Genomic DNA, 118,898 nt, shown 5'->3' with positions numbered 1-118,898 from the left:
ATTATATTATATATATATATTAAGCCTATATTATATTATTTTTTACTTGATGTTAAACCACTTCACATAAAATATATTTTGGAATATACCAACATGAAAATTAAATTAAATATACCATATTAAATATGCCAGCTTGATTAATAAAATTTTTGACCACTGTATTGTGTTTCAGGCACTTTGAAACAGAGAGGATATTCATTATTCCCCATAGATGCTAGTTTATGTTATCGCACTGGACTAAGCTGATCGTAGGCCTCACTGATCTGAGTTTATGCACCTCATTTTTTGAGAGCATATTGCCAAAATAATCCACTGATAATGAATTTTCACTCAAAAACTGAGGTGCATAAGATCAGGTTAATGAGGCCTACGACCAATCAGTTACACAGAATCAGAAATGCTAAAACTTTTCTTATTTTAAAATAAACAAGTTGACAAAAGTATTGAGTCATTTGGTGATAATAAATCACCTGTCTGTGATTTATAAGTGAACTCAAAGACATTGCTGAACTGGTTCAGCTGTGTTTGATACGAACTGGAACTAATGCTAGAAGATTATGAATTTCCAGCTTCCTTTTTGCAAAATTGCCATAAAGTCAATAGATTAAGATTATTATGGTTCCCTACTGGTTAGATATTGTAACTACATCAAGCACCTTCCATTCTGTTTTGGTCTGTTGCCAGGGTGTTGCTATGCATTTATTAGGATATTTTGGTTAGTTGCCAAGGTGTTGCTATGCAGTTGCTTAGGTGTTGTGGGTTGTTGTTAGCGTATTGCTATGTGATTGCTAGGATGTTGCTATGCAGTTACTAAGATGTTTTGGATGGTTGACAGGGTGTTGTGATATGTGTTTGCTAAGGTGTTTTGAGTTGTTGCCAGGGTGTTGCTATGCTGTTACTAGGATGTTTTTGGTTGGTTGCCAGGGGGTTGCATGCATTTCTGTGCTGTTGATAGTATGTTTTGGCTTGTTGTCAGGGTCTTGCTATGTGTTTGCTAGAGTGTCCTGTGTTGTTATGCTGTTACGAAGATGTTTTGGTTGGTTGCCAGGGTGATATGTTTGGTTGCTAGAGGGTTGCATGCATGTTGCATTTCTGTGCTGTTGCTAGGATGTTTTGGATGGTGCCCAGGGTGTTGCTATGTGTTTACTAGGGTGTCATGTGTGGTTGCTAGGGTGTTCCTATGCTGTTACTGGGATGTTTCGGGTGGTTGCCAGGGAGATATGTTTGGTTACTAGGGGGTTGCATACATTTTGCATTCCTGTGTTGTTGCTAGGATGTTTTGGATGGTTGCCAGGGTGTTGTTGTGTGGTTGCCCAAGTGTAAAATAAACAAGTTGACAAAAGTATTGAGTCATTTGGTGATAATATGGCATGATGACATACTGTATTTACAGCCTTTTTAAAAGGCTGGTTTTCAGCACAGCACAAGGGTTAAACTAGATTTGTAACTAAGGGGTTAGAAAAAGCTCTTCAGAACTTTCTACCATATAACAAATGGCTTCAGAATAATGTCGTTTTTCAGAAACAAGCAGCTGGTCACATCTGGAAACACCTTCCCATGATTCATCATTCGAGCCCCAGTGAATTCTCCGCAGTGCTCTTTAAAACACATTATTTGCACTAACAAGGGCCAAAATATCCCGCTGATTCTGCTAGTGTGGTACGACATCCATCACTTTCTAATGCTTCATTAGAGGCTGAGTGTTATTGGGACGTTGTCAAGCTAATTATAACCATTACCTCCAAAACACACTAGAGAAGTTAAAAGTTTCCATCAAATGTGTTTTAAGCGCGGTAACTGCTATGAAAAGAGCATTGTTTGTGCTTACAGCACAAATGCGAAGTGATTTTTTTATTGCGCAAATAAAAAAAGAAATACCCAGATGTTAACAGTTTGTATTTATGTGAACAGTTCTCACCATGCAAAACTTTGTCATACAGTGCAGAACCAAAAAAAAAGTCAGAAATTACATTACAGAAATTTGTTATACATCAGCTTCTTCTAGACAGTAATGACAGCAAATGGGGAATTTTGCTGACGTTTCCTGCTTCTCAGATGTTTTTCCTGAGGAAAATACTTCATTAAAGGTGCAGTATGTAATATTGACAGCTAGCTGTGGAAATTGGCCTACTGCAGTCCACATTCTGACTTGATGCTGACGCAGGTTGCCAGATTGAAGACAAGAAACGAGTGCAATGGAAGGCCTTACACAGTAATTTGATGAGTTAATTTATCCGTGTTTTAATATGGCTCTTGACATAGAGCTTTTTAGATGGATGCCAAGGTTTTTTAAGTCGGGTAGACCCAGTTTGTTTGCTGGCTTCCATGGCTGCATTACGCTGGGTTTTCCACCAACTGGCAACCCGTGGTGTCAAAATACTATTGGGTAAATGGTCAGTGGGCGGAGTCACACAGACCAAAACAAAAACAGACATTCCGACACAGTACACATTTCAAAGTAGAATAACTGGCTGTAGCATTGTTTTTTTTTTTTTTTGGAGAAACAAGTATGTGAACTTTATTTTTACTTATTATTATGATTTAGAACAGACAGAAAATTACATACAGCACCTTTAATATTTTTCTCATCCAATTATTTTGTTACTTTTAAGGGAACTTTATGAGAAAAATCTGAGACAAAGTTCAATATTTCAAACTGATAACTCAATTACGTCTTCAAAGCAAAAATAAATCCTTATGAAGTGCAGATTTTTTAGAAGTGCTGATCTGGATCATCGTTTGGGCAAAGCCATCTGAAGCTGATGGTGGGTGGGGATGAAGAAAGCTGTGAAGTCAAGGCTTTCAAAGGGTCTCCATGCTGAGAGTCACTCTGTCGGGAGGCTTTTGGATGAGAGGTTTCGATCCTGCTCCTGCAATCCGTCTTCCTGCAGAGTTTATCTCTAGGTCTGCTCCAAACACACCTGTCTGTGATTTATAAGTGAACTCAAAGACATTGCTGAACTGGTTCAGCTATGTTTGATACGAACTGGAACTAATGCTAGAAGATTATGAATTTTTAGATTATAGATTTATAGAGAATAGATTAAGATTATTATGGTTCCCTACTGGTTAGATATTGTAACTACATCATGCACCTTCCATTCTGTTTTGGTCTGTTGCCAGGGTGTTGCTATGTGGTTGACAGGGTGTTGCTATGCATTTATTAGGATATTTTGGTTAGTTGCCAAGGTGTTGCTACGCAGTTGCTTAGGTGTTGTGGGTTGTTGTTAGCATATTGCTATGTGATTGCTAGGATGTTGCTATGCATTTACTAAGATGTTTTGGATGGTTGACAGGGTGTTGTGATATGTGTTTGCTAAGGTGTTTTGAATTGTTCCCAGGGTGTTACTATGCTGTTACTAGGATGTTTTGGTTGGTTGCCAGGGGGTTGCATGCATTTTGCATTTCTGTGCTGTTGATAGTATGTTTTGGCTTGTTGTCAGGGTCTTGCTATGTGTTTGCTAGAGTGTCCTGTGTTGTTATGCTGTTACTAAGATGTTTTGGTTGGTTGCCAGGGTGCTATGTTTGGTTGCTAGAGAGTTGCATGCATGTTGTATTTCTGTGCTGTTGCCAGGATGTTTTGGTTGGTTGCCAGAGGGTTGCATACATTTTGCATTCCTGTGTTGTTGCTAGGATGTTTTGGTTTGTTGCCAGGGGGTTGCATGCATTTTGCATTCCTGTGCTGTTGCTAGGATGTTTTGGATGGTGCCCAGGGTGTTGCTATGTGTTTACTAGGGTGTCGTGTGTGGTTGCTAGGGTGTTCCTATGCTGTTACTGGGATGTTTTGGGTGGTTGCCAGGGAGATATGTTTGGTTACTAGGGGGTTGCATGCATGTTGTATTTCCATGCTTTTGCTAGGATGTTTTGGTTGGTTGCCAGGGGGTTGCATACATTTTGCATTCCTGTGTTGTTGCTAGGATGTTTTGGATGGTTGCCAGGGTGTTGTTGTGTGGTTGCCCAAGTGTTCTGAGTGGGTGTTAGCATGTTTCTATGTGGTAACTGGGGTGTTCAGCTTTGTTGCCAGGGTGTTGCTAAGTGTTGCCACTTTTTAGCTAAGGTAGTGCAATGTTCTTGGCATGTTAACACAGTTTATTAAGCCACATTACATACTTTTTATAGATTTGAGGTAATTCACATTATTACCACCCACATTTATATATCATCACCTATCAAGAATATTTAAACTGTGCCTGTAAGCAATGTTTGGTCAATCATAACAGGTTGTTTATTTCTTTTAAACAAACAGCCCATTTAAGGGAGTGGAAAATTGTCATAAAAAAACTATATTATGACAATTTGTGGTGCCAGAAACCTTGATTAACATTATAAGTGGGAAAATGAAGTGCCACTGCCACCCTCGGTGAACTCCACATCAGGCCTAGTGATGTTTACACACATTCTCCTCTGGATCTTCTGTTTTCCACACACACACTTTGATCTGTCACATCTAACAAGCATCCAGAGGCGTGTGCGCCATCTGGAGATACAATCTACATCAGATTTTGCAGAGCTTGTGTTTCCTCAAACCTCATACTTCTCATGCATATCAGACAGATGCGCTTGTGTTATTTCATAAAAGAGACACTAGCTTTAAATTATATATTTATTATTGCCTATATTTGGAATATAATATAGGCTGCTCATGCTACTTCTGCAGTACATCCATAGTATGGACATTTTTAGTATGCATAGAATGACCTTCTATATTTGCTGAAATGTGCAATGAAATGACTTAGTGTACTACACTATAGTATAATAGTCTAAAACCATCTGAAATTATCAGTATATGAGGGTAACAGTATATATGTAGCACACTTTAGATTTAGAGAACATGATTCAAATAAATATTTTTATTCTATCTGCTGCATACATCCATAAATACCTTCCCTCCTGTTAGTCCTGTTCTCCCAAACACACCCACGTACATTACACACACTTTACATAATACCCACGAGCCCCTCTGTTCTGGGCAGCTGTGGAGGACGAGGGCTGAAGACGTCTCTGAAGGACAAACGTACCATTAGACATCAGACCACAATGCAGATACCAAATCATGAACTAGACTTTGACATTTTTTTAAGAAAATGTCACTGGTGTTCATGCAAAACTTACTAGGGTGTTGCCGAATTATACTTTTCTGTATATTGCATTTCTATGCTGTTGCTAAGATGTTTTTCTGTGGTTGTTAGTATGCAGTTACTAGGATATTTTGGGCTGTCGCCAGGGTGTTGCTCTACAGTTATTAGGATGTTTTAGGTTGTCACCATGGTGTTGCTATACAGTTGATGTTTTAGATTGTCGCCAGGGTGTTGCTATGCAGTTACTAGGATGTTTTGGATTGTCGCCAGTGTGTTGCTATACAGTTGATGTTTTGGATTGTTGATCGGTTGTTGCTATACAGTTACTAGAATGTTTGGGTTGTCGCCAGGGTGTTGCTATACAGTTGATGTTTTGGATTGTTGATCGGTTGTTGCTATACAGTTACTAGAATGTTTGGGTTGTCGCCAGGGTGTTGCTATACAGTTGATGTTTTGGATTGTTGATCGGTTGTTGCTATACACTTACTAGAATGTTTGGGTTGTCACCAGGGTGTTGCTATACAGTTACTAGAATGTTTGGATTGTCGCCCGGTTGTTGCTATACAGTTGCTAGAGTGTTTGATTTGTCACCAGTGTGTCCCTATACAGTAGGATGTTTTGGGTTGTCATCAGGGTGCTTCTATACAGTTGCTAGAATGTTTTGGGTTATCACCAGGGTTTTGCTACACAGTTACAGTACTAGGATGTTTGAGTTGTCACCAAGGTGTTGCTATACAGTTACTAGGATGTTTTGGGTTGTCGCCAGGTTGTTGCTATACAGTTAATAGGATGTTTTGGGTTGTCGCAAGGTTGTTGCTATGCAGTTATTAGGATGTTTTGGATTGTTGCCAGTGTGTTGCCATACAGTTGATATTTTGGGTTGTCACCAGTATGTTGCTATACAGTTGATGTTTTAGATTGTCGCTAGGGTGTTGCTATGCAGTTGCTAGGATGTTTTGGGTTGTCGCCAGGGTGTTGCTACACAGTTACTAAGATGTTTTAGATGGTTACCAGAGTTTTGCTATACGGTTGCTTAGATGTTCTGAGCAATTGTTAGCATATTGTTGTGTGGTTGCTCTGGTGCTCTAGGTGGTTGCTAGGGTGTTGTTGTTTCTAAAGTACTCTGGTGGTTGCCAAGGTGTTGCTAAGATATTCTGAGTGTTTTGTATCACACTTATCATGTGGCTTGTGTATTCTGAGTAGTTGCTTGGCATTTTGTGAAGTTGCTAAGGTGTTGTGCATGTTCCCTAGCATTACTACATTTTTTGTGTAGTTTTTTTAACTCAACTGTACATACAGTGATTTTTCACTAACCTATATTCATCTGCAGAGGCTTGACGGGTAGTTTTACTCCACAGAACGCATGTCTCTTTCTTTTCCAGCTTCTATTTCCACTCTGCTTTGGTCGCTCTCCAAACTACCCCAGTGGGACTCGACTGCTGCCAAAATGCAGAGTGCTATTTCCACATCTCCATCCCACACAGCAAAGGGTCGTGGGAGACCCTGCTTTCCCCGGCTGTCAGTTGATGTGGCCTGTCTCAGAAACATTTCACTCACCATTACAGTTCCTGGCTCTAGATAGTGTGTCTATTTTCTATCAATCACACACAGATCTATAGCTAACGATCTGTGAATTTGATTCAAACTCTAGGTTGTTTAATGAGAATAAATATGGGATGCAATAGAGTGAAAACTCTTTTAACAAATCATGTTTTAAAATATAACCTAGATACCCTGACAACTGCATGGCAACGTCCTAGCAACCACTTGAAACACCCTAGCAACTCCCTTGCAACCATTTAGAACATGCATAGAAAATACTGGAAATGATGGGAACATGCAATGGTGAGTTTCGCATTGGCAAGCACCACTCATATTCTCTTCAGAAAATATAATCTTAGTTTGTTTTTCTAGTGTGTGCAATGGCTCAAAGTGACCGTTATGGAAGCATGCAGAGGCTGGACACTTTCCAGAAGTCAGCCCAATGCATCCCTTCACAGGCTGTGAGCCTGAAAATAAAAGCTGTTGACAAAATAATGAAGCCATAAAAATATGAATAAACAATAATAGAACATAAACATTTATGGTGTAGGACTAATTTACTTGTGCACAAGGGTAAACAGACATTGTGTCATGTCAACAATTTCTGTGTGAGCCAGGGTTGATTGATTATCCCTAAATATATTAAAAAATCAAATTGTGTAGAAAAGAAGTTTGAAATTCTAAAACAATAGATGCAGTGTTGACTATGAAGACAGACAGTATTATGCGACTTGTGTTTGATTGTGGTTTCTGACTTCAAAAGTCATGAAGAAAAGTGAAGTTGAAAAGAAAAGATCCTGGAGCATTTGAGAACAGATGAGACTTTGACATTTTGTTCTCTAGTGTAATGACATTCAGTGTGATTGAAGAGAACAAATAGTTTTTGAAGGCTCTGCATGTGTCTGGAGATTGTCAAAGGGATTCTCTCGCGCCCTCTTGTGGCCAATTAAAGGTAATTTTATTTATTTTAAAATTTGGCCTTTTTTAAAATTCCTTCAGCAGAGCAGAGTCATTCTCAGATTTCCAAAGTTCAAGATTTACATTTCTGTACAGCACTTGCATTGCAAAGGGATGGATAAGACATGATTATTTGTTAAAAGTATGTTAAAACATCACAGTCCAAAGCGTGGACACACACACACACACACACACACACACACAGGGAGAGAGAGAGAGTTTTCAACACACTTTATTCAATCATTACAAAGTCATTAAAACAACAAAACAAATTTTCCAAAAAAAAAAAAGATCAACATTTCTTCTACAGTTGTACAAATAGCTTCTTTAAAACACCATTTATACAAAAAACTTTCTATATCATTCATCATTTTATAGAACTTGAGATCAAGCATAACCCTTGATTTTACCATATTTTTTAAAAACTATTACCACATGTTGTCCTTCTCTACCTTCTATTTAGTTTTTCCTGCTTATATAAACAGCAAGTTTGGCTTGTCCAATTAAAAAAATCAACAATTGGCTTTTCATTCTTTGCACCACACTGTAGAGCCAAGAATAAAAATTCCAGAAGAAAAGACTCCCCAAACCTCATGAAAAGAGCATTAAGAAAACAAAACAAATCACACAACCTTGAGCATTGTCTCCCTCATACAAAAAGGACAATCACTTAATATATTGGGATTTATAACACTCACAAATGCATTTACAGCAACTGCGCCGTGTAAAACTCTCCACTGAATATCCTCTGTACGTTTTTTTCAATTGTTGGTTTATATAAAACCCTCCAAACAGGTTTAACTTGATCATCTAGTCCCAATTTCTCTCTCCATACTGTATCACTACGATCTGTTAAAGTTGCCTTGTTTAAAACTTTTACAATGCATTTATATACAACTTTACTTTGAACATCCTGCAAACTTAAACATTCTAGCTCCCTCAAGTCCAGAAAAGGTCCAGACAATCCTTTCAAATTGGGACAAAAAACAAAAAATACTTGGAAAGGGATCTGAATAGAAAGAGAGAGAGAGAGAGAGAGAGAGATGTTTACATTCTCTTAACATAAGAGATGCAATAAACATTTACATTTTTAGTACTGCCTTAATGGAGCTAATTGACGTATGAACATGTATTTTGCCTATTTAATTGTCCTTTCAAACAATGCAAAATAGGCTTCAAATTTAAACGTTATTCAAGACATAAAAAGAGAAGCTGAGGAGCAGCAGAGAAATACAAACAAATATATAAAATAATATAATGAATGTAATATAATATAATATATTAGAATGACAGGAAAACAAGACTCTTTGTGATTAATCACTTAAAAGAGACTATTAATTTTATGATAAATCACTTTTATTTATGATCAATTGAACTCTTAGTCTCACTATAATGAAAAAAACAAAAACAAATTGTAAACTTTAGCACAATTCAATGTTAAGAAATCAAGGCCGACCGAGATTATTTTTATTTTTATATTTATCATTTATTATATTATTTAACTACTGTACATTTGAATAATCACTGATAATTTCCTGTTTTTTTTTTAATTAAATAACTTGTGAACATTAACAACATTACAAAAACAAAGGCATGAAGTGTGAAGCTACAAAGATATAATATGGTGTGTGTGTGTGTGTGTGTGTGTGTGTGTATAATTGAAAAACACATTCACACGACGCCAAATACAGATTCATAATATTTTACAATAGACACGCCTTTAATATTTTTCACAAGATAATTTCCCGCGTTTACGGTCGCACTTATTTTGCAATGACGTCATTGCGTCCGTCTAGACTCCGCCTACTTCGACATTACCCGCGTTCCGCAGCCAACGGATGATCAGCAGCTGAATTATATCAAAGTCCCTTGTGCGTCTCGATGACTGACAGCCCAACGCTCCAACCACGCCAATCATTTAATCTCATTCACAAGCGTTAGCCAATCAGAGGCGCAGAGACGGCGCGTCGGGAGCCAATCACGTCCCTCCGTTCATGCCGTCCGGTGTCAGAGGTCGCTTCCCCTGCCGGCTTTCATTCGCTCGTCTCTCTTTCTGAATCCAGCAGCGATGGCGGAGCAGCAGCAGTTCTACCTCTTACTGAGTAACCTGATGAGCCCTGACAACACCGTCAGGAAGCAATCCGAGGTATGGAAGTCGGGTCAGGACCGCTTTTTGTGGGTCTGTGTGGGGAAATCTAACGTAATCTCGGTTCGCAGTTTTAGCGCGGGCCGCTCAGCCTCTCTCTGGCCCAGCACATGTGTGAAGCGCGCGCTGCTGCTATGCGGCTCCGAATCACTTCAGAGAGTCGATTCGTTTCAACGAACCAACTTCAAAAACAAATTCCTCTGTTCTTTTGAGTCATCGCACAGAATTGCTCGTCGTGTGGCTCTTTACTTTACTTTTGTGGCGTATGAAACGTTATTTTGTCGATTGACGTATGTTGTGATTATTTTTTTCTTATTTTGGGTTAAATTATTTGATTGCGATTGTTTGATTACACTTTTTAAAGATTAAACTTTAAGGATTAATTCGAGATTGCGACTAGGGAGTTAGAAATATCAACCATATTGTTATTGTTTTTCACTGTGCACACTATCGGATTTACAAAGACTGATTTAGGTTTAGCATACACAAATACTAATAAATTTCGAAATCAATCAAATCCTCAGTTCCACCGAATCATTTAAAGGAATCGACTCAAATGAGCGATTCGTTCGCGAATCGGACATCGCTGTCGTGCGCTGCGTATCAACGTGGCCTAACCAGCATTACAAACATGTGTAATACGTTTTTGTGTCCCGTCTCGGTTAAAACGATTATAAATCAGATGTTTTTATGATTTAATCTTTTAACGTCGTATTTCCCGTTTTTGTGGCGTTATTCGAGCAGCGGCTCCTGTGACGCTGCTAACCGGGCGCTGGTGTCGCTCAGATCGGCTTGAGCGGTTCAAACGGGTCGTTAAATCGGTATTTCAGCCATGTGAAGGTTTTGAACGAGTCACATTTGCGTCTTATTTTCCGAGAACTGTCAAAGTCACGAACGCTGACCACACAAACAAAACCGCAGTCTGTTTGTATTTGCATACGTTTACTTAATTTAATAAAATGATCTCCCCTCAACGAGCAACACAATAATCGAACAACATTTCTTAGAAGAATGATGAATATTTAAACTCGTTATCGTCGCTATTGTGGCGTGTCTTGTATTTCACTCATTAAACAGTAACTTTACACCCATCTTCACGCCATGAGATGAGCTGATCACAAAAGATGCCCATTCATACTGTCATGTCATGGAAACACTTTGGATTTGGATCAGGGATGTGCTTTCAATCGCATGAACCTTTTAAGTTTCTCGTTATATTAAAGAAGCGTTTATAACCCCACTTTTGCATGGAAGGTCGCCAGTGTCCCAGATTTCCCGGCAAATTCGAATTTTCCCCCCAAAACTAGGCTCCCCATTGGCACGTGTTCAGACTAGTCTTTTGTTAGGTGCTTCTTTATCTGTGGGGAGTTCAAACCTGAGCTCATGTGGATCAGGATGGGTCATTAGGTCTTATCGCTCATCTCTGCCATCGGTCAGCACTTTCCTTTAGCACAGACAATGCTCGCCAGCGGCACGCTAATGCTCAGCGGAAACTGAGTCAGACGCTCACAGCCTGACAAGGGCCAACTGGCCCCCAGAAATCAACTGTGATGTCACTCTTATGTCTGACAGTCCTATGAAATTATTGCTATTAAGTTTCCGAAAGCTTTGAGGTGTGCGACTTGTTTTTTTCTCCTTGTTTTGATTTCACATTCCCATTGCACCGTTCATTCCAGGCATTCTGCGCATAACCACGTCCATTTGTCACTTGTAAACTGACTCCAAGAATCTGTTTGACTCATGCAAAATGCACATCTTAAGAGGCTTAGTTGGTCTCTTTCCTCCTTCTGGATGAACAGAATGAACTTATTTTGCTTTTAAAGCTGGAATCTTTTCTGTGCAAAAATCATGTGCAGTTTAGGTGTCTTTCAGGGTTTTTGCAGGTCCTAATTCCACAAATAAGGCCTTAAAAAGTCTGAAATTAGAATAGGGTGTTAAATGATGGATGCATTGCAAAAAATCAATGCTTTTCTCAGTGTTTTTCCAATATGAATATCTTAAGTATCCTCAAATCAAGATGCATTCGCTTGATGCAAATATAATATGAATTCTTGGAAAAACTGAACAGTTAGGTTAGTTTATGCTCAAAACAAATATCTGACAATTGAGGAATGAAAATGTTTCCTTTTGAATTAAGTCAATTCTTGTTTTGTTGTTTTTCTGTGGAATTTATCTGGGTTTTTTTGTCACTACTTTTTTTATCTCAAGTAAATGTACGTGTTAAGTATCTTTAGAAATTTGCACTGGAAAACTAGATAGATAGATAGAGATATATATATATATATATATCTATCTAGATCTAGTCAAAATCGCAAATTAATCTTTAAAGTCTAACCAAACAAATGGGAATCCAATAAGAGTCACTGAATACAAATAAGACATTGTCAATCAAAAAAAAAAAAAACGCCACAAAAGTGCCACACCCTCAATTTTCTGTGATGCATGGTTTTGTAAGTGTTATTTCTACTGGTATTCAAGCCTTAAGTGTTTTTCTTGTATTTATTTTTGTGAAGTGAATCAAGAAGTAATGGAGTCTGGTTTGACACATTTCTAAACTTAAAATTTTGCTAATGCAAATTTTACAAATATAATACAACAACTTCCTCTTCCTCATGTTGTTCTGAACATGTATAAATTGTTTTCTTCTGATATTTTGAAGAATGTTGGTAATCAAAAAGTTGCTGGTAGCCATTGACTTCCAAAGTAGGTATATGTGTGTGTATATAATTATAGAAGTCGATGGCTACCGGCAACTATTTGGTTACCAGCGTTCTTCAATGTTATCGTTTGTCTTCAGTTGAGGAAAGAAACTCCTACATGTTTGGAACAACATGAGGGTGGGTAAATGATGATTTTCATTTTTGGGTGAAATATCCCTTTAAGAAAACACATTTACGTTTTGAGTTCCTTTCAGCTGATTCTTTTATATTCGGTCTTAAAAAGGTCTTTCAAACATCTATATGTATAAACTATGATGGTGCTCTAACTTTTTCATTTGTTCTTGTAGGAAACGTATGACACCATCCCCGGTCAGACGAAGATCACATTTTTACTGCAGGCTATCCGTGATGCGTCCGCTGCCGAGGAGGTATGTGAGAGTCTTTTTACGGTCATCACAGCTGTAGTATTTATTCCGTGCATCCATTTTAGACTCTATGCACTCTTTAAACCGCACAAATGGCAGAAAGTGCTTTGTTTACACCGTCCATTATGCCTCATACCTGTTCTCTCAGGGTCAGATGGTGTGCTGTTGTCTCGTGGTCGTTGAGATGCTGTTGGTAGTTAAGTAACGTGGCTGTGCTGACCGTGAGTGGGCGAGGTTAAATGGAGACACTGGTGTTCTTCAGACTGGACCTTGTTTACGCTTGTTGAATTCGATTCCTGGAAAAACTGATTGCTCAAGACGAGACCCACAACTTATTCAGACTAACCTGCGACAGTCCAAAGCTTGAGATATAGTTGAGGTTTTTACAAGTGCAGGCAGGCTTTCACAGCACACTTAACCCTCGGTAAACCTCTTTTAAAGGGGTCATATAATGCTACATGCACTTTTACAAGTTGTCTGAACTGAAATGTGTGTTGGCAGTGTGTACACAACCACCCTATAATGATAAAAATCCACCCAGTGTTTTTTTTTTTTTTAATCTACTAAAATCTTTACCCCTTTCTCAAATGAGCCGATCTCTGTGTGACATCACACTGATGAAGGCCACTCCCATGATAGTTTGATTGACAGCAGTATTTCAGCACAGACTGCACTGGTGTCTTACCTCAGACTGAGTGAGCTGTCATCAGTTTCACCGCCGGAGCAGATGTAGACAAGAATGACTCCTAAGCGATTGAGGTGTTTTGTTGTTAGATGTAATAATGAACATAGCAGTAGTCATTTACTCCCGTCATCTGAGCGGATGAAGAGGATTAGGTTTGTTCTGAAGGGAATGCGCCCTCCATCTACCTAAATGCGTCTATGTTCGTGCAAATCATTCGTGATCCAGCTTCACCTCCAGAAAAAGTGAGAAGGTTTTTTTAAATGAATCTTTGCAAATGGCCTTTCCTAATAATGTGCTAATTAGCAAGTTTCACGATGAATGCGACTAAAGTAAACAGTCCCTCAGAGAGCGGCTCGGAAGAGAGGGGAGGAGTCAGCAGAGCTCATTAACATTTAAAGGAGAATGACACAATACCGCTTGCTCTTACAAGAGCTGTTTTTGACAGGGTGAAAAAGGTGTTTTTTACACTACCAATGAGATTTTAGCCAAACTATATTACAGACTTTTCATTAAGACCCTAAAGAATATCAACTTGTGGAAAATAGGCGTTATATGACCCCTTTAAACCCAGTGTGGTAACTATTGTTTCACAATTTGTAGTTGAGTTTTGGTAGTGTTGCATGTTTAAATCAATTAAAGGCTGAGATTTAATTAAATATGCACTGTTGTAGAGGGAAGCGTGTCAAATAGGGCAGCCTTAAATATTACTGTACATGATCAAAGTTGTTAAACTTTTAGTAGCAATCACAAACAAAACAATATAATTGATGTATAATTTTTTTAATTATTATTCATTTAATTGCCAGTGTTATTTTAGTGTTTATGGTTTTATTTTGAATTGATTTTTTTGTTTAAAATAAATTTAGTTTATTTATTAAATTCTTTAAGTCATTTGTTTTTTTGAATTTGAAGTTTTGTTTTTAATTCAGCTTTGTCAGTACTTTTTAAACCGCAATAACTGTTATTCACAAATTGCAATTAGATTTTTTCATGCATTTTGTCAGACAAAACATTACATTTGTGAATGTTTACTAACCAAGAAAGTCCAAACATTTAGTAGAAGCAATGTTCAGTTAAAAATTATATCTTTACCCATTTTAACCACCCAAATGCCAAGATGACACTGCCGCCCCATTGTCTAGTTGTCCTCTCAATGCATTTTAAGCCTTTGCTTCACCTATTGTCTCATTTCAGTCTCCTGACCTCAGATATTTATAGATGTGTGAAACTAGAGTGCGACAGTCAACCTATAAAAGTCCTCATGCATTCCTCTGTTTTCTTGGTGTTTTAATGTGACGATTGCTAGTTCACTTAGAAAAACAGTTCTTATCCTAGTTAAGTGTTCTCATAATGCTAATACTTTGTAGCACAGCATAATGCATCACTTTTGTGTGAAATTATCTGCCGAGATGCTCTCTAGAGAGTTATTTTAGACCGTGTCTCCACCTGGACGGGAAGCTGCAGTCATTAGTCAACCCTTATGTTGTAAACTTCCTTTTAATGCTTCATTTGTTTGTTTTTCTCAAACTTTAAGTCCCACATTTGAACTTGTTGCTTTATCTGCAAAGCACGTCCCTACAGTTGTGTAAAGCTCTCAAATGCGTCTCCACAGGTTAAGCAGATGGCTGCCGTGCTATTGCGGCGCCTGCTGTCCTCGTCTTTCGAGGAGGTCTATCCCAGCCTGGCCATTGACGTGCAGACGGCCATCAAGACAGAGCTGCTCGCTGGAATCCAGTCCGAATGCTCCTCCAACATCCGCAAGAAGGTCTGCGACATCGCCGCAGAGCTTTCTCGCAATCTCATTGGTGAGTTGACTTTTGTAATTCGGTTTAGGCAAACCAAATGGCGTCGACGTGAACTAATGCCTTGTGTTTTTATCCCAAGATGATGACGGCAACAATCAGTGGCCAGAGATCCTCAAGTTCCTGTTCGATTCGGTGAATTCTCAAGACGTCAGCCTCCGGGAAGCAGCGCTGCACATTTTCTGGTGCGTAAAGTTTAAGCTGCTACAGTTTTGGTTACTTGCACAAAACCCATTCAGAATTAGTTTATTCTGTGCAATTCTCTTTCTGAACTGTTTCCTCCTCATACAGGAACTTCCCAGGTATCTTTGGCAATCAGCAGCAGCATTACCTGGAAGTGATCAAGCGCATGTTAGTTCAGTGTATGCAGGATCAGGAAAACCCACAGGTCAGTGTCTCATGCTCGAAACTTCAGTCACATCTGATAAGCAGAAGTAATTTGAAAAATGAAGATTTTACGGAGTATAATTTGATGTATGTTTACAAATATGCATGCTTTTAAGAATTTAAATGCATAAGTATATTAAATCTCTCTTCTTAAATTAATTTGTTTTTCAGTTCAAAATATTAGTTAGTTTCACCACTTTAATGGAGTATATTGGCCTGATTTATAGTGCTTTTTTCTGATGTGTCTTGTGTTTGGATATCATAATTTTTTTTTTTTTTATATATATATATGAATGGTACTTAATTTAAAATGCAGATGTTTTTATATTCAAGCTTGGTAAAATCATTAAAAAGATCAAGAATCACTATGAATCATATTGTGAGGAGCCTAAATCCAACCTTTACAAATCATCTGACACATTTGATTTCCTCACTAGTTGGTTGCAAGTTTGAACTTGCTCTTTGTTTGTACTTTAGTTTTTTGTCCCTGCTATATGTAGTCTTTTAATCTTGATGAAAGCCTTTATGAAACGTGGTGCACAAAGAACTGGTTTTCTAAAGCTCCTTTTTCATTCTTTGATTCCTCAAGTCGTGCTGGTTTTATATTTAAGTGCTTTTTCTTTTCTGTGCACCTTGTTGGTTTTGTGACATTGCACCAGAATAAACCTCCCAGAGTGACTAATTTTAAACTACTTTCATTTGCAGATTCGAACCCTGGCTGCGCGTGCGGCTGCCTCCTTCGTCCTGTCCAATGAGGGCAACACAGCCTTGCTGAAACACTTCTCAGACCTTCTTCCCGGCATCCTACAGGTGAAGAGCTGCTCACCACACCTTTACTCAGTAACTTGCATGTCAGCTTTTTTTTTTTTTTTTGGGCTTTCGGTAACTTTTGGTGACTCAAAGTACTCGCTAGTTCCCACTTTGTGATTTTGAATATACCCTTTGCCAAGTTCACACTGGAGAACTGAATGGTCCGAGGACAGCATGCATATTGACACTTGTATAGGTACCATTGCACACTTTGAGCTTAATGAGTTAAATGCACCCTTGTGTTCATTTTCATTAGTGTCTGCATTCATGCTTTGAGGCAAACTGGAGCATAAAATTAAAGATATTAGTCAAATACATGAAAATATGCTGAAGGAAATTGTTGATCCAAAATTTTATAATTTTCATGCGTTTTGAAGTCTTGCCAGTTTAAATATTCAAGCAATTTTAAACCATTCAAGTGCAAGACGTGAAAGAGCTCAACACATCCAGATTGAGTCCTGTTTCGCATCTTGCGCAAATACAATCAAAATTGTCAGAGTGCCATCTTGGCGTGTATCCTCAAACAGCTGGGGGGGAAAATCAGATACAATTCAATATTGAATCTGTGCATTAGGTCTTAAAGTGACAGTAAGAATCTGAACAATTGTAGAAAAAGTACTTGGTGTTGAGCCCTGCAAAAAAAAAAAAAGTGTGCTACAAGATTTTTCTTTCTCCAATCAGGCGGTGAATGAATCCTGTTACCGTGGTGACGACTCTGTGCTGAAGTCATTGGTGGAGATTGCAGACACGGCCCCCAAATACCTAAGACCAAACCTGGAAGCCACTCTCCAACTGAGCCTGAAGGTGAGCCAACATGCAATCTGGTTCTATTTTATATTGATTAGTTGGGGAATTTTATTTAAAAAAAAAAAAAAAAAAGTTTGTGCCATTCTAAAGTTTGGGATCAGTAAGATTTTTAATTTTAGTCTCAAAAGTTATGCTCAAAGGCTGCATTTATCTTAGGAAGGTTTTTAAATTGTAATAGTTTCATATGTGAGTTGTAATTTATTCCTGTGATCAAAGCTGTATTTTCAGCATCATTACTCCAGTCTTCAGTGTCACATGATCCTTCAGAAATCATTCTAATATGCTGATTTATTTATTGTAACTATGTACTACTGTTCAAATGTTTGGGGACGTTTTTTTTTTTTTTTAAATTCAGCAAGGATGCTAAATTAGTGTGAAAATGAAGATTTATGATTTCTCTTTACTTTTACATTTTAATAAATTTTGAATAAGCATGGTTCTTAAATTTAATTCATCAAAGAATCCTGAAGGTATCACAGTTTCCAAAAAAATATTGGGCAGCACAATTGTTTTCAACATTGATAATCAGAAATGTTTCTTGAGCAGCAAATCAGCATATTAGAATGATTTCTGAAGGATCATGTGACACTGAAGACTAGATTAATGATGCTGAAAATACAGCTTTGATCACAGAAATCAATTCGCATAGAAAATGTATATATTAAATTGCAATTCACAATTTTACTGTACTTTCGATAAATAAAAAGTCTCTTTTGCTCAAGGCTGCATAATTTAATTTGTTTAAAAGTCTATATAAACCTCTTCGGTTGTGCCTGGTGGTTCCTTGAGGCAGCTCGTCTGTGCTGATCCATGAGGTTTTATTTAACAGGCACATATCGAGCTCTGCGATTTAATGCTTGGAAGTTGCCATTCCCATGCAGCTTCCACAGCCCGGTTGCAGAAACATGTTATCGTGGGCGTGTAAGCATGTTGAGCCTCAGACTAAAACCCTGTCCTGCTTTCAAAGTGAGAATGATGCACAAAGACTCACTTTAAACCATGCGACCTTTTAATAGATCAAGACAAATGCAGAATAACAATCATTAGGATCTGATTAAAACGTGTTTATCCTTGTTTGACTCCAGTTGTGCGCGGACACCAACCTTACAAACATGCAGCGGCAGCTGGCGCTGGAAGTCATTGTCACATTGTCTGAAACCGCTGCTGCAATGCTGAGAAAACACACCAACATCGTTGCTCAGAGCGGTAAGAGACATTTAACGCTTGGTATGTTACCAGAGGCAAAGCCAATGAAAGTGAAACTTTCAAGTGCACCGTACCATGCAACTTGACGTGCATTTTGTCACTTTAGATTAGTGTTTTGTCAAGTGAAAATGATTGCAGTTCAGAAGCAATTGGGGTGTTGTCACATTTCAGAAAAATGAAGCTGATAGCAATGCTAATTAGCTACTCTCCCAACACTGTTAATTACTTGCTAAATAGTAGGTTTTCTGCTGTGAACTTTAATAATTTTTGCTCTTAAATGTGTGTTCAGTACCTCAGATGTTGAGTATGATGGTGGATCTGGAGGAGGATGAGGAGTGGGCCATGGCTGATGAACTAGAAGATGATGATTTTGACAGGTGAGATTCATATTTGCATCAAAAAGTACAGTACTGTTTTGGGGGGCAGCAGACAATTGTTTGCTAATGCAAAATATTTAACCAGAGTTTAGCTGCAATTGACCATTCGAAGTATTCATGGTCACCGGGTAATTGGTATACTAGTAATTTTCCACTTACTAAAAAAAGGACTCGCTAGGATTTGATTTGTGGTTTTTAAGACCTGTGTACAAATTGATGCTTTGAAAAGGAGCTGAAGGTCCTAAAGTCATGGCAATAAATTTAGCATGCACTGCAAAAAAGGTGGTGGTGTTTCCCCCCCCCAATTCAAATATGTAAACTTCGTTTTAAATCAAGGTACATTTCAGGGTGGCCGCGGGGCCTTAAAAAGTCTTAATGTCTTAAATTCAGATTCAGTGGGTCTTAAATATCTTCGGTCTCGTTACCGCAAAAGTTTCACCAGTCTGACGGACCCGGTGACTGTTTACAATCATTGCACAGACGGAAGATTCCCCGCCTGCTGTAGTTACTGCGTCATCAGAGAGAGATGCGGTAGCAGAATGCAGGTTGAATACCACCAGCTCGCTGACAAGCCTCCTAGCTGCTTTAAATGGGTTAAGGCAAGTTTACTGAAAAATTGCTCGAGGATTTTACTTGCCCGACAGAATAGCCTGATTAAAACTTAAGTGACATTTTATTACATTCAGCGTAAACAGCGATCGATAATGGATAGTGTATTTCTGGTATCAATGTTGTGCTGTTGAGGCTCATGCTGCCTGTCTCTGTGAGAGACTTATATGGAGAAATCAAATGAGCATAACGGCAAACATAAAGAAACTCACAGAACGAAAATGGTTCCAAACAAAGATCAGAAGTATTGCACATTCTCCAAGCAGCACTCGCATTTTTGTTCCTGAATGATTCAGTGCTTTGAATGAATCGGTTGAATGAATAAGTGACTTACCGCCACCTACTGGTGGTTTAGTTGGTTTAAAAGTATGCATTTTTCCACCATTTCTTATTTGTATATTCAATTTTTTTTATTTAAAACATTAATCTCATAACATTATTGCGGTTGTAAATTTTGTAGTGCAAATTATTTAATTTGATTGCTAACAGCCCTATTGTGTGTATTAAATTTCTTCATCATTTAATAAGGTTAAAAAATATTGGACTTTATGGAGGTAAATAACAACCTGGGGTAAATATTAAAAACATGCAGATTTAAATATGTAAAAGCTGAATTGAAAACTGATGAAAATATTGCTTCATTTACACCACCAGAAATATTGCTGATGCGGAGCTTTTGAGGGGATATTTTGTATGGGATATTGTCTGCAGATATGAAAAGTTCTCTATATATCATAATAATAAATAGCACTTTTGACAGCGACATTGTTTTCTTTTTAAATTTTAAAAACACATTAAATATTACATTTACATATGTAATACCTGTATTTCCTTCACAGGTTTGGTCTTAAATTTTACATAAGGTGGTATTAAAAAGGTCTTAAAGTCTTAAATTTAACTTGTTCATATCTGTAGACACCCTGACATTTACTTTGCAAAATGAAGATATTAAGTCTTGTTTAAAAAAAAAAAAACAAAAAAAAAAAACACAAGCTATACTGAAATCATAAAAATATTACTTTAAATAAACTTTTATATTTAAAAAATAGAAAGACTTGTGTATATAAAGGCCAAAAATTCTAATTTAGCTTAACTTGTAGTGAAATAAGCTGGAAGATATTAATAAAAACCTATAGACATTAAATGACCCAAAACTGCCAAAAACACAACAATATTATTAAAATTAACTTATTAAAATGAAAAGAGGATATTAAAATACAAGCTAATTCAAAATGTTAACTATAACAGTATCTTAAAATAACAGTTGGAAATTTGACGTTCAAACCTTGGAAGTGTTGCTAATTCAACTCTGTAGATATTTACATTTAAAGAACATTTACTCATTAAATTTTCTATAATTGGTCTTAAAGTCTGAAATGTACCTTCATAAACCCTGCTGTAATTGCAGGCGTTATTGCTTTGAAATGCCTGTCAATAGAGCATCATTGTTCCTGATTATAGAGGTTTATAAGTGTAATTTGACTCTGGTCTCTGCTGGTGTTCAGTAATGCTGTTGCGGGTGAAAGCGCTCTGGACAGGATTGCATGTGGCCTCGGAGGAAAGATAGTCCTTCCCATGATCAAACAGCACATCATGCAGATGTTGCAGAACCGTGAGTAGATGAGTCAGGATCTATTATTGGGATTGCATTTATTGAAATGAGATTTTGTTCCTAATGTTTTATTTCCCCTCAGCCGATTGGAAGTACAGGCACGCCGGTCTGATGGCGCTCTCTGCTATCGGCGAGGGCTGTCACCAGCAGATGGAGGCCATTCTGAGCGAGATCGTCAGCTTCGTTTTGCTCTTCTGTCAGGATCCTGTAAGAAAAATCACAGCACTTCATTTCTGATGTTTTAACAAGTGCAGACGCTAAACCGAGCCTCATTCCAAACCCCTGCAGCACCCCAGGGTTCGTTACGCCGCCTGTAACGCTATTGGACAGATGGCCACAGACTTCGCCCCCACCTTCCAGAAGAAATTCCATGACAAGGTATCGCTTGGTGTTGGTTTATTTATTTTCCTCTTCCTCTCACTGGACACGCAAGCAGTTTTTTTAATTTATTTATTTTTTTAAACATTGTTTGTTGTTTTCCATGTAATGAAAGGTGGGTTGCTCCAGAAAGGAAAAGCAGTAAAAGCACTCTTCTAGTTTGATCACTTTAACTGAACAGTTTTTCTCAAGTCTTGCTAAACTCGTGTATTAGGGAGTGAAATTGTGCTTGTTTCAGTGCGTTATAAATTTATTTCAATTTTTTTTAAAATTGGTTATTAAATCTAGTAGTTGACTAATGTAAATTACATCTACTCTATTTATTATTATTAGAAGTACTGGTAAATTTAAATCAATATTCCTATAATGTAGTAACTTTATTTATTAATGTGATTGGATATAATTTATTGCAACTACTGTAAAAAAAATGGCTAGTATTAGTTAAAATATAGTAATTGTTTCATGTAAATTACTACTAAAAGTAATGAGAAACAGTAGTTGTAATAAAATGTAAATGTTATTAATGAACCATAGTGACAATGAGCTGTTATAAAATCTAGTAATATTGATCTATTACAACTACTGTAAATAAGTTTTGTAGACAACTTTATTTAAATAAATCAGTATTTTTATTGTATAAAAAAAGGAAACCTGTAACTGCAGCTCTGTGCAGAATTATCTTCCGTGCGGGGTTGTGATTCGGTGCTCCGGCACGGCTCCACCGCAGATGAATCTTATGTTTTGAGGTGAATGTGTGGTTGTCAGTCACCGCACCGGTGGAATATATGACCCAAATAAGAATTTTCACCATATATGCCATCTAAACAAGTAACAAGTCTGCCACTTTTGTTCTGACCAAAAAACGGACTGCAGCTTCAACTGATTTATTTTTTTTAAATGTATCAATCAATATCATCATGAATTGTAGTATTTGAACCCAGGCTGTTCCTTTTTAATGAACGAATTGAAATGATTTTTGTGACTGGCTCCAGAAAAATGACGTGCTGGTGCCAGCCCTGTTTGATTTCTCATTGCTCTGTTTTTCTGTAGGTGATCTCTGCGCTCTTGCAGACCATGGAGGATCAGTCGAACCCTCGCGTCCAGGCCCACGCCGCCGCTGCGCTCATTAACTTCACCGAGGACTGTCCCAAAACCCTGCTCATCCCCTATCTGGACAGCCTCGTCCAGCACCTGCACGTCATCATGGTGGCCAAACTCCAGGAGGTGCGTCCCATCCCTCTCTTTATTAAATCCGTTATAGGGAGTTTAAGTCAGCGACTGGAAACTGCAGTTTCTCCATGTGTTTTCTCTTCCGTTAGGTGCACAAAGCTAACGTGGTGAGATGTAGTTTGATCTGGATTAGGGTCTGTTCAGCTTCAATTCAGAAATGAATGCGGTTTCATTTAAGTTTGCTGAATTTAAATTCAACTGACCCTCAATTCAGACGCTGTGTAGTTGTGTGATCACGTATGGAGTGAGAGTGTTGCGGTGTTTGTCTGGTTTATGGTGGTGAGGCGGTGCTTTAATGTTGGCTTTGACTCTTCCAGCTGATCCAGAAGGGCACTAAACTGGTGCTGGAGCAGGTTGTGACGTCGATCGCCTCAGTGGCTGATACAGCCGAGGAGAAGTTTGTGCCGTACTATGATCTGTTCATGCCCTCCCTCAAACACATCGTGGAGAACGCCATTCAGAAGGAGCTTCGCCTGCTCAGAGGAAAGACCATCGAGTGCATCAGCCTCATCGGCCTGGCTGTGGGCAAAGAGAAGGTGCGTCTTAAGGGAGATGGATCGTGGAAAAAAATTTTTAATTTAAATTTTCATCTAATTTATTTTTTATTTGAATCTTTAATTCTTTTCTTAACTTTAATTTTACTTGTCTAAGGTAAAAAATATTGAATCAAATAAAGAGATCAAAATAAGTGTAAAACTTATTCATTTATTTTGATTAATTTATCTACTTATTAAAACATTAAATGTGATGCATTCACTTGTCAATCGACACGCTTGTGCCAACTACTCTTTTGATTGGAAGAATTGCAGATCATAGAGATCTTTATTTTAAGCTTGGTATATTTTATTTACACTTATTTCTTTAAATTTATTTGAATAAACCCAATTTATTTTTATTTCTCTTATATTTTCTTGACTTATTTTTGTCATTTTTATTAATCTTATTTTAATTTATCCTTTTGTAAAACAAATAATAGATCGAATTCATGTATCCATTTTAATCTGATTTATTTTTATTTATACCTTCACAAGTGAATTCATCTGGCTTATAACTACACTTTAGAATGGGGGAATTAAAGATCCTGAAAACAATAAATCAATTTTATTTACTTATATAAATTTAAATAAATGTAATCCAATTTTTATTTATTTTACATGATTTATCTGTTTATTTATACCTTGACAAAAGAATACATCCCACGAAATCATTTCGCTTATGCCAACTACTTGCTCTTAAGTTAAAATAATAATAATTTGCCTGTTTGCACCTGAACAATGTTTGGTTGTATAAACGCATAATTTGTATCCAACCCTTTTTACATCTATTTCTCTTGTAGTTCATGCCCGATGCTTCAGCTGTGATGCAGCTCCTTCTGAAGACACAGACTGATTTCAATGATCTGGAGGATGATGATCCACAGGTCAGCAAACACCAGCCGAGCACATCACGGAGCCTGATTTCAATACTAGTCTGTCTTCTCTTGTGTTTGAGCTGCTGTCTTGTGCCTGCAGATCTCCTACATGATCTCGGCCTGGGCGCGCATGTGTAAGATCCTGGGGAAGGAGTTCCAGCAGTACCTGCCTGTGGTGATGGGCCCGCTGATGAAGACGGCCTCCATCAAACCTGAAGTGGCCCTGCTTGATAGTAAGTGAGCTGTCTACACAGGCTGTGTTTTTAGGCGTCATGGATGCTCTTATGGTTTAAATTCATGCATCTGTGCCTGAGAAATATTGTACATTTAAAAAAAAAAAAAAAAAAATTTTTAATTCGGACGTGCACTTAACTTTTTATTACTGTTATTTGATAAAATCTTGAAATTGATTTAAATTTACAGATACTGTAGTAATAACACATGATGATAAAAGACAACAGTAGTTGTCGTTATTTAAATATTTATTACAGTTATATTAGTAGTTATAAAATAGTTTTTAAATTTATAATAATCATAATAAATGACTGATTAAACAGTTGTAGCATTTAGAAAAATCAATATTACTATTTTATAAATTTAAATCAATTCTATATTTTATAACCAATACATTTAATGAAGATATTTAATTATAAAATGTGTTTAATAATAATAGGTAGTTTTTATTGGGTGTAGTAGTAAATACTGATTTATTTAAATTAAGTGACTCTTTCTGGTGGTGGTGTTGAATTTAATAAATCTATTTTGTTATAGATAATAGTATTGAATCCAGAACGTTTATTCATACTTGTTGTTTTAATATAGTGTTAGATTAGTAGCTTTTGGCTGAGTGTGAGACTCTAACAGTTTTTGGCCTGACTCGTACAGCTCAGGACATGGAGAACATGTCTGAAGATGACGGTTGGGAGTTTGTGAATCTCGGAGACCAGCAGAGTTTTGGCATAAAGACGGCAGGACTGGAGGAGAAAGCAACTGCGTGCCAGATGCTGGTGAGTAGATGATCCATCCAGACATGCAGTGAACCAGTGTCCAAAATTAACCCTTGCTGTCTAATGATAAGATGCACTGAGCCACCAAATGAACATCTGAGGAACAAATCAATGCTTTTGGCAGGTGGTGTTTTCCATAGAGTCTGGAAATGTAACACAACCACTATATTTCCTTATTTATAATCTATTTTTAATGCATTTTATTCAAATGAATTTTGAATAGGTCTGCATGTATACATTTTAATGAAATGATGCATGGCTATAAATAAATGTTCTCAATTTTGGGTCCTGCAACTAACTAAATTACTGGCATGTTGCAGTAAAAATGTTTCTCTTGAATTACTCGGATGAGAACTTCGTCTGTTTTCCTCAGGTGTGCTATGCGAAGGAGCTGAAGGAAGGTTTCGTCGAGTACACAGAGCAAGTCGTCAAGCTGATGGTTCCTCTGCTGAAGTTCTACTTCCATGATGATATCCTTCATTAGATTATAGTTGCTTATTTTCTGTGTCTTGCAGTGTAACAAATTTGTTTTCTTTAATGCTGACATCTAGAGTGCAGGACAGGTTTATTATCGTTCAACTCGAAATGCTAAAAATAAACCAGTAAAAATGACATGCACAACAAAATTAACTTGAAAATGGAAAATATATAAACTATTTTTTTTTTTTGGTTAATTTTACTTCGTTTTAGTAAATGTGGTGTCATTTAGATTTTTTTTTTTTTTTTTTTTTAAATGTCTGTTGAAACTATTTTTTTTATTTTATCAGTTTACTTGTATGTTTCCAAGGCATTCCTCATTTTCTTTTAGCTTAACTTTAAGGACTAAAATAACTAAAACTAAAATACTATAATTATTAAATATAACTTATTTTGACTGTATAGCATGCAGTTTAGCATTTGCAAACAAGTGCACAACTCTACACCTGATTTACTCTGATTCCCTTTCAGAAATATCAAAACTGGAAATGTGTATTTTTAGATTTATGTACATTACATTTACATTACTTTTAGTCATTTAGCAGACGCTTTTGTCCAAAGCGACTTACAAATGAGGACAATGGAAGCAATCAAAACCAACAAAAGAGCAATATGCAAGTGCTGTAACAAGTCTGTTAGCTTAACGCAGTACACATATAATAAATAAAAATGAAAACGCATAGAATAGCGCAAGCTAGTGTTGGAGGCCTTTTTTGCTTTTGTTAATTGTATAATAAATAAGAAAACGGATAGAATACAAAAAGATTAGAAAAGCTAAGTGTTGAATAGAATAGAATAGAAAATTATCTTCTCACTAGAAAAGAATAGAATTAGACTGCTAGAGTTAGAGGGTCAAATAAAGAGGATGGAAAAGATGTGCTTTTAGCCGATTCTTGATGTATGTCTTTAGCTTTTTTTTTTTTATCAGTTTGTCATCTTAGGGAAAAAAAAAAAAAAGAGAGAGTTGCAAAAAATAGTTTAAGTTAGTGCATTAATGTTTTTTTTTTTTGTACTCCCAAAATCCCTGATGGTTCTCAGTTTCTCCACTTTAAAGCTCTTGTTCAGAGATGATTGTTCTTGCACCTGAGACTCCGTTAGCATCCTTAACGTGTGTCTGACGTGTGCGTGTGGCGGCAGCCGAGTCCATGCCTCTCCTGTTGGAGTGCGCTCGCGTCCGAGGCCCAGAATACCTCACGCAGATGTGGCACTTCATGTGTGACGCTCTCATCAAATCCATCGGCACCGAACCAGACTCAGACGTGCTGTCAGAAATCATGCACTCGTTCGCCAAGGTAATTCACGTGTTCTTTCTGCAGTTCCCTGTATGAGTTACATGCTGTTTGTGTTTTAATAAGTGAATGTCCTCACTCAGTGCATCGAGCTGATGGGAGACGGATGCCTGAACAACGAGCACTTCGAGGAGCTGGGCGGCATTTTGAAAGGCAAACTGGAGGAGCACTTTAAAAACCAGGAGGTCAGGCAAGGTCAGTCACGCAGGAATTACTTCAACACTCACAGGGGCTGTTTATTTGCACAAGAGTGCAGTAAAATTGTGAAATATTTGTTTAAAAGGGCTGTTTTCTATTTGAATATCTGTTAAAATGTAATTTTATTCCTGTGATCAAAGCTGAATTTTCAGCATCATTACTCCAGTCTTCATTAGGGATGGGTATCGTTTACATTTTTACCGATACTGCTTATCGATACTATTTGGCGCAAAAAGATATGATGTGAAAAGTTGTTAAACTTCAAGTTATTTTATTACTGCTGAACTTTTAGCAACTGTGTTAAAGTTCTTCAATCAGGAGTTTATCTGTTTTATTTTATTAACATTAAAGGAATATTTCTCACACAAATGAAAATTGTCATTTACTCGCTCTCAAGTTGTTTAAACCTGAATGAGTTTTTCTTCTGTTGAACAGAAGTTATTTTGAAGAATGTGGGAAAACAAACAGTTGCTGGTCCCAAAGTCAGTGGGGACCAGCAACTGTTTGGTTACCCACATTCTTCACAATATTTTCTTTGGTGTTCAGCACAAGAATAAAAAAATTATACAGGTTTGGTACATGACACTGAGTAAATAATGACAGAATATACATTTTTGGGTGAACTATCCCTTTAATGACAATCGGCAGCATGTTTAGTTCTGTCCCTTTAAGAGCACTCATCCGTTTCTCCCTCAACTGTTTACTTTCACTTTAGACATAACTGTTTATATGTAAACCTTGTGTTTTTGACAGTATTAGCGCAATCAGACGATAATTAAGATCACGAAGTAATCAGGTGCTGTTTGACCGGTCTTTTAGTGTCCGCACGCTTCAGGTGTAACACGCTCTGAATAAGTGCATGTCAGAGCAGCATGCGAATTAAGTGTTTAACCGGCAAGGCTTTAGCACACGCAAATGATATACTTTTGTGATTGTGAATAAGTGCAGTGTCTTGTGAGTAACTATACCGCTGAGTAACATTTGAAGCGAGTGTCGCTGGAGCCGGGAGACGTAGTAAATACAGCGCATTGCTTGAGGTAGATGGTGTTTTGTTAGTAAATGTTTCATTATATTACTAGTGTTGCCTCCTTTGTTCACTATTACACTACTGCATATTGCATCTGACACTGCTGTCGCTTAGTTTTGTAACGTGAGCCCACACTTTTGAACGTTTCACTCTTGCTGCAATGACTGATTGCACACAAACACACACCGCACAGGCGCACGGATATAACGCGCAACGACGGCCACATCTTTCAGTGAAGGAAAATGACAAGCAGCAGCTTCTAATTCGTCATTAACATTGAAGTATACGGAGATAAAACAACGCAAGTATCTAACGGTATTGTTTGTCCTGAAGCTTGTCAGTAGTCCGGTATTGACCCAATTACGTACCGGTCCAAAAAATACCGGTTCTCAGTACCCATCCCTAGTCTTCAGTGTCATATGATCCTTCAGAAATCATTCTAATACGCTGATTTGCTGCTCAAGAAACAGTTCTGATTGTCAATGTTGAAAACTGTTGTGCTGCCGAAGATTTGTTGAAACCTTATTTTTCAGGATTTTGACTTTATAAAAAGTTCAAAAGAACAGTGATTTTAAAATGGAAATATTTTGCAACAAGAGTCTTTACTGTCACTTTTGATCAATTTAGTGCGTACTTGTGAATAAAATGAAATTTTTCAAAAACGGATCTTACTGAAGAAATTTCTTGTTGTTTTTTTTTTTTTTTTTAAGATTAATTAGATTTAAATGTAATCAGTCTGTGCCTTTTTGTTTTCTGAATCTGTCCACCGAGTTAAAGCTGCAGTCTGTAAGTTTTGCCTCTTTGTCGCCATCTGTTTGAAAATTCAGCAAGCAGCTTGCAATTCCAGGTTATCTCGCTTGCGTGGGTTGTGCTCCGGCACGGCTCCAGCGCGGATGAATCTAATGTTTTGAGGTGAATGTGTAGCTGTCAGTCACCACACCGGTGTGAATGTTTACTGTACTTCGCAATCACAGATTCTAGCCTATGTCTTATATGACCCAAATAAGAATTTTCACCATATATTGCCATCTGAACAAGTAACAAGTCTGCCACGTTTGTTCTGACCAAAGTTTGCATGAAGTTACGGACTGCAGCTTTAATTTTTGGATTCACTTTTAATGGTAAATTTTTATTTTTTTGTAATCAAAACGCATGTCTAATTATTTGAAATCAAGAAACTTGCACAATTTTACGATAACTGGCAAAAATATTTTTATTAGAATTTTCAGAGTTTTTGATTGGCTAATGGAATGCCTTTATCAGCCAATCGCAATCTTGAAGGCCTGATAGGTAATGTTATAAACTTTCATATGGAAAGTCATACAGGTTTGTGAAGCTTTACTAATTGTTCTCCGCAGCCAAACGACAAGATGAAGACTATGACGAGCAGGTTGAGGAGACGTTACAAGACGAGGTGCGCAGCTTATCTAACATGCGTTTCTAAGCGATTCATTGGTTTAGATCACTAATGAAGCTGCTCTTGATCTGTATGTTCAGGATGACAACGACGTCTACATCTTGACCAAGGTGTCGGACATCCTGCACTCCATCTTCAGCAGCTACAGAGAGAAGGTTCTTCTGTGGTTCGAGCAGCTGCTGCAGCTCATCGTCAATCTGATCGTAAGTCCTCACGTCTGCTGTTAAGCTGAGTTTTTAAGGGTCATTCTATGGAAATCTGTTTTTCTGTTCCTAGCCTTTACAGAAATATTACACTTGAAAAACACTTTAGGGTTACAATTTCATTGTTCAAATAACACATCGTTTCATTTTAAAATAATTACACCACCTTGAGCCATCAATGTGGAATATTTGTTGTTTTTAATTAATTATATAGAGTTCCAGGCACCACAAAACTGCTCGTCCCCACAGCCATGTACAGAGGGAAAGGGCTTTATTTTGAGGTCAAAAACAGGTTTTTCTTCTATTTTTAAAATGCAATGTATTTATTTTTATTTTAGTTAACAGGACATTGTACATTAATAAAGCACTTCTGTAAATGTACTAGAATTAGCCAAAGGCTATTTTTCATCCGTAGTCAAAAAAATCTTGTGTAATAACTCGTTTGTATGCTGGTTTATATTTAATTTTCATGTTTTTGCTATGAAAATAGCCTAAGATGCTGACGTGGCATTAAAGAAAAATATACTACTACTGCTCATCCATAGTAGGGCTGTCAAATTGGATGGAAAACAAAATTTGAATTTTGTACTAAAATATTATCAATGTTCTAATTATATTTAAAAGACATAATTTCAGTTCGGGAGGGGGGGATTTTGGCTTCTCTCCTGAGGCCACAAGAGGGTGCACAAGTAAAATATTACTAATGCATGTTTCTTCAGAGCATTAAAAATAACACTATCTTTGAAAAGTGCTTAATGTTTATAAACTATACATGATGCTTTTTGTTTCTAATTGTTTAAGCTGTGTAATTATGCATGTATAGTTTAATACTAAGGACTGAAAACAAATCACAGAGCATCAAAATCTCGACATGTTTTTTTTAAAAGTTGAACTTGCAATTTTACATGGCTTTCTAAACATTTGTGCGACGTGAGTGCAATGGTGATGGCGCATTTTCTATAGGGACATATGCGTTCTGTGTGAACAGCTTGGCTTCAGTTTTGACGTAAACATCTCCGCATTGTTCTCTTTTTCTGCAATATTTTGACTGAGCAGCGCTGCATCCAGTGGGTTCAACTGGATAGACTAAAAGCATTAAAATGCAAAGACACCTACATGTCTTGTGCACCACTGATAAGGCAGCCTGACGGGCACCTAAAATTCAAATGCAACGTTTTTTGCATTTGAATGTGGATTTTCTTTTTAAATTCAACAAATATTTGTGTATATACAGGATAAGTCCAACTGTCTCTTATCAGAAATTCTCACTTATGATTTCATAAGAAGCTTTTAGCTGAACTCACTGGTGTAACCTGCTTTATTAGGGAATTGTAAAAAAAAAAAAAAAACTAGAATAAAAATGAATGAAACTACTTATACCATACCTTGCAGCATCTGTTTTATAAAATGCATTCATAAATTGTCACTGGTGTCACCTTCCTTATGGATAAATGCACAAAGATTTTTATAAATCATTAAGCTGTCATTTGTGTATTCATGAAGTCAAAATGTAATCTAATAATATTGTTTAAATGTTAGAAAAAGAAATGCACATTAAGACATCTTGCCATACCAAAAGTGGATATTTTCTATAGCATGACCCTTACCTGGTTATAGAGTGTTTATGGTATTGTGTCCCTGACAGTGTCCTCACAGACCCTGGGCGGACAGACAGTGGGGTCTGTGCATATTTGATGACATCATCGAACACTGCAGCCCTTCTTCCTTCAAATACGCAGAGTACTTCCTGCGGCCCATGATGCAGGCGCTGTGTGACACCAGCCCGGAGGTGCGACAGGCGGCTGCGTACGGCGTCGGAGTCATGGCTCAGTTTGGAGGAGACAGCTATAGGCCTGCTTTCACAGGTGAGACGTCCTCTGTGCTTTCCAGTGTTATTAGCATCAGTAGGGCCCTATGAAGTCAGTGCTATTTTTTTTTTTTTTTTCAGTTTTTCTGGATTCTGTTCTAATGGTTAAATTTTAGTAATCAAGAAGCATGTCTTATCCTTAAAGATGTAAATTGTTTAACTTAATAAACTGCAGAGTCAATAATTTGATAAGTAACTTTTTTTTATTTATTTATTTTTTTTTTAATTATTTAAATTGTTTTAAAAAAGAGCATGTCTTAAATCATGAAATGTTTATTATGCTCGCTATTTAACTAATTTATCACGTTTAATAACTTCACTTTTAGGTCCCTATGTTTTATTTTTAAATTTTTCTGGATTGCATTGTCATGGTTTAATTTTAATCAAAATTGAGATTTTTCTGAACTTATGCAGTATTGTTGGACTTGATTTATTCCTCTGAAATTTGCCAAATGCCATGACATTCCGCGTTATTTTAGTTGATTCTGGGATCGGTTTCTGCTTCATGGATATCATAGGTCCCTACTAGGGGTGTGCGATATGGCTTTTTTTTTAAAAATTTTTGTGATCGTGGAGTATAATGTCTCCACGATCTGCTTTTGAAGAAATATCGTAGTATCGTGCTACAGCGCACATTCTATCAGCTGCAGTTCTTATTCCTCCGTCTCAATATACTGTACATTATTCGGATCTGCTTTAAAGCCTTGCCGGTTAAATGTTTTATTCACGTGTCGTTCTGACGTGCGCTTTTTCTGAGCCCGTACACCCAAAGCACGCGTGCTAAAGCCTGTCAAAAGCGCCTTATTACTGAACTAAGTTATCTTGTGCACTAATACTGTCAAAACACACAAGGTTTATGTATAGACTCCGTTGCTTATGTCTAAAACGAGTAAGTAAACAGCTGAGAGAAAACGGATGCGTGCCTCTGTATATTAGATGCGTGCATGTCTTAAAGGGGCAGTACTGAACATGCTGCCGACTGTCATTTAAAGGGATAGTTCACCTTAATTTAATTTGTCATTATTTACTAACTCGCATGTTGTCCCAAATCTGTATTAATTTTTTTTCTTGTGCTGAACACAAGATATTTTGAAGAATGTGGGTAACCAAATAGTATCTGGTCCACATTGACTTTTGATAGAGGGAAAAAAAAAAAAATGGAATAAGTCACTGGGGACCAGCAACTGTTTGGTTTTCCATGTTCGTGAGTAAATGATGGTATAAATATAAAACTTTTTATTTTGGGGTTAATTATTCCTGCAATATTAATAAAACACAGAAAAATCACTCACTACTCTTGACTGAAAAACGTTAATGCAGTTGATTTAATAGGAATCAATCTATATAGTGTTTTATTTTTATATTTGTTGATTCAATTTCTCGAATGCTCCTGCTAAATGCACCTATTGTACCTGAAAATAAAACAGTTTTACTTGTATAGTATGTGTATCTTTGTTCTAATTTTTTTTAATAACAAAGATAAAATGACAGATTTTTATCTTCGCCCACTTTGCCTAAATATCCGCCATTCTTTTTTTTTTTAAATATTTGTTACCTTGAAAGGTTTTCTTTTTATAATAGGGAAGTTAGTTTGGCTGTAATGCTCAGACAACTTGTAAAATAGTAAAACCAACATGACAAAGAATCGTGATTAAAATCGTGAATCGTGATTTTTCTTAAAAATATTGATATATTTTTGCCATATCGCCCACCCCTAGTCCCTACATATTATATTCATGCACATTGTGGTTGTTGTTCCAGAGGCTGTCCCGCTGCTTGTGGGTGTGATCCAGTCAGCAGACTCCAGAGTTAAAGAAAACGTCAACGCCACGGAGAACTGCATCTCTGCTGTGGCCAAAGTCATGAAGTACCGCCCCGAGTGCGTCAACGTCAACGAGATCCTCCCTCATTGGCTGTCCTGGCTGCCACTCAACGAGGATAAAGAGGAAGCTGTCCACACATTCAACTATCTCTGTGACCTTATTGAAAGGTGCGTGTCTGTCAGCCGATGTGAACTCTGGGAGTCTTGGATGCAGATTTGAGTTTAATGTCCGTTTCCTCCTACAGTAACAATCCCATCGTTCTTGGACCTGATAATACGAACCTTCCCAAGATTTTCATCATAATTGCTGATGGTGTTGTGAATGAATCGATTAAAGGGGAAGACGGTTGTAGCAAACGATTGGCCAACGTTATTCGTCAAGTACAAGTAAGTTTAATGTCATGCAATATGAACTGACTGCTTTATCACATACAGGCGGACTAACACCAGTAGAAGACCTCAGACTGATGCAGAATTGCAAAATTAAAAATGTTTTCAGTTTCTACATGCAATGAGTGACTTGTCTCGTCTATTTTATTTATTTTTTTATATAAATGCATAAATACAAACAGTAATATTCACCAAGTTACTTAATCTATTGATGCTTATAGATTTAAAAATGTCAGACATGCCTTAATGGTTTACAATATAAAAATGAGCATCAAAATCATAAATTGAGCATTAAAGGGCCGATTTATGCATGTTAACAGTTTTAGCTTTCAGAGATCCTAGCATTGCATTTGTTTTAAATTCATGTAGTTATTTCTAATTGTTATATTGGTGCCTGTAAATATAAAATTTTTATGTTACAAATGTTTATCCTTGTTCTTTAATGTTGTAAAATATTCAAAATCTTAAAATATATTCAGTGTAAATCTAAATATTGCAAATTGTAGTGTTAAAATATTTCATCTAATGCCACCCTAGTCGTGTACAATATTTCTATTTCTTATATTGCATGTACAGTATAAATGTGTATATAATATCATTCAAATTTATGCATTTAAATTTTGTATTTATGCTTAATTTAATTTCAGTTGTCTAGTCATGTAGTTAAATATTTGTATTTGATGCGTTTAAAAGTATAAATGGTGTGAAGATGTAGTAAAACAGTGTATTCAAAAATAGTTCATTTATGCATGTAAATATTCTAAAATGTATTTGTGCTTTTTAAATATTTGTTTGCTATATGCTTAAAGAACAAGAATAAACAATTCAACGTTTATAAAGATTTCGTTAAACATTTTCTAAATATGCTTTAAAATGTGTTCAGTATACATGGTGGGTTTTTTCTTTTTAGTTAGTCCACTTTTAGACCGAGCACAGGCAGAATTTGCATGTATTTCCGTGTCAAATGGTCTGACTGCGCTGCATGTGTTTCTCTCCAGGTTTCTGGAGGACTCTGGACGCAGTGTGTATCGGCGCTCAACGAGACGCAGCAGAAGGCCATCCAGGACCTCCTGAACACGGCCTGAGTGAACGAGCGAAGCCTTAACCCTGTAAAACAGCCCATCGATTGAGGATTCAAAACTTTGCACCTGGAGTTCCACATCTTGATTTTTGGCCCTTTCCCTATTTCGACTAAAGAACCGTCATGTGACCTTGAGTTTGTGTTGGGCCTCTGAGCCGTCTGGACCCGATCTCTCGAAGTCTTCAACAACGGGGCCGAGGGTTCGGCGAGTGCGTGCGTTTGTTTCACCTCAAAAAGGGCCAATGGCTTCAGAAACCCTCATCTTGAGCGGACGTGGGGCGGGGGGGTGTTTAGGGGTATGAAATGAAACTAACAGTCATCCATCGTAGATCTCTAAGAATTTCTGGTGTAGAACTTGTGCTTTTCTCCCTTTCGAGATCAGTTCTAGTTGTTTTGTCAACTCGTGTGTCTGTCGATCCTTGCCGAAGCTGATTTGGGGCTCGGTCCGACTCTCTTCTCCGGATCGGACTGAACGGACTCGTGTTGGTTGAGCTCGAATGCAGTAGAGCGATGATGCAGCGGTCATGTCGTCGACTTATTTTTTTTTTTTAGGTTTGTTTTCTTTTCTTCGACGCTGGCACTGATGTTTTGGGGAAAAACGGGCAACGGTTTGCTCCACCTTTGCTGATGATGTCCGTTACGGCTAACATTGTCTGTCACTGGCTCACTTAATCCATGCAATGAAATAAACTACATTGGAAAACCGGGACTCTGGGTTCGGGCTTCTGATATTATGAAGGAAATGCACAAATCTGAGGCCGGTTGGCTTAGGAGTTGTCACGTGTCCATGGAACATTTGTATGATATGCAATCTCTCCTGGTTAATCATTTTACAACACTTTCAGTATTAAAGCTGCAAGACATGATGAACTTTGTGTCAGTGTTTCATTGTGATGTGCCTGCTCTCAATGTGAAACTGGAATCCAGTAGTTTTTGTTTTTTATTTGAAATGTTCAAATTGAAATGTTGCTTTTCTTAGCTAGTAAACTTGATTCAGTAGGTTTACTCTCTCAAGCGCTCGTTCTTAACCATTGTTAACGAGAGGCTACAGAAAGCGGAAACGGAAGCTGTTTACATGGTCTTTTATGGTTTTACGGCAGTAACTAGAGATAACCTTGGTGTTAAGAGCTTTTATATAACGTTTGTAGTTGATTGTCACTAGCAATATCAGTGAAATTATGTAGGTTTAAAAGAATAAACAAATGAGACAAACTCTGTATCTACTTGGTCAGTTTTTAAGTGAGTTCTAGTCAAAACAAACCTTTACTTTAAGATGCTACTTTTGGCGGGAATGAAAATGAGGCTGCGAGGGGATGAAGTATGGCGCGTCCAGTGGATTGTGATGTTTAATGACTTGGTGCTTGTTCAGCTAACGAAAAAAGTTACATGATCTAAGGTCGATCACAGATTTCATTTTCATTCCAGTTAAATTTGATGGTGTTAACCTGATTTTTAGTGTTAGCATGTCTAGAAAACTGTACTTGAGTAAGTTTTTCTAAAATATGAATTACTAGTTGCGTCTTCAACTGCATAATTGGATTACTAATTATCGGCTCTAAAAGTATTGCATTATTACTAATTATTTCTAAATCCCATATCAACCTCGACCAGCTGAACAATAAAGAAAGACATGAAACTGCTCTAAGACTTTAAAATAAATATAAAATTGCATAAACGGACCAAAAAGGAGGTTAACACGTTAAATCCACTGTTGCTTTATACAGAATTATTCATAATATATAGTATTATGGTCTATATAGTGTTTGAAGTTACCTAACTAATTACATTAGAGAAAGTAGTCTTTACTTTTTTTTTTTTAAGGGAAAAGTAATTAAATTACAGTATTTAGTAATGCATTTGACCCAACGCTGGTTACAGTCATAGTAACTAGTATTTTGGTAGCAGTTAAAATTGTTTTTGTTGGGAACTATAGTGGATTAAAAAGGTTCGTCAAAGTTGAGAAGAACCCAAAAGGTACTTCAGATGTTGACTACTGTACATTGTAATTTATGTTGGAATCTTTTGGACTGATTTCAAATGAATCGATGCTAATTCCTTTAATTAAATGTTATTATAGAACCCCCCTCCCCATTTATTTACCACTTTATTTGAAGGGAAGTGATGCATCCACAGCTTGGTGGCGCTGTTACTCAAGTCACAATACTTTATAAGACTGTAAATTTGGACTTTTAAAGTTCCTGGAAGCTTTTGTGATGTCCTAGTCCTTGAACTGTAAAAATGTACCACCTTGGTAAAGTGAAATGTGGTACTTGCCTTACCACAGGACTCGAGCAGGTGGTGTTTGAATCCGCCGCCAGGTGTCGCTGTTCTCATCACGGCATTCACGAGGCTGTAGTGCTGGTGTCGGAGGCTGGAGGCGGTGTTTTATTGTATGAAATCAGTTTGGGATCAGTCGTTCAGTCATGGCGTCTGGGAAGACAGTGGATTGCAGCGCTTCCCGCGAATAACCACCGACAAACCGACTTAACGCGACTTCTACCGCTGCTTTGCGCGTTACTTCCGCGGAATATCATTTAACGACATAGTTACGGAGTTATCCAGACGCAAGGAGTATTTATTCAGCAGTAAAGGTAAGATTCCGGGTTATTTTATTGGCTCGCAATAAACCGGCGGCGGCGAATAAGAATAACTATTAATCTTACGATCTCTAGATACATTGTAGCGGTTTCCATGGCTACACGATTAAATCTCTCGCGCCGCCGCTGTTGCCACGCGTCATATCGTATGTTTCCACTCCTCACCTCTGAACATCAAAGATTTACTATAGTGCTTTACCATGGTGCTTTTTTGCGGAACTCTACTATACTTTTACGTTTAGCAAAAATACTATGGTGATACCATGTTTTGTTTGATCCTACAAGAGTACCTCGGGAGTATACATGGTATAGCGATGGTAGGTTATTTAAATGGCACTCCAAGGTACTTCCAAGAATGCATTGGCCCTTGTCCAAAAACATAGTATTACCTTGTTGCAATTTTGGTACCATAGTAATAAAATGGTTTACAAATGGTTTTCTTTAAAATATTTTAGACTACCATGGTATTATTTGATAATGGTATTACCACAGTATTGCTTTTCCCTCAGCCTGCTTTTTAACTAATGCAACGCAGCATATTGATGTATGGACTTAAACCAGAAGTAGATGAAGCACCAGTATTGACTTTTTTCTTAATTGCATAAATTTTTCACGTGATGTGGTTTTTTATGTGGGTGTGCAAGGCATTATGGAATTTCCCTGTCACATGAATTCTTGATTTGGCTAAAACACACACACACACACACACACACACAAAGTCAATGCAGCTTAACCTACTAACATCTGAACCTCAGGGATTACTCGACTAACCTACATCTGCTGGCCCACTGTAAGCACACGCATTGGCATGGATTTTCCAAAGTCTTTTATCAAAATGACCACGGTAATCATAATTTCTACAGTTTTAGCATCATATTTCATGCCATAAATAGCCATTTATTTACTACATTTATTTATTTATCTTATTATGCATAAATTTACTATGGTGATCATTATTGTTATTTCTGTAAAAGAAAGAAAAAAAAAAAAAAAAAAAAAATATATATATATATATAAAAATCTTAATAAATAACAGCCCACTTTTCTTATCATTGCACGACATGCACACTAAAGTGTGTACTTGGTACTTAAAAGTTATGGGGTGTAAAAATGGAAAACTTTTTATTTTAGCCGTTCATTTACACAACAACATTTTGGGGGCCTGAAAACAAACTTTGGAATTGGGTTTCAAAAGCGCAAGTTTTCGGAAACAATACTGTTATCTTCTCCATGAAAACTACGCAAATGCAAATTTGTGAAAACGGTGACGACATGCGTAAGCGTGTTACGTGTTCAGTCTGTAGGAATGCATATGTGTGCATGCAAAGTGTCATCGCCAACTACTGGCCTGGCATGATAATACTATGGTGGCCCAGTAGTGCACAACACAACACCTAGGACTAATTTCGTTGTTTTGTGCTAATTTCGCTGTGTTCCGACTTTTTTTCCATTGTGTTGAGGCTTGTTTGTGTTGTGTTGTGCTTTGGCTTGTTTCCATTGTGATTTCATTGTGTTGTGCACTACTGGGCCACCATATAATACAGCGCTTTTAGTCATTTATGTGAATCCGTGTGAATGCAAAGAAAAACGTTTCTGTTTTTAGTACAATCATTGTCATGCATGTTTGAGCATGTTAATCACAATACGAATTTTCAGTATTGTTTTGGTATTTAGCCAAAATGATAAGTGTCGTACTCATTTAATATGTTTACAAGCAGTATATCCTCAAAGTCTGTTTTACAGAGTTTCCCTTCCCATCAGTCCCTGGGCCAGCGGTGTTGAACCATGCGTTCAGATGTGTATGTTGTTGAGTCTGTCTCAAACTGAAGCCTCTGTTTCACTCCGTGCGCCTCAATGAACACTGGGAACTTTCAGGCAAACAAGTTGAAAGGCAGGTTAACTAGCAGAGCGAGAGTCTGGGAATGAACCCACGCTGCTCGTAATGTGTTCCTCGTTCGCTGTTTTCTGTGATGGGTGTGTGTGTGTTTGTATAGGATGGAAAAAGAAAGATGTTTGTGTGAGAGAGTTTAAATAAAGTAACAGTTTGGGAAGGCATCAAATACCCTGTTTTACCCCGCATGAGATCATTGACTAGCGACTTGCTACTGAAATAGGTTTGCACTTTGGTTTTAATGAGACACAGGGAAAACGTACCCATTAAGCACACTTCCATTTTTGAGATCAGATTATAAAAAGAAAAAAATAATTTATTATCCTACTTGATGTCTTAACCAATTGATGTGTTTGTTACTACATCCCTCCTGTAATTTCAAGTCAATTAGATCATCGCACACTGAGATATGAGTCTCTATGTGTGCACACTGTATGGCGGCCATTTTGAAAGCTGTCTGAAAACTTTCACCAAAAGAGGAACTCCTTAAATGTGCGTTTTTTTAGATGTTTAAGCCTTTATTTTGGGTGAGTTTCACTACTTATTGTAAAATTAAGAGATTAATGTTCAGACTTTTGCATATTATAACCTGGAACTTGGATGTGGGAAATAATTACATTAGATCCGAAAGATAGTTTTAGCAACACAGCGCAGATGCTACAGAACACAGTTAGCTGACTAGCTGTATAAGATTGTGTGCTACGCTAATATATTACTTCACAGGCATTACTGGCTTGTACTTTTACATCCATAATATTATACATTGACAGTTTATTGCTGGTCTGTCGTTTTACAGTGCTGTAATTTTTAAAGATTTCATATTGTTGCAAGGTGAGCTTAAAGGGTGCACGACTATGAAAATCACAGCTTCAGTGTGACATCAATAAGAAAAAGTATAATTTCATAGATATGGTTAATAATAGTTGGTCATATTAAAATATGTATGAACTTAATACATGACCTAGACTATTTATTTAGCAAAATCCTGTCATTTTAATGAATATTACATTAAATTTATAAAAAATAGTTGCTGCTGCGATTAAGCTCAGTGTGCTCTCTTTAAGCTCTTCCGCATTGAACGTCTATGTAAATAATTCATAAACAGACTGTAAATATTAACTGATGGTTGTCACTTTAAGTTAAGTTAATCAATTTTCTATGGATTCTGTCGACTCAAATCTACAGACTGGTTCTGATCTTTGGCAACTACAGCATCAACTTCTCCAGACTGTGGACAATCAGAGGAAAAGTCATGTAGTGTATTCCAGCCTTAAGAGACTATAGTTAAGTCAACATCCATTTAAAAAGAGCTTTCATAATGAGGCCAGTTTCTGTGTTCATCCCCATGAATTAAATGTTTTATTTGATTTTTGAATGTGTTACTTAGCTGAACGTGGACTAGTCTAGATGTTGCAATGTGCTTAAATGACACTTCATTAGGAATATATAACTGATCGACGTGAATGCCTTGTTGCTTGATTTTAGTATTCTGTTTTTTTCCTTAAAATAAACAAGAACTTTTAATAAAGCATTATGTGAGCTTAATGGGAACAGGGGTGTGCTTAAAGAACACACAAATGTACCCATTAAGCACAGCCAGACTTTTTGAATTTAATGATGTACAGTATATCTTAATTGAAATGCATTTAAAATAAAATATTTTTGTGTGAGGGATTAATATTTTATTTTAACATAACTTTTTGTACTGAAACCAATATCTTGTGCACTAAAAATGTTTCAGTGTAGATTTTGGTGAGCTTAATAGGTACGTTTACCCTAATAGCTTTTGTCCAAGAAGTACTTCCTGTTTCTTCTCTCAGACGAGTTGTTTATCTGTGTGTGACCTTGCTTCTGTGTTCACATGCTTCCTATTTTGTGTAAAACTTTCCCATTTGTGGCCTGCTTGCACAGGTTTCCCTTTCGCACATTTGCCAGCGTTCACTGTGACAGGTTAGCATGAGACGCTTCCTGCTAATGGCAAATTATAGAAAGACGAACTGCAAGGAATTGCATCCTTCTCATGGGCATTTAATAATTTTTTTAACTTTTATTCTTGAGTTCAATCTCATTTTTGGCTCATTTTATCTGTAAAGGAAAACCTGCCTAATAATTCAGCACACCTGAAATAAGACGTTTCTGACTATCAGCCTTCATGGACAATTATATATCACTTATAAATTATTAAATACAAAATCAATAGTAGTTACTAAGATTGATGTGGTTTGGAATTGGTAAAATGTTCTTGGAAAAAAAATATGACCAGAATATCAACTTACCTAATAATTCTGCACACACTGTATAATGACACTGTGGTAACTGCATAGCAACAGGCAGATAGCAGTGCATAGCAATGCCCTAGCAACCAGCCAACAATGCTATAGCATCCATCCAGAACACTGTGGGAAGTAAAGAGCAACATGCTTAAAACCACTCAGAATGCCTTAGCAACCACATAGCGAGATACCACAACACCCTAGCAACTGCTTAGCAATGTCTTTAATGATAAAAAAAAAAAGTGAAACTTTTTAAGCATTTTGGCTTAAAAATGATTCATTATCGATTATTCAGCATTTACAGTTCGTTCAAATATAGAGCTATACATATTCATACACGTATAGAGATGCTTTATAGCAGAAAATCAAGCATCTATTGCGTAAAGTGTTATAAAAATAAATGTCACGTGACTTCTACATCCACATCTCTCTGATCTGATGCTTTCTTAACTGCTGTTTTCGTCATGTTTGTGTGTATATTTAGTTACTGAGAGGAAAGCGTGTTATTTACGCATTCATCTAAAGCAGTGTCAGGATGTTTGTTAACAGTAAACCCATTGTTTGCTTATAATAGACTTCTTTTTAGCCCTAACCAGAGTGAGTATATCTAGAAAATTTTTTTGTTTGAATTTTTGTAAAACTTTCCTACACTCCAAGGTTTGGTTTTGTTTGCACGTCCCACGAGTGCCATGTGCAGGCCCTTACACTACGTTGAGATCAAACGATTATTCAAAAACAAAAATATTTGTTGTTAATAATGTCGACTAATCGTTTCAGCCCTAGTTGTCTGTTGTTTCAAAAACGCGAAGGAAAAACTTTTTTTGGTACATTGTTGTTGTGTAAACATACATTCACTTGCAACCTCTGAACAACTTATTAAAAACATAAAAAGATAAAATCTCATATTGTAATTTGTTGTTTTGTTTCTGTATATGCTGTATTGTACAGCTCTCAGTGCGGCTGAAATGAGATTAGAAGCTGATCTGATCTATACGCGGTTATGGGAACGTGATCCCTCCTCTTTATGTTTGTCCGATCTCCTTTGGGAAAGATTATGAGCTCTGAGGAAACAAATGAAGCTCCTCTGAGATGATATTAGCAGAAGCTGGAGTGTGAGAAAGTCTTGTTGAATCTGCCTGCAAAAGAAGCTCGGTCAACCTGTCGAACCAGTAACCGGTGCGCTTCTCGTCATCTGTGTTTCAAACCGGCGCATGGTTTAAATGCAAGCTTTATCCAACAACAGAGGAGTTTCTTTGCTTTTTGCTTTGTAATTTCTGCAAATGGCCTGTTAAAAATGGGTGAACTAAAGATAGCGCGAGGAAGATTAAAGATAATGAAGGTGCATTTGTCATTGTGTTTCTGTAAGTGGGTTTTAATGGCTCTGGTTTGAATGGAAATCCAGTTCTTTAGAGGTCTTTGTACCCTGCTGTTTGTGTTTGCATTGTTCTCGTGATCGGTCTCTCTGTAATTAACGGGCCACTCTGGTACAGTGAGGCTTTGCTAATAGAGCGGCAGACGTTCATTGGTTAACACATAAATTAGACTCTCAAGACTCTGTCCCAAACGAGTGGGTTTTGGGCGGGTAATGAAACTGCCAGCCGAGGGGGATTAAAGGTCCCCGAGGAGCCGCTTCTCAATTACTCATTCAGTTTAAATGTGTGTAACCAGTAACTTCGGCCCGGGACAGGAAAGAATGGGCCCCTTTATTGCGGTGTTTGTGCTTGTGGACCGGCCCCTGAAGACTTCATGGGAGCCTGTTGGTCTTTCTCTGTCCCGTCCAGTCTTCTTCTGTTTTTCGTGTCTATTATTCTTGCTCTGTTTTTCTTACTTTTTACTTTTGTTAGTCGTTATTAACCAGTACCTGACAGTAATGTTGGTTGATAACTGTGCCCAGATGGTCAGTTAACAAAAGTGTTAGAGATAAACCGATAAATAAGGCAATACCGATAAATCTGACATTTATTTGAGATTATCAACTGCTTGGTTGATCAAGTAATGTTGATTTACTGATATGTCATTTAGCCAGATTAATCTGCCAATATCTGGTCTTTTCATGATTATCGGTTGGTAACTCTACCTAAGTGTTAGTGAAGGACCGATAATATTGGGCAGACCATTAAATCGGCTTAAATCTGGCTGTTTTAAGATGATCAGTGTTGACCAATAAAATGACCACTTGGTGATTTGCAGAATTGGTATAACGAGCCCTTTTTTGAGTTTAATAACAAATTTGTCAATGCATAATGCATCCTATAAAACAAAACAGAAAATAAAAATGAGAAAGTTGTGAAAGTAAATTGTGTAAAATAATTTGTATTATTTATTTTATGCATTTGTTTAGATTAAAAAATTGATTTTTGCTTGTTTATTTATTTTTTTATTATTAAGTAAATTGTGTAAAACAAGTTTATTTTCATTAAGATTGTGTATTGTCTTCAATAATTTTGGATTTTATTATAATTTTATTTATTTAGATTTAATAATATTTAATCATTTAAAAATGTCAAATAAGTTATTTTTATTATTGTATTGTTTTTTAATGTTTTTTTATTTTTATTTTAAGAGTGGCCCTTGAAAAACAATGTTTTTGGCTTCTCTTTTCATCATCTATAACAGTCCTCTTTGTCACACAAAATGTCAAACAGCAGAAAGTCAATCTCACAACCAACTTGTTCCATTGCAGGAAAGCTCATGTTACAGTGAACGTCTCCCTCGCTCCCTTGTTCCCTTGATGAACAAAGCTTTGTAAACGTCTGCTAAGCTCTATTGATCTGCTCTAACCTCATTAACATCACATCCTTTAGATCTACTGTTATCATAATGCCACAGATAGACTCAGCGGGTCTTTGGGATGGTGGTTAGTGTAGTTTTCTGACGGTGTAGATGCAGAAACCCCCTCAAGCCTGTTAACCTGTCCAGACTCGTCTCTCTCTATCACACATCAAAGTGCTGATGAGGAATGTGATTCTTTGGGAATCAGATGAGAGTTCAGAGTCTGGATCTGAGATTCAATCAGTGCTGGAATGTGTTTATTTATTTGTTTATTACTGCTCCTGTTTAGTGTTAGAGAAGTGATCAAGCTACTGAGTATTAGTTAGTTCAGTGTCGCGCTGCAGTCTTTGCCCATTTTTTTTTTTTATTGTGGCTTAGTTGCACTGTAATTTTTTGTATTCTTTTGCATTACATTGCATTTTATTGCATTGCATTTTTTGCATTGCATTGCATTTTGCTGTATTGCTTCGCCTTTAGTGGCATTTCATTACGTTGCATTTTATTTTGCTTTATCGTATGTTGTGTTTTTTTGTAGCCTGTGCATTTTGTTTTATTTTTCTTTATTGGATTTTTTGCATTGCATTGCACTTTATTTTGCTTTATTGCATTTTGATTTATTCATTTTTTGCATTACATTTCATTTTGTTTTATTGTAAAGATTATTGGAGTATGCTTTGCAAGAAAATACGTTCAGTCTTTCTACTTCAAATTTCATGTACAGTTCAGTGTTACTTTGTGTTATTTGTACGTATTTGTGAAATTTACTTGCAATTTCTGAGTAAATCTGCATCAGTTTTGTTTTGTTTTGTTTTGGTTGAACTAATGTTCATGTCATTTGCATGTTTTGGTTGTAGAATTGAATCCTGATACTTTGTTTTGTCATGCATGTAGCAGTGTGGTTTCTCACGTGTCATGTTTGTTTCAGTATGTAAATCCTCGTGGCAGTGTTTGTGTTGTGTAAACACCAGGAAGCACTACTGTACATGTTCCTGTCATGTTATGATTGTACTGTACTTCTGAGGTTCCTGTTGAAGAATTGAAAGTGTCGTCTCCATGGAAACCACTTCAGGTTGTCATAGGAGAAGCTTTTCAGTGCTATGAGCGGATAATTGGTCTCATCTCTCTTTGATACAAATGCACCGTTTGTACGTTTGATTATCCGTTGCTGAGGTGTGTGTGTGTTTCCTCACATATCATCAGCTTCAATAGCGCGGTTAGGCTCGTTCTCCTTCTGTGATTCCTGTAGTAACTCATTCCATGCAGCTACATGTGTTTGAGCGATACAGGTTTTTCATTGGCTGATGTCTAGAGAACAGGCTGGCAGATGAATGATATTTTTCACCCAAACACAAGGGTTGCTGCACTGAATACACAGCGATATTGTTTTTATTCAGTAGTTCAATAAACAAGATGGCTATATATCAAGTAACTGACATTTTAGAAACAATATGGCAGCTGTTTGCTTTTATTGTGCTTTGCCAAAGAAAATAGATAACAAAAGGAGTGAAAATAGAATGAGGCAATGATACAGACTGAGGCGTTAACAACTATTTTAATCACTAATCGGTTCATACTTTTTTGTTTTTTTAAATTGTGCAAATTGGAAAGAATAATATACATATATTACAAACTTTATATAGCCTATTACATTAAATATTATATTTTATATTTACAAATATTTAAAAACGTACATATATTTATTTTTTTTATGTTATTTATATTCAAAATAGTATCAGTGAAACAAATATTTCTATTAAAAGGAAAGTTCATCCAAAAATGTAAGTACCGTAAATTATGTAAATCATGACACAGTTTTCATTTTTTGATAAACTATCCATTTAATTAGTCGTGCAGACATGGCCATTATCTCATAACGGCTAAATACTGGCCAATTAATCTGTCATATTATATATTGGTCCATCACTATTTTATGCTCTTATTTATGATCATAGTTTATAGTCATTTTTGTATTCAGAAAACCACTCAACATCAGTGTCAGAACATTTGCCAAATTGCTGACGAGCAAAGACCGTAAATCTGCGGTTTATTGCTACTGTTAATAGATTGATGTTCACTGAAATACTGGTAACACTTTACAATAAGGTGTCATTTGTTAACATTAGTTCATGTATTAATTAACATGAACGAACAATGAACACTACATTTATTACACTATTTATTAATCTGTTAATGTTAGTTAATATAAATAAAAAATTTGATCGTGTAACCCTTTATATGAGGGTAAATGGAATATTTTGGAGGATGTCTGTTAGAGGGTAAATTTCATTAAGTCTCAGTTCCTTAGAAAGATGGGTTAGCATGAGGACAATTCCAATAGAACTAGTAAAAGCTGTTTTTAGTGTCTTAGTTGAAGGAATTTCCCATCTTTAATGAACATTTCTGCTTCTTAATGTGTTCAAAACAAGTTGAAGGTTAAAATGATTGTCCATTCAACCACGCAAGCTTATAATTCAGTCATTGTCTTGGAGGTACAGTGTGCGATCTGGTTCTTTAGGGTTAGAAATCCCTGGATTTAATGCCTCTAAACCCTTCCTGAACCCATAAACTCTGCGTTTTTCAGTGGTGAGAGATGATGGGCCTATTGTTTGACTTTAAGCCATCACTACATTATTAAAGACCTTGAGTTCTGGACAGTTTTTGTGAAAGTAGTAGTTCAGTCAAAAACATGTATACAACATACAATTGCACTGTATTTAATTTTATTGCATTGCATTTTTTGTATTGCAGTAAATTTTGCTACAATGAATTGCATTGCATTTTAATGCAATGAATGGTATTACTTTGCATTTTATTGCATTTTATCACTTTGAAATGCATCACACTTTTTCATTTGCATTTTTTATTGCATTGCATTTTGTTGTGTTGAATTACATCTCATATTATTACATGGAATTGCATTAAATTACATAACGCTGTATTACATTGAATTGCAATTTTAGCAAGGATGAACAAAGGAAAAACAGATTAAGATGGAATTGAAATCACAAAGCATGTCTACTAAACACAAATTTACCTGACCTGTTGCTGCCAGGTTGAATTGTAAGGTTCACTTCTTTACCAATGGTCGTAATTTTTTTGAGCTGGTCATAACTAACAGCTGTGTTTATTTGGATAACTAGCAGTCAGGCAGAACGAGGGTTAAAATCAAGACGTGTGTGAGAAATTGCTGTAGCAGCTCAAGTTGTTTACTGCAGAAATACACATTTCAGGAATCATAAATCATTCCACGCGCCTTGGCATTTTCCAGGGCAGCGCAAGGTTGAAATTCCAGCTGCAAAAAAGGAAAACTATGCAAACGTCCGTTGCAATCACTAGACCAGCTTTAGAGAAAAGTACTGTGGTGATATCATGGTATAGAGTCTGTGTGTTTTGGCCCTCTTATAAATGTTATAATAAAAAATTATTTGTGTTGTCAGGTGGGTTTGCAGAAGTATGGTGGAGCCAGAGGAGCGGCCCTCAGTGGCGGGCCAGAGGCTTGGGGCCCCTGAGAGCATGGGCATCAGTACGCTGGAGCCTGGTCAGCGGCCCCCCACCATGCCCCCCGGCAGACAGGTCTCCATCCGGGTCCAGATGCTGGATGACACTCAGGAAGTCTTTGAGGTCTCGGTAAGGCATTATTTACCTTCTGTTGTTTTTCATTTTCTTGCATTGCTTTTTATTGCATTGGACGACATATATTGCATTGCATTTTGTTTTACTTTATTTTAATTATTGCATTTTATGTTCACCTTACTTTATTTTATTGCATTTGATTACATTTTATTTTTTATTGCATTGCCTTTTGTTTTATTGCTTTGCATTATATTTTATTTATTGCATTTTATTTGCATTTAACGCATATAAGACAATAACTGGACAGCGGTGGACAATGTAAGGAGGTCATGTGACAACAGTATTTGAATTGCTTTTCATTGCATCATTTGTATTATATTTCTTCAGAGTTGTAGGCAGGAAGCTAATTTTTAATTTTCAGCACAGCTCTGGTTTAATTGTGTGGAAAACCCCTGCATTTCATATGTGATTAGATCTGGCTGTGTACCTCAGCAGGCCAGCCAGAACATACTAAAGCATCTGCTGCTTTCCACCTCAACTTTAGTCTCTTTTGTGTTCGCTTGCCCTCCTGTTTCGTCACTTAAGCTCCCTAGGGAATGCTAATGATTTTGAAAAGCTCGGTCTTGTTCACTAATGAGAAAATGCCCTCATTGATCGCCACCAAGGGAGCCATAAGCTCCTCAGGCATGTTGGGTAAGTGAAGAAGAAGGAGAAATCCCTCAGAATTCCAGCTTTTTTTGTATCTTCCAGCCACTCAGCAGGCAAATACAACCCGAGCTGAAGAAAAAGCAGCAGACAAATGGACGGCAGCTCATTCTGTTACCTGACTCTTTGTTTCTGGGGTTTGTGAAATGTATATGGGTGGTTGGAGGCACACCCAGCTCTCCGGTGATGCCCTGAGGGCAGTCAGGCTCCACCTGATGCTGTTTTAATATAGAGATAAGGCCTATAAAAGCGCTGAGCTCCTGTTCTGTGGCTGTTCCTGTTTTGAAACGGCCAGTAAACGCTGTCAGTCTCACTAAATTGATTTTTGGTTTCCTGAGGCGATCCACAATCAGTCTTCGTCCAGACGTGACACCTGACTTGTGGAGAAACAGATCACCTGCGGTTTCGTTTCATTTGTTTTCAGTGTGCAGGGCTTTTGACAGCTCTTTTGGTTTTGTTTGATTTAGGCCTACTTGGTTTTAGCTCATTGTTGGAATCAGTCAGTGGATTAATCTGTTTTTAATGATTGCAGATTTTAGCCTCTACTTCATTCAGCATTCTATTCTATTCTATTCTATTCTATTCTATTCTATTCTATTCTAATATATCGGTCATTTTAAGATCAGCATCAGTCAATAAACCTCCCGATAACCTTGGCTGTTTAAGTGTTATAACTAACCTTTGTGTCAACAGCAAAATCTACTGTACCAGCAAACTTATAAATAATCACAAAACTTCTAGAGAATTTTTTGAAAATATTGTGCATAATTTTTTTTATTATTATTATTTTTCATTTTATTTCACTGTTCATATTTAATTTCATTTTTTCATATATTATTTTGAAAATGGGCATGAATTGAACTTAACTCATGTGCTAGTGTTATTTTGGTTTTATTTAGTTTTATTAATATGCTATATTATACTAGTGTAGTTTTCACTAATATTTAGATTTAGTTTTATCATTATATATTCTACATTCATTTTAATTTTAGTTCATATTCTAGTACTTTTGTTGTTTTGTCTATTTATTATTATTATTATTATTTTTGTATTATTATATTTAAAATGTCTATAGAATTTGTATATTTTTTTTTATTGCAGTTTTTATAGCAGTGGCTAATACATTTTTCGAGGAAATAATTTTTTTTATTTTTTGTGGTGGGTGATAAAAAAAAAAAATGTGCAAAAAAAAAATAAAAATCACATAGACGTATCAACTACTCGTGGCATCTTTTCTTCATAAAATGCTAATTTATAGTTCAGTAGAATATGTTTATTATTATAACGTCCATCCTGCTTGTTAGGTCTATTCGTATCTACACCATCAGCCGTTGAAGAAGCCTTTTGGGTGGTATGCATTCATAGCTGATCAGAGGGAAGAATGCTGCTCTTTTCTTCTTTTTCCCAGAAATCTCCTGGAAGAGCTGCTTTCCTACTGAGCCATTGAAAGCCATTGCGTTCTCCTCCAGATCTCTAAAGTGAATCTGACACACCTGCCACAGCGCAGATGCTCTCTGGCAAGAATTCAGAATAAAATGGATAAAAAATGGATGAAAGACTTTATCTGTCGTCTAAAGGCCAGAGGTGTGAAATCATAAATATGTATCGTAAGCTTGTGGTTTTGTGGAATCAATGATGGAGGGTTTCATATTTCTCACACATTGAGGTGGTTGTTGTTTTTTTTATGGAGAATCAAATAAAATATTAAATCAACATAAGACGAGTGATCACAACTAGAGGTCAACTAATTTTTTCACCGATAACTGGGTTGGACCACACTGGCTGATAAACCGATTAAGCAACCGATAATCTTTAAAATGGATACTGAATGAAAACAAACATAACGCTATAAATAAAATAGTGATGAAAATATTACAAAAATATATAAATATAAATACAAATTACAAAAATATATAAAAACAGTACTGACCCATGAAAATGTACCATATGGATTTTGTAGATAACTGATTGTTCCAGCGTTATCGGTGCTGCTTAATCTGCAAAACCGATCCATCAGTCGACCTCTAATTATTTATTATAAGTTCAGCACATGCTGACTGTTTATTTCTGTTGTTGTATTTCTATGAAAGCACAGTGTATATTCGACGTCTTTGGGGAAAATACTGGTTTTGTTATTGAAAGAGACGGCAGAGGCGAAGCGTGTCTCTTATCTGCTCATGTCAGTCTAATGACATACAACATGTGACAGAAGCTCCCGCAGTCATGTAGAGAAGACGGTCTGACACTTCAGATGTTTGATCTGTGCTGTGAGGATGCTTCTCGCTGAACTTCGTTAGTCTCAATGACAGAAGCATGCTGGGATTGGAAAGGCTGATTTCCTGTGGGAACCCACTGAGGGTTTGAACTCACAATATCTGATTTCATACTTATCTTTCATACTTATCTTGACTAGATTTGACAGTGCTAACTGCTTTAGATCTGGGCCAGTAAGGTTTATTAATGTTTCTGATTTAAAAATACAGTATAAAATACAGTAAAAATATATATAAAGCCACAAATGTAAGTAAAAGTGAATGAAGTTAGGATCAGAGCATGAAATTCTCTCATCTGTACTGACGACACAAATGTGAGGTTTTTCGTTGAATAAAAAAATGAATTCTTTGAATAAGAAATAAACCTTGACAAAAGAGGCAAGCCGAAGTGAAGCTTCAGAGCTTCTGAAAGGACGTTCGCTCCAGAAATTCAAATTGAAAGGCAGTGAAGTGAAACATCAGCTATACGCTCGCTGGAGGTAAATAATGCATGTTCAGATAGCACGACAATCTGTATATGCAAATGGCCAAGAACTAATTTGGGACACAATGTGAGCCGAGGCTGTGTCCGTGTCGTGCAGTGGCTGCGTTTCCTCTAAGGGCCACGGCTCTTCCTGTTGGAGCGTCTCAATCTGTGAGAACAGAGAGTCAGTCTGCACTGGGAATCTTCATGGAAAACTGCTGCTCACAGACAAACACCACACAGAAATCCCCCAGCACTTCGTTGGATTTAAATATAATTATATAAATATAATTAGAATACATCTTTTTATATTTATCATTTATATTAAATTTCTAATTATTATATTAGAATTGGTTTAAAAAAAAAAAAATTAAATATAAAAAATATATATATACATACATACATACACATACACAGTCATGGCCAAAAATATCAGCACCCTTGGTAAATATGATCAAAGAAGGCTTTGAAAATTAATCTGCATTGTTAATCCTTTTGATCTTTTTTTTTTTTTTTTTTTTTTATCACAAAAATCTAACCTTTCATTGGATAATAAGAATTTAAAATGGGGGGAAATATCACTATGAAATAAATGTTTTTCTCTAATACACGTTGGACACAATTATTGGCACCCCTAGAAATTCTTATGAGTAAAATATCTCTGAAGTATATTCCCATTCATATTCACAATTTTGAGCACACCAGCGTGATTATGAACATGAAAGTATCCAGCCATGGCTTCCTGTTTCACAGAAATATAAATAGGAGGGAAAACAAAGCCCAAATTCCCTTATTCATCCATCACAATGAGAAAAACCAAAGAATATATTTCTGATGTGCAGCAAAAGATAATTGAGCTTCCCAAATTAGTGAAGTGGCTTTAAGATAAGAGCTAGAGCAGTGAAAATTCCCATTTCCACCATCAGGGTAATAATTACGAATTTCCAATCAACATAAAATGTTAGGAAACTGCCTGGAAGAGGAGGTGTGTCTATATCGTCCTAATGCACGGTGAGAAGGAGAGTTTCAGTGGCTAAAGACTCTCCAAGGACCACAGCTGGAGAATTGCAGAAAATAGTTGAGTCTCGGGGTCAGAAAACCTTAAAAAAAAAAAAGTCAAACAGCCGCTTCATCGCCACATGTTGTTTGGGAGGGTTTCAAGAAAAATTCTCCTAGCTCATCCAAAAACAGACTCCAGCATATTCAGTTATCAGACACGACTGGAACTTCAAATGGGACTGGCTTCTATAGTCAGTTGAAACTAAAACATGAGCTTTTTAGCAGCAAACACAGGGATTTGGTGAACACAGGGATAAAAAGTACCCCATGTGTACAATGAAATATTCTGCTGTATTTTTGATGTTGTGGGCCTATATTTCTGCTGGAGGTCCTGGACATCTTGTTTAGACACACAACATCATGGATTCTATCAAATAGACTTAACTAATCTCTGCAATTCTCCAGCTGTGGTCCTTGGAGAGTCTTTAGCCACTCAAACTGTCCTCCTCACCGTGCATTAGGACGATATAGACACACGTCCTCTTCCAGGCAGATTTGTGACATCTTAAGTTGATTGGAAATTCTTAATTATTGCCCTGATGGTGGAAATGGGGATTTTCAATGATTTAGCTCCTTTCTTACAGCCACTTTCTAAATTTGTGAAGTTCAACAATCTTTTGCTATATTCTTTGATTTTACTCCTTGTGATCAATGATTTCCTCATATTTATAATACTGTGAAACAGGAAGCCATGGCTGGACAATTTCATGTTCCTAGTCACCCTGGCGTGATAAAAATGCAAATATGAATGGGAATATACTTCAGAGATATTTTAATCACAAGAATTCCTAGGGGTACCAATAATTGTGGCCATTGTGTACTAGAGTAAAATATTTATTTCCTGATGTGATTTTCCCCAAATTTTCAATTAAATGTTAGATTTTTTGAAATAAAAAAGTGCTTAATCCTCAGTAAAGTTACAATGTAAAAACATAAAATGCTTCCTTTTTATGCAAGATATAATTACATTTTTCCTTCTTTTTTTTTTGTATATTCTGGGGTTATATGTGTTGTTGACAATGTCTGTGAGATTCTTCCATACATATAAAAATATCTGATGGCAATGTGTTTCTCTTAAAATGTTGTTTAAAAATACAGACCACCATACTTCTTTTTTTCTCATTTCTAAATGACAGTCTTGCATGGGGAAGGAAACCACAGACTCCAAGCATCCAATAACATCCCCAAACATCACGACACACCCTCCATTACACGAATACTTGGCATTTCTTTCATTTTCTTCAAACCAGAGAATATACATACCCGATGAAACTACATCACCTATGTGACACTGGGAAAAAGACAGATGCAATGCACACTAACCGAAACAAACTAGATTCATTTTAAACCAACTCAAACCAACTAGTTGTGCAAGCAGACTGAATGTTTATGTCTCTGTAAAAGCTGCAGTTTTGCTTTACACTTTAATTAAGCCTATTTAGACAATGAGCAGCTGCCGAATGTGGGCTCGTAATTGTCGACTTGCACAGAATTAAATTAGAGTTGTTCCATATCCAGATGGCTTAAAATATTATAAATGCAGAATAATTATAAATAATTATCTAGGAAAATAGCCTGGGTAAATTCAAAAGATGGCATGCATGATCAAAAAAACTTTTTTTTGCAGTTTAATCTCTGCTGATTCGGTATGTTAGCATGTTCTAAGATACCGAATAAAAACCATGGTGATTATTTACAAAAAAAAATTCTATAAAATCCTATACAATTTTGTAGGATTGTGAAAGAGTTTAATAAAAATATAATATAATATTGCATGATTAAAAGCTGATGATATGTGATTTCTGTGAACTTGGAAACGGGAACTGTGCCAAGACTATTGGGATTTCCTTATTGAGATCCCATCAGACAGGATATCCTGAGTGCTGGAGCAGGGCACTGTGATGATGACAAGAGCTTGGAGGCAGTAAGATTTGTGTATGCGTTGCTTTTTTGAGTGAAATTAATACTTTTATTAAGCAAGGACACATGAATTTGATCAAAAGTGACAGACATTTATAATGTTACAAAAGGTTCTATTTCAAATAAATGATGTTCTTTTGAGCTTTCTATTCATCTGTGAATCCTGAAAAATTAAATGTCACAGTTTTCACAAAAATATATATACAGTTTTCAACATTGATAATAATCAGAAATGTTTCTTGAGCAGCAAATCAGCAAATTAGAATGATTTCTGAAGATCATGTGACTCTGAAGACTGGAGTAATGATGCTGAAAATTCACAGAAATAAATTAAATTTTATATTCAAACAGCTATTTTAAAATGTAATAATATTTCACATTTTTAGTGTATTTTGATCTAATAAATCCAGCCTTGGTGAGCATAGGAGACTTCTCTCAAAAATGTAAAAAAAATCATAACATCCCTAAACTTGTGTAAACACTACTGTAAAACAGATTCATTTACTACTGAACAGAAGTCTGATGTTAGCTAGAAATGGGTCAAATCTGATGCATCTGGGAGTGATCCTCTGTTTGTGTGGTATCAGATATGTGTTGTGTGTGTTCTGACACTGGAAGCCTGTGTGATTCGCTGTAGCCAGTAAATGTTTCTGTCCAGCAGGATGCAGCCGTTGCTGCGAGCGTGTAACATCAGGTGTACTTTCCCCTTCGTGAATTATTCAGACGTGAGATGCTGCGACTACAGAGGTTTTCTGTCTCACCGGTCAACATCAGCTCTAACATACACACACACACACACACACACACACAGAGACAGATGATCGGGTAACACCGCTGACAGATGCCCTGATACAGAAACAATCCATTTCACACGCTCAGGGAGTTTCCACAAGGACAACCAGAAATCCAGAAAGCACCATGCAGATGCAATCATAAATGGTGATTATTTTTTAACAATACTATTATAAACTGCACAAAAACATCTGCTAAATAAAGTTTTAACATTTGACAGGACATTTTAGCAAGTGAGCAAACACTATGAATTATTATTTTCCATAAATTATGGATTTTGTAGATGAATATGCACACATCGAACGGTCATTTCAGCAGCTAATGTGACCTAATATAGAAACGAATAAACTAATAATTAGGCTAAATTCTATAAATAAAATTAAGAAATGTTATGAAATAGATGATTAATGACTCAAAGCTGATAAATAAACCAATTTTTTAGGCTAATTTGAGGTTTGTATTGAGCTATAATTCTGTTGGCTTGTGGTATCAGTTCAAAAATATATAAATGCATCCTTGATTAATAAAAAGAAGTCAACATGAAAAACTGTTTATATACACGTGAAACAGGATATTGACCTGTAAAAATTGTCGGTGTGTGATTTTTATCATTGAAAATTGTTCACAATAAGGTCTGTAGTATGTGTTGTAGGTGATATTTATTCAGTCTTGAATAAATTATTAAAGAAAATTCTGAATTAAATACTGTACTTAAGCATACAAATGTGCACTGTACTTTTTTACTTCATTGCTCCAGTCTTCAGTGTCACATGATCCTTCAGAAATCATGCTAATATGCTGATTTGCTGCTCAACAAACATTTCTGATTATTAGCAATGTTGAAAACAGTTGTGCTGCACAATATTTTTGCAGAAACCGTTATGCATTTTATCTTTCATTCTTTGATTTTATCCTTCAAAAGAACAGCATTTATTTGAAATGGAAATCATTTATTTGAAACATTATAAATGTCTTTACTGTCACTTTTGAGCAATTTAATGTGTCCTTGATGAATAAAAGTATTAATTTAAAAAATACTGCTGAAAATATGCTACTAGTTTATACTGTATATAAACCATTTTGTGAAATATAAAGTTAAAAGTGAAAAAACAAAAAACTTTGTTTATGATAGTTAATGCATAACGAATGTTAACCAATTAGACCATGTTGTAAAGTGCATTGTATGTAGTGAGCTACTATTATGATTTTGTGTTATTGACTAGCCACACGCCAACTTTACTAAATAAATGCATAAATAGGTGAAGAAAATATTTATTTTCACTCAAAAATTACTTGTAAAATTCATAATTGCAATGAAACAGCTAGTAATACATTAAATTAAGCATTACAATTTGAACTACAAAGGCTGAAATATAATTTTCTTGTAAAATGTAGCTACTTCAATAATATTTCATTTACAACTTCGAAAAATCTAAAAATTTTTACAGTGTATTGTCCAAAAGCATGACTGATCCTGATGATATTGTACAGCGTGTCACGCTGCTGAATGGAGTTGTGCATGAGGACTAGCCGCTAGCATGAATTAGCCTGCTGAGCCCCCGCTGTGACTCCCTCAGGAGCGAGCAGACCGTGTTTGGCGTCGACCACCACCACCTCCTCCTCCTCCTCCTCCTCCTCCTCCTCCTCCTCCTCCTCCTAAATCCTCTCCTGGAGATCTCTGGAAATAGCTCCTCAAGCGTAGCGTCGGTTAAGCCGGTGGCAGAGTAAAGGACAGATAATCTGTCATCTGTTTGTCACCCGTTCATCCTTCATTCCTGACCTTAGCAGACACTTTGAAGGATGGATCTAACAGATCGAGTGCTGGATAGTTGTCGTTAATTCATCAAATGCTAGAAACTCATCATGTAACTTCGACATCTAGCGAAGATTTAATTTATAGATTGTAATTTATTTCTGTGATCAAAGCTGTGAATTTCAGCATCAGTGTCACATGATCCTTCAGAAATCATTCTAATATGCTGATTTTCTGCTCAAGAAACATTTCTGATTATTATTATTAATTTAAATTTTTTGCTGCCGAATATTTTTGTGGAAACCATGATGCAATTTGTTTTTCAGGATTCTTTGAATAGAAAGTTCAAAAGAACCACATCTATTTGAAATAAACATATTTTGTAACATTACAAATGTCTTTACTGTCACTTTTGATCAATTTAAAATATATATATATATATATATATATATAAATATACTACTGATTATTTAATATATAAAACTTTGTGAAATATAAAGAAGTTAAAAGTGACTTTAGAGCTATTTACTACAACTTTTGTGAATAATAATACATTTTAAAAACGGACGCAACAATTTGCGTAATTTTTTTTTTTTTTTTTTGAGGCCTACTGTACTACATACTGCACACTGCTGTTGGTGTATTGACATCTATTTTGCAAAGATACTGTAGTATCTAGTGGCATTAAATGAAAAACATTCCAAAGAATCATATGCAAAGTAGTTGTCACATGACCTCATTACAACATGCATTTTATCATTTCAGAAATAAATATGGCTACTTTGCATTTTTAAATCCATTTGTGTTGGGTTCGATATTGGCTCAAGAATTTGATATTACTTTTAGTTCATATGTCACACTGGAAATGGGTGGTTTAGTGCATTGCATTTTGGTAAATGGCATTACAGTGTGCTTTTTGATTGCATTCTGCACATTTTAGCATATGTAGTGTTGGTTTTGTAATGCATACAAAAAAGTTCATATTATAACCTACAGAAATGGTCTTATTGACTTGCCGTTTGTGGTTTTTATCCAGAGGAGAGATGAGTAATGAATGGGACGAGTGGTTGTGCGCTAACCGCTAAGCCATCTGTTTGTTTAAAAGCTATGAAATGTTTGCACTTAAGTAGTTTTTGCCTGTCGTGGATCATCGTAATAGCTAGGTAATGCTGTTTTGGCACACATTCCCATCTTGACCGCAATATTTGACGAAAGCTGAGCAACGCCAAAGCCTGCCACCTCATTACGCCAAAGCTAGCATAATGCATGCAGCTAATGATGGAAAAGCTGGTTTTTGGGTGGATCTTTGATGAATAATGCAGCAGCGTGCTCTCATGAATGTGCTAATCATCTCTGGAAGCGAAGGGAAGCCCGAGGCCTTGGCTGCCGCGGGCTAATCCTCTCAACATCCCACAATCCCATCTGCTTCCTGCCCCTCCGATCCGTCGCTATTCCAGCTAACGGGATCATGTTGACACTGGATGGAATGTGCTCAAATGGCGCTCATGTATTTCTGATTACATGTAATCCTCATGAAGGGTCGGGATTGTTTCAGTGTCTGAAGAGCAGAGTTTTCTTCAGATGTCTGTGTCAGGTGTGTTACTGCTCAGGTAGCTAAATATAAACAAACTAACCTAATTCTAGTGATAATAGTTGTGTCGTTATGGTTTCCCCCAAGCGCTTGTGTTGTTATTGCATTTTAATTTGCACATAAAATCAAGATTGCATAGCAAGCAACAAATTGCCAGATGCTTACCACATATTTTTACATAAATATGATGCTTTCCAGATCATGCAGTCTTTCACGCATTCACAAACACTTTGGTAATTTCTATTAAATCTCAACTGCATGATTGTTTATATCACACATATATAAGTATGTTCAACTTTATTCGCATATATGCAGCATACTCATGTGAAGCAATATGTACTATAGTAAATGTATTTGATTTTTCATTTCAATGCAAACTGTAAACTATTATCATATGGCTGTATGTGATATATAGGACATTTCTCCTTTATATCACATGCATTACACAACTATGTTGTTGTGCATGTTTCATTGAGATATTTTTACAGTTTTTAACTCATAATATTATATTTTTAGTAATTTTTGCAGATTTTAGACATTATAGTAGTTAGTAAAATATGTATAGTTTTTTTATTAATTTTTATTTAATTTTTAGTTATTTTAGTACATTAAGTTAAACTAAATTAAAATGGCAGATGTTGCCTCGGCAACTAGCTGAATTTATTTATTTATTTATTTATTTATTTTAAATTTTGTCATTTCAGTTATCGTTTATTTTATTTCAAGTAACAATTTTTTAAAATGGTTTTAGTTTTAGTTACCTGACGTAAAGCAATATACTATATACTTGATTGAATTCAGAATTCAGATAATGTATATAATTTGTATAATTGTTTAATTATCATTCATATATATTTAGTAGAAGCAAATGTTTTTTGTGTTTAATGCATTAGTTTCAAAGTGACGTTTTATTAAGAATTTCCCTTTGTTTATATTTAATATTAGCTCTCCTCTCGCAGCTTCACTTGTATCCATATTTCCTGAGTGTTTAATTCCTGTACAGTAAAGGTAGTGCAGTCGAAGGACCAGTGTTTGTGATCCTGTGGTGTTGGACTACGTGCTGGTAATAGGTGTTTTCCGGCAGTAATCATCACAGGCTGACCGCAGCGGCTCCACTCCTCTTCGCTGCTTTCATCTTTGATTTAGCACCACAGGAAACATCAAGCCACCTATTAAACGCTGCTGGACCAGCCCAGATCCTCAAGCCCTTTGTTTCTGAGCATGTGCTCGATAGGAGCTTTCTAGGGTGATAGGATAATTTCACCTCTTTTAAAGTGTTTTATAGGTCAGCCAAAAATGAAAATGTGCTGTTAATTTACTCACCCTCAGGCCGTCCATGATGTAGGTGACTTTTTTTTTTTTTTTTTCTTGAGTAGAACTGTAAAGAAGGTTTTTAGCTGAAACCGTGATCCATGGTGATTCATAAAATGTAAGCCAATGGCTACCAGCACTTTGAGAGTCAAAAAAAGCAAATACAGGCAAGACAAAATGAATACTCGTGGCTCCTGACGATATATTGAGGTCTTATGAAGCGAAACAATTGGTCTGTGCAATTATTTACAACATTATTACCTGTAAATCTGATTCTTTTCTGCAAACTGATTCATTAAAATGAACTGGCTCAAATAACTGATTCACCAGCTCTTTTACATAATCACGCATGTTCGGTTCACGCATGCTCAGGTTCAGTTCATTCATCACAGGATCAGATTCGCCGCTATTTCGGCTCATTTCCAGTCAGAGTGACTGTCGGGCGTCTGAAAGTGAGTTTGATTGAGTAACTTGTTGATCTGTGCTGCTTGAGCCGTGAACTGATTCAGATTTGGTGAACTGGTTCATTCAGTTCACTAAAAGGAACCATGATTCATTACTGAACTGAACCGTTTGTCTGAGGGTCTGGATTACAAGTTATACTGTTCTAAACAATGTTCAGTTTCTTGCACAGACTGATTGTTTTGCTTCATAAGACCTCAATATAACGTAATGGTTGTTAATTTCGTCTTGCCTTTATATGCTTTTTTTGACTCTCAAAATGGCAGTAGAGATTCAGCTAAAAATCTTCTTTTCTGTTCTATTGAATTATCTTGGATGGCCTGAGGGTGAGCAGCAAATTTTAATTTTCCGGTGAGTTATTCCTTAAACTTGAAAACGTCTTCCACATAGGAGAGCGTTTCATTTTGGAAAATGTGACCTCAAGGAACATTTCTAGCCACAAAAATCTGTTCCCACCCAATGAAACGTGTCTTTAAGTGGTCAGGGCTGGTCATCTCATGCCTCTGAATACATTGGGCCCATTCAGTGGCTCTTATTTATGAGCAGGAAATTGCTTCCCCGCTGGATTGGTGTTATCTGTTAGTATGCATGAACGTGTTTGGGTGGTGCTTTGACTTCAGGTCATTATCATTCTTTCCTCTTAGAAAGAGAGCTGAAGCTTTCAGATAAAGACTTAACATTTGGAGGAAACATGGACTCTGACTTGGAAATGACGTCAATATTAATTTAAAATGGCCTTTTGTATTTTCTTAAAACATGTTCCTTGACTTTCTGTGAGTGCTTCATGAGTGCACATTATTTATTTATTTATTTATATAAAGCACTAAATAGCTCAGCTGCAGTCAGCATGAAATGACATTTGCAAACCACAAACCAAAATGTTTGTTTTTATGTGCATGCCATGTATCTACTAAAAGTTTGTTTAGTCATCTTTCAGGAGAACACTAGCTTTTAAATGAGCTCAGAATGCCACAATGTCTCTGTTTTCCGAAAAGTTTGGACTTTAATGGAGTTTTAAGTCCGTTGTTTTGAAAGGGAATATCTTTTTTCCTGGATTGAGTTCTCTTTAATAGATGATCTCTCTTGGGCGTGGTGTTCCTGCAGTGAAGCTAACGCTCTCGTTCCTTGCTGCTGGAGTCACACGTCATTGAGTTGAAGTGTTTATGTACAGCTGTTCTGTGAGGTACACACAGCGCTGGATTCAGTTCAGCTCGTTCCTGTGAGTCTGTACAGATGCTGATTGAGCTGTGGGATCAGCTGACAGTGTTATAGGGAGTCACCGGGGCCTTATAAAACTCCATAATCACACAGAGAGGACTTCAGTGAATGGCCAAAATTCAATCTTGTGATTTATAATAATAATAATTAAATAATATTATTATAACTTATATTAATATATAATTTATTTGCTATTTTATTTTTCTAAATAATGCATAATTAATGTTATAAATAATTATTATAATTTAATATTATATTGAAAACAAGTTAATAATAATAATACTTATCGTATTAATATTATTATATTAATATACGTTTTATTTGTATTAATATAATTTCTCACACACACACATTGTGTATATATAATATATATGTATAATATTTGTGTGTAATTATATTAATATATTCATATTAAAATTAACATATATTATATATCTATCATAGTAATATTATTTATTACTATTAAAGTGTGTATATGTTTGTGTGTGTGTGTGTGTGTGTGTATATATATATATATATATATATATATATATATATATATATATATATATATATATATATAGTACATATAATTTTGTTTTATTCTAATTAGTATTATATTAAAACCAATATTATAATAATAATGTTGTTATTACATGTTAATTTTATTATATTCATATAATTCATTTTTGTATTTATTTCTCATATCATAGTATTATTATTTGTTTATTTAATTAATATAGTTAATATAGTTAGTAATATAGTTTAGTTAATATAAGTTATATTATTTTTATTTAATTTTTATTCAAATGCTATATTAATATAGTTAATATATTATAAATAATAATCATACTATTATTTAAATCAAAGTATTTTATATATTAAAATTAATATTTATTAATATTAACAGTTACTTTATTTTATTTTTATTAAAATATATTCATATTTAATACATATTAAATACATATACTAACTAATAATTATTATTCTAAATCAACATGAAATGCCATTTGCTCACTGTACTTCCATACTGTGATCCATTACTAGGTAAAACTGGATTATGTCCATGATAAGGACACAAAACATGTTTTGCAAAAGTAAAGGTTTATATGAATGAACTGTAAAAACATGTTGCATACTAATTTCACATCATTAAAACAGAAGCTGACGACTTCTATGGAAACTGAAGAGATGTTCCTGTGGTGTTGAGCGAGCGACTGTTCCTCAGCTGCTGCTGTTGGAGGAAGCTCAGATTTCTGCTGTGAGAGTTTACCTGTGTTATTAATATTCACGTGTAGGGCACATGTCTGCGAGATGGTTTGGCGAGCGCTGGTCTCCCGGAGGGCTCTCATCCTCTCAGACGGACACTAATGAGCAGAAATCACTGCCGTATGTCAGACGGCGAGGGGAATCAGAAAGCTGCTTGGTGTTCAGCAGTGCGCTGCCATACGGCCGTCTTCACAGCATGATTTGACACTTAACCCAGGAATGAGTCTGTGCTACCTGTAATGGATTAGCCACTGTCTTCTGTTTTATTATTTTATTTTATTTTATTTCTTTTGTATTTTATTTTATTCCTTTTGTATTTTATCGTTATTTATGCTCTCTTAAAATAATATATTAATTTAGTAAATATATTAATATTATAAATAATGTAACTAATATTAATGTTAAAAACAAAATAATACAATGTTATTATATTCATATTATTTATATTAATCTAATTTAATTTTGTTAAAATAATTATATCTATTTTTTAGATATATGCAAAATAAAACAAAATAAATAAATAAAGCTCAGTTAGTCAGCATGAAATGACATTTGCAAAACACAAACCAAAATTTAATTTTATTTTATTTTATTTTTCATTTGTATTTTATTTATTTATTTATTTATTTGTATATTATTAGTGTTATTTTAATATTATTTTGTTAAATAAAAGCAAAGCTTAAAATATATGATAAAAGCAAAATGAAAGAAAAAACCTGAAAACATAAAAATAAAAGCTATAAATAGATTGCTAAATATATTGAAAGTTTTTATGCTTAATTTTGTACGTGTGTGTGTGTGTGTGTGTGTGTGTATATATATATATATATATATATATATATATATATATATATATATATATATATATATATATATATATATATATATATATATATATATATATATATAAATTATACTTTTTTTCATTTGTGTATATATATACATTTAATTTTTTTTTATTATATATATGTGGCACAGTTTCCTTGAACATAGTCACTGCATTAATATCCTCCAGATTCATGAATCTCCATGAATTATGAATGTCTGTCTGAGGTCATTGATGAATCTATAATAGAGGACGTTTCGTCTTCTGGAGCTTCTGTAGACTCAGTTCACTTCATCAGCGTCTCCGTCACGTGTTACTCCTGGCTATCTGTCTGTGCCTCATTAGGATCATTACTTTACCTTGTTGACATTTATTCCTATAAAGAGGAGCTGATTTATGAGGTTGAGAGTTGAGGTTGAGGTCCGTCTTTAAGGAGCACAGGAGCCGTTAATGATGCTTTTACATAATCAGCGAGTCCTGCGGCTCAAGGCCCATTTAGAGGACAGGAACCAAAACACAAGCTCCCATCACAGGCCGATTCATTGAGAAAACACAGGGGACTTGGCCGGAGCGCTGGAGAAAGACGCCAAATGAGATTCTTCTGTTTGACTGGCTTCACAGCTTCACACAATCAGTCATTTATCTTATGTAATCCTGCTATTTCCTGCGCTTTAACTCAGAGCACTTCACACTACTGCAGATCATTCAGGGAGTTTTTAAAGTGCATTTGTATATACTCCGTATATATTGCATGCTGCATATTGTTTTATAAAGAATACTGTATGCAGTATATAAAAATGTTTTGATTGCATTCATTTGGCGAGCTCAAAAATGTCTCCATTTTTGACCCTTGATCAAATTGCAGCTGATATTACGTCTGGTTCATAATGATAATGTTGAGTGCATTGCATTCTGGGATACAGTACAGTACTCCAGTGTTTTCTGGTTGCATGTGTTCAAAATAATGCCATATGTGCCATATGCACATTTCTGTATGTGTTAAAATATCCATATGATCGAGTACATTTGCTGAAATGTACACAACAAGAACGCTCTGTGTGGAATAATGTATCCCATAATGCAATGCACTCAACTTGACCTTGCATTTCCTGTGTGCCAAATGAAGCAGAAGTGATAATGGCATATTTTAACATCTCATTATCAGGGTCAAGACATTTTTACACTACATTTACAGATAACTGGAATAAATATGCTGAATTATAAATACCAAATAATGAGGTCATTTGACAACAGTATAGTACACAGATTGAATGCTTGTCACTGCACAATGTCTACTAATAAATACACACAAATCTATAATGTAAAAGAAATTTTGAATATTAAATTATTTGTTTAGTTTATTTAATTGCATTTATGAAATTCAATATATTTAAATCATTTATTTTATTTATTGTTTATTTTGTGTGTGCAAAAAAAAATATTATTAGTATTAGTAGTAGTATTAATTACATAGAGTATATAGAGGACCAAACGTATTAAAAAAATTAATAAATAAAAATAATTAAATAAATAAAAATGATAGGAAAATTAAATAAAAGAGTAAATGTAAAATGAAATGTGCAGTTTACAGTATGCATACTGCAAAAATAACAATAGAAGTATGCCATCTGTACCCTCTTGAGCATATTCACATTACATTTTAAAATTTTCTTTACTTTCAGTATTTTGCTTTAATAACTGATGGCTCCTCCTGAGGTGTGAGACGTTTGGCTCTTGTTAGTGAATGGAGCGTTTGTGTCTTTCACGCTCCAGTGTTTGCTTTGGGAAGTGTTTGGCCGGCCGGTAATGAGTGACAGACCCTTCACACACTGACGCTCAACAGATCGCTCGCCTGGCATCTGAACCCCACTGAATTCCTTATGTAAGAGAATCTCGAGACAGAAATTCACCTCAAGGCTGGCCTTTATCAGAAGACGTTTGTGGAGGGTGTGTGTGTGTTTACATTTCTATACCACTCAACAGAGTATCAGTGCTCACTTTTTCAGCACCATTGCTTCTGGAAGTATTATTCCCATTCATTTTCTCTATAGGGATTTATAATAGCAATTTAAATAATAATAATAATAATACTTATATAAAAAATATTTTTTTAAATTGTTACATTACGTATTTTTTGATTATTTAAAATAATAATTAACTAAAAGTAAAACTGAAAATATTAAAACAGAGACTGCAAATTAAATGAATAAAAATTTAATTAAAATAAATATAAAAATTAAATATACTTCAGAATATTAATAAAAATTAACACTAAATATAATTTTTATGCTTTTTGTTGTATTTTATTGCATGATTTCATACATAATCAGTATAAAAGTAAATTGTGTGTGTGTGTATGTCTATATATATATATATATATATATATATATATATATATATATATATATATATATATATATATATATATATACAAAAAAAGGTCTTAACTGAATGTTTTTAATGTATTTATAGTTTATATAGTGTGTGTATATATATATATATATATATATATATATATATATATATATATATATATATATATATATATATATATATATATATATATATATATATATATATATAATATTTTTATTTTATTTATTTTTTTTCTATATGTATTTATATAGTGTGTATATATAGTTAGTTTATATATTGTGAATATGAGTTGGTTGTTTGCTTCATGAGTCTTTATTGAAGATTTGAGTGGATCCCTGTTGAGAAAAAGCCAGTGTGAGACTCTGTGTCTGACGGTGTTTCCTGCAGTTGTTGGAGTAGGAAGCCGTTATCTCTGACCGCTGATATCATATCTGGCCTTCAGCCTTTTGTTTTGTCAGTGCTGTGATTCACATTTAACAGCATATACAGCTCTGAACCCATCATTTCTTTCAGTTTGATCTGGACGTCTTCTCTTGACTTACCCAAAGCATTTCCATCTAAATGCACTGAAATAATCATGAATATGTCAAGGTCGAATCAGGATATGATGTTTGTGTTTTTTGCGTGTATAGTTTGGCACAGATTCAGAGCTTCGCTCCGGCAGGCATTGAACCACATGACCAACACAAAGTCAACGGCTGCTCCCGACCGAGATCCTGAATCATCCTGTGTTCATAGGACTCAGATATCTGGGAATGACAACAATGCAAAGGATTCTTTCTTGATGTGGTCTTGCAGCAGGCAGGTTTTAGCTGTGGTTTGCTGATGCATGTCAGTCGATGGCTGTAATTATTGCATGTTGAGCTCTAAGACCCTTTATACAGCCTTCAGAGTCCTCCAGATAATTACAGGATTACTGTACTGCTCTGATAATCATGCTTCACGTTTTATTCACATTATTAGCAAAAATATTGCCTTTTTAGCTAGCAGATAAGACATGAAAATTATTTGACTGAAAATTATAATTCTATAATTGTATTTATTTATTATTAATATAATATTAATTAGAAATTATAAAAAAAAAAGAATAAATAAAAAAAAAAAATTATATATATATATATATATAATTTTTACATAGACAATAAATAAATAAATCAAAATTCTATATCAGAGGTGTCCAAACCACTTCGGGCTGTGGGCCGGAAAAAAAGTGCTTTATTTCCAACTATATTGTATTACATTTGATTAAGTTTGTAACATTTTTAAGTAATTAAACACACTTTTAAAAAACAAAACGTTTAAATTATTTTAAAATGCAATCCAATTCATTATTTTTATTTTTATTAAATTTTTTCTACATTTCACAAAAAAAATAAATAAATAAACTGTAATAAGAAATGAAGATTGTGAAGGAATCTGTAGTCGCAGACGCTCTCGGCTCTAAGCAGATTAAGCAGTAGGTCGGATGTGAGGTTGTGTTTGATTTACACACAGGGATTGAGGAGGCTAGAAAGAGGCGTTGTGGTCATTGTTAATCTGCAGTGTTTAGCGGTGGAATGACCTCGAGTGCAGCAGGCGCAGAGAGATCATGTCCTTTCACCATCCCTCAGATTACACGCTTCTGCAGAATCTGAGGAGTCAGGAAATCACACAATATCAACAACAAAGTCAATAATGTGTAAGGTTATTGAAATTATTTCACTGGTTTTACTTTATCGTTGAAAGTCATAAAAACTGTCAAAAAGTCTTGATATTTGCTCCTTATCACCATTTTCTCTGTCCATGTGAACATTTTAACCAGCGTTAAAACTATATTATTTAAAGCCCATTTCTTGTGTTGTCAAGATTTTATAATAAGCTTATATAATCATTTTCAGATTTTTTTCTTTGTATTGTTGTGCATGTATACTCATTTATTTTAAGAATTTATTTCATCAAAAATTTGTTCTGCAAAAATCTTTCAGGCAGAGATTCTTAAATAAATAAATCGTAAATAAATAAATCAGAAAATATATTATTTTGAGTACATATCACTAGATCGAAAAAGCAAAGAATAGAAAAAAAATATTTTGCATAAAGAAAATAAATCTTTTTTTAAAGGTTTGTTTGCAGTGTTGGATGTTTTATAAAAATATAAAATGTCCTGTACATTGTTGTAGATAATCAGTGTTGCAAATCATACTATATATTATTTTTTTTATTTTTTTATAACTAAGTAATATTTATAAAAAAATTAATAAATTGTACAACCAGCATTAATGCAAATAAAGCTATGACAATACATAGGTAATGAGAATGAGATTCATATGAGATTATAGTAAAGAATATCATAATGGTCCTAAAATTTTCTTCATTTCCTTTATGCTAAGTATAATAGGATTTTTTTTTTTTTAGGATTACGGTGTGAAATACGACCTGAACATGTTCACTGGATTCACTCATTCAGCATATTTGACCAGTGACTGCAGCTGAAATATTATATTAATATCTCCTCATTTGAATAGCGCCCCTCTGAATTTATTGGATCAGTTACTGGGATATATGAGCATAAAATGAGCTTTAATTTCCTTTTCCTCAGATGCCGTCTGCTGTTGAATATCCAATTACTCCTGGAATCTGCTGCTGAATTCCTAAACGTTTCCCGTTTGTCCTCTTCTTCTCTCGTATCGGGGTCCGCACTGATGCACTGACAGGATTTCACAGGCTTTCAATCTTAATTTTTCACCCAAATTATTGTCCATCTGCGTGTGGATGTTGGGATGGGATGGTAACTGGATTTGTGGAGCTGTAGGTTAAGACGGTTAACTTAATCCCAATGGAGAGGTCAGGTTTCTCTGAAGGGAACGGCTTGGAGCAGACGATGGTTTGTTGTCATGATTTGCGGTCAGTAAGTGATCTCAAACATCATCAGCAAAGTAGAACTGACCTTTGTTTGGTTTCTTTTCATTAAACCTTCTGGTTTGTTTAGAAATGGACTCGGTAATGACCTGTAACTCACCCTAAAGAACAGATGTGTGTTTCTGCAGCTGCGTCAGTATGAGCAAGCATTACCGTGGACGCGTCTGCATATGAAGAGCTTGTGTTTGTTGGTTGTAGTTCTATATTGTGTTGAACTATGCAAGCTTTTCTAGGCTTGTAAACATTGTTGGTGTATTTGTGCAGTGGTTTATAGTAATACTGCATACTGATGTAATTAAGTAAAGCTGAAGGTAATTATATCTGTGGCAAGTTGCATAAACTTAGCCTCTATGTTAAGACAGTGTCTTAAGAACTAGTTTGACCATTTAGCAGTTAACCAAGGCGTAATCAGTATGGTATCTTTGATTCAATATAGACTAATCTTTTTATAGGTTTTATGTAACTGAATTAAAAAAAAACAATTACCAGTCTTAAAGAAGAAAATTAGATGACTTACTTTTAAGACTAGTCTAAACCTTGTATGCAACCGGCCCCTGAAAACATTTCTAACTCGAATGGAAATGATGCAGTGTGGCCCTTGGTTGTTTTTATTTTATTTGTTTTACTATTTTTGTCTAGCTGTAATTTTTTTTAGGTTTTCATTTTTAGTCATTTTAGTACTTAAACTTATTTCAGTTAGTTGTCAAGGCAGCATTTCTGTTCTCTATTTTATTTTATTTAAACTTTCATTTTTTATTAACTTCTTTTTAAAAAAAAAAAGCATTTATTATTTTAATTTTAATTTTTTTTGTAATTTTGGTACTTATTTCAGGTAGTTGTGAAGGCAACATTTCTAGTTGTAAAGTTTTCCTTCTAACATTTATATATATATATATATATATATATATATATTTTATAAAAAAATTTCAGCATGGTATTATTATTATTATTTTAATTTTATTTCTATTTTTTAGTTCATAAACCTATTTCAGTTGTTTGCCTAGGCAACATCTCTAATATTTAAGTTTATTTATTTATGTATTTATTTATTTAAATTTAATTTCAGCTTTATTCCAATTATTGAAAACTTATTTTTAAATAGTTTTAGTTTTAGTAAACAATAACTACACTGGACCTTACTTTTCTGTTCTGCATTCATTCTACACACAACTTGGTGTAAACGGATGTAAAAAGTTGACAACAATAAGACTGTATCTAAATCTAAGTTGCTGAACAGCTAAACATAAATCACAATATGCTTACAATATTTTAAAAAATCAATCAATCAATGCACTGTTAAGCAGAAAAAAAATATTTGCACCGCATATATATTTTTGTTACCCACACTGAAGGTCATATTTAATCATTATAATGCAATGATGAACCCTTCACCTGAAACTAGACTAAAATAACAGTGAAATATGACTAAATTTGCCATCAAAAGACATCATATTTTGAGATTCAGAAGCTGCACTCCTACGCTGGTTCCTCATACGTCCTTCTTTGGTAATGATGAGTCCATAATGTGCGATTACCCACGGGCTTTTCCATGTCAAATCCACTATCTCCACTTTAGCTGAGAGCGTGACTTGCTGTGTTTTCATTAGTTTTCATTTGTGCCCGACTTGATTAACATAACCTCCGAGACTCGCTGATGTGCGCTGCATTTTAATGATCGGACCGTGGCTTTTAATAACGCCTGAGCTTCAAATCTAATCATACGCCGCTCATCCACGTCCGTCATAGACTGAAGGCTTTGTCAGGTCCTATTAGGGCTTTCCTCATTACCTCGATACGGCTGTTTGTGGAGAAAATATATCTTGATATTTTTAGTTTTTTAGTTTGGCTTCATCACTGGTGCTTTAGTATCATTAGATTCTCTCGGCTGTAGTTTGAAATGTTTCTGCTCCATCATTCTGCCTCATTTACCCCAAGAGCTCAGATGTTTATGTTGGATTTCAGTAATGGTGTTTGTCTGGTCATTTGTTCAGTCATGTACGATAATATTAATGTAGTTTCCACACAAATAGTTTGATGTGTATTTTCTGGGTGATTCCACACAGAAAACCTTCACAGCTGCATAGAATCTCCTTTTGTAATCATTTAGAACACATCATAGCAACACCCTGGGAACTAAACAACACCCTAGCAACCACTAAAACACATAGCAACCACTGGCAATGGGCTAACAACCACTCAAGACTACATTAACAGTTGCATAGCAACACCCTGGCAAGAAAAAAGACCCTAGTAACCAGTAAAACACATAGCAACCACACTGGCAATGGACTAACAACCACTCCGATTTAGCAGTTGCATAGCAACACCCTGGCAACCTAACAACTATTTAGCAACAGACTAACAACTGTTCCGAAAACCTCAGCAGCCACATAGCAACGCTTCAGCAACCCCCGGAACACCTTAGCAACTGCATAGCAACACCTGGCAAACGAGAACACCCTAGCAACCGCATAGCAGAGTAACAACTGCTCTAGACACCTTGACAACAATCCAGAATACCCTAGCAACCACATAGCAACCTCTCAGAACATCATAGCATATTGTTGCCAAACACTCAAAAACAAAACAAAAAAACGGCATCATTGCATTTAGGGTCCATAAAAAACACAACACTATTTTCAACTAAAAGCTGCAAACCTTTTATGCATTTTGGCCATTCGTTTACACGGCAACAACATTTTGGGGGCCTAAACATGCTAACTTTTGTAATCGGGTTTCAAAGTAAACATTTCGGAAATGCTACCATTATCGCCTCTGTGTAAACTACAAAAACAGTGACGTCGCCAACTACTGGCCTGGCATGATAATACAGCGTTTTTAGTCGTTTTCACGGATCCGGGTGAATTGTTTTGACGTTGTCGTCTGTTTTTAGTACAATGTTGTTGTGTAAATGAACCTTTATTTTGATGTATGGTGATGTTCTCGTGTGTTAAATTCTAGGCCTGTTTTTCAGTTCGGATACAAGCTCTCTCTTTCAGTAAAGTTTTGGCAGCACCGATCACAAGATTGAGTGTTTTTCTCTTTGTGATCGATCAGCGGTTGTCAGATCTTGTGCGTCCCGTTAGATGCGAGCGCTGGTGAAAGAAAAGAGCGCCGCGGGAGAGGAACTCTTTCACAGCGGTGGATGAATGGAGGATTGTTGTGCTGCTGCCATATGCTGCCAGACACCCAGAGCCTGCTAACCAGATCCTTCAGCGAGGGCCGGTGTTTGTGTGACGCTGCTCTTCAAGAGCTGCCAGATATTTGGGTGATCTCTGAAAGCTGATGAATGCAGCTCTGTCGTGATGTCAGCAGCTCATGAATGTCCAATGCAAAACGCTTTCTTTTACCTGCAGAGCAGCGCATTCTTAGTTAGATAGTTTTCAAGTCTTTATCATCAAGAGTTTTCATTTGAATATTTTAGTGCAATTATACTTGCAAATGTCTTTTTTTTTTGAGGAGTAATAAAAACTGACAGATGGGTTTAAATTTCATCCAATTGATATTACATATTTTATTGTGCATTCATATACGATCTGAAATAGTACACAATATTTTCACCTTTGATGATTCACAAAAATGTGAAAGACGTGAAATGACTCATGACCAGGTTTTTTTGTCTGTTTGCTTAGCAGTCCTGCTTGAACTGCATTATGGGTAATGAATTGATTGATTTGATTTCAATTTCATTCAATTAATATTAAATATTTAATTTAAATTTAAAATGTAATTGTTTTTGTTCATTTATAATGTTAAATTCATAAAAAAAAATTTTTAAGCATTTAAAATGATTTATTTTAGTGTTTTATTTATTTGTTGGTTAAATTGGCTAATAGGATTTCAGTTTCATCCAATTAATAACTGTGCGTAATTGTGTGTAATCATTTCAGATTTATTTATTTTTTTATACTGTACATAATAATGTTGAATTAATATTTAAAATAGTTTTGTTTTACCATAATTTGAAATGATTTATTTTCGTGTTTAATTGTTAATTTAAGGTTGAAATTGGGTAAAGTGGGTAGATAGTTTGGGTTGGTTGGTAGGTAGATGGGTGGGTGAGTGAGTGGTTGGTTACAGGTGGGTAGGTAAAAACAAAACAAATTGCATACATGGATTTTAAGTTGCACACCATGTTTAACCATATCTGTTGTATTTAAATTCTCTATATATAGATATATATGTATGTGTGTGTGTGTGTGTGTGTGTGTGTGTGTGTGTGTGTATAATTCAGTATCCACTGCTTTGATCTTTAAGCATTTTATGCATATCAAGCCAAAAGAGTTTAATTTTGTAGTAGTGCTGGGCGGTATACCGGTTCATACCGAATACCGGTGTTTATTTTTCTTATGATATGAATTTTTAAAATACCGCAATACCGGTGTTATTTAAATAACGTTCGGAACGCGACACACTGTTTGAGAGGGGTCTCTTTTCACTATTGCATTGTGGCAAGAACACAGCTGTATGTGTTACTAAGCGTGTTCTGAAGCTGTAGAACTAGTAGAACGTGATGACACAGAAGAACTCATCCACAATATCCACCGCGCGCCGCCACCAGCTCCCGCGTCTCACACACACGAGCGTGACTTTAGCACTATATTTAGCAACTTTCAGACCCTTTTAGCGGCTTTTTTCCCATAGAATATACAAACTGACAAACCTAGCGAATGTTTTGGATAAACCTTAGCTATGGTTCAGTTGGAAGATGTCGCCAGTGCTGCCCCGCGAGCGCGAGATCTGACTCCCAGCGCAGCGTCGCGTCTCTCAGCGTCTGTTCTGTGCAGCGAGCGGCAGAGAAGCACCGCATTCATTTGGCCGTACCGCGACTGTTTGGAATTACAAATATTAGCATAGTTCGTCTGTTAATATTATGCACTTTTTTTTTTTAGTTTACTCAGACGCAGGCAGTGCGCTGCATGAGACAAAAAAGTAATATAGCCAAAACCACCGCATAGCCGCTCTTTAGTATAACGTTAGATGCATGTTGATTTTATCAGACGATGTTGCGATTATAAATGAGAATGACTCCTGGTTAACATGTATTAATGGGTCGTGTTTAGTCACTATTTAGTGTGGAGTTTTTCTACAATATTCGCTCCTCATGACAGTAAAATAGGGCATTCTAAGTCAATCTACTGCAGTTTTTCCTCTCTCAATCAGTAGAAAATGTGGTTAACACCCGATCATGCATGAAAAAAATAAATACCGTCATATACCGTGAAACCGGTATAATTTTGAAAAATACCGTGATATACATTTTTGGTCATACCGCCCAGCACTATTTTGTAGTGAATAAGATTGATTTATTTTAGGCATGCAGTTTGTTTCTCTTGACTTTTGTATTTGTCGACCTCTGAACATCAGTGTGATGGACTTTAAATTCAATGATCTACGAAGCTCCTTCATCTTTAAAATCATAAACATGAATTAAATGTGGTCAGTTGTTCTGTCTCTGAATATTTCCGTGTATGAATCTGTGTGGATCTGCGTGCTCTCTCTGCAAGTTATCATCATGAATCTGGATCTGTTGTCAGGCTGTTGCTGTAGTCGGATCTTTCCTGCTCAAGCTGAGCGGAATTTCAATGAGAGCGTGTCTGACTCCCGCTGACTGGAATTCTGTGCTGCCAAGATTAATGGCTGGATTACATTTTATGTTCATTTGGAGTCTTATTTTGTTTCTCGAGGAAGACATAGTTTACATTTTTTGCGAGTTTCCAATATGCTTTTTTCTTTTGCACATTTAGTCTTAGTTGTTGGCCTTTTTGCTGTTTTGATACCTAGACTGTATCAGGGTTATTATAGTTAACTAAAAGCATATAAAATTATTTTGCCTGAAATAAATGTTAACTGAAATAAAATATATAAAAAACTTTAAAATAGATAACCTATGAAATTATTTCACTTGGAATACTAGAATAACTAAAACTAAATAAAGTACTGTAAATCGAATACATGAAAATGAATGAGAACTTTATTTAAAAAAAAATTAATTTAAAAAATAATAAAAATGACAAAACAATTAAAGTGAAAACAAAATAAAACCTAATTTAAAATATTAACAAAACATTTATAATTTTTGTTTAGTTAACGTGAAATGCTAAAATAAACTCAAATGAATAAGTAAAAATTAATAACTGTAATAAACTGTAGATATTTAAAAACAAACATTGACAGAAAAATTGCTAACTTTTACTACAATCAAAATGAAACCAGAAAATATAAAATAAAATCTAATGAATACAAATGAATAAAAACTACATAAAAACAAAAAACAAACACTAATAAAAATTACAAAAACACAACAAAATTACTGAAACTTAACTCAAATTAAAGTGAAAAGAGTATAAACATAAAAATCTAATTATTAACAAATTTATAATAGTATATAAATCATGCTGAAATAATAACAGTGGGTTGTATCTGAAATAATTCACAATATTTTCTCCTTTTAAATAATGACCGGGATGCAAACTGGCTCTGTTTTGGGACTCTTTGCGTTGCATTGTGTGCAATAGTGTTTACATTTATTGTACACCGTGAGTCAGAGTCCATTGTAACTGTATGAAATTGTGGACTAAAACACTACAAAATGGCCTGTGCACTGTGTAGTAAGTATGGATTGATTTTGGCACAAGTAGAGAATGAAAAGGAGGTCAGATTTGAATTCTTCTCAGATGCAGAAGTTGTTCTGATTCATGCAAACGCTTTGTAAAAAATGCATCTTCCAAACAATAGAGCAGCTAAAAGCATCCAGTTGTGTTGTGCTATAAGTAGAGTGTTTGCTCGAGCCAGATGTGTTGGGATGAAGGTCAGCAGTAATGAGCAGCCGTTGAAACCGAGGAGGAATTTCCGTCTCGTTTAGTCTGATAACGTTTTGAGGTTTAATTGCGTTGCAGCAGAAGAACAGCGAGGCTGGACTGTGGGATGCAAACATCTGGATCCAATGAAAGCAACACGTGGAGCCCAGAAAGGGAGGGACGCAGCTACTGTGCCGCATCCATCGCCGGGGCCCTCCGAGTCTCGGATGATACCGATTATTCTGCTTTCCCGTAATGCCTCTGTTTTGCTCTTTGTCCTCCGCCTCCGCTGATAAACTCTGGACCGGAGCCAGTCCTGTGCTTCTTTAGTGCTGTTTACTGAGACGAGACTCTCTTCTAGTTGTACTCATACTTAGTGTTATTGATTCACACAAAGGTTTTCATTCTGCTTTAGATCTTTAATGTAATTTAGTTGTTAACTTCACCGTCTTGAAGCATACTTGTGCTAACCGCAGGCAAATGTGTCACGTCGCAGGCATGTCTGGATTTATTCACGGCTATCTTACAATAGAGAGGAATTAGGACACATCCTGACTGTACAGCTGTCTGAGGCTAAATCAGGATTTATCACCTACAGTGTCAGCATTCACTGCTTTTCTTTAGGTTTCTTCAGCTTTTGGCACAAAGGTGTTTGTGTTTGAAGTCAGTGTGAAGTCAGGTTCACAGCTTGTGTTGGGATGCATAGTAAAACAGGGCCAATTTGGTCACTGGCCAATTTATTTACTTATTTATTTTTAGCAACTCAAGCTAACTTTTTTTAGTGTTATTATGAAGAAATCTCTTCTTCTCACTAAGGCTGCATTTATTTGATCAAAAATACAGTAAAATACTGTGAAATATTATTACTATTTAAAATAGCTGTTTTCTATGGGAATATATTGTAAAATGTAATTTTTTGCTGCGATGAAAACCTGAATTTTCAGCATCATTACTGCAGTCTTCAGTGTCACATGATCCTTCAGAAATTATTCTAATATGCTGATTTGCTGCTCAAGAAACATTTCTGATTATTCTCAATGTTGAAAACAGTTGTGCTGCCCAATATTTTTGTGGAAACTGTGATGCATTTTATTTTTCAGGATTCACAGATGAATAGAAAGTTCAAAAGAACAGCATTGATTTTAAATAGAAATCTTTTGTAACGTTATAAATGTCTTTACTGTCACTTTTGATCAATTTAATGCATCCTTGATGGATAAAAGTATTAATCTTACTGACTCACATCTTTCGAACGATAGTAAATCTTTGACAAAATATGACAGACCTTTAAAAATCTGACATTTAATGATTATCAGCCACATTATCGCTATCATACATGAATCATTATATTTCAGGCCTAAAAATGAATTTGCTAAAATGATGCTCAAAGTGTTATTTATTAAAATTATTCAATATTTCGGAATGGAAAAGTTTAGAGAAATTTTAGAGAAAGAAAAATTATGAAAATCACTTTAAAAAAAAAAAAAATTTGAATATTGTAATCATTCACAATTCAACCAGAAATGTGTATTAAATGTGTATTAAAAATGTTATTCTGTCATTTACTTACTCTCACTTGTTCTAAATATGTGACCCTGGACCACAAAACCAGTCTTAAGTGTCAATTTTTAGAAATTGAGATTTATACATAATCTGAAAGCTGAATAAATAAGCTTTCCATTGATGTATGGTTTGTTAGGATCGGACAATATTTGGCTGAGATACAACTATTTCAAAATCTGGAATCTGAGGGTGAAAAAAATCAAAATATTGAGAAAATCGCTTTTAAATTGTCTAAATGAAGTTCTTAGCAATGCATATTACTCAAAAATGAAGTTTTGATATATTTACGGTAAGAAATTTACAAAATATCTTCATGGAACATGATCTTTACTTAATATCCTAATGATTTTTGGCATAAAAGAAAAATCTATAATTTTGACCCATGCAATGTATTTTTGGCTATTGCTACAAATATACCCCAGCGACTTAAGACTGGTTTTGTGGTCCAGGGTCACATATGAGTTTCTTTCTTCTGCTAAACACAAAAGAAGAGATTTTGAATAATGTTGGTAGCCGAACAGTTGCCGGTAGCCATTGACTTCCATAGTATGGAAAAAAATACTATGGAAGTCAATGGCTACCGTCAGGTGTTTGGTTAGCAACATCAAAAATCAAAATATCTTCAAAATCTCTTCTTATGTGTTTAACAATAACTCATATAGGGTTAGATAAACTTGACAATGAGTCAATGACAGAATTTTAGTTTTTTGGGTGAACTGTCACTTTAAGAAAGTAGTTTAGTTTCATATTGGCTCTCTGTGTTTATCACAATGGCGTTTGTGTTGAAGGCCGATGTATTTCTGCTCTGCTCTTCATCCTTATCTGAGCTCGTGTTTCAAAGCAAACACATCCCACTGGTCTGAGATCTCACATGACATCAGCTGTTTACACTGGAGGTCAGATTCCCATCGGCCCCTGTGTGACCCGTCTCGGCTCCTGAGCTCGTGCAGGTGGAGGGTGCTGGGTTTGGCAGCTCCGGGGCTGTGTGTTTGTACCGCGGTAAACAGCTGGTCGCCGGTGGGTTTGTGGAGCTCAGCTGCTGCAGGAAGAGTAAAACAAGATGCTGAGGGAATATATCCTCAGTGAACCTCTCTTGCATGAATTGCAATTTCTATTTTTATTTTATGTGCCTTTTAAACTGCTATTTAGCCTTTTATGTGGTTTTTGTTGTGAAGCAGATTCCGCTTTGCAGCACTGTTTTAATGGCGCCTTCATGTCCTATTGGGAAAACGGTACTCGGCGAGTTTGATTACAGTGTATAAAATGGATCCATTGGGATTTTTTTGTACTTCCTGCTGTCTTTTAGCCCCAGTGTAATGTCACGTGACCAAACTTTGACTATCAGTGCAAAATCTGATTTTTATTATATATTTATATTCATATATTTTATTAATATTTTGTAGTACCTTCTACCTATCTAGTACATTTTTTATATATATATATATATATATATATATATAAAATCATGAAAAATAAAATTATATATATATATATATATATATATATATATATATATATATATATATATATATATATATATATATATATATATATATATATATATATATATATATATATATATATATATATATATATATATATATATATATATATATATATATATATATATATATATATATATATATATATATATATATATATATAATTTTATTAATTAATATATTATTAATTTTATTAAATATAAATTTTAATGTAATTTTATATGAATGATTTTTGTTCTTTTGTCATATTTATTATAATTTTCTAGCTTGAATTTGAACCTAAACCTATTTTTGTTATATAGAATTATATATTTTATTATATATTTATAGTCATATATACTGTACATATTCATATTTTGTAGATTCTATTTTTGTTTTATTTTCATAATTTTTCATTTCATGTATTTAGTTTTCGTAATTAATTTAACAACTTTATTTTAGTTTGTTTCAGTGTTTTTTGTCATTGTAATACTTTATGCAAATATTTCTATTTAGTTTTAACTTATGTCAGTTTTTGAACAGTTTTGTTATGCATTTATATTTATTAATAATGTGAAGTAGCTTATTTGTGTATTTTGATTTTTTTTATTGTAATTTTTTGGTTTCATTGTCCAGTTTTCATGATTAATTTCATTATTATTAATTTCGTGAGTAATGTATTTTTTCATGACTTCAATTCAAGGGCTGCCACCGGGAATGATGGGAAATGTAGTTTTGAGCCCTTAAAATATCTAAATATGTAATATTGGTATAATTATATATAAACAGTATAAAAAGTATAAACAATGCTTAACATTCAGAATTAAATGGTGATTATGAGCAATACCAACTGGCTTCCTCCGTTTGATTCTTTAATTGATGTTTGTAGTGGTTTCTCACAGATACGATCTGCTCTATTTTTGAGCTCTGTGATCATCTCTTATCACACATGCAAACTGCAGTGTAACATGCAGTAAATCTGACATCTAAACAGTCTTTCATGTGGTCCTGAGAGACTCGGGGAGGGGTTATCCTGCTGTTACTGTAAACACACACACTCATTTATCAGCCCTAATGGAGCTTCTCCATATATTAAACGAACGCCCGCCTCCCGAACTCAACTGGAGCGTTAACCTCGGCTCGTTTCACTGGGCGTGAGCTGGCAGACGCGGGGCGTTTTGGTTGGCAGGAGCGTGAGGTGAAGAAATCCAGAGAAGTATTAAAGAGCTGCGGTGTGTTTGCTCAGGTTTAACCTCTTCCTGCTTTGTGCTCACTGGTGAAGAATCGGACCTACAGCGCTCCTGCACATCTGAAATCATTCACGGGTCCCACGAAATGTAGTCACGGGTCCCTGTAGTTTTTTTTTTTATTATTGTAGTCATACACTGAAAGCTATTTTTATTTATATATTAGAAATATATTTAATATAATTATTATAATATTAAAATAATAATAATGTTGTTGTTGTTGTTGTTATTGTTGTTGTTATTATTGTTGTTATTATTATTATTATTATTATTATTAATAGCATACATTTTAAAATAGCTTTAAAATAACAAATTTAAATGCATGATGTAGTGTTTTAGGTTAAATTATTAATTTTTTATAATAATAATAATAATAATGTTGTTGTTGTTGTTGTTATTAATAGCATACATTTTAAAATAGCTTTAAAATAATGCATTTAAATGCATAATGTAGTGTTTTAGGTTAATTTTTTAAAATAATTATAGTCGTTAATAATGATAATAATAATTATTATTATTATTAGTAGTGGTATATTATTATTATTATTTTAATAATATAATAATTATATTAAATTTATTTAGAATATATAAAATATTAATATATATTAATTATTATATATTAATATTAAATATATATATATATATATATATATATATATATATATATATATATATATATATATATATATTAAACTATTATTTTTATATATATATATCATCTTTTAAATTTTATAATTGTTTCTACTCTGATTCACTTTTGAAATATGAACATTTAAACGGTGGCTGTAATAAACTTGTTTTCATGACAGATTTATTCAAACATGCATTAATAATGAATGCAACAGGTTAAGTAAGAATATAGTAAATATGTTCAAAATTCAAAATTCTCCTCTCTAAAGTTATTATTTTTTTCTTATCTTATTATCGAGTTTATGGTCTTTCCATGAGATACATTGTTTTCAAGCTGTTTTATAGACTATTTGTCACTGTTGAAACATTTTCGGTTGCATCAGTAATTTATGGATCCTTCATTTCCTCCTCGTGAATCCTATATGAAAATTCCCATTAGAATATTTTTGCAAATGGTTGCGAATGAAAGCATAAATTCCAGTAGAAATGCCATGCTTGTTTCTTTATTATTGGTTTTGGCTGTTGCGTTGTGTGTGTGGTGACTGTGAAGTCAGCTGTGCTGCACGTGTGTGTGTGTGTGTGTGTGTGTTTGTGTTATGTGGCCTGGTTTTAACAGCGAGCTCATGGGTCACAGCGGCAAGCGTCTCGTTTAAACAGTTGTGAAATCGATGGCCAATCAGGAGTGTGTTTGTTTCCCGGTGGATTTGTTTGACAAACTCTCCGGCTGCTGTTGTCTTCAGTGTTTGCTGACACGTTTACTGTAATTATACATTTCACTGAAGTCTTTGATCCTGCTGCAGCGTCAGTAGAGACTGAGATGCTTGATGTTGAAGTGAGAATGCGGTGACGTTTGCAACCTGTTTTATGAGTGAAACAAGATATTCATTTGGACTTTCTTTGAACATGATTCCTCAGCATTAAAATAAATGCTTACACAGGTGTCTTTACCATCAGATGAACTGCTGTGCTGTATGCATTTTATGTCTAAAGAGTGATTTTCTTCTCTGTTTGGACAGCAACGGGCTCCAGGGAAGGTGCTGTTTGACCTGGTTTGTGCTCACCTGAACCTCATCGAGGGAGATTACTTCGGTTTGGAGTTTCAGGACCAGCGTAAAATGACCGTGAGCCACACTTCATTTATAATTCTGATGTCAATATGTGAAACATAAGCTAACTTTATTAACCGTATTCAGGTGCTAACGTTCTTTGTTTCCATTAGAAATGTAAGACACAGTGGCTCCGTACCAAACCCTAGTGAGCTGCCTACCTAGACAGCATTCAAGGCATGATAAACATGCTACACTAGAGATCAAACAGATGTTTGTTTTTGTTTTGTTTTTTTAACTGATAGACCAATCCTGACGTGTTGAGTTCAGCAGCACTTGATTTTTTTATTTTTTTAAATTTTGCTTTGTTTTTTTATTTTTTTTAATTATTATTATTTTACTTTACTTTATTTTTATTTTATTATATATTGTTTTATTTTTTATAGTATTTTAAAAATAATTATTTTATTTTATTATTTACTTATTTAAATTTTTATTTTTATTTTTTTTTATATTTTTACTTTTTACATAACTATGATGTGTCACAGAAATGCTTGACATGTAGTGTATTAGGCTAAATTATTATTATTATAATTATTATAATTATTATTGTTATTTTAATAATAATAGTAATAATATTAATAACAGCACAAATTGTTTGCAGAAATTATTTAATGCATGTTGTTTTTTTAATGCATGATTTTACATTACTGTGATATATTACAGTAAATGCTTGACGTGGTATTTTAGGCTATATTATTATATAATTAATAATAATAATAATAACATCAATTGTTTGTGTAAACTATTTAGCTTTTTACATAACCATTCATGGTTAAGTGAAGTGACGTGTGTTACAGGAATTCTTGGCATACTGTTAGTAAAATAATTTATGCAAACACGTTAAAATATTAAGTTATTAACCTGTAAACACAGGATGTTCCAAACATTTGGCAGCAAAATTATGCTGTCATATAATATATTCCTTGTTTGACCAAAATCTAAGGCATTTATATATCATGGATAAGGCAATTCCACAGTGCATTGCAACAAGAAATGTTAAATGTAAATGTAACTGTAATAAAGCTGTGTGTGTTCTCATATGTGCCGTAGCAAAACACCATCTGACGTGTGTGTGTGTGTGTTGTTTGTTTGGTTTGACTTTCCTCTCAGGTCTGGCTGGATCTGCTGAAGCCGCTTCTAAAGCAAATCAGACGTACGTATCCTAGTATCTCTCATGAGTTGATCTGGTGAACATGAACACCAGACGACATGATCTGACAGCGTATCATCATGCATCATGTCTGTGTGTCTGCAGGACCCAAGAACACCATCCTGCGCTTCGTGGTGAAGTTCTTCCCTCCCGATCACACGCAGCTGCTAGAGGAGCTGACCAGGTGCTGTTTGTCCTATTCATTTACAGCCTTTTTTTACTGCCTATAATCTTTGGACATTCAAATATCTATCTATCTATCTATAGATATATAGATAGAGATATACAGGGTGCGATTTGGTTTATGCATCCCTGCCTCTGCTGAATTATTTTAATTCCCGGTGGGGATAAAAACATCTCGCTCCGAGGTCCCGATCTAAATCAAATGATTCGCGATCCGATTGGAGCACGTCGGAACAGTGATACAGTTCAGTGATACTCCGTTGATACAGTGTTCTTTGCTCGCTTTCTCTATAGGCCTGTAATTTATTTGTTGCTTGAATAACCGTGGAAATGAAATCATTGCAATGAATAGGCCTGACTTACAATGTTTTTAATAGATGGTGATCACGTTAAATACAGTTTCCGTCGTATTAAAGACATTTCATGACATGAAACCCATTACTTGCCTAAAAAGACGGCTTTATGATGTACGTTATTAACAGATTACACTAACATTAGGTTACTTAGGCTATAGCCTCACCCTTACCTTCCACCTATGGAGAGAGAAAAAAGTTTTATATATGTATAGATGTATAGATTAGATAGATATTCAAGTTGCAAATAACATAGTAAATAGTAAAAAGAGACCATTTAATACCATTTATTTGTGAAGTATTGTACTGAATTTAAAAATGCATAAATGAATCATAAATTAAAGCCATTAACAATTTTAAATACATTTTCTCATTGAATTGTCAGCAAAAATAATTAAAAATAACTTTAAATAATCAAAAGACTTGCAAATATATAATTCAAACATGACTCATTCTGCTCAGAATTTAATGTTAGAACTGTTTTATTGTAATATTTGAGTCTTAACTGAAACATACAGTACTGATATCATTTGTATTATCATTTATTTATGAATAATCTTCAATGTGCAAATAACAAAGAAAATAAACAGAGGAGATGAAGTATCTTTTATTTGTGAAATATTTTGCTTAATTTAAAAATGTATAAATTCTGCATATATTAATAAAAATTTTAATAAATTTATTTAAATCAAATTTCCAGTAATACATTATCTAATAATAAAAAAAAATAAAATCATACTGCTACCATAACATACTGTAATAAAACTATGTAATATTTTGTCAGACTTCCTATTGTGTTGTTCTTGTCCGTGTCCCTTTTGTTAAAAAGATAAATATTACAGGTCATTCTCAGTTTGCATTTCAATAAATAAACGTTCAGAACATGAATGTTGGTGACAATCACTAATGTGGCCTCAATCACTCAATGCAAATATAATGCGTCTGATGTAGAAAGTGAGTGAAGTGGTCTGTAAATCACGAAAGAGCTTTCAGTTGCTGTAATGTCCCTAAGAAATGACTTATTTATGGCCGAACTGCATGTTAATATCCTGCGGCTGATTGTGTCGACACGCCGTTGCCTGACAAGCGTAATGAATTTTACAACACGTCCACCGACAGAATGACTGGTGGCACATTTCCCTGTCGGCTTTAGAGAGTCAGGCATCATTCAGGAGAGGAAATCTGAGGCAGAATAAGACTGTGTTGGGTCTCCCAGGAGTCTCAGTGTTTTCTCAGAGCAACATGCTGTTCTGTTCTGGTGGACCGTCAGTAGCTGCTGGCAGGAGAGAAAGAGCTTCTGATTTTCCTGTGATGGCTGCGTATTATATGACTGCCAAACCTGAAACGTTCGGCCAAGGACATTTTGCCTTTGCAAAACACTTCAAGCTGTAAAAATCTTTTTGATGGATTGTGTAAACATAGCAGATAGCCTAATAGAACATTTTGGAAATCGGTTAGAAAACCCACTGCATGAACTGAAGAGAATGAAAAAAAAAGAATGAAAAACTTGCACTTGATTTGAAAATGTAGTTTTTTTTTTTAATGTTTTTGAGTGTTTTTGAAGTGTTATTTTAGGATTATCCAGCGTTATTATAGTTAACAAATGCTAAAACTAAAACTAAAACCATAAAACTTTTTTTTTTTTTTTGGACTTGAAATAAAATAAAATTTTAAACTTTTTTTATTTCAGCTAATTGTCAAGGAAACATTTTTATTTTGTGTAACTTGATGTCCTAAAATAACTAAAACTGAAATAAAAATAATAAAAACTATATCAACAAAAACTACTAGAAATGAGAAAAACAGAACAAAATGACAAGAAAAAAAATAAATACAGAGAATATAAAAATAAAACTCAAAATTGTAACAAATTTTATTTGCATCTCAATGATACGAAAGTAACACTGGTATTATTTATATATTATTATAGTATTTATTCATATTTTATATTGGCTTTTATATATATATATATATATATATATTTTTTTTTAGTTTTAGTAATTTTGTTATTATTATTAGTTGTTTTTTAATAGTTCTGTTTAGCTTTAATTTATTTGTACTTTAGTTTAGTGTTTAGTACTTCAAATTAAACTTTTAAGCCTAATATTTATATTTTATTTAATCTTAATTTCAGTTGTAGAAAGCATTTTTAATAGTTTAGGTTAACAGTAACAACACCGTTTTGAAGGCAGAGGGGTTTAAGCAGGCAAAAGAGTAGGCGGTTTGACTAAAATCATATTTCATGGTATGAGTAATTTTATGCAACAGTCACGGTATAAATCATTATATAGTTATTTTGGCTGGAAATGCCATTAAAAATAGCTTGTATTGCATAACCACTTGGAAAAGCCTTTTTTTTTAATAATCCAGTGAATTAAATTCTTCACATTTGATGGTGATTCATCTCATTTGAGTTTGGTTTTGTATCTGGAACTTAAAGGTGACAAACCAAAAGATTATTCAAAACTACTAACATTATGCAATGTATGTAATATTTTATATATAAATACAGAATCTTAAACACAGATGCTGGTTTCAGTTCAATTCAAAAGCTATAGAAAAAAAATAGTTTTTGTTGCTTATTTTGTAAATAAGAATTAACAAAAATTTCAATTTAATTGCAAAGTATACTTATATTTAATTTATTATATACTTTCCATTTGACAAGTTTAAAATAACTATTATTATGTTTTGCTATTGGTTCACTAAAGATAAATACAAATACAGACTATGGTCCGACTGGACCAGCAGAAAAATCCCTATTGTTAAGCTGTGAGTCCTGTTTGATCGCATAATCAACTGAATAATGATTTTATTGTGCTTGGCAGCAGGACAATAACAGATGGACGTTCTGAGAGAGAAACGCTGCCAAACTCAATCAGAGCGTCTCTTTATAGTTCACGACTGCACTTAGCGTCATGAGAAGATGCTGTTAAAGCCAGACTAACCTTCAAACACAAGCACTTCTGATCTGCTCTCTGCTCTGTTGCATGCAAATACCAGAACATATTGATCAAAAATGGTTAAAATGGACTTTTAACTAATAAATGCACGTAATATTTTGTATAATGTGTCATTAGCATCAGACTATTGAAATCAGTTGCACACATTAAACTGCCTGTAATTCAGTCAATAAGCGTCTGTCACTGTACTGAAACCTTTCTATTGATTTACTGTCTGTCTTTCTGATTCAGTCTCTCTTCTAAACTGCTCTAATTATTTCCCGACAGGTATCTTTTCGCCTTGCAGATCAAGCACGACCTGGCCTGTGGACGTTTGACCTGCAATGAAAGCAGCGCCGCCCTGCTGGTGTCTCATATAGTGCAATGTAAGAAATTCAAGACCAGCTCTAGAAGTGTAAATATTCACTCTGACATGGATTATGATCCTTAAAGAAATATGATGCATGCTTCAAATTGTGCAAGTAAATTATAAAGCTGGGTTTGGGAGATATTTAACTGAAAATAGATCAGGAATTGTATTTCAGGTAAGAAATAAACAAATCATGCATAATGCATTGCATAATCATTTGTTAAATTCTGTAATAGATGCATTGAAGTTTCATTGTTAATTTCATTGTACTTTCATCAGTTTGATGATTTTGGCACAATTCATACAGTCAAACAGTCAAAAACATTCACACGTTAGGGAGCTGAAAATAGGTCAAGAATTGTATTTAGGACAATAAAGGCATTGAACAAACAGAATTATGATCTATGTTAAAAATCCTTCACAAAAGCAGTGTTTTAAATATATTAATCTTGTAAACTAGTCTTTGTTGAGCTAACGCTTCAGCAGAATTCCTGAAGGATTATTTGAATGACAGCACTGTCATCGAGCGGACGGATCGAGTTATACTTCATGTTGTCGCTCATGCAAAACCATGTTCAGATCATGTCAAACATTCTTTGCTTCCACATCACTACATCACGGAATGGTTGGTTGCTATGGAAACCGCTGCTGAGGATGCTGAGGACTAGTGTAGCATCAGAAATAGAATCAAGAGACTGACCAGTGGTACAGACCAAATATATATAAAACTCTTCTGATAACACCAAATCTATAAAAAAAAAAAAATAATAATAATTAATATAATATGACATAATATAATCTTTTTTTCTGGCCAAAATAAATAATAAATATACATATTTTTAAATAATATATATTAAATAACCATGTGGCGATATCTGTTTTTTGGGTAATCCAGTGAATTAATTACTTTACTAATTAAAGGTAATTATTATTATCGTTGTTACTTTTTATGGATGCAAACCAGAATATAATATCAAATCCATCAGTAAATCCATATAAAATAAAACAGAATAAAATACAATATAAAATAAAATCAAATAAAAGCTTTTTTCTGACCAAATATATATTTGTATTGTGAACAGCTTGGTAAAAGTAGAAAACACACACACACACACACACACACACACACACAATTATATGTATGTAAAATAAGTTACTATTGCATACTATTACATTGCTATAATAGATGCATAAAATGTCTCTGTTTCTATGGTTGCAGCTGAGATTGGAGACTTTGACGAGGTGCAGTGCAAACAACATCTACTCAACAACAAGTACATTCCTGAGCAGGACACACTGATGGACAAGATCATTGAATACAATCGGAAACACGTGTGAGTGTAACGTCAAATCAAAGCCGTTATTTGGTTTAAAGGATGCTTGGATTTATATGCAATAGCTGAAAGCAAACATAATATCATATGTTTCTCAGCATTAAATGATCAGTGTGCTGTTTATTGCCACTTATGAAGGAGCTTCTTATTTAGCGAAACTTCCTCTCTTTAGAGCTTTGCTAATTAAACACACTGTTCAGGGAATTTGTCGCCGTGTACAATTTGACATTTAAAGTTCAGACCATTTTTAATTTAGAAAGTGCCAGTAAACTGTGTGATATTTATCAGTGAACAGATTTCATCAGCAATTATGAACAATTATAAAAGTTCAGATCCTGTATGCTGATTCTGACATGTCTTTTAAGGTTGTGATTTATTAAGCGTATTACTTACACTCTTAATCTTACAAATTTGTAGAGATTCTTCACACAAACAGATGTAGCTTAATTTTGAATAATTTAACCCTTCCACAGCGGGCAAACACCAGCTGAATCGGACTACCAGCTTTTGGAGATTGCACGAAGACTTGAGATGTACGGAGTGCGTCTTCACCCCGCAAAAGATCGCGAGGGTACGAAGCTCAGCCTCGCCGTGGCTCATTCTGGTGTGCTAGTCTTTCAGGTAAGTTACAAGTGTTTTTCTAAATGAAGAAGGGTATTATTGTGGCTATATGAGGTTTATCCTAGAGCAAAGCTTTCTTGTTCTTAAATGGAATATGTTGTGGTTTTTATTGTCCTGAATTGTCCCTAAATGCACTTTTATCCTTGACTTCTAAAGGGACACACCAAAATAAATGCTTTCAACTGGTCTAAAGTCCGCAAGCTGAGCTTCAAAAGGAAGCGCTTTCTCATAAAACTACGACCTGACTTAAATGTAAGTGCTCCCTTGATTGTTTTATAACAATATCCGAATGTCTCCATTTGCCCTGTAGTTTAGGGAACATTAAAAAGACAAAATGTTCTGTTTCTGCTCTCGTAGCAGAGTAACTGTCAGGATACTCTGGAATTTATGATGGGAAGCAGGGACTGCTGCAAGGTGTTTTGGAAGATTTGTGTGGAGTATCATGCCTTTTTCCGCCTGTTCGAAGAACCCAAACCCAAGCCCAAACCAGTTTTGTTCACCAGGGGTTCTTCTTTCAGGTTCAGGTAATAACGTGCACTTAAAGTTGTCTTAAATGAACTTAAATTGTGTCTTCATTATCACCAGAAATTAAATTGACCACTAAGTGAGATGTTTTACCTCGGTAACTTCTTTCTCTAGCTCAGCATGTATTCTGCATGCATTTATTTGCTAAATAATCACAGTGCAAGTAGGTCTCAGTTCTTGCCAGATGGTTAATGTTTTGATGTACACTTTTTCTGCTTCTCTCTTTGTTTCTGAATCGCTCTGTCATCTGTCATGTTTTGCCTCATTAGTGGCCGCACACAAAGGCAGGTGATTGATTATGTAAAGGACTCTGAATTCAAAAAGGTTCCTTTTGAAAGGTGAGTTTTCTCTGTTGACCTTTGTCTAAATGTCACTACCTTTCCTGCTGCATTTAATTTCCCTCCAAAAGAGTCAACACACCAGTAATCTATTTCCCAAGAACCTTTATTGAGATAATTCAAATTTTGCATTCAGAAACACCACGTCTCATGTACATGCCACTTCATGATTCTTTTATCCAAATGACATTCAGATATGACTTATCCATATTCAGTTCCAATCTCCGTTGAGCATTTTCACCAGGTCTGTGCTGAAATATGTCATATGCTACACCCTAAAAATCACCTAGCAATGACCTAGAAACTAACCAGAAGTCCCTAGAAACCACCTAGCAGATTTGTGTTGTGTGTTTCTGTGTAAGAGCTCGGTGAAGAGCATGAAGCGATGGTCATTGAAGCCAATCATAGACGTATCTGTTGAGCTTGTGAATACAATGACCAGTCAGCGCTGTGTAAGAATCTGCTCAACAGTGCTCAAATCTTAGCAGGAAATGTTTTAAATTTCAGTACCGAATGATATCACGGTACTTTTGACAACACTATAGCAGATAACCCAAAATATCTTAGAAAAATCTTAACAGAAATCACCCAAAACATACTAGAAAGCACCTAGCAACGCCATAGAAACCACTCAAAGCACCAGGGAAAACACCTACCAATGGCTTAGAAATACACTATAAACCTAAAATACCTAAAATACACTATAAACCATCCAGGAATGCCTAGAAAGCACCTAGCAGAGATCAGTTAAAGCATCCTAGAAACCACCTAGCAACAGACTAAAAACCACCCAAAACAGCCAAAAACCACCTAACAATGGCCTCGAAAATACCCAGAAATCCCTAGAACCACCTAGCAGGTCACCCAAAATATACTAGAAAGCACATAGCAATGCCGTGGAAACCACTGAAAACATTCTAGAAACTACCTAGCAACGTCCTAGAAACCACCCAAAACATCCCAGAAACCACCTAGCAGAAATCAGCTCATCCTAGAAAACACGTTGCAGGAATCAGCCAAAGCATCCTAGAAAGGAACTACCAATGCCCTGGAAACCACTCATAACATCCTAGAAACCACCTAGCAATGCCCTAGAACCAACCAAAACACCATAGAAACCACCAAACAATTGCCTAGAAATTAAGCACCCAAGAAACAACCTAGCAATGCCCTTTAAACCACCTAGCAATGCCCTAGCAACCACCCACTTCACGCTAACATCACGCAGCATCAAGGTTTTTAAGATGAAAAAAAACTTCTTGTTGTCTAGTGGTATCATTCCAGTCAACTAGCAGAAGTCAAGGCCTTTTCATTATCATACAGTAACCCAATCAGTCAACATCCATAAAGCAGCTGAGTGGAAATATGTCCAGTTTTGAACCTACTGAAGAGATCCCCTTGGAAAAACTCCTTGCTAATCATTTCCAATCTTCCATCCTCAGAAAACACAGTAAAATCCAGTCCAACAGTGGTCTTTCTCCATTCCCACCCAGGCTGTGTGCCGAGGGTCAAGGAGAGGTGAGTGTAATCTATCTTAGTGTACTGTACAAACACAGCAGGAATGCATTAAAATATCCCATATCATGCAAGCTTAAAGTCAACATCAGAATCGACCCTAATTACTTTCTAAATACACATTCCTGGTTATCTTGAATGAATCATCAGTGCACCTTTTTCCAAAGTAAACAGCCACCATACAAATATTCCACCATAATATCATAACTTGCTCCACCTCTGGTAACTTCCATTCATGGGTCAGTTTCTGTTACGGAATATAACTCCCAAGTGGCTTGCAACTGCATTTTCTTGTTGACTTTAAAGTGCCAGTGTTAAGAGTGGTCAATTTCTGCCATCCTCTTCCTTTCCCAATCTCTTGCATTCTACATGTTGCAGAGGAATGCCAGTACTTCAGGACACCAGGCAGACTCACCTGCTGGGCGCACCCAAGTGACTGTTGAAAACCCGGCTCTCCAGCGTTACACTGGTAGCCTAACCTCACAGACCAACGGATGCCGAAATGGGACCCACGACGAGGCGGATGCTCGATTAAAGCCATCCCCATCCAAGCAGCAGGCCGAGCATCAGAGCACAGGTCTAGCATCGCATGCTGCCAAGGGTAGCAGCTCCTCGATACCTTACATCGACTGCAGTGACATAGATAGCGAATATGATGTGGTCAAAGGCCGCGTCACTAGGTCTCACTCCCACACACATGACAATGATGAGGTTGAGCCAAACGGCCGTAGAGCGGGAAAGAGTAATGGTTATGGAAATGGTCAGCACAATGGACAAGGAGCAAGCAAGTCTAGATTCCGGGAGTCTCCTTTGACCAGCCATCGGTTGGGTCAGAGTTCAGATACCTTCAAGGGTAGTCAGTTGTCTAATGGGTCGTTTTGTGGTAACGGATCACCACGTGCTCTACCCCTGAGTAGTACCTTGGTGGATGAATTGTTTCAAGGTATGGACAGACGTGGTCTGGTGTCACCTTCAGGTCATCTAGCTGGTTCCCGGAGTGCAAACTGTAGCCCAGTGATGAGCAGCTTTCACAAAACCAGCTCCCTGAACCATCCAGAGCAGATCGGCTATAGCAGTCGTCGCCGTTGGGATGACGGTAATCATTACTTTACCAATGGCCGATCTGGGAGTGAGCCTCAACATTATGGGAGCTACTCCCCAATTGTTAATCGATCCCCACACTTGCAAAAACTCCAAAACGGCATGCGCAACCGTTCCGACACTGATCCCATGATTTTGAGCCAGTTAAGTTCAACCCCGGCCAATGAAGCTCGATCAGTGGTCACGAGGGCTGAACGTATGGCTGCCCTTGAGCGCCGTGTGGCTGCTAATGGGCTTGGAGCGTCTAGCCAAGCTCGATCCAGCAATGTCCAGAGACTCTATGGAAGCCGACTGAGTGCTAATGACCACAGTAGCCCAGTCCATATGATTGATGGTTCCACTAGTAGTGGAACGGAGTCTAGTGATACCGAGTCAGATGCAGGCAGCAACTCTTACAGTCAGCCCCTAGTCTTTGGAAACCCTGGAGCGGCCAATTCCTCCCCTATGTCCCGAAGCAAGTTCTCATTTGGCAGTCTCCAACTGGAGGACGAGGGTCAAGGGGGAGACAATGGCTATAGTTATCCCATCAATGAAGAGGATGGGGCGCAATTCTTCAACTGCTAGAGAAGGTGAAGTGCGTCTGGTTATTTGTTGACTGTACATCCATTTTGCAACTTGGAGGCCAAGTCAAGGTACTTAAAGGTACGTTGTGTAGTTTCTGTGCCGTTAGTGACACCAAACGGACATGGCATGGCCTGGCATAGCATTAACCAATTGTGCTTTGGGGCACGATTATCTGCAGATATGGGTAGTGTTTGGAATTACATTTGGTGGCACTAGTTGAGCAAGGATTACAAGATTAACAAGATTAGAAATGTTGGTATTTTTGCAATATTTGGAAGGTTTAGGAAGAAGACTCTGTTCTGCATGAAGAAATACTTTAATACTTTAAATATAGGTACAATTCATATCTATTACTCTTAGAAGATTAACTTCAGATTGATGAGGAATTGAAGGTCCTGCAAAGTGCCATGTCTATAAATGTAGAGAATGAAATCTATTTACAATTGCTAAATAAGGTTACCCATATTACTGCTAACCAATTGACTACTCATATTGCCAAAAGTGTGAAAGATTTCTTTGTCATTCGTGTAGAAACAAAGGGTTACAAAAATACAGAAAGATACCATGCCTTTACTCAACCAGAAATACCTTTGTTAGTCATACCTTACAGAAGCTAATGTCAGCTAATATATTTATGCACTAGCAAAATATGCTATTGCTAAAATAGTGGCGATATGACAACAAATGTCCAAGATATGAAAGTTTTGAGAGTGTCACTGCTGTCTGGCATTGACGATTTGTCACAGCTAGGCTAGCTAGTTCTTCAAGAATCTGATGGATAACTTTTGTATAAACTTGAACTAAGCTTGCATTGTCGTAAAAGCAGTTCATACTGGTTGGATGTGTGGTAAATTAGATATATTAAGAGATTGTGTAGACTTGAGATAAACAACAGTAAATGGTTTAACTTGGTTGAACTTCCAAGTTCTTTATCTTTGATGTTTCTACTTGGGGTGCGGCACGATCTGGTGGCATTGTCATGTTTGCTTGCCCATTTCTCAGCATGCATCACTTGTGTAAAAATACAACATTATAAAGATTTCATTTTGTTTTGTTTTGCTTCGCTGCTTAATTTCTTTTTTCCTAAACAAACCGCTGTATCTCTGGCACGCCTCATCAATGTCATCTGTTTGTGGTACATTTGCAATGCTTGATGTGCACTTGATTTGTAAGTGTATTAACCTGTGCTCAGGTTGCATTGCTTTTAAGACCTCTCCTGCCCAATTTCAGCACTGTTCTAGCAGCATGTATCTCTGGAATGCCTCACCTCGTCTTTTTTCCCTTTCTCTTGGAAGCATGTCAACCTGTCCTTGTCTCAGCATTTTGCTGCCCTGTCCTTTTCATATGTGTAAAAGACTTTGCATTGACAGGGGACCATTAAAATGCAGTGGTCTTTTGAAGTGGAGATGGATGTAGGTGAGAATTGGACAGACTGTGAGTAAGAAACTTTTGAGGCTCAGAATGTGAAGTCTAAAAAGATTAGGAAGGTTTTCAAGAGCTGTTCTAAAATGTATTTATGTTCAGTCTGACCTTTTATCCAGAAGTTCTTGCACTTTTTTTGCGCTCTTGTTTTTTTGCATATATTTTAATGGGTCCTGATGCATTAGGGAATGCATTTTCAATATAATATTTAAAAAAAAAAGCCAACTTTTCAGTTCTTTTGAGAAATATTCTTTATTCTTGCATGGCAATCTTATGTCAGTGAAAGGTTTTGGAAAGTGTTGGCAAAGCCCTTCGCAAGACCACTGCAGTTTTGGATCCGTTACTCAAAACTTGGCAATATTTATTGGAAAGCATCAGTTCATGCCACTGTTGATATGAATGTATACAATCCTCACCCACCCATCGATCTGTAATTTATCATTGCCAGTGACCAAAGTAGTTCCTAGCTTTTTGTAAATTACACTAAAATGTGATTTTACTTGTAGGTTTTATCACAAGAATACTGTAGCAATATTGAATGATTCACTCTTTTTCAACCTGTGATTTTTTTCAGTATGAAATGAACGTTGCTGAGGTATACGAAATGTTCCAGATATATTTGTGTAATATATTGTAACTGTACTTTCTTAAAATACTCATAATTAACAGTGCAATCACTGTGGCACATATGCAAAAAAATTAACCATAAGTGCATGTGTTTACAAACCGTCTCACGTAGACTGTACTAGACTAAATTAGCAGATAAGCAATGGAAAGGTCACACCTGTGAGCCTTAGTATACCTCTTTTTTTTTTTTAACTCTTCCTCCCTGTTGCAACCCTGTAGCACTTATAAATGGAATTGATGAAGTCTCAAGGTTGTTAACTTTCTCTATGCCTGTTCACAGGTTCTGTACGATTGATGTCTGTTGTTTTTTTTTTTTTACTACTCCAAGCCCTTTTCAGTACTCTTCTTTTATTTTAATTTTTTTTTAAATTCTGGAACACTTTAACATTGTAAATGAATGTGAATTAGAAGCAATAAAACATGGTACTTGTGAAGTGAGACTCCAGACGTTTTCTCAGATGCCCGTAGATGTTAGCGCCTTGTTTGGTGGTAGAGTAGCCGTAGTCGTTTAGTTGTTTGTCTTGCATGTTTGCATGTGTGCGTGATGAGGCCTTTGTCACCAGATTTGCGGCTCGTCCAACGTCCTCAATAATGGCTGCGCTGTGGACACTCGGTGCATTTGAAATGTCCCGGTTCGCATGTCGCATCCCATTCGTGCCAAGGCATGGGACACGAAACGTTGTCGGGCAAGTATGTGAATGTACTTGTGTAGTGAATGTATAGTGGTCTGAAGATTTCCCCATCATCCAGGGAATGTGTTATATATCCCAGCAGTGTCCTCAGGCAGAAATCCCAGACTGGGATGGTGTGACTCACTCATGTCTGGATCCCGATGTGGTGCTGTCATCCGTAGTCCATTTCCAAACACAATGTGTGTCGTGCAGCTTTACCCCTTGGCAATTTTGAATCTTTACTAGTAGTATTAAGGATAAAAATGTCAAAACTACCCTGCAGAAAAGCCCTGCTGAGACTGGCATGGATTTGCATGCTAGCCCAAGCTGGTTGGTGCTGGTCTTACTGGTAAACCATGCAGTTTTTGGTAAAGCTGTTGACTAAGAAGTCCTGCTAGTGAAGATTTCTGGTCATGATACCAGCATCTAAAATGCTTGCTGTTCACTAGCTGCTTTTTTCAGTAGGGTAGTTTGACTGAATGTACATTTTGAACCCTCGTACTTGATTGCATTTACTAAGTGCAGTAGGTCTCACTAGTCCATTTATATTTGATAACCAATCTGCATTACTTCAAGGCTTTTGCATGACCTGCCTGTTCTCCTGTAGGTCCAGTTACCAGGAGCCCTCAGCACAGCGAGTCTCCGTCTGCAGGCCAGGTGATGGTGAACGGCCAGAAACAGAGTCTCAGCCTGGGCCAAAGTCCAGACGGACGGCAGCCTTCGCCTCTCACCAGCCCCTTACTGACGGACGCCGGCTTCGTCCGCACAGACGACGAGGACGAGGTTCGGAGGAAGGTTTGTCTTTTGGAGAGGGAACAATATTCGTGATTAGGTTTTTTCAATCACCAATCTTGAAGGGGTAGTTTACCCAGAAATTGATTTTTTTTTAATCATCATTTACTCACCCTCAACATCTTTCCAAAACTGTTTGAGTTTCTTTCTACACTTGAGCACAAAAGAAGATATTTTGAAGAATGTTGGTAACCAAACAGCTGACGGTAGCCATTGACTTCCATAGAATGAAAAATAACTGTGGAAGTCAATGGCTGCCGTCAACATTTTTGGGTGAACTATCCCTTTAATGCTGATGTCTTGAGAGAAGGGTTTAGAATCATGAATGTGAAAGAGCTTACATATAGTATTCATTTATAATATTAACTTGTTACATTTTTATTATATTAAGTAATAATATATTTCATTATACAGTTTTATAAAAAAATAAAAATCTGTAATTTGTATATGTTTACATAAATATGTTTTTGTTTTTTAGAATATATTATACAAATTTTTTACATTTTGTCAAAGTATATAATTTTTTATTAGGACTGTCAAATTATTAATCGCACCCCAAATAAATGTGTGTGTTTACATAACATATGTGTATATACTGCGTATGTATATATAAATACGCACACATGCATGTATATATTTTTAAATATATTTTATATGTATATATTTATATTATATGTAATTTATATAGAAATATACATAATTATTCTTAAATATATCACAATTTTTTTTAATTATTTTTAATTCATACTATTTAGCCTTTGCTGCTGATGTGACAGTGAATGAATAAATAAACAAGCAAATAAATAAATACTTCCATTGTCATGTGCACAAAATTGCTGAAATTAAATGAATAGCTTTATTTTACTCAGCATTTACTAAAAAATAACTCAGAATAACCAAATATTAAGTAATTAATATACCTGACCAATATAATGCTTATGACTAGTTAGGTCTTTTGTTGCTGATAAATACTTTGTTAATCATTTAGTTAATTTCTCAATTGTTGTGGCAAAAGGTTGCATTCGGGCCTAATTGTTTTTGTCAGCCAATTCAACCTCTTTAATTGTAGCTCAAGAACACCACAATCATCTCCTCAGCAGTAGATTTCAAGGACCCTCAACCAATTTTCCTCTTTAAATTACGTTGTGCTTGAATTGAAGGCGCTCTAGACAAATTAAGGTTACGGTGAGAAGTGGAAGGGCTGCGTTAAAAGAGTTTTATCATCAGAAGTGTCACTGCGTTTTGGTCAAGTGTCTCTGTGGACGTCTCAGAATAGGAGACCTAGATAAACTCAACCCAAATTCCAGTCTATTTAGGGCAGATTATGTAGCGGCAGAGTGAAGCGGCTCAGTGAACAGTGAGAGTCTTACTTCACTGGGACGTCACTGTGTGTGTGTGTGTGTGTGTGTGTGTGTGAGGATCAAGTTTGGTTTTGTCATAGATGTTGTCTGGTGATTTTCTACTTTCTACAGTTGGACTAAAATGTCCCTTGATGTTTATGTTTCTGACCCATTTTTATCAGCAAAAAACTTCATAAATATAAATATTTTAAATATATTTAATTGATTTTAAATGCTTTAAATGCATCTCTAAAAGTATAGAAATATCTCCTGTTATTTGTTTGTGAATTTATTTAATTGTGTCTTAATTGCAACGATTAATTGCGATTAATCACAAGTTTTTGTTTATATAATATGTGTATGTGTACTGTGTATATTTATTATGTATATATAAAGACACATACATACAGTATATATTTTGAAAGTATTTGCATGTATTTACATGTATATGTTTATATTCATATAATTTATATTATATATTTTAAATGTATACATGCGTGTGTGTATTCATATGCATAATAAATATCAACAGTACATGCGCACATATTATGTACACAAAAACTTATTTTGGATGTGATTAATCATTGCCCAACACTATTTAATTTTTTCATTACTTTTAATTTAATTTAATTTAATTTAATTTTTCTTTTCTTCCACTCACAGAGGTTCCCGACTGATAAAGCGTACTTCATCGCCAAAGAGCTCCTGACCACAGAGAGGACGTATCTGAAGGATCTGGAGGTCATTACCGTGGTAAGACTCTAAATGCTCAATCAATCTCATGTAGCCTTTGAGTTTTCAGTCTAATGTTATATCTGGAATATTCCAGCTGTGACTTGCGCTGTTATTTAAGTTTTATTAGTTTTGAAATACTTTGAAATTTTGACCTTTTCTGAAGAAAGTGTGAATATATGCCACAAACTTTCTCAGCATTTTCTAAACCTTGTTTCGAAGCTTGTTGCTAGGCAGTTGCTATGGTGATCTGTTTGTGTGTTTTCCTCCAAACACTTGCTAGGCAGTTGCTAAATTTTTTGGTGGTTGCTAGGGCATTAATAAGCTATTGCTATGTTTTTTTGTGTAGTTGCTAGGTGGTTGCTAATGGTTTGTGGTAGTTGTAAGGGCATTGTTAGGCTGTTACAAAGATGTTTGGGTGTGAGTAGCATTGCTAGATGGTTGCTAAGGTGTTCTTAATGGTTGCTAATGTGTGATAGGATCATGTTTAAACATTGCTAGAGTGATCTAAATAGTTACTAGGGTGTTGCTAAGCAGTTGCTAATGTTTTCTGGTAGTTGTTAGATTGTTGCAGAGATGTTAGAGTGTTTCTGGGAGTTGCTGTGGCTTTTCTAGATGGTTACTAAGGTACGCTACGTGGTTACTAGATTTTCTTGTTGTTGCTTGGGTGTTAATAAGCTGTTGTGAGGGTGATTGGATAGTTGTTAGGGCTTTGCTAGATAGTTGATATAGTGGTGATAATAGTTTCTAGGTGGTTGCTAAGGTTTTCTAGCAGAATGTTTTGACATTTCTAGGGTGCTCTGGGTAGTTTCTAGGGTGTTGCTAGGCAGTTGGTAATGTTTTCTGGTGGTTGTCAGGGCATTGTCAGGCTGTTGCAAAGATGTTTGAGGTGTTGTGTAAGGCATTGCTAGATTGTAGCTAGGGTGATTTAGGTGGTTGCTAGGGCTTTCTAGATGGTTGCTGGGGTGTTCTGGATAAATGTTGCCAGGGGGTTGCTACCAAAACCATAACATGTTGTTAAGGTTTTTGTTTGGTTTCTGAGATTTTTTTGTTTGATTGCTCTTGTGAAATATGCAGTTCATAGGGTGTTCTGAATAGTTGCTAGGTTGTTACTAAGGCTTTTTGTTTTGTTTTGGTTGGTTGGTTTCTAGGGTATTAGGTGTTCTGGATTGTTGATAGGTAGTTTCCTGTAATTCTTCATGCAGTTAAATTCTTAAATATTGCAGTGGTTTTTTACCAAAATTTTATTGTCGACTATGAAGTCACGTTTTTGAACATTTTGATGTTTATATCTATTTTTTCTGGAGGTTAAGGAGAAACATTTACACCAAACATGATAAAGCGTTTATGATCAGGTGTAGTTGTTGTTCCTTCACTGCTTGGCTCCTCCTGTCTGTACGTCTGCTTTGTAATGCATCTCTTTGATGTCTTACAAGGTAGCGGAAAGAAGCAGCAGGGCGACACATTTACACGTCTCATAAATATTTCCTTTTGGCTTGTGGATCTGAAGCTGCTGTTTGGATCCCAGACCGCCACACCCGCCTGACTGTGTGCGTTATTACAGCTGCATCTGTTCAACAGTTTAAACACCATAGAGATCTCCTCACACCCATCTGCATTGCTAGTGAGCGAAGAGGCTTACTTTTTTTTTGTAATGGTGCAATTAAATTTTTTGTAATTTTAATTTACAATTAAAGTATTTGTAAATACTTTATACACGTAAGTCGCACATGTGCATTGAATTTGTTTTGCACTAATCTGTTTCTCCACGAGGTGGCAGCACTGGCCCGGGCTGTTGTTTCACAGTAGAAAACAAAACTAAAGACACAGAACAACAACAACAAAAGAGTCTGCAACATGAGATAACCGCGACTTTAGTTTAAAAGAGTACAAAGACATTTTTATCAGTCATAACTTCTGCTTCTGGTTGGTTGCTTGGTGTTTTTTAGGGTTTTTGGATGGTTGCTAGGGTGTCAATAAGCAGTTTCTAGGGTGTTCGGGTTCATTGTTGACAAGTTGCCAGATGGTTGCTAGGGTTTTTGGTTGATTGCTAGGTGGTTGTTAGGGTTTTTGGTTGGTTGCTAGGTGTTTTTTTTAGGGTTTTTGGATGGTTGCTAGGGTGTCAGTAAGCAGTTTCTAGGGTGTTTGGGTTAATTGTTAACAAGTTGGCAAGTGGTTGTTAGGGTTTTTGGTTGGTTGCTAGGTGGTTGTTAGAATTTTTGATTGGTTGCTAAGTGGTTGTTAGATATTTTGTTTGGCTGCTAGGTGGTCCTTGGTTGTCTTTTGGATGGTTGCTAAGGCTTTTTGGGTGGTTTCTAAGGTGTTCTGGTGTGCTAGGGTGTTGGTTGATGGTTTCCTATTATATATCATGTAGAATGTTTTTTTGTAAGGGCGCACAGTGTAAAATCACAGTGGATGTTTTGTAGTATCCAGAACTTGAGACTGAAGAGACAAAGAGTCTTTATTCATGGATTCTTCTGTCATCACGTCACGCAGTCTGTTTGAGATAGTCATCACACTGCTGATCTCTTCATGTTCGGATCTGTATGAAGAATTCAAATGGTTTTACAGTGTGGGATTTCATGTTTGATGTGATGATAGGAAATGATTGATGTGTTCCTCCATTTACTGTAGACCGTTTAAAGGCTCATATCATGGAAAACTGATTTTGAAGAAGAGTTTGATGAGCTAGATGTATTCAAAGCTTCCTCTACAACTCATCCAGAGCATGAATGCTATGAAAATGTCTTTTATGTTTTTCTTCTTTCCCTGTATGTTTTCAGTCCTTTCAGAAGTCCATAGGGAAGGACGAAGCCATGCCGGACTCCTTGAGGAATCTCATATTTGCCAATTTTGAACCAGTGTATAAATTCCACGAGACATTCCTGAAGGACGTGGAGCAGCGTTTGGCTCAGTGGTGTGTATATCAGATAAATGTGTTTGTTATATTGGCATGTGTACAAACTGCTCCAACCATAACAGAGACATGCCTCGATCTGTCATTCAATATTTTAATATGCCGTTTGATGCCTTTTCATTTGCTAGTCAAATAACAATTGCACTGCATCAGATCTAGTTAGCTGTAACATCACATGAAATTAACCTCATATGATTGAAATACCTGTCGTTGCATAAAAGTGTATCTGTCAAGAACATGCCCAGGCCATATTTAATCGCAAAATCAAAAGAAAAAAAATTGGAAATTATATTTTGCATGCAGAAAATATGTCATGATGTTATTTTAGTGAAAATTAAACAATTTTTCTGCTGCAGTTTGGTCCTAAGAACGCCCTTCATGTTCATAACACCGCATGGTTTGACTCTGGTTTTCTGTTGGTCGCCTCCAGGCTGCATAACTAGTTAAACTAGCAAGTCTTGTTTAATTGAAAGGCTTCACAAATTATGATTTGCTAGACACCAGATAGACCAGTTTATTATTTCATTTGTAAATTAAATAAATGTAAATATTTATATTTATGTTTTTATTAAATATTAATGTTATAAAATATAATATTCATATTTTAAAATATTAATATATTATAAAATATATTTGTAAAATGTATATAATTTTCATTATTCACACACACGTACACATTTACATTATAATATTATTGATATGTATTTACATTATATATTTCATTTGTGAGTGGTTATTTTTTACTGAATGATTGTTTTTTTAATTTGATCAATCAAATAATGCATAATGCATTAACAATTTATGACATTTTATATATATACTAGTAGAATTGTTTTCATTTTTATAATACTTCTAATTATTGCTTTATATGTATCATATATTATATATAAATGATCTATCTATCTATCCATCCATCCATTTTTTTGTATATCCATATTAGCCAAATGAATATTGTGCCATAAGACACAGCTTATCTTTTTTAGAGCGTAAGTCTTTAGAAACGCTGCTCAGAACAGAGCTGCAGTATCAGACTCTACACATGTTCTCTGCTCCGGCAGTATAATGTGTTCAGACAGTAACTGATGGAGCTCTGCCGGCTCAGATGTTCTCCTGCGCGGCTGTAATGTTTAATGCTGCTCTGTGGGCAGCGGGTTGGACCTGTGTTAAAGGACAGGATGATAAATGGAGGTTTTAGTGTGCGGTGGCTCTCGGTGAGGAACAGGGAACGGCTCAATAGCGTGACAGATGACGCTGACTTCAGTGATGTTCAGGAGCTCAGAAAGTCTGTGTGCATCGATGTACAACAGAGACATCTGCTGGACGACACGAGAACTTCAAACTCATTTACTCTCATGAAGTTCAAAGATCTATGACTGACTTTCTTCTGTCAAACAAAAATGGAGATGTTTAGCAGAATGTGCAAGATGCACATTCAGTGGAAGTAAAGGTTCCAAAAAGGGGGGAAAAAAATCTCAAAAATGTAATCAATATGACTTGTGCACAATATTCAAAGTCCAAATACCAAGTTACTGCAGTTTTATTAGTATTACAAGTAAAGTGTTTTGGCAGAAATATGGCTCATTAGTATTAGGGATTTGTAGTATTTTAGCATGTTTGTTGCTGTAAAGTATATAAAACATTTTTTTTTAAATGCTCTAAAAAACAAAGACCTGGCTGACCTATCTATTGCCATCAGGTGTGCGGAGTTTAATTGTTAATTAAAAAATGCTCTAAAATTGTCACAATTTGTTAAAATGCACAAAATAGTTTTTTTAATATCACTGTTAGCATTGCATTTATAACATCAGAGTATGTGAATGATTAAGTGAATGTTGCCTTAGAAAGTCAGTCCAACAACAATCACAAAGTAATTAATAAAATAAATGTAATATATATTTATAAAATACTGAATATATTAATTTAATGATTGTTAATTTTGTTTGTTGTTCCCAGGGAAGGTAGATCTAACGCACACATCAAAGGAGACTACCAGCGCGTTGGAGACGTCATGCTGAAGAATATCCAGGGTTTGAAGGTCAGAACATCTAGATCTTTCTTTGATCCTCTTTGATATCAGTGAGGTATTAGTTTTGGACAATGTTTTTTTCTATAAGACATAAAATGGGAATATATGGGAATGTGAAATGGTATATAAAATGGGACAAAAATTAATATGAATAATTATTATTATTATTTTATTTTCAGAAATGTTTGAGGTGATGTAATACTGTGCCATAAGCCATACCTGAAAATAAACCACATAAACACAATAAGCATGTAGGATGCAAATGGTGTGCAAGAAATTAAAAGATTACTATGGTATTATCATTGTACGTGACCAAAAACATGATATCAGATACTTTGCAATGCGCTGTACCACTGGACTATATGATTACTGTTCAGATACCATGGTGTTTTCATAGAATACTCAGTGTTGGGGAAAGGTCTTTTAAAAGTAATGCATTACAATAATGAGTTACTCCCTAAAAAATTAACTAATTGCGTCACTTAGTTACTTTTTATGCTAAGTAATGCATTGTTACTTTTGCATTACTTTTTCTCATCTGGGTTGGGCTTGCTTCTATGTTTTTAATATAAAAAAGTTATATTTTTGGCATATGTAAAAGCCCTTTCATACCAAAAGTGAAATGAATAAGCCTCCGGCTGATGGAAATGTAAATTCAGTTATTAACACATTTAATTATTACAGGTTTGCATCATATTCTGAGTTTGCATTTCAGATTTTATTCAAAATGAGTATGTATGTTACATGAGTAAATGCATATTCATATTTAGTCTAGAACTACAGTAACCATCGTATTTAGACATTGCACACAACGACATTCTTTTTTTACACATGTATCATGGAAATACTATGGTATTCTTAGAGTATCATCACCCAGTATCATGATATATGAAAGTAATGTGGTTTTGGCCATGGTGTGATGGTAATACCATACTGTAGTATTATTACAGATAGCTCATATGTGTGACTGGTTTTGTTTCCTCAGCTGCTCACGGCTCATCTTCAGAAGCATTCGGAGGCGCTGCTGGAGCTGGAGCGCATGTGTCGCTCGTCCCGGAGGCTGGAGGGTCTGTGTCGAGACTTCGAGCTGCAGAAGGTGTGTTACCTGCCCCTCAACATCTTCTTCCTGCGGCCGCTGCACCGTCTCATGCACTACAAGCAGATCCTGGAGCGCCTGTGCAAACACTACCCACCGACACACGATGACTTCAGAGAATCGCGAGGTACGCCGTCCCACGGCCGCTTTAGACTCCTCTCTCAGTTTCTGATTCAGAATTAATTATTATAATAGTAATTACATGTAACATGTGTAACAAGGACACCTTAAAGCTATTTAGGACACCTTAAAGCACCTATTGAGGTGGGATACAGGTAAAGTTAGGGACAGGTTTGGTGGTATGGGTAGGTTTAAAGGTGGGTTAAGGTGTAAAGGATGGGTCAACAGTGTAATTATAAACGGAATTACAGAAATTTATTACAGATGTAATTACATGCAGGTATTTTTAAACATATAAGTACAATATATATGCACAATAAGTGCATTGTACCAAATTATTAATTTAAATGTAACAAGGCCACTTAATATAAAGTAGGACCAGCAATATTTTTTGTTTTGTGCTGTCAAACGATTAATTGCATTCTAAATAAAAGTTTTTGTTTACATAATATATGTGTGTGTGCTGTGTATATTTATTATGTATATATAAATACACACACATGCATGTATATGTTTAAGAAAAATGTTATGTTTATATATTAAATATATTTATAAATAATATAAATAAGAATATACATATATGCATGTAAATATTTTCAATATATATACATGCATGTGTGTATATTTATATATATATACATAATAAATATACACAGTATGCACACATGTAAACAAAAACTTTTAATTTGGATGAATCATTGCACTAGTTTTGTTTTGTGCTTTGCTTTGGTTTGTTTTGCAAAACACTTCTGCTGCAATTGAGGTGGGATATGGGGAAGGTTAGGGATCGGTTTGGTGGTTTTGGTTGGTTTAAAGGTGAGTAAAGGTGTAAGGGACGGGTCAAGGGATGTTCTCAAGATGCTTTTGGTCTGTTCCAGCTGCGCTTGCGGATATTTCTGAGATGGTCGTGCAGCTTCACGGCACCCTCATCAAGATGGAGAACTTTCAGAAGCTTCTCGAGCTCAAGAAAGACCTTTCTGGCATCGACAATCTTGCCATCCCTGGACGGGTCAGTTCTGATGGGCTTGAAATCAGAAAGCTGAACGAGTTGGTTGGAAATGTTCTGTTGTGATCTGGTTGTGTCTGTTTTGGCAGGAGTTTATCAGGCTTGGTTGTCTCAGCAAACTCTCTGGAAAAGGTTTACAGCAGAGAATGTTCTTCCTGGTAAGAGCCGCTCACTCTCTTATACTAGTTACATAGTACTAGACATCTGTTACAGCCAGATGGTTAGTTAGAGCTATAATCTGTACTGGTTTGATTGCTGTATGAATAGTAAAAAAGTACTTCAGTGTTACCAATTTATTTATTTTTGTAATATTTTATTTATGTTGTATTTGATAATTTATTATCTGTTTGTTTAATTTATTAATAAAAAACCAATAATTTATCGTTCATTTATTTATATTTGTGATAATTTATTATTTTGTTTTGCTTTATTATTTATTTTATTTCTTTTACTTTATTAATGTTTTATTTAATAATTTATTTAGTTTTACTTGATTGTTTTCTTTATTGATATTTTATTTGATCATTTATTATTTTGTTTTATTTATTTTTGTATTTTATTTTTGTTTTATTTTGTTACATTTTCAATGTATTCAAATATTGTGTTTTACTTTTTAATTCAATTAATGTTTTTTGTTTTATTTTTAAATGTATTATTTTTGTTCTATTTAACTTTTAATTAATGTATTATGTTGTTTTATTGCTTTTATTTTTAAATGCATTCATTTTATATTATTATTCAATTTTTTGTTTAAATTTTGTTTTATTTTTAAATGTATTTAATGTTTAATTTTCTTATTGTCTATCTTATTATTTTATTTGTTTTTGTTTTATTTTAATTATTTTGTATTTTTGTGTGTTGTTTTATTTCATATTATTTAGGTTTTATTTTATTTTTTATTTTATTATTACCACAGTATGGTTTTCTACGTATTGACCAAAATGGTAATACTATGGTATTTTTTGAAGTTCCTTGGAGTACCAGTTTAAGTGAATCATCTCTCTTGACAGTTTTAGGAGAGATAAAACAATGAACACTAATGTATTAATTTCTCCTCTTGAATTTGTTTTCAGTTCAGTGATGTTCTGATGTACACGAGTCGAGGGATGACGGCCTCCAATCAGTTCAAAGTGCACGGCCAGCTTCCTCTGTACGGCATGACGGTGGGTAATATTTGATTCATTTTTGACCACTACATAAACAGCTATGTTTCTTTCAGCTCTGTATATTATATAACTCCCTTCACTGACCGTAGCATTCAGTACAGCAGCACTGCTGTGTTTTCCTGCGTGTGCTCTGTTTGTTTTGGCCGTGTTCCTGCTGCCTCTGTCTCCAGTTACTAATTGCACATTTACACAAACAGGAGCTCCATTGTTCTGCAGGCCACAGCTCCGGTGCGTCCCGCTAAATTGCATATTGCATGTAAATGTAATTATCCAGAAACACGCAGCATTCAGATGCTGAATTGCAATCTTGATGAGGTTTTAATTGAAAAATATTGAACGCTTTTGTTCAGACCTCGGTGCAGGAGAATCGAGGGCCAAAATAACATCAGTGATGGTTATTTTATGCAAAAATTGGTCTTATTTTTCTTCTTTTGGCTTTGTGAATTATGAGTGTTTGTAACCGATGGGTTAATCTGTCGTGTTTGTGTAGATCCGTGAGAGTGAGGACGAGTGGGGCGTCCCGCATTCCTTCACTCTGTTTGGACAGAGACAGTCTGTCGTCGTGGCTGCCAGGTAATTAACATGCTCACTAATTAACTTGTTCAGGGTTTAACTGGTTAATTATTACATGGACAGCTGGCTTTATGCTCGTCAGTGTCTGTGCCGTGCTCTTTCCTTGTTGTTTTCTTGTAAGACTATTTTTTTTCTGTGGAAATCAGTTCACGTCAAAGGCATGATCAGTGTGCACATGAAAGATGAAATCTATCCTGACGGAGCAGTTGTCTTACTTTCTTGATTATAGAAATTAGCGAATGCAGTTCTGAGTAAATCAAGTTCGGTGCGAGTAGATTGTAAAGAGTTATGAAGTGTTGCTGTTCTGTGATCAAATACATTGTATTGCAACATTATATAAAAGCTGTTTCTAATGCATTTACTGAACTGAGTTTAGAGAAGACCTGTACAGCAGGAAAACCCCACTGAAAAACTGCAGGATTTTTAATTGAGATTCTGACAGGACATACCACAATTAAAGCCATGAAGTATTGGCAAAAAAGTTTAGTTTTAATAATAATAATAATAATAATAATATTACTGCTACTATTAGTAGTAGTATTTTTATATTTAATATGAATAATAATATTAATTTGGGCTGCCCTCGACTAAAGATTTTTCTTCTAATTACTACTACTACTAATAATAAATAAACATGTTTTCTTTTTATCTGATTATTATTTTTATAGAATTATTTCATACATATAATAATAATAATAACAATATTATTATTCATATAAAAATTTTAAAATACTACTACTAGTTGCAGCAATAATAATAATAATAATAATAATAATAATTAGTGCTGTCAAACGATTAATCGCGATTAATCGCATCCAAAATAAAAGTTTTTGTTTACATAATATATATGTGTATGTACTGTGTATATTTATTATGCATATGTAGATACACACACATACTGCACATATTTTGGAAATATTTAAATGCTTATACATTTATATATTTATATTCTTATATTTTATATTTAATACATAAACATGACACATTTTTCTCAAATATATACATGCATGTGTTTGTATTTATATATGCATAATGAATATACACAGCACACACATATTATGTAAACAAAAACATTTATTTTGAATGCGATTAATCCCGATTAATCGTTTGACAGTACTAATAATAAGCTCATTTGACAATTATTTTGTTTATAATAATATATGAAGAAGAAAAATTTTGTTTTTAAATAATAATAATATCTGTAATTTTTTATAATATATAAATAATAATGATTGTTATTAATACTAATATTATTATAGTATTATTACGTAATTATCTAGTGCTGTCAAACGATTAATTGCGATTAATCGCATCCAAAATAAAGGTTTTGTTTACATAATATGTGTGTGTGCTGTGTATATTTATTATGTAAATATAAATACACACACACGCATGTATATATTTCCGAAAAATGTTTATATATTAAATATATTTATATATAATATAGATATATATACATTTAAATATTTTCAAAATATATACTGTATGTGTGTTTATTTATACATAATAAATATACACAGTACACACACACATATTATGCAAACAAAAACTTTTATTTTGGATGCGATTAATCGCGATTAATCATTTGACAGCACTAGTAATTATGTAATGTAAGTGTTTATTTTATACTTTATTTTAGTAAATATTTATTCATCTACTTTGCGCTGATAATAATAATGCCCCTTGACTAAAATGGTGGTAAAATCAAACTAAAGTGGTGAAATCCAAGTATCACTGTCTTTATTGCTTTGCCTGACAGTAGCTGCATTACTAGCGTCCTCTCGTTCCCTCCGCAGTTCGGCGTCTGAGATGGAGAAGTGGGTGGAGGACATCAAGATGGCCATTGAACTGGCGGACAAATGCAACGGCTCCTCGGCTGAGATCCTGTCCAGCAGTTTCACTGACAGCAGTGAGTTTTCTCATGAACTGCATGTTAACTACTGCTAGAGCTGATTTACTGATCTGACACACAGAGCTTCGTGACAGAAATATGTGTGTTTAGATGAATAGCGCTTTGATGATTTGCTGTCTAATGCAACGGCATGCATATGTTTCTGAGTGTGACTGGAGTTTCTGGTCACTGTGTGTGTTTGCACTGGATCTCAGTGTCATGTTTCACAGGTTTCCAGTCCTGCAATCCTCCAGCTGATGCTCTTCACGTCAATCTGATTCACACGCAGGCTCTTTTTCTTCTGCTTTATTCACATCTACTGAATCTCTTCTGCTTTTCTTTCATCATATTGTTCCTGTCGTCTAGACGTGGAGTTTGCTCTCTCTTCTTCTGTCTCCTGACCTGATGCATGAACTCGTATCCGATTTCAAAGTATTGACAAAGTTTTTGTTCACTGTCTTTGTGTCTCATGATAACTTTTCTTACTTCAAAGGACTATGTCTACCTGCTTTATATTGATTGTTGTAATTGTCTTTGAAATATGTTTGTTTGTTTATATAATTATAAATAATTTTTGTATTTATTTTACATTTATTTAATATGTAATATCATTAAATAATATTATATATATATATATATATATATATATATATATATATATATATATATATATATATATATTTAAAATAATTATAATTATTATATTTGTTAATATTTATGTAATAAATAGTATCAGATCATATGAAATCTTTTTCTTTATTTTGTATTATTTTATATATATATATATATATATATATATATATATATATATATATATATATATATATATATTAGTGCTGTCAAATGATTAATCGCATCCAAAATAAATGTTTTGTTTACATAATATATGTATGTGCTCTGTGTATATTTATTATGTGTATATATAAATACAAACACATGCATGTATATATTTAAGAAAAATATGTTATGTTTATATATATTAAATATATTTATATATTATATAGAATATAAATATATAAATGTATATACATGCAAATATTTTCAAAATATATACTGTGTATGTGTGTGTATTTATATACATAATACATATACACAGAACTCATACATATATTATGCAAACAAAACTGGATACGATTAATCACGATTAATCATTTGACAGCACTAATATATATATATATATATATATATATATATATATATATATATATATATATAATTTATAATTATAGATATTTTTATTAATAAAATTATTTATTTATAATTATTTTTAGTAATTTAAATTTTTATTTTATTAATATTATAATTTGTATTACATTTCTAATTATAATTGTTATTATAAGTATTATGTGTTTTAATATTAATACAATTATTATTAATGTTAATTTCATAAATTATTTTATTAGTTATTTTCATGTAATTTATAAAATTGTATATAATGTCCAAAAAAATTACATTATAAGTATCATGGTAGTTTGTACCATGGTGCAAAAACATGGTATAAACAAAGTAATGAAAAATATATAGCTATTCAGACATGGTACTATCATGGTATTTTGGTGTGCACCGTGGTATTCTTGAAGTTACTTCGAATACAGTAGAGTGATCACACGGTAATGTTTGATATATACTATGTTTACCATATTTATGTACCCCTGTGTATTAACCTGATACTCTGCAGTACCTGGAAGGCTGATTTTACCATGGCACATCTGGTACAAAAACACATAACCTCAAGATATTACCACCTTCCTTTGTTTTCTTGTTAAATAGCTGCTCTTCCCACATTTCCCAGAATCCCCTGAGGAATCTAGCGCCGACCAGGAGTCAGAAGACGACCTGAGCGCCTCGCGGACGTCTCTGGAGCGGCAGACGCCTCACCGTGGTAATACCACGGTTCACGTGTGCTGGCATCGCAACACCAGCGTGTCCATGGTGGATTTTAGCGTAGCGTTAGAGGTACCGAAGCGCAGCGTCCCGCTCCAGAGCTCCAGAGCTCCGTCTCTGTGTCTGTGTCTGTGTTTAACCTTCCTCTCTTTCTCTCTCTCCTCCTCCTCGGGGAACTTCCACTGTTTTCAAGGCGTCACTCGTAATTGGTCCCACAAGGAATTTGTGCACCATTCGATTTTTTTATAATAGTTTTAAATCTGGAATTAAATGAAGCAGAGAATTTTATTGGTTGCTGAAAGCATTAAACTTCAATGTGAAAATAATCACGTAGATGTGATTGTGAATTAATAATGACAGAAATTTCATTCACTGCAGAAAATCCTGCTCTTAATGAGTATTTTTGTCTAATTATCCAGTTAAAATATCTAGAAATCCTTTATACAAGATACATTTTTCTTTGAGAAGAACAAGAATCATTTGATGACATTAATAGACAATTTAAGAGTCACAGTGGAGCCTCCAAATACTAATTAACTCAAATCTTTACCAGTTTTTGCCACTATCCTTCGAATGACTAGGTTTCACCCATTTCTCAGAAGATTTTTAATTATTTAAGATATTATAAAATTTAGTATCACTTATTCCTTTATATATTTTAATAAGTGCCAATCAGAATAAGTATGTTTCATTTTTTGCTTAAATATATACGTTGCACTAAATGACAATGGAACATCACCCATATTTTGACCTTTAATTTCCACAAAAGTTATTTGAAACATTATAACAGACACTTTATGTGCATTTAATATTCTTTCTGTGGATATAAAATCACTTTTGTAAGTTTAATTTGATGCAGACACCAAAATGGGACGACTTATTTTTGACCCATATAAACATTGCCATTTTTGTTTTTGAAAGAAGTCTCTTCTGCTCACCAAGGCTGCATTTATTTGGTCAAAAATGCAGTAAAAATTGTGAAATATTATTATAATTTAAAATAGAAATTTTCTGTGTGAATATATGTTAAAATGTAATTTATTCCTGTGATGCAAAGCTGAATTTTCAGCATCATTACTGCAGTCTTCAGCGTCACATGATCTTCAGAAATCATTCTAATATGCTGATTTGCTGCTCAAGAAACATTTCTGATTATTATCAATGTTGAAAACAGTTGTGCTGCCCAATATTTTTTAAAACGGTGATGCGTTTTATTTTTCAGGATTCACAGATGAATAGAAAGTTCAAAAGAAGCATTTATTTGAAATAGAAATCTTTTGTAACATTAGAAATGTCTTTAATTAATTAAATTGATCAAAAGTAAAGTATTACTTTCTTTAAAAAAAAAAATAACACTGGCCCCAAACCATCTAAATTGTTTCTCGAGTCTTGTTTTAAGGATTTTTAGAAGTTTTTACTGTAAAGACTGATTGTAAACTCATTAAGAAGTGTTTTGTGGTCTTCACTGAATGAGTCTTGAACATCCAGGTTCCTGCTGTCGTCCTCCTGATGTTGTTGTTTCTTCTTCAGATCATCAGGCCGTATCCGTATCGTTTCTTCCTCCTCCTGTCCCTGTCTCATGTCTCTCTCTGTGTTTGTGTCTCTGTCCGGCTCTGTGTTAGAGGACCCTAGTCCAGTCAGTCTGTCAGAGGCTCCCGCTGCGGCCCCGCTCAGGGCCCAGGGGCCCGTGTCTCTCTCTCTGGTGTGTTGGTATCGTGTCCAAAGCCTCTGCTTTAGTGAAACCTGCAGGAATAGAGAGGTAAAACACGGACCATTTCACTCACCATGATTTGCTAGCGTTCGTTTAGCAGATGTTAAAGTTCAAGGAAAGCTGTTCCGGAAGAGTCTGGAGCTCGAATGGATTGGATTTTTTGATTGGTGTTTGTAAAGATAAACCGGTTATTAAACACAATAAAAATCCCATGTAGGAGAAAGAGCTCAGTCTTATCAAAGGATCTTATAAGTCTCGTTATGACAGACAGGCTGTCTTCAAACCAGAGTTATTATTGTTAACTAAAACTATTAAAAAATAATTATCAGTGATAGAAAGAAAGTGAAAATAAAACAAAAATACAAATATTCTATAAAAAAAAAAACTTAATACACTTAAATGAATATGATAAATTACTTACATACCTTGAAATAGAAATAGTTCTTGAAGATCAATACAATAAATGTTGAAAAGACAAAAGCACAAAAAGTAGCAGCAAATATTTTTTAATAATAAATATTATATTTATTTAATAATATTATATAATAATAATACTTTGCACATAAATTATTAACACTTAAAAATTAAATTAAATTAACTGAAAATATATAAATAAAAGCAGTTTCAAAAATGAAAAAAACTATAGTGTATATGTATATATGTATGTGTGTGTGTGTGTGTATATATGTATGTATGTATATTACATTTAGTCATTTAGCAGACGCTTTTAATCAAAAAAAGGACAATGGAAGCAATCAAAATCAACAAAAGAGCAATGATACATGTAGCAAGGTTTTTTTTTGTTTATAAATTAAATAATAAATAAAAAGTCAAGTTAAATGAGTATATATGTAGTACATAAATACTAAAATAACACTGCTTCAAATGACTCGATCTTGTACAGTGGTGAATTTGACATTCCTGCTGTTTATTGGCTGAAATGTCACAATCAGTGATTTGTTCAGGTGAATAATTTTTTTTTTTTACGTTGATATTATCACCACTAGCTGAATAACCTGTGGATAGTTGAGCTGGACTTTCTTCTGCTCTGCACATACTGTATAATAAATGAGCAGCTGTTTGTGGTGTCCTCTGAACACTGACTGTACTTTGGGCTGTGATGCTGTTTCAGTTCAGTGTCTTTCTCTCTTTGAATGTTGTTGAGTGTGTTTGTTTGCTTCAGTTGTTCACTAACAGCACAAATGTGACAATACATATCTGGTTAATACCCACTGATTAAAGAGGAGTCGAGGGACGTTCATTTAAAACCAGTTAGAATGGATTTAACTTAACATTACATCTTAAAAATGCAGCACGCTATACTGTCTGCATTGACCCAACGTTAAAAAATAGTGCAGATGTAATGAAAGAACATCCTTTATGAATAGTCCCTTTTTCTATTCAGATCTGAATATAAGTTCAAGTATCTTTGGCTAACATGGGGACACTTTGTGCTGTCAGTCTCAGTGCACCTGGGGTCCAATATGTACAACACTGCTATTTAATGTTTTGTTGTGAATATTTTGTGATCTGTTGTGATTTAAATCATGCATTACCTTGTTTTAATGTAATGCATGATTTAAATCACAGTATAAGACATCAGTGATGTTAGTTAATTAAATATATTTCATTACTAAATGCTAAGTATTAGTAATTAGTAATAAAATAATAGTGTTATTGTAATATTATTGTTATACTATTAGTTTTTGTGACCATTTTGAATTAGATTTGATTTTTATTAGTGCTGTCAAACGATTAATCGCAATTTATTATGTATATAAATACACACATATTTTGAAAATATTGACATTTATTTACATGTATATATTTATATTCTTATATTTTATATAAATATATTTAACATATAAACATAGCATATTTACATGCATGTGTTTGTATTGATATATACATAATAAATATACACAGTACACATACATATATTATGTAAACAAAAACTTTTATTTTGGATGCGATTAATCGGTTGACAGCACTAATTTTTATATTAATTTAATGCGGTAAGTTTACAATAAGCTTCCATTTTAATTTTAGTTAATGTAGTTAGTTCCAAAATGTACCAAAGCATTATTAAAATCAAATATGATTATTAATATTTGAATTTTAATATTATTTGACAGTGCTATTTAATGGACCTAAGCCAACATGAACTAACACTGAATATTTGTATTTTTTTTATCTTTGTTAACTAATGTTAACAAAAATGAATAAATAAATAAATACAAGATTAACAAATGTATTGTTAGTCGTTACTAGTTAATGCATTAACTAATAACATTAACTAATGAGATTTTATTGTGAAGTTTTAGTAATTTTGTTTTTGTATTTTTTTTGTATTGTAATTCTATAATTATTTGTATTTGTTATTTTTAGTTTTTTTAGTTGTAGTTATTTTGGTACTTGCATGTACTTAATCTGTACCTCAGAGTAAATAAATATATTAATTATATCGACGGTGTTCATTTTGGACCCTGCTTGTATCTGAAGTCTGTTTTCTGATGGTTTTTGTCTTTATTTGTCAGAATCAGCTCTCTGGGAATCTGCTGAGAAAGTTCAAGAACAGCAACGGCTGGCAGAAGTTATGGGTGGTCTTCACCAACTTCAGTCTGTTCTTCTACAAAACACACCAGGTCAGAAGTGTTCACAGAAGGATAGTGGTGTGACAGCGCTGTGTTTGGCCGTGTTTAATGTCAAGGTCTCTTTGCAGGATGAGTATCCTCTGGCCAGCCTTCCTCTGCTGGGATACTCCATCACCATTCCCTCAGAGTCGGAGAACATCCACAAAGACTACGTCTTCAAGCTCCATTTCAAATCACACGTCTACTATTTCAGATCCGAGAGCGAGTACACCTTTGAGAGGTACAGTACCACAACCAACACAAACCTAAATACTCATGCAAACTCAGCACTACAATACCTATTATATATATATATATATATATATACAACTAATATTTAATTTAATAACTAATATTGAATATACAGTATATTTAACTAATATTTAATTAGTTAATTAATTGTATTAGCTAAATGAATAAATAAACAAAAAAAGTATTTGAATAATTTATTAAATGTATATAAATATTTCCTTTATTTTGTCATGTCTCAGTAACTAAATGTTCTACTTTTAGATATTTTCTGTAGTATGTTTGTATAACGTGCTACAAAAATATTATTTACAGAAAAGTAGTACTAAAAATAAAAGAATAACATATCTTGTTGCAGAAACATAATACAAAATAAAATGTGTGTGTGTGTATATATATATATATATATATATATATATATATATATATATATATATATATATATATATATATATATATATATATATATATATATATATAATTGCAATCTAATAATTTAATTTATTTTTAAACATTGTATATTTTTATTTTAATGTTTCTGTAACAAAATATTTTATACTTAATTTTAGTTGTATGTTTTATATATATGTTTTATATATATTATTTACAGAAAAGTAATACTAGAAGAATAGGTGAAACTATGCAAAATGTTCTATTAAAAACAAGGTTTTTTGGGGGGGTTTTTTTTGCATAATTGTTCTGTAATAAAAATGAATTTATTATGGATGTGTTTGTTGTGTTGCAGGTGGATGGAGGTGATCCGCAGCGCCACCTGCTCATCCAGTCACATCCACTCTCTGAGCCGCAAAGAGCCACACGTCTACTGACCAAAGACCTCTACAGCCTGAACACACACTCACACACACGTCAGGTTCTCAATCAGGTCCTCTCTACACACTTTAACACAGTTCTTATGGAAGTCTTTCGTGTGCTATATCGTCGTTTCACTTTATTGAAAAATTGAGAAGGCTTTGAAGGGTTGAGATGGAGGTCAGTGCCAGAAACACACACACTATCATCACAACATCAGGTCAAAGCCAAACACTTCCAGATCTACAGTTCCTTTCAGTGTGCAAAGACACAATATCCTCGTTAGTAAATTACAGTCCTCCTTCATGAAATGCAAGAGCTAATTTGTGTAAACCATGCATAAAATTCACAAGAATGCTTTCAGGAATGGTTTATTGAATTAAATGCAATGGTTATGTTGAATGCGATGGTTTGTTCTTATGAATGTTTTATTGATTTGTATGTGAGAGTGTTTTATGAATGCTTTATTGGATGCTTTGGTGTACGTGAGACTGGTTTTCTGGAACTGAATGCGAGGGTTTAATCTGAGAAAGGTTTTATGAACCGTTTACATATGAATTTGTTCTGCTGATGTTTCATGAATGAATGCCTGTAAACGCTGTCAATCAGACGTTCATCTCTGGACTGTTTTTAACACTACAGCTTTTATTACTGACTTCTGGTCTGATGTTTATAAAGGGGTGTCGCTTTCTGTCTACATCTCAGTGATTAAAAAAGGGAAAAAAAAACTGGGAAAAAAAGTGCAGGTCATATTTCACCCTAAAATGTATAGTTTTTTTTTTTTAGTTTTTTTTTAAGAATTAAGGGGGCATTTTCATGACAGTTTGCCCTGAAATTTTCATTCTTTTAATGCAAAAAAATAAATAGTACAATTGTTAGTTTACATAATGGTATTATTTGTTGTGCAGAATTCAATTTATTCTGATTTTAGTAATAATAAAAAGAAACTGTATGATTTTCATTACTTTATTGGAAAAATAACATGAAATATCGAAATACTAGTTTAAAAAAAAAAAAAGTATTTTGCTGCAAACATTTTTTACTTTACTAATTTTTGGGTGAAATGTTATTTTGCACCAAAACAACACGCATATTTTTTGAAGAATATATACTTCTTTTTTTTTTCTTTTTTTTTTTTTTATGAAAAATTGGGTATTTTTAGAACCATTAAATTTTTTTTCTTGTTTTAGTTTTTTTTTTTTTTTTTGGTTTGTTTGTTTTTCATTACAATTTGTCCTGAAATTTCCTTATTGTAATGTTTTCTGATTTCAATTAAAACAATAACTTTATTCTGTCTCAATTATATCAATCTCTATGATTTTCATTACTGTATTAAAATAAAAAATTTGAGAAAAAAATGTCATGGCAATGCCACAAGGGGAAAAAAAATATTTCTTAAAAAAAAGGTTGTTGTTTTGGTGCAAAATAAGGTTTCACTTTTCACACTTACCGTTTTTTTTTTTTTTTTTAAATGCAAAGTATTTTTTTAATGCAATATTTTTTTTTTTTTTTTTATTATTATTATTTTATTTTATTTTATTTTTTGGGGGTGAAATGACCTGGTCATCCCGTAGACCGCGTCTATGCACAAGCTGGATTTGTAATGTTTTAGGCCTGAGATGTACGGCACATGCTGCCTTCAAGCGTTTGTACCACATTCAAACCTTTCTTTTGTAGGATGTCATTTTTATACAAGTTTTGATACTAACTGTGAAGCGCTCCACACACTAGTTTTGTGAGGGATCAGTACACAGTCCCTCATAGTTAGCCATTATTCTGTCATGGTGCAAGGAAAACAACAACAAAAAAAGAAGGAAGCCGGCTGCCTTTTGTCGAACTGCTTGAGTGCCAAAATTATTCTCTTTAATCTTTTTTTTAAGCATTTGGAGCATTTTAATTCTTTCTTAATTCATAAATATATATTAAAAATCACAATATGGATTATATGTTGAAAGAAATGTATGTTTGACAGTGCGTGAATATGTTCAGAATAAATCCATATATATACAGATGTGCTGCATTTGTCGTCATTTACATTACAAAAAAAAAATAAAAATGAGAACATTCTGAATGAATTATTTTATTGTAGAGTGCAGTTTAGAAGCAATTGTATAAATACACCTGATGTCACAGCACTGGAGTGTTTTGCTATAATGCACTACATATTTATTCAAGAGTGCTATCTCTGCAGTATATATAAGATTGTTCCCATTTCCTTTTACAGTTGAATCGTCTTCAAGCCTTAAAATATATATATATATATATACATGTATTTACTGATAAATTTACCGTGAACATGGTTTATGGTAACTATATACAGTATTTATATACCACAACATTAACATACCATCTGGCTGCATTAAAAATCGGGGTCAAAAATGAACACTTGAGGAGTGCCAATAAAAAAAAGGGGGGGGTTTCAGTACCAAATAAACCCAAACGATCAGCTGCTGGAGTGTAAATGTAAATCACACATAAATGAACTGACATACAGTGTCTAAAGAA

At 34.8% G+C, this 118,898-nt stretch overlaps 2 protein-coding genes and 1 non-coding gene across 4 annotated transcripts; all 3 read left to right on the top strand.

Moving 5' to 3' along the window:
• The first annotated feature begins 9,564 nt into the window (after positions 1-9,564).
• On the top strand, positions 9,565-35,766 carry kpnb3 (karyopherin (importin) beta 3). The gene is made up of 26 exons (XM_058779024.1): positions 9,565-9,723; positions 12,731-12,811; positions 15,106-15,298; positions 15,378-15,480; positions 15,587-15,683; positions 16,388-16,492; positions 17,174-17,296; positions 18,385-18,505; positions 18,795-18,882; positions 20,997-21,103; positions 21,186-21,310; positions 21,392-21,481; positions 22,532-22,705; positions 23,029-23,247; positions 24,048-24,131; positions 24,223-24,355; positions 25,008-25,129; positions 25,503-25,599; positions 26,726-26,898; positions 26,979-27,090; positions 29,479-29,534; positions 29,618-29,740; positions 31,386-31,605; positions 33,369-33,597; positions 33,675-33,816; positions 34,818-35,766. Exons 1-26 carry the CDS (start codon positions 9,646-9,648, stop codon positions 34,902-34,904), a joined length of 3,282 nt encoding a protein of 1,093 aa, XP_058635007.1. The 5' UTR covers positions 9,565-9,645; the 3' UTR covers positions 34,905-35,766.
• LOC131550650 (small nucleolar RNA SNORA84) lies at positions 18,071-18,208 on the top strand. Its single transcript, XR_009273616.1, has one exon. It is a non-coding gene; the product is annotated as a small nucleolar RNA SNORA84 (small nucleolar RNA).
• Positions 35,767-37,293: 1,527 nt separating the features above from the next.
• On the top strand, positions 37,294-117,178 carry farp1 (FERM, RhoGEF (ARHGEF) and pleckstrin domain protein 1 (chondrocyte-derived)). 2 transcript variants are annotated; one of them, XM_058773628.1, is made up of 27 exons: positions 37,294-37,491; positions 47,871-48,060; positions 81,639-81,743; positions 82,842-82,884; positions 82,987-83,065; positions 86,648-86,745; positions 87,949-88,063; positions 88,537-88,684; positions 88,841-88,936; positions 89,042-89,208; positions 89,479-89,547; positions 90,990-91,065; positions 91,441-91,639; positions 96,055-96,242; positions 98,243-98,332; positions 101,095-101,228; positions 103,182-103,263; positions 104,240-104,477; positions 105,349-105,479; positions 105,566-105,634; positions 106,550-106,639; positions 107,133-107,215; positions 109,012-109,124; positions 110,899-111,062; positions 115,239-115,346; positions 115,424-115,575; positions 116,329-117,178. In XM_058773628.1, the coding sequence occupies exons 2-27, from the start codon at positions 47,887-47,889 to the stop codon at positions 116,408-116,410; spliced, it is 3,093 nt and encodes a 1,030-aa protein (XP_058629611.1). In that variant the 5' UTR covers positions 37,294-37,491; positions 47,871-47,886; the 3' UTR covers positions 116,411-117,178. The 2 variants fall into 2 exon arrangements, with proteins under 2 accessions (XP_058629611.1, XP_058629616.1); XM_058773633.1 differs by having other exon boundaries at positions 91,441-91,663.
• The last annotated feature ends 1,720 nt before the right edge of the window (positions 117,179-118,898 follow it).

The sequence above is a fragment of the Onychostoma macrolepis genome, chromosome 01 (assembly GCF_012432095.1).
Source record: "Onychostoma macrolepis isolate SWU-2019 chromosome 01, ASM1243209v1, whole genome shotgun sequence".
NCBI classification, from domain to species: domain Eukaryota; kingdom Metazoa; phylum Chordata; class Actinopteri; order Cypriniformes; family Cyprinidae; genus Onychostoma; species Onychostoma macrolepis.
This window is presented reverse-complemented; position numbering and strand designations above follow the sequence as displayed.

Excerpts from the sequence above, each read along its gene's own strand:
- kpnb3 (XM_058779024.1), top strand. The coding sequence starts at position 9,646 with ATGGCGGAGCAGCAGCAGTTCTACCTCTTACTGAGTAACCTGATGAGC. Across the intron at positions 16,493-17,173 it reads TTCTTCCCGGCATCCTACAG|GCGGTGAATGAATCCTGTTA; the intron begins GTGAAGAGCTGC and ends TTCTCCAATCAG. Across the intron at positions 29,535-29,617 it reads AGGAGACGTTACAAGACGAG|GATGACAACGACGTCTACAT; the intron begins GTGCGCAGCTTA and ends CTGTATGTTCAG.
- farp1 (XM_058773633.1), top strand. The coding sequence starts at position 47,887 with ATGGTGGAGCCAGAGGAGCGGCCCTCAGTGGCGGGCCAGAGGCTTGGG. Across the intron at positions 83,066-86,647 it reads CTGCTAGAGGAGCTGACCAG|GTATCTTTTCGCCTTGCAGA; the intron begins GTGCTGTTTGTC and ends ATTTCCCGACAG. Across the intron at positions 115,347-115,423 it reads TCTTCTACAAAACACACCAG|GATGAGTATCCTCTGGCCAG; the intron begins GTCAGAAGTGTT and ends GTCTCTTTGCAG.